This window comes from Prosopis cineraria, unplaced genomic scaffold (assembly GCF_029017545.1).
Source record: "Prosopis cineraria cultivar Desert tree isolate PC_DT_omini unplaced genomic scaffold, ASM2901754v1 PC8, whole genome shotgun sequence".
Classification (NCBI taxonomy): domain Eukaryota; kingdom Viridiplantae; phylum Streptophyta; class Magnoliopsida; order Fabales; family Fabaceae; genus Prosopis; species Prosopis cineraria.
Genome location: NW_026555339.1, coordinates 26,840,318 through 26,984,496, shown reverse-complemented (window position 1 = coordinate 26,984,496; position 144,179 = coordinate 26,840,318). Strand labels below are relative to the sequence as shown.

The window sequence follows — 144,179 nt, the reverse complement described above, 5'->3', positions numbered from 1 at the left end:
ATGTGATATATATTATATTATATTATATTGTGTTAGTTTTAAATTTAATTTCATATGATAAATTAAATTTGATAACTAATATGATATGAGAGAATATCATATCAGTTTTATAATTTGAACTTATAAGATAAATTTAAATTAGATATGATATCATGAATTAAATTTATGAGATAAATTTAATCAAATTTTTATGGGTTTTTTAAGTGGAAGATGAAAGCCTGATCTATATACTATATATATATATATATAGATAATGATGTGCTTTATGAAGACATAGAGAGTTAGAAAAGTTCTGACGGCAAAATATTTTGAGAGTCACAAAACACCCTATAGAAAGAAAAACTAATGTTTAAAGAAGAACGGATACTAGAAGTGCTAGCACGTTGTTTGAGTTAGAGAACTGTTCGTGTAGATACCAGTAGAGGGAGCAGATCTATGTTGTCAGCTCCTAAGATCTAAACTCTTGAAGAGAACATGCGCCGAGTTCGAAGAATTAAAAAGTAACTCTTTTATCTACCTTGACTTAAACGAGTTCGTTTAGTCCATATCAGGATAGGGACTTTAAAATTTTAATTTTCTGCTGTGCCTCTCTATCCAACACCTCTGTGGTTGAAAAACTTTGTTTTAGTTATTATTTCTAAGTGATGAATTTTTATGCTTATGTCTTCATATATGATTTATTTTAAACTATAATTTTAGTTCAAATGACTTTTGAAAAGGGTTTTTCTCGAGATCCCATTTTTTAAATATTCTTTTAATCCTTATGTTATGATAACTATTTAGGGATTAGTCTAATCTCGGTTATCATGACTCTATGTGTTTGGTGTCTTGTGTGTTTGGTAATGTCAAGATAATGTTACATTTTCTAGTAGTACTTGCATTCTTACATGTCAGCCTGCACAATATAGTGCATCGACAACTATTCATAGTATATTAACAACACAAGAAAACACTATTAACAACATGTTAAGTTATTCATATCAGATATATTTCAATGTATCAATGTTACACTAGATTATTCCATATCTATTAGTTATGCAAACTGAATGATTGCAGTTATACCCAAAAAGCATTATCCTATCCTTAAATAATAATGAAATAATTAACGCACAAGAAATCGTTTACCCATCCAACAATCACTGTATTATTTTCTGTTAATAAAATGCTGCTATCACGGATGAAACACTCCCAACTCGCTTAGATGAAGACAAAGGCGATAATCATGGAAATGAGGAAGTGAAAATTATCCTATCGTGATCAACAATTATAAATATGCAGCAATATTTAGTATCGTTGATCACGGGTTTTGTGAGACGTGCGTGCACAAGAAAAATCTCCTTTTTAATGCTAGAGGGAAAATTAGTAATTTCATTTTCACCTTTAAATCTCTAAGGATCTAGCAGCTATTTGATGAATTCATGAGACTTAAGCATATTTTAAATGCTTCTATGGGATGTTAAAGTAATTTTTCCTTTTATTTTTCAATTTACAATGAATAGATGAAGGTGAAAAATTATTAATTATTTTGTTTTTTTTGGAGAAAAAAATTCATTGACTTGGGTTAATAATAATAAGGCCTTTGCATCGGAGGCAGAGTTTCATCTTGTCACTTTGCAGGTTATGGACTAACTCTTTATCAACTATACCAACATTTATTACCAAAAAAATTATTAATTATTAATTGAGAAAATATAATTTTAGGTCCCTGTACTTTACTCAAGTTTTGCTATAGATTCCTATACGTTTTTTTTGATATTGTAGGTCCCTACACTTTTATTTTTTTTAATGTTTTAGATCCCTATATCATCGCTCATGGAGAACTTAGAATACCAAAAATAAAAGTGTAAGGATCTATAACACTTAAAAAAATACAGGGACCTATAACAAAACTCGAGCAAAGTGTAGGGATTTAAAGTTATATTTTTTCTTATTAATTACCCCCTTCATTTAAAAATGTAAAACCTTTTTTCAAGGTGAGATATTCAAAAAGATAAGGAATATTGGCTCTTTCATTGGGTTATTAATGAATTTTTTGAAAAAATCCTTAATTGAAAATATAATCAATAAGTTTTTTTTTTAATTGAGACATCCTCAAATACGATTTGGTTGGAAGTTCTTAGAGGAGATAAGAGCAAAGTTGGTATCTAATAAAGGGAGAAGAGAGGAATTGATGGATTGCTTTAATTATTTCAGCACTCAATTAAACTAAGATTGACTTAATATATCATAAGCTAGTCCTAGGTCATTCTTTTAAAGGAGCAATTTAGGGGTTATCTTTAGTTTTTTAGGTATTTAAATACTCATGCAAAAAGATCTAAAACTAAATATTAGACTTCTACACTAAAATGCAAATGAGAAAAATACAATTTACACCACTAAAACTACTTAAATGGATGCTATTGTTAATGTCTAATAACTAAATTCTATTATGTAGTGCATGAGTTCTAAATTATGATTGGGGTTTTGGTCGAGAAAAATAAAATGTAAAATAAAGAAATTAATTAAGTGACAAAAAGGATAGATTAACCAAAAATTAAGAAAAGTTTGATTCAAATGTGTTGAAGAAGACAACTTATGACTTCACATGAAGTTAATTTGTCTAACCCAATTTAATTAGTTAAACCAAAGGGAAATGATAGGAGAGTGAAATTAATAAATTTAATTACCTAATTATAGTAAAGAGAACTTACAAGTACAAAGTCTAACACTTAATCCACTAGAGAACTCATAGTAAACCAAATACTGCAACTTGAAATTAGGCAAATTAAATCCATTAAAACCAATAACAATTAATTCAAAATAGATCTACAAAAATATATTTAAATTATCTAATTGAACAATTAAACATATTACCAACTCAATTAAACAATTAAGAGGTAAAAGGAACAACCCAAATTTGCAATAAACATCACAATAATAATTAAATCAATAATGAGAACTCAATCATTAATTTAATTGGCAAAGTAAGGGCATATAAACATAAATTTCAGAAATTTATTTAACACAAACTCAATCCAAATATCAATCCAATTCAAGATTTAAAATATTTAAAACCTAAAACTATATTGTATTTAAGTATTACAACTTAAAATTATTTAAAACAAAATAATCCTAAGTTCCTAAAGTAAAATGATAAATGAGAAATCACTCCCTAATAATCTTCAAGCATAAATCCGAGGCTTTAACTTCCTTCACGTTTATTCCATGTTATCTTTCAAGCTAGCTCAAGCTTCCATGATTTTTGTTCTTCCTCCTGAGTCCATGGCCATGATAGAAAAAAATTGGAATGAATAAATGATGGTGTGCGCGTCATAAGTGATGGAAGGGAATTTAAAATGGACGAATGATGGATTCGGTGGGTGAATATGAGGCCATGGATTAAAATTGGATAATGGAAGGGAAAGTGAAGAAATGGGAACTGGATGGGAAAATGGTTCATGATGATGCATGTGGTTGGATGGTAAAACCATTGGAGAATAGTGATGTTGGAGATGGTGATGCTCGACGCCGAAAAAATAAAAGCTGAGAGAGAACTGTGTCCAATTCCGGCGGCTGTACGAGAAGGATGTCTTGGAAAAAATTATTCAATGATTAAAAGAGTGAGTACAAAATTTTGAAAAAAATCTCAATCATTAAATTAAAAAAATAAATAAAAAAATAAAAAAAATAAAAGTTATCTAATTTTTTAGTTAAAAATGCCCATTATATCTTTAATAAATTTTAATAATTTTTTTTTATCTTTTAAAATTTTGATCATTGAATATTTTTTGGAACCCAAGAATTAGCTTTTATTATTGAATTTTATTAATTATGCTTCCATAACAGTCAACATAAATCTATTAGTATAGATTATATTTAAAATAAATCTCATGTCTCATAAAACATTTTCAAATTAATTTCTTTCAACAATCGTAATTTTTTACAAAATGGCCAAAATATCAAATAATCTATAATAATTCAAATTAAACTCAATTAAATATTGACAGAATTAACCCATGTTAAAAATAGAAAAAATAAAAATATTAACAATTAAGCTCAAAATTTTCTTAATAAATCCAAAAATAAATTATTTTTTAAAATTAGATAATAATTCAAATAATATTTAATAAAATTAAATTAGTCTAAAATTATTATTAAAATGCAAGAAAAATGTGAGATTAAATAAATAAAAATTATGATTTATCAGGAATCCCTTGTTCAGTTAAAAAATTGAAGGAGAGGGAATCCCTCCCCTCTCCCCCACCCTTGCTTTAATTTGAGATCTTTTTGAATGGGAAAGGAGAGATAAAATAATTAGGAATAATTTAAATAGTTATTATTTTAAAAATCCTAAACTACAAAAAATTATATATCATCTTTCTCTTTCTTATAATAAAATAAATTTTATCACCTTACAAAAATTAATATATAATTTTTAATATCTAAAATTTTATTTTTCTCATTAGATACATTGATAAAATATAATATTAATGTTGTTTTTCAAAAAAAATTAATATAAGTCCATATCCTTAAAATAAAAAATAAATAAATTAAAATAAAACTATTTTAATTAAATTTTGTTTGAAAAACAAAATCCTGAGTCATGGTGTGTCCTAATTAAATTTCATAATTCAATCATAAAAGATCTTTCAACATAAATAAGCCAAAATGATCACATAAATTGTAAATGAAAATTTATTTCCTTTAAAAGTAATACTTGACTGCTAATGTAGATTGAAGTTTGTGAGATGCCAGCTTCTTTGTCGTATTTGGAACTCCTATAGTGGAGATGGTAATCAATCTTTGCCCAATTTGCATGTCCTAAAACAGATGTGCAGCCAACACAAACTATAACCATTTTTGATGAAATGATTTCCTGAAATTTGGCAAGGGGTGGTATATGCATATAAATATAATCTCCCTATTATGAGATAACATAATTTGCAAAAATAACAACATTCATTTGAAAATTAAGTCAAGTCTAAGAACGACATTTCAATAACAGCATTCACTAAAGTTCAACAAATACAGGAAACTTCCAAGCTCTAAGTGCAATAACAAGTCAACAATAAACAAGCCAAGCCCCAAGCACAACTTCAAGTCATTGTCCTTCCTCTTCAACTATGATGTTTGAAGCTAGTGATTCTTCTGAAAAGAAAACAATAAACATAATAAAAAAAGTTATTAAGTATAGATAACTATAAAAATCAATTATATTAATATAATAAATATATTATAAAAAATGATATTACTTTGTTCTATTTGCTTTGTATCATTAAAATTATCAACGTCAAGACCCTTCAATTTTGCTGTTGATAGAGATAGCCAATTTTGGGCACAAATTAGTGCCTCGACCATCTTTGGAGATAAGGAGCTCCTAAAATCATCAATTATACGACCTCCTATGCTAAATGTAGACTCTGAGGATATAGTGGAAATAGGCATGGCCAACACATCATGTGCAATCAATGAAAGAACTTTGTATTTAGTAGAATTTAATTTCCACCATGTTAAAATTTCAAAATTTGGATCAAGTGATTTAGCTAACTCATCTTGTAGATACTTCTCCACCTCTACATACTTATCTACTTGAATCTCAGTCTCTTTGTGGACAAGAAACCTTTATAATGAAGCCCTAAACCTAGAACTTAAGACAGTTAAGGGCCTACGATTTCATCTAACTAATTGAGTTAAACTACTTTCACTTACTGCTTATGTCTAACTTTGACTTTGACTTTGAGTCTGAGATGTGTCAACCCTAATTGAATAATGATCATATAAATGACACAAGACCTCTGAGACCTTTTTTGTCATGGCTTCACGTTGTGTAGCATCAGGAAACATATCCTCAAAAGCAAACTTCAAATATTTCATTTTATACCCTGAGTCAAGTACCATTGCTATCACAAGCAAAAGATTAAATTTCTCTAAGTTCCCCCAATACTTATTATCCTTGGTCAACATACTCTTAGCCATGTCACAAAGCAAGAAATCATGATTATTTGCACCTTCATATAAAATAGCAAAGACATCAAATATCTATTGAAAGAATGCATTTCAGGTCACACAAAGTGATATTGAAAATTGTAAAGTGATGTCATAAGACACCTTCAAAAAGATCACAATCTTTTACATCCTTCCAATCATTTTTAGTAGAGGGACCAATCAATTGTTTATCCAAGTTTTTGTAATCATTATCTTGTTGCTCCATCCTCTCAAAAATATTGTAGCACTTAATTGCACTCTCCAACATTATGTAAGTTGAATTCTACCTAGTTAGACAATCCATGCTTAGTAGACTTTTTGAATCAATTTTCATTTTTTCCATAAGCTCGATAAATTTATGAAACCTTCCTGGAGAAGATTTGACATATTTAATGGCATTCCAAATGCCTTCAATACACTTGTGCATATCCTTCACACCATCAGAAATAATCAAATTTAAAATATGCGTACAACATCACAATTGCAAGAACTCCTCATCACAAACTAAACCATTCTAATGTTTTAAGATCCCTTTTAAAGATGCTAACACAATGTCATTAGAAGAAGCATATCAACTATGATAGTAAACACCTTATCAATGCTCCAAAATAGTAAGCATTTCTCAATTTCCTAGGTAATTATTTCTCCCTTATAGTTTTTAACTACACAAAAATTCAAGATTCGCTCATGTCCAATGCTTATCAACCCAATAAGTAGTTAGGCACATATAATTGGCATTTTGATTGAAAGTCCAAGTATCAGTAGTGAGAAAAATATGAATTTGAGATTTTTAAAAATACCTTTTTAATTTTCTAGCTTTTTTAAGGTACAACTTTTAGCAATCTCTAGTAACTGTTACTCTTGAAGGGACTTGAAATCAAGGTTCTAACCTTCTCATCATCTCTTTAAAACCATTAGCTTCCATAACATTAAAAGGCATTTCATCCAATATCACAAATAACATAATAGCTTGTCTGCAATTAAGTTGATTAAATAAATGATGACTTAAAGTTTTAGATGACCCTTATTGAGAGCCTAATAACAGAGATTATGCCAACTTGTTTTCTTTGTTCGGATTTTTAGGACATATTTTTATATGTTTTCTCATTCCATTTGTCCCATGTCTTATAGAGTTATAGCCAATTATTGTTGGGCAATACTTGCACTTGGCACAAGGTTCTCCTTTAGTTTTGTCCAGTGGCAACCTTTCAAAATGCTCTTAGGCAGTTGATTTACATCTCTTTCTTCCACTTTCTCCTTCATTTTTTTAACTCATTTGCCTCATTTTCATCTTCAATATCAGGTGATGAAGCATTTTTAGGATCTCCTTATGTTTCAATATTTTCTTGAGGTGTAGGTGTGGTGGCCATATTTCTTCACAATGTGTATTTAGCCAATAACCTTTAATTGATTAAAACCTCAGATTAAAAATTCAAATAGGCATACATAAAAATCAAGGGCATTCAGTTTCCATAATCAATTTATGACATGAAAATAATCATTCCATTGCACCTAAACGAACCAAGGGATGGCCACACATTTTTGAAGTAACATGATATAGAAGACCAAAAGGACCTGTTGTAAATTTTCTAGTCCTATTTTAAACTCCAATTGTATGTGTTCTAAATAAATTGATTTCATGTAATATATAATTGACAGTAATCTATGATACTTTGGCATTATATATGTGCCTCAGCACAACACAAGAATTAGAATGTATCATCCATGATCTCCTCTAACTAGATGTTATTTAATTTAATTATACATTTACAATTTTAAGAAAAAAAGCATTCTTGCATATAGGGCATATGAATCATTGTTGAATATCTATATATACTATTTTCGTATACCTTCATTATTGATTTGCAACTTTTCAAGAAATTTATCAACTCAAAATGCTTAGCTCAATCATCCCTATAGTAACTTAATAGCACTAGATTAGCAAAAAGAACAACAGATGGGTGAAAGCAAAAATTATGTATAAATATTAACACTTAAGCATAATAATAATATATAATGCGAATGAAGGAATAAATGGGATGGCATGGATGCATTCAAACTAAAATAAAAATAATATGTTTATTTCTCAGACCTTATATTTAGAAACTAAAAATTCAATAAATGCACCAAATCTGGGTCGAGGAGAATGACAGTGGATACACAAGGAGAAAGATGGATTTGAGGTAGCATTGAATTTGGTTTGAGGAGAACGATAGTGGTGGAGATCTAAGACAAAGCTGGGATAGAGATTTGGGTTGAGGTAGCAAGTATGTTGTAGTCATGTCACGTGGTCGTGGAGTCGTGAAGGTGGAGGCGTGGAGCTGTGGTTTATGAAAGATTGGAAGGGAAAGTAAGAAATTGAGTGAAAAATGAAATTCAAAATCACAAATATCCAATCCTAGAAAGACTAAATAATGGTCAAATTTTAAAAAAAAATATAATAACATATTCATTATAAGCGAGATGGGACAAGATGTCCTGAAGGTGAGTCCGAGTCTCGTCATGTCCCATCTTGTCCCTATTTTGGTCCTGTCTCATAAAAGTCTCATCCTAGTTCATTTTAGGTCAAGATAGACTCATCTTGACATGACCAAAATGAGTACGAGTCAGTATGAGCCGGTCAAGATGGGTATAGCTTGAACACCCTTATCTCCAACTACTTGTTCACCCTCCACATTTGCACCATAAATAGCTCACATACCTCATGAGAAAGGAAAGCAATGAGAGAAAGGGAGAGTTGGAGAGGTGCTAAACAAAAAAAAAGGAGAGACTATAGTAAGATCTTTCTTTAATTATTCTCTATATCTTTTGATCTTACCTAAATATCATACTTATTTGTGAAATATTGTCAAGAGTGTAGTCTTTACTAAAACCTCTTAGATGTGTGTTATTAATTATTATAATGCTCTTATATGTATTATATTCATACAATCATATGCACCTTCAGGCTAGAAAAATATAGTTTCTTTTAGTCCTTTCACATGTATGTATGAAAAGGGGTGAAGAAGCATGAGAAAAAGGAAAAAAATTACACATACCCCACTCATATGTTAGGAGTTCTAGTAATAATTTGTGTTTTCTATATGTGTTTATGCATAGCTTGTTTTTTTATAATGGTTAAGAATAATTATTTATTTACTTTATAGTTATTCAATTAAATTAATCATTCATATTAATCTTTTTCTATAAGTGTTTGATATGTATGTATGTATGTATACATTATTATTTAACATCTTAGTAATAATTTCTAATTTACTCATTAGTTAGTGCTATATGTATGGACATTGTTATTTCATGTTTCAATAGTTATATGGGAAAATGACAATAAAATCCCTTTGAATTATGTAAATAACAATTTGGTCCCTCAAAATGTTATAATTTCACTAAAGTTTCTAAGGAATTATGTGTCAATAAATTTTAAATTGAAAAAACCATTCTACCCTTATTGACAAATTGTGATTTCTTGTATAATTCTTGCCATTCTTTAAATAAAAGTATTTATTCCTTAAATATAAGCTATAATTGAAGTTTGTTATTTTAAGAACTTGTTTTCAATAATAGAAATTACGCTTGATAAGTTGTGATTTATAACATCCTATAAAGTTAAACTAGATTAATTAAAATTAATGAGGATAATTAAGAGAATTAATATGGTGTGTGTGGTCAGAGAGGTTTAATTTGTGTAACTAATTGTGATTTCAACCCTAAATGTGGGTCTAAAATGAAGTCGGGTCATTCAAGCATCAGAAGGCAAGAAAGAATAAAAGAAAGGTTCTCTGTGCCACATGTTACAGCATGAGGAACATCTATTATGGCACACATAGGCATCCAACGAAGGTTGGGCCTTTCTGTGCCATATGCCATGGTGTGGGTTGTGTGTGTTAGGTGCCAGCCAAAATCCTACTTAAATTAGTTCGTGTCTATTCAAAAAATTAGAAGAGAGGAGAAAGGAAAAATAAGAGCACACCTATTGCTCTGCTAGGGCATGTACTTGGGGACCATTAGGGATATTGTAAAGCTTTCTAACTCACAAGGTAAGTACATTATGTCTTCTTCTTTCCTTTCCTTCCATTTTTATAAAGGTTAAAGTTAGGGTTTAAGTTAGAGAATGATTTTCAGTTCATATGACTATTACTCCAAACCCATTAACTAAAATAGATATAATGGGAGTTGTTTAGAGTATTTAAACCTTACATTTATGGTTTTGTGAGTTGTTAGCGGTTGGGACATTAATACTCGAAAATGACAATAAATAAGGTTGTTGGGATATTTTAAGGCCATCAATGGTGGGTTAATGGTTTATTAATGACAATGAGAGTTGTTGAGACTTAGTAAGCCCATTGGGTAAAATGGGTAGTGAGTTTATGACTTTAATGAAAAAGAGTATGTGGAGTTAGAATGTTGGAATTGCCTAAGTATGTGGTAATAATGAATATCCTTGTGATTTTATTATAGATTATTGATTTTAGCACCCTTCAAGCTTGAGAAGAAGGTTTGGAAGTTAGTATTTTGAGGGACAAACCTTTGACCTCTCAAAGGTTTGAGATAACGGGGGAAAAACCTTGTTTGTATAGTTGTATGTTAATTACTTGTTAGATAAATGAAATTATTTGGGTACTTGAGAACTATTTAATGCAAATTTGGCAATATGTGAAATTGTGTTGAATTGTAGAGAATAATGTGCATATTCTTTCATATGTAATTAATGATGAATATGTGACATTTAATATGTGGCGAATGATGAATGTGAGATTTGGTATGTACTGTATGGTGGAGAAAGTATGATTTTGGATGAGTTATGATATGATTGTTGGTTAAATTACATAATATGTATAATATGTGGATATCGTGATCATTGTAGGAGTTTCCCTAGGGAGAGGAATAGATTGGTAAATCCATATGGTACTGATGGCTTATCATTGGAATCAGAAACTTTCTTTGGCACCGACTATTGGAATCAAGAGGTAGCCATTGTCCCATGATTAATTCAAGACTGTCTCATTTGTTCTTCAAGCTTTTTCTTTGAGGTACTCAAACTTAACTAGTCTCTACTAGTTCATAAGGAGGCTAGATTAGGGGTATGACATTCCATGGTTATTAGTATTGTGGGAAACCATGGCACACAAGTAAGTAAGTTAACCCTAGCCTGATAGCTCCTTACAAGTAGAAGGTTGGGTTAGTCCAAGTTACAGATGTAGCTACTGATAGCCACTAGTTTCATGTTAGAAGTAATATGAGGGTATAAGGCTAATATTGATCATGCATTTAGTTTTGGTCATATGGTTGTTATTATTGTGGTTTGGATTGCTTTAGGGGCACATGGTTGTTATTTTTATGACCCCAAGATGCATTGATTTATGATAAATCAAATGATATGTGTTGTATGACCGGTCATATGGTTGTTACTGTTATGGCTAATGCTATATTTATTATATATGTATGATATTGGAATTTATTTCCATTTGCATCCATTTTTAATTGATATGCAACTGTATAGGCTAGGTTGATCTTGGTTATTGAGTGGTTATTCTCAACCCTCATTCTGCAATATTTTTAAGGCTTAGCTTATTAGATCAGGAATGAGAAAAATGTTCTGAGGCTTGGGATTTTGGTGTAAATCCTACTTGTAGGCCAGTTTATTTTGATCATGTGCATTTGAACATTGTTAATTTGCCAACTAGGATTTCATTCTATTATTTTGACTATTTACATTAAAATTGAAAATATTATGTGTATTTAATGCCTTGAGCTATTGATATGTAATTGTAAAGTTTAAATTTGGTCAAAATACTAGTGCGAGTAAAGTATATTTTGGTTGCCCATGGTTAAATATGAATGAATTTATACAAGTTACTCCCCCTTATGTTTTTGTGAATTTGACAGGTTGAGTGATAAATTTATGATATATGCGTGTTGATTAGGCTATGGTCTGTTACACGAGTCCTAAATGGTCCAATGAGTGTGGTCTAAGGATTGGTGTAAGCTTTTGGCAGATGGATTAGAGTTTGGGCACCCTAGATGTGAGTTAATGTGAAAAAGGAGTAAAATTTGTATGAGGTGTCCAACTTTTGTAGAAAAATAATTTGATTGTGAAACTTATGCCATTAGCTAGAGGTAGGAGAAAACTCTCTATAGACACCTAGATTAACACAATCGGATGTTAAATAAAGATATGAGATGCGTTGGAAGTTCATCTTAGGTGTTATTAAATGATAGCAAAATTTGCTGTTAAATTTGTGCAATCATTGTGGTGCATGGCAAAGAGACATGCATGTCATAAACCATCTATAGCAAGCTACATCTCATGTGCTATTTTCTGCACAATTTACTATTTTGAATTATATGTAAATGTTTTGATTCTTTCTTTGATTATCAAGCTTCTGTACATATTTTAAACTCTGATTTGGAATATAAAAAGTGTATAGGAGTATTGTAAATATTAAAAACTTGGGATCCTATTTGTATACTTTGCATACTTTGATAATTACATTGATGTTTTGGAGATTGGGGAGGATTAGTAAGGGTAACTTTATTAGTCTCTCCTCGGATTTTACATGATTTCCTATTTAACTCTTATAATTTACAAAACAAAAGTTATTATTCCTTAAGAAAAAGTTGTGATTGGAGCTTGTTTTTCAACAAGAGAAAATTATACTTAACAAATTGTGATTTATTGTTCAACTCTTGCTATTCACAAAACAAAAGTTATTCTTTGAGTGGGGTTTGTTATGTTCAATAAGGGTAAAATAATCTTTTTACTTTAAAATTTATTGACAGAGAAATCCCTAGGGACTTCAGTGAAATTATAGCATTTCAAGATACTAGATTGTCATTTATATAATTTGGGAGAATTTTATTGTCATTTTTCCTAGTTATTTTCTCCTTTAGTTTATTTATAGTAGTTATACATTAACGATTTATATTTATTCTCTCTTATAATTATTAGTTATATATATATATATATATCATTGTTAGATAATGTTTAATAAATGTTTAAATACTGTGTCAATATTTATTTATAATATTATTACTAGTATGAATAAAATTATTATTGTGATATAATCATCATGATTTTGCCAAAGGAATTCCTTTTATGGAAGAAAATCTGCAATAAACTCCAATGAAATTTCAATCTGGGAAGAAGATCTAGGGAAGGAAACAATTGTGTGGATTCATACTAGGGGATGTGTAATGCTCATCTCTAAGACATTACCAAACTCACGAACACATACCCAACTTAGGTAATTAGAGCTTCTCAAGTTTTTGAACTACCAATTAATCATCAATACTGAAAATATAGAAGTTAACTCTTAAGAAAGTAGGGAATTCTAAAATCTTTTAAAAACTATTCAAACCTTTCAAAAATATGTATTTATGCATAGTGGAAGCATTTAGAAATGCATAAATACTACACACTCTTAAATAGGGGTCAAATAGTAATTTTCACTAAAAGACCATCACCGTGGCTTATACCACATGCGTTGTGGTATATGGTGCTGAGCCATAAATTCTCCTGCTGTATGCATGATAGTTTTTTCTAATATCATGACAGTTCCCTAGTATGAACTTCCAACGTGCATCATTTCTTCATACGATATTTGATTGGAGTAATTTCAGCACCTACACATAACTTATTTCATAATCTAACTAATAACACAGGTTTTACTTCAATTCAATATTTCTTTTGAAAATTAAATACTCGAATGCAAAATGACCATATTATATTATTTCCACTCACCCAAGTATCCCAAACCTAAACCTTGTGTTGTTAGTAGCTTTCAAGTGCTTGACCACATCCAATAGGACATTTTTCACTTAATTGACCATAAACATCATCAATAATGTCATTATAAAAAATTTTGGCTAGCTAACCACCCTTCTCATAATAGGGCCTTTTGCATATTTGTGCATGAATACACATTTACTTGACTAATATACACAAACATTCTAAAACACACAATCATGTACTTGTATTAGTATATTAGCCCTCTTGGCCTCAGTTCACATGAATTCACAAGTATATTTGAATTTGGTCACAAATATGTCCTTTACATACATAGGGCTACTTTTTCACACTTCTTCACACATTTCACACATATGGCCAAATTCCCCATCACATTACACATTTTCATACTCTAAAGCTAAGATACACACAAACACAAGTGCATTCATTACAATACATGTATGCATTCTTATAGCAATATATAAACACACACACACACACACACACTTACAGCAATACCAATTCATTACACAAAACTCAAGGATTTCCAATAGTCCTACTACTCCTGGCTCGACCCTCTTCCCTTGCTATTACTAATGTCTAGACTTGTAAAATATTAACCACAGGGTGAAATAAATATATCAATAACCAAGATAATTCAAAACTATCTATTAAAGAGAGTAACCATAAATAAGTAACTAATCTATTGTTATTTTCAATATATATATATAATATGTATATCCATTTTCATCAAATCATTTTCACATGCATGATCATCCTAATTCATCTATTAGCCGTGCATCCCTAATTGAATTCATATGTGACTCTGACTATCCTAGAAGAAATTAGTCCTCACCTAACCTTTTGTAGGTGAATTACCAAGCAAAGATGTTCTATCTTATTTCAGGACTACAAATTCCCCCTTTCACATGCCAGGGGGTATCGTTGACTCCTATCTGCACCCTTTCGGACACTAGGGAGTTGCCAGATTATCTGGATTTTTTATGGTATAGTGCCTTAATAATTGCTACACCGTGGGTCCCCTGGTATCAGCCAATCTATATAGATTTTTTATACTTATCTCTTCAACATGGGTGAACTCCCATCCCTCTAATGTAGGTGATGAAAATATATGCATATACAAATTTCCATATATATATGTATATCGATAGTCTACTTTTAAATCCACTTTCACAAATGATTCATTTAGTAAATAAACTCCTTTTCAATTCAAAAACTACGCATGTTTACAAATCATGCCAATGTTCACAAATCATGTACATCATACTACACACATTTACCTATGTATACAAACCCTTTTGTTACTAGAAAGGGTTGTCCATAGTACTCTTTACACTGTTAGCTTCCTTTCACACAATTCACATGCAATCTACCTCAATCTACACGATTTATCAGTATAAGCCAATAATTAAATTGACATAAAAGTACTAATTTCTATAATTAATAACAATTAGTCACTTAATCACTTCTACTTACTCTTCTTAGGTCCTAATCATTCTCTTTACACCTCTTAACACTTATACTAACTTCTCCATAACCACACTCCCATTATTGCTCTTTTAAACCTCATAATTTAGGTTAAATTGAGTTTATTGCTTTAAAGTTTAACTGTAAATCCCCAAATCAGTTGCAAAACCATACTTTAATTCCCAAGAACCTTTTTAATAGTAAAAGGTTAGAAAATAACCCATTAGAACTCCCTGATTTAATTTCTCTATCTCTTAAACTAAGAGAAGTTAGTGTAGAATAGGAGCATAGGGTGGTACCAATACTCTAAGAGCTCATGCCTTAGAAGAGTTGAAGCTCTCCTCCTCTCCTTCATACTTTTTCCTCATTTTCTCCTTTGCCTTCACACATTGATGCATGTATTATTAATTAGAATTCTATGCCACAAGCCGTGGCACACATAGTATATACTGTGACTCGTGGCATAGCAAGGAAAATCTCATTGTAGCATACTTGCTGCACTCTAAACCACAATTCTTTCACTTGATCCTAGTCCTTTCACATCCCAACATGTCAAAATATCAATTCACCATCCAAAATCTTGATGATACAATTAATCTAATAATTTATCCCTAATTAGCAATTAGCTTTTGGATTAAGAATTTAAGATGTTATAGGACGCCCTAGTACGGTTTCTTATGAAGAGATATAATTACATATATATATATATAGAGTTAATATGGACAAGTATATTCCCATTATGCAACAATTATTAGTTTTTTTTAACACTTCTTGCTAAATGTCATTATTTATTTATGTTTATTATGCCTTCAATTGTTTAATGGTTGCATTAAAAAAATATGAGTTTTTTGCACTTGAGGTAGCTAGACCATTATTAGTTCAAAATATATAATCTTCTTAAGAATTTTCTCATTTCTTTACTTTTGTAATGTGTCTAGGTGCCAATATAGAGGATAGTCATTGAAATTGACTGGATAGAGATCATAGTGCCTAATAATGGATCGATGAGAGTAATAGTGGACGCTTGCACCTACTCTGAAACTGTATGGGATCTTTCAATGATAACTACTCCAGACCAAATAGTACCACCCTCGCCCTCACATTCATCACACCCCTCATTATCCCTACTACCACTAGTACCCTTACTAACACTAACCTCAACCACTACCCTTTATGTCGCTGTCACCACCTTTTATGTCACGATCACCGCCATCTTACTATATGCAGCTAACCCCAATCAGGTTGATGCCTCCACATCCTCACATATAGGCATGTTTATATATTTTAGCAAATTGAGAATGTATATGAACATGTGGGACCCCCCTTTTGATGTATTATACCAGGAGTTATTTTGTCATATTTTGGTGTAGTACAAAATTCCTTGCTCCTACACTTATTAGGAAGTTGTAAGAAATTTCCAAATACTAACCACCTATGTATGTAAAAAAGGGAAAAAAATATCCTAGTATATGCAAACATACATACATACATGATCTTACCTAATTATGTGCGAAGGTAATCCTCCATTATTTATTTTGTAATTTAGTTTTTGTTTCTTCAAAAATTGTAAAATTTATAGACAAGAAAAATGCATGATTCCCTTAAACCCTTAGGTAAATCTAAATAATAATAATGAATTTTTCTTTTATAAAACTAAATCATCTTAGTGGGGGAGGTTACATATTTATAGTATTAGAGCACGATTCCAATCTTGAAGACACTATGATTTCCATCTAATAAGGTATTATAGGAAAGTACCAATAGGAATGCTTATATCATATATATATATATATATATATGATATTTCAATTGTCATTCTTTCTTGCATTAATAGAATAGTTTGCATTGAGACTAATTACCTTAATACTTACTACTCTACCTTATAAAAAGAAATGTCTTTTAAGTAGGAGAAGTAATTCTAGTAATAATAGCAACCACATAGAAAATTATTTAGTTCATGCTATCGAAAGAATGACTGTTAAGATGAAAGCACAAGCAAAAACAATAGCTGTTGCTATTAAGGACAAGTTACTACCATTGCTTAACTAATACAAATGTTTCAAGGAAGTTAGCGTGAAAACATAAACTCTACTAATAGGAATCACTCACTGCTACAGAATTCTAAAATTTTGTCAACCCTAAGATTATTGTAAAGTCCCAACTTAATTCGGACATTACCATTCCTAATCACACAATCAATAATACAATCATAAATCAATATCAAAGTAATAGCCTTTTATTTGTTCTCAAATCATGACATCTTAATGTCTTAAAACATATATTCAAATAAGAGGGCTAACAGAAGCACAATACAATCATGCGACTAAAATAGGCATAACATCTTTACCCTGAAAAAGGGCCATACGCAGTGGCTTGTACCATATGCACTGTGGCATACGGTATAGAGCAATGTGCTCTATTTTTATCTGTGTCATGCTCTGCGGCGTGATACACCATGCGTTGCAGTGCATATGACAACAATTTCTGTTGTCATATGATAGCTTGGAAGATGAACTTCCGCTGCCCACCATTTCTACACCTAATGTCTAATTGGAATGGTTCAAGACATGAAGCTTACAACATATACTAGCTAATGGAATAAGCTTGGACTCGATTTGATAGTCCGATATAAATTAGACACCCAGGTGTGAAAAGTCACTTTTCTTGCAAAAATTTGCACTCTAAGTGCTCAATTCTCATTCCTTGTCCCATTAGACCCCTTCAAGCCTTGAACTAAGTCTAACAGGACCACATACACTTGATTGACACTATTAAGCTCTTGTATCACATCATTTACTCAAATTGACCTCTCAACGCCATATTACACACTTATGTACTTATATAAAGCATAATACATATAACACATATTTACATAGATTTGTTCCACTTCAATCATCTGACTCTTACATATAGAGCTCTACCTCACCATATGGTTGGGAATCATAAATATACTCGACTCTTTCAAATAGGGCTCTACCTTATCATTTGTATCAAGTTTTCACATATGTACACAATTCACACACACACACACACACACACACACACACACATGAGTGGAACAAGTTACATAATGACATACACTTGCTTGAATGGCATCTAGGCCTACCCACGTACCCATCACTAGGACACCTTTGGTGAGATGCAATATCATGTACACATACAAGCAAAGTTTCACAACATAATTCATATACACAATCACTTATGCATCTTAGCTAGCAATTCAAACTTTAACAACATATTATACATTCATTTCACTTTGATGGTAGTCATACCATTATCAATTGAGACTACTCTTTCCTTACTTCCTTTCCCAGCCTTCTCGTGCTCTCTTTACGTGTGTTCAAAAGTAATAGAGTAAGACATATGTCCCAGTAACTTAGAAGTAACCCCAATTACTAGTTAGTATGCAAAATCATAAACAAGCAATAAAGTAGCATGTGATTCAATAAAAGCAATATCATATGCATATACGGGAATTCATTCTCATTAATCTTATTATGCTTATGGTTATGCATACCTAGTTTCACCTAGCGGAGTAATCTCTCCACTCAGACCCAGACTTCCAGTCACATGGAACAGGGCCCACTATACTATTGCTCAGACCAAGTAATCCTCTTTGCATATGGGTAGTCTCTTAAGTTCATCATAGTGGAGTTAAACTCTGCTTTGGATTATCAAAATTTCCTAGCCTTATACAGAGTAAGACCATGATCCCTTACCTTAGTCTAGGGTAACCTTATGGATCATTCCATATCCTAGGTTGGTCGTGGCGGAGTCAAGCTCTATACTCTGGATCATCAGGATTCTTCTCTTAGGTCTATCCTAGCAGAGTCAATCTCTACGCTCTGGATCATCAAGACTTCCTAGACCTTCTCACTGTAGCACTGTGTCCCCTTACTATAGTTTAAGGCATTCTTAAGGATGTGATGCATGTTAATGCACATGCTACCTCAAATTCATTTCAAGCAATATTCACACACCCGCAAGCATATTCTTTCATAATGTCACTACTTTATCTGTTTACAACACAATGAACATAGTTATATAAAAATACTTGTAAACCATTTCACAAACAAACAAGTAAAAGAGTTAACCTTTAACCCTTGCTACTAAGGGTTACCAATCACACTAAGCTCTTAAAGGCATAGATTCTCACGAGCAATACCACAAGTGTTCAATCTACACAACACAGTACCCCTCAGTCAATACTCAACACATAGCATAGGTATTGATTTAGCTAAACTGAATCCCTTAACACACAAAATAGTTCAATTGAACCCTTTTTGAATTCACTTATCGACTATCTATAGTCATTGGCCCTATAGGTATTCAAATGACCATAATAACCCTCTAACATATTCATCCACCTAATTTAGCCATTTAACCTAACTTTTTTTAGGTTAAATGAGCCTAAATCCTCAAAAGCTTAACCATTCAACTCCATACTAGTCACAAAATCTTAGTTTTGTACTCCACAGCCCATTTTAAATCTTTCTATTAGATTACAATACCTTAGAACTTCATGATTCAATTTCTTAACTAATGAAATTCAACAAAAATATGGTAGAATTGAAGCTTAGAATTGCACGATACTTACCCAGCAAGTTACTAATTGAAGTAGACTTTAAACCTCCAGATATTGCTTCCCTAATAGATGAGAATCTCTTCTCCTCTCTAGCTATGTTTTCCAGCACTTTCTCTTCTGATTTCACGAGCTAATCACGTTAGCTTTAAGTGATTTCTGCATATTGCATTGTAGTGCATGTAGCTTCTACCGCGGGCATGGCATAGTGAGGTCAATCTCACTTGTGCTAGCATGTTAAACCTCAAATTGTCATTCTACCCTTTAATCCTATTAATATAATACCCAAACAACACAAAAAATCAACTCAATATCCTAACCATAATCAATCCACTAATTACTAATCTACCCTTGATTAACAACTAGTTCCTATTGAAATTTAGCATGTTACAATTATTCCATATTTTTTAGGCCCTTTTAAATTTAAAAAGGCCAAATCTCCATCCTTTCAAAGAGAATACAATCTAGCAATTGTAGATGAATGGCTAGAACATCTAGAAATTTTTTTAAAGTTATAAAATGTTTAGACAATAATAAAGTTTCTTTTGCCATATATATATTGGTAGGAGATGCTTATAACTAGTGAAAAGAAATGAAGGGAGCCATGGAAGCTCATCAAACTTTGATAACCTATGAAGTAGAGTTAGGAAATGGGTAGGCTCAAGCCCAGCTTTCAATTTTTTACCCCTTTTCTAAGGCCCGGCCCTTATATAAAGGGCTCAGGGCTGGGCCTATAAGCCCTGTTCAAAAAATAAAATAAAGTTAAACATTATAAATTAATTTAAATATTTTAAAGTTCAAAATAAAACTCCTAACTTACTAGCGGCTTTAAAAGTTATCCCATGTCTATCTCTACAAGATATTCCTAAAGAACCTATTTAGATCCCTACTGAGGTTAGCAATACTATTCCTTTTGAATTAGAAGTTTCTTTTAACTAGTGCAGAGATTGATAGGCACATGTATGGTTGATGTAGGTTAGTAATATCAATGGTGTTGAAATGCTACAACAGGATCTCTTCACCAATGATATTTTGTACACAAAAATAGTATTCAATATGAGTTCATTAAAGCAAAAGCTTCTTCCTTTGATCCCTCTATTCTAGTAATTATGTAACCTCTAGAAGCTGTTTCCCATTTTATTTTTCTACATCTATAGTACTTAGTATTTTCTTCTATTATGAGCATTTTGACATGCATCTTAAATTGTAGGTATCATCATGATTTTAAACTGTAGGATGAGGACTTAGAGCTATGGACTGGGGTGTATGGTTTATCATGTGTCCAACCTCTAGTATGGGTGAATCTAAGTGTTTGACTTAGGTTAGGTTTTATTTCAGGCAAAACATTAACTTTTATTTCATACTTTAAATTTGGTCTCTCTTAATATCTTATAAACCATCCTTTTGTAATCATAATAAGCAATATAAGATAAAACTTAAAAAGAGTAGAAGAGGGAAGGACTAAGAGCAATAACCTGAGATTATGAGATGAGAAGAAGGTAGGCTGGTGTGATGGTGGAGCTGTGGAGGTGGAGGGAGGTAAGAAAGAGTTGTTGAACTATATGCAAGTGTGCTAGTGTGTGTGTCTGTTACAACCGAGGTCGATGACGGAGGTGATAGAATCTAAAGTTGAAGTTGAAGTTGAAAAAGGTGGTGGGTGAACAGGGGAATAGGGATAGAATCTGGTCTTTTAGGCTTACAGTCTCACTCGACTCAGTAGAAATTAAACACTGAGCATGAGCAGTGTAAAGGCTGAAGGTGGTAGGGATGATTGGAGAGAGGCGAAGATGAAAAGATGAGAAGCTAAATGGAGGAGTTTCAAGACTCAAGTAGTGTTGGATAGGGATGCACAGCAGAAGATTAAAATTTTAAAGTCTCTATCTTGATATGGACTAAACGAACTAGTTTAAGTTAAGGTGGATAGAAGAGTTACCTTTTAATTTTTTGAACTTGGTGCACGTTCTCTTTAAGAGTTTTGATCTCAAGAGTTGACAACAGATATGCTCCCTCTATTGGTATCCACATGAACAGCGTGCTAGTGCTCCTAGTGTTCGTTCTTCTTTAAATGTTAGTTTTCCTTTCCATAGGATTTTTCATGACTCTCAAAGTGTTTTTGCCATCAGAACTTTTCTAACTCTCTCTTCCTTCATAAAGGATGACCCTATCTATATATAGTATATGGATCAAGTTTTTTGTTTTCTACTTAAAAGCCCACAAAAATTTAATTAAATTTATCTTATAAATTTAATCTATGATATCATATCTAATTTAAATTTATCTTATAAATTTAAATTATAAAACTGACATGATATTCTCTTATATCATGTTAGTTATTAAATTTAATCTATCATATAAAATTAAATTTAAAACTAACGTAATATAATATAATATGTATAATTATATATATACACGAATATATATATACATATATATTTCGAAAACATATATATATATATATATATTTAATTTTATATATCACATACATATATATATATATATCTGATATATACACACACATATGAATATATATATATATTTATATATTTAAAATTATATTTTGAATTTCATATTTCATATAAATATATATATATATAAATATTTATTAAATAAATATTCATATATATATATATATAATTCATTCACCCTATATTACATTCATTGAATTTAGACATATTCCAGATTCAATGAACTTAAACATTATAGCTCGAGTTGGGCTATTCTTGTGTGCGACCTTATAGGCCAATATGAAATTGACAATAGGCTAATTACGCTATTAGCCCATAAGTCACAAGTGATCTCTAGCAAGACATTGCAACTACCTAATTCACATGAGAATTAATGATCCGATGTAACCTATCATGCAACTATATCACATCCTTTTTGTCACGCGATATTTCGATCAAGTATGAGATATGAAATTATCATTCTCCTTTACTTGACCATTACTTTCTTGATCTCAAAGTGGACTGACAATAGTAATGAAAAAACCCTTTCTATTGTAGTATGGCCATATATTTTCCCAGTCTTACTCATTGAGGGGCCCAGCAATATCTCTCATTTAATATGAGGGATAAATTGTATCTTGACTACTCATATTCCTCTGCATGAATATCACTAAACTTAATTATAGCCTTTATGATCACCCAGTCAAAGGTGACTTTTGACTAAGTCAAAGTTCAGTGGTCATCATGTAGGAATCTATGATGATCTCAAGTCAAAAGGCTTAGTGATATAGTTACATATGAGATAAGCTTATGACTTGTACTATGCAACTTTCTCATAACGGGTCGGTCCAGCACCTTGTACTCTTTCAAGTGCTTGTGACTTTAATTTGTATCTCTATAATTAATTAAAGTCATACTAGTCTTGTTTCATCTATGTTCCCTCATAGATGACCAACCAGGAACATTTAAGACAATCACTATAGTTTGTCCAAGGATACAGTTATCATATTGAACATGCAATTGATATGATAACAAAAGAGAAATTTATTAAATAAAAATGTGCATGGTACAATGATTGGCCTTAGGGCACAATTTCCAACATCCTCCTACTTGTACTAGGTATAATCATTAATTTGTCTAATTTCCATTATCCTGACATGATGTTCATGCTTTGCCTGTGTAAGAGGCTTTATAAGAGGATTAGTAACATTGTCTTCTCCTGCTACTTTGCATATTTTTATATCATCTCTATCATTGATCTCTCTGATAAGGTATAAACGCTTGAGTATATGCTTGGTCTTTTTGTGTGACCTTGGCTCCTTGCTTTGTGCAATTGCATCGCTATTGTCATAGAACAAGTTTATTGGATTTGAGATGCTAGGCACCACTCCTAGTTCAACAATGAACTTCCTGATCCAAACAGCTTCCTTAGCTACATCTGATGCTGCTACATACTTATCTCCTATCATAAAATCAATTGTTATGCTTTGTTTTGAGCTCTTCTAGCTCACTACCCTACCATTTAAGGTGAACACATATCCTGATTGTGATTTAAGGTCATCTTGGTTAGTTTGGAAGCTTGCATCTGTGTAACTTAAAACTAGCTCGTCATCTAATCCACCATATACCAAGAATAAATCTTTAGTCCTTCTTAAGTACTTTAGGATATTCTTGATAACAGTCCAATGATCCTCTTCTGGATCTACTTGGTAACTGCTGGTCATACTTAAGACAAATAAAACATTCAGTCGAGTACATAGCATGGCATACATGATAGATCCCATAACCTCCTCTTATAACCACTCAATATAAGAGAAGATTACGGTGTTACCACTACCTCACATCAATTACAATAATCAAATTTTATTTTAAAAGCATCGGCTGAAGACGTATTTTATAAAAACCATTAATTCATAATACAATCAGAGAAATACACAGCGAAAGTAGACCATACACTCTTCTAATATGTAATGGACATAACCTACTAGCATTCCTATCCTAATAGCATGCATTACATCACAAAATAAAACTGAGATTTAGTCCGTATGCCATCATGTGTAGTCCGTGCGTTGCGGCTTGTGGCATAAAGCCACACGCTCATCCTTTCTATACTATGTGCCATGGCATGTGTCACTATGCGCTCGAATTTCTACTGTCATTTTGATAGCAAAAATGAAAAACTTTTAGTGTGTGTCGTTTTCACATACGACATCCGATCGGAGTGATTTAAGCGCCCACACAATGCATAGCTTGTATACTAACTAATGAGATAGGTTTGGACACGATCTAATGGTCTAATCAAAATTTGGATACTCGGGTGCAAAAAGTCACTTTTTTTTGAAAATTTTACGCACCCAAGTGCTCAAATCGATCCCTTACTCTTATTAGACCACACTAGGCCTTGAACCAAATCTAAAAGGATCCAATACACCTAATTGACCACAATTAATCACAATCATACTCATATATTGAAATTTGACCCCTCTATTGCCAATTTCCACAATTCATTAACTTTACACACTTTGCTATTTTTTAGCGTAACTTAGCCCACTTGACTATTTCTCAACCCATACATATACAATCGTATTCACAATACAATCTTAGCCCCCGAATTACTCATTTCTTTATAATTTGTCCCTTGGCTTAAGATTCACTAACACAAAATCATTTCAACACTATACACTCAAATCATAGCCCCTTTATTTCAAACAACACATATACACATACTCGGGCTTGACTTCACAAGATCTCAATTCAATACATGCATGCAACCCTATGGCAACTTATAAACAATTATATATACACAATCTTGGTTTAGTTCATTACACAAACTCAGAGCACACGGCTTCACACTCAAGCTGGTCTAGGCTCTCTTCCCTTGCCTTGATCACTTTTCGGTCTTGTAGACAAGTAACCATACGGGTGAGATAAAAATCTCAGTAACAAAATAACTCACTCCTATTGACTATCAGATGCAACAATATGGAAGTAAACATAGTATATCATTAAAACAACATAAAGTAGCATTTATATCACATATCTCATTTCCTTTCTCAACTTTTCCTCAATGACAAAGGATTCCATGCTATCTCAACAGATTTCATCATATTACATAACATACTAGCATGATCTCTACCAACCGAACCTCTAAATCATCCCGACATGAAACCATAGGATTATTTTAGACCAATGTACACTCTCATTAGTCTTGAGCTCACCTGCAGTGGTAGAATCACCTGGCCAAAGATGTTTTAATGCACAATACGGACTATGATTTCCCCCAATACACATGATAGGGTGTCATTGACTCTAACACCTCATCGTAAAGATACTAAGGAGTCTTTCATCTCCAACACCGTGCCTCAATAGGCACTAAGGAGATCTTCTCCAACACCACACCTTTTAAGACACTAAGGAAACTTGTTTCCAACACTACACCCTAATGGGTACTAAGGAAACTTTGCCATATGGTCTTTATCATCTACTACACTTGGGTGAACTCCTACCCCTATGATCATGCTTTCCTGAACCATTTAAGGTTCTCGTTTACCATTTTACATTTTCTTACACATAACATATACATATAATACTTTTCATTATAGAACACACATTTCCATGCTTATTTCAACCAAAAGCCATTTCACACAACAATAACTCAATGCTATAAAATATGCTCAGTTTAATATCATTTCATGTACTACTTAGTATACTAACATACAATTACAATAAACAGTCAAACAAAGGTTATTTAGTTACCTCAACTCCTCTATCACTAGAAAGGTTACCCGTGGATTTCAACTTTCACACAAGCTTATCTCAAGCTTCCTTCCTCTACTCACGCATCCAATAAGCCAATCTGAACACATTTGGCACATTTTAGTCATTTAGTCTATTTTTACTAAAAACTCATTTTTACTATTTAGGGCTATATTCATCTGTAAACTCTTGTCTATTTATCCATTTTGAGTCAATGACTACCCAATTACTACTTTACATTACCTTAACCGGTCTTATTTCACTCAAATCAGATTTTTGCCTTAATTTTTTCTCTCTGAAGGCTAAAATTGAGCCTACGGGTTCAAAGCTCTATGTTTAGCTTTAAACCAGTCATAAATTTCTAATTTAACTTTCGAGAACCTTTTTATTACTATTAGGCAAGAATCAAACCCTTAAATTCTACCGATTCAATTTCCCTCTAACTCATTTTCAATGAAATTTATGTAGAATGGAAGGTAAGAGTTTTAAGTAGCTTACTTGGTAAGTTATCGATCTGAATCACCTTCCACCGCTCCAAAATAACTTAACTTATCTCTTTGGCCCTTTAACTCACTTCTCTCGTGTGTTTCTTAGATTTTTACTTTTGAAAATCACCCAATTTCATGACTTACGAAGTGATTTTCTGGTCCATGCACCACGGTGCATGTAGCACAAGCCGTGATATGTGGCACAGTGAGATTTATTCTCACCATCCGCACTTGCTTCAACCTAAAATGCACTCCTCTTGCCTGTATCTGCTTACACAACATATGAACAAGTTAAAATACTAATTAATCATTTGAATCTCTAATCCCACACTAACTTCCACTTCACCCTCAATTAACCTCTAAACTTAGGATAAAGAAATTCAAGATGTTATAGTTCTCCCCTCCTTTTAAGAAATTTTCCCTTAAAATTCATAAAAGATATAATATATACCTATGGAAATAGGTAAGGGTATTATTACCTCATTTTATCCTCTGTCTCCCAGGTAACATTAGCAGGAGCCATGCCTCGCCAAAAAATTTTAACTAATCATATGGTCTTGTTCCTCAATTGCTTCTCTTTCACATCTATGATTCGCTCTAGCTCAGCCTTATAGGTTAAATTCTCCTAGAGTTAAATCTCCCATGGTTCTATCATAATAAAGGATTAGGTTGATATTTCTTAAGCTGCGACACATGAAACATCTCATGCACGCTTGATAACTACAGTGGCAAAGCTATCTTGTAGGCAACTGGTCTAATTTTCTCCAAAATCTTGAAAGGACCAATGAATCTAGGAGTCAATTTCTTGGCTCTTATTGTCCTCTCAATTCCCATCACTGGTGTAACCCTTAAAAACACATGGTCTCCCACCAGGAACTCTAATGGCCTTCTACACCTATCCGCATAACTCTTTTGCTTATTTTGAGCTGTTAATAGCTTTTACCTAACCGGCTCAATCTTTTGAGTTGTTTAATCAACAATATTCGATCCTAGCATACTCCTTTCACTCAAATCCGTCCAACAAAGAGGTGATCTGCATTTTCTCCTATACAATGCCTTATATGGTACCATTTGTATACTGGAGTGGTAACTGTTATTATAAGCAAACTCAGCCAAATGAAAATGGCTATCCCAATTACCTTTTAGATCCAATACATAGGCTCTTAACATATCCTTTAAGGTTTATATAGTCCATTCTGTTTGCCCACTTGTTTATAGATGATACGCCATATTGAATCTCAACTTAGTACCCATGACATGCTATAAAGCTCCCCAAAATTTAGAAGTAAATCTTGGATCTCTATCATAAATTATATTCTTTGGCACAGCATGTAACCTTGCTACTTCTTGAACATAAATCTTTGCCAACTTTTCTAGAGAATCACTAATTTGAATCGCTAAGAAATGAGCCAATTTAGTAAGTTTATCGACTATGACCCAAATAGCATCATGTCTAAATTGATTTCTTGGCAATCCAGTCATAAAATCCATAGAAATGCTCTCCCATTTCTACTTAGGAATATCCAACAGTTATAACATTCCTGCTGGTCTTTGGTGCTCTATCTTAACCTTTTAATAGGTTAAACACCGAGTCATAAACTCCGTTACATCTTTCTTCATACTAGGCCACCACAAATACTGCTTCACATCTTGTTACATCTTTGTACCTGTCGGATGAATCGCTTACTTGGTACAATGAGCCTCATTCAAGATAACTTTTCTCAAATCAACATCATTAGGCACATAAATCTTGTCCCAATAAACCACAAAACTATCATCACTAAATCCAAAATTAATAACTTGATCTGCTTCAATCTCTTCTCTAACCGTCAAGAGACTCTCATCTTCTAATTGTGTCATCCTCAATTCCTTCTAGAAATTATTGCTAATCTCAATAGAATAGGCACTAACTAATGCCTTCAATAGTGCATTTTGCTATGACTCCACAAACAACTCCATCAATTTGTATTGCTTAACCATAAGACTTGCCATATGCAAACTCTTCTGGCTTAAAGCGTCAGCAACCACATCAGCTTTATTTGGATGGTATTTCAATTCAAAGTTATAATCCTTAAGAAGCTCCATCCACCTTCTCTGCCTCATATTTAGCTCCTTTGAGTCCACCAGGTATTTCAAACTTTTATGGTCACTAAACATAGTGAACACTGCTCTGTACAGGTAATGGTGCCAAATTTTTAGAGTAAATACCATTGTTGCAAGCTCTAAATCATGTGCAAGATAGTTCTCCTTATGTGATCTCAATTGTCGTGAAGTATAGGCTATAACTCAACTATCTTGCATCAAAACACAACCAAGACCTTTCAAAGACACATTCGTGTATACCTCATAAGGTAACCTTGGATTAGGGATAATCAACACTAGTGCCATGGTTAATTTCTCTTTTAGCTTATGAAATGCCACTTCACACTAGTCATTCCATATATAAGGTTGATCTTTTTGAGTTAGTTTAGTCATAGAAGAAGCTATCTGGGAAAATCCTTGGATAAATCATCGATAATATCCAGCTAATCCCAAAAAACTACATATGTTTGTGACTGAACTACGACGTTCCCATTTTAACACTACATCAACCTTATGCAGATCTACTGAAATTCTATTTGCAGATACTATGTGTCCCAAAAATCTCACTTTTCTCAGCCAAAACTCACACTTACTGAGCTTGGCATACAACTTTCTGTCTTTCAAAATCTACAGCATCATTCTCAAATGCCTCGCATGTTGCTCCTTATTCTTAGAATAGATCAGGATGTTATCCATAATGACAACTACAAACTGATCCAAGTACGGCCTAAAGATTTGGTTTATATAGTCCATGAACACTGTTGGTGTATTGGTCAAACTAAATGGCATAACCAAGAATTCATAATGGCCATACCGAGTCTTGAACACTGTCTTGGGTACATCTATTACACTAACTCTCAACTGATGATATCCCGATCTTAAATCAGTCTTAGAAAAGACTAAGGCTCCAGCCAATTGATCTAAAAGAGCATCTATCCTTGGTAGATGATAGTTTTTCTTTACAGTCATCTTATTCAATTTTTGGCAATCAATGTACAGTTATAAACTACCATCTTTCTTTCTCATAAACAATACCAGTGATCCCTAGGATGATACACTTGGTCTAATGAATCCTTTCTTTAGCAAATCTTCAATCTACTTCTTTAGCTCAGCCAATTCTCATGGTGACATTCTATAAGGGGCCTTTGATATTGGTTCAATTTTAGGAAGCAAATTAATTAAGAACTTAACTTCCCTTTCAGGAGGTAATATAATCATCTCTTCTGAAAGTACCTCTGGAAACTCACTTACTACCCCAATCTTCTTAATCCCACCATCATACATCGTGTTGGCTACCAAGAATACCATATATGCATTACAACCTTATAGAATCAACTTCTCAGCACTTACTACCAATAAAAACTTAGGTTGCTTCAAGGATTCCATAGTTGCACACAACACTGGTAGTGAAACCACCCTTTTGGCATAATCAAGTGTAGCATTATTCACTGCTAGCCAATCAATGCCAATTATCACATCTATTCCTCTCATAGGAATACAAATTAGATCAATCTTAGAAACTCTATCCTCAAATTGAATCTCCACATTCTGACAAGCTTGACTTGTAATACTAGACAATCCAGAAGGTGTCGTCACTTTATGAGCATAGGCAATTCTTGTAAAAACAATTTTAATCTATCCACACATTCCTTAGACACAAAAGAATGGGTGCCATCTGAATCAAACAATGTTTCTACTTTGTGGCCATTAACAAAAATCATACCTTTGATTAGGTTCGGAGATGCTCTAGCCTCTTCTTGTGTAACCGCAAATACTTAGCTAGGAACCATCGATCTCTACTTAGACCCTCAACTCTGCCTTCTAGGCATTGCCTCGCTATATAACTTGACTTACCATACTTATAGTAAGCCCAACATCTTCTCGAATGAGATCTTCTGCGTATGTTGTACTGAGGCATCCTTCTTGTACTTAGAGTCAGAAATGGAACATTCGATACTTGCCTCAAAGATTGTGGAGGCCCAATTCTCACACCTCAACCCCTCTGTATTGACCCTCTATGCATAGGTCGAGACTGTGATCCTCGACTGGAACCTCTTCTTCCAGAAGAACTAGAACTGCTTGCACTAAACCCAAGCCTCTTTGAGATTCTACCAGTCGGACCTAAATAAGATAAAAAGCCCCCATACTATCTCACCTCCTTTCAGTATCTAATACCCATGTAGAAGAAGTAGAAAGGTGAATTTCTATAACATAAATACCTGAAGGAGTAGCCCCACTATCCTTTTTCTTTTTCAGATCTTCCAAGTAGAGCTTGTAGTTCCTCTTTTAATGACCCAGTTCATTGTGAAAAAAGAAAACTCCTTCCTTTGGAGGCTTTGCCTTCTTGGCTAGAGGCTTAGTTTCGGGCTTATTTGACTTTTTGATCTCACCATCTGAGCCTTTACCCTTTCCCTTGCCTTTGCTCTTGCCTTTCTTTTTCATATCCTTTCCTTTCTAAACCATCAAAATATTGCTAGGCTTTTTCTTAATATTTTGCTCAGCAGTTTTAAGCATCCCATGCAGTTTAGAAATGGATTTCTCCATGTCATTCATATTATAGTTCATAATAAATTAGTCATAAATTTTCAAGAGTGAGTTCAAGATCAAATCTACAGCTAACTCCTTGCTTAGGGAAAATTTAAACCTCTCAAGGTGATCAATATAGCTCTTTATCTTTAATACATGAGCACTAATTGATGCATCCTCAGCCATCTTGCATAAGGGTAGGGCTTTTGTGGTCTCATACCTCTCTTGCCTTGCCTGTTGCTGGAATATTTCCTTGAGATGTACAATCATCTCATAAGCCTCCATGTGTTCTAAATCTCTTTGAAGTTCTAGAACCATGGTAGCTAGCATTAGGCATCCTACATCCACCAAGTCATTAGTGTGCTTTGTGTAAGTATCCCTTTGAGCTTTTAGAGCGTTGGCCTCAGGCTCCTCAAGAATGGGTTCATCCAGGACATAAGCCTTTATTTCCTGCTTGAGAACAATTCTTAAGTTCCTAAACCAGTGAAGAAAGTTTGTCCCATTGAGTTTGTTCTTTTCAAGGACTAATCATAATGATAGTGTAGCAGTGTTACTAGTTGACATGATTCTACAATAAAATACATAAAGTTAATTTTATATCTCTCACTAAAACTAACAACCCTCAAATTTGATTAGTGGGCTAAGACCCATATTTAACTTAAATTTAAGTCCGCTTTGGCAGGATGCTTAAAATTAAGTTATTTAGGTAGGTAACTCATTTACCAATTACATCACATGTAACTCTTAAATCTTTATGGGATTCAATCATCATATGATTCGATATGTTCAATCCCATCTAATGTCTTAAGATCCAAAACTATTTTGATAATTTCAATTAAGTCAAACAATAATGAATCTTTATGAGTAGCACTATTACTCACGCTTGTCTCACCAAGATAACACAAATGTATCCACTTTAGTGGATCTTACATTTGAGTGATCTAGATTTTGACAAGTATTCATTAATTGACGACATTATGACTTAAGATTTTGATTAGAGGTTTTGATTTATTAATTTAATAATTGTGTAAAGTGAAAGCAATTGTATCTCATATAAAATCATGCATATTATGATCTAATTAAAAGCATAATCAATTGTAACACAATATGGCTCACCTAACCTATGTCCATCTTAAGATAATGAGAGGACCTCTCTAAGAAGATAACTTACATCAAGAAACCTTATTTATACATATGAGGGGATTGAGATGAGGAGAGAATGTACATTCAAAGTTTATAGAGAGAAGCACGATGTGCAAGCCATATTTAGAATTTACAACCCTTGTAAAACTAGAGCCATATGTGATAACATACCTAAACAACTTCAAGGCATAAACAATTCATATATAATGAAAGGCTATAAATTGTGAATTAGGTTGCACTACGCAGAGTTAGCCATGTCGGTCTTGCTGTTTATATATAAAATGAGTTTATATATATATATGTTTTGAAAGCATCACATGAAAAGCATATATTGATTTTGAAAATATCACATATAAATTTTGAAAATCTTAAAGCAACATTCATCTAAAGAAATTCATCACATGAAGATTTAAGAATGTAATCAACCAAAACCCAACTTAAATTAAAATTCAACCTGGCTACCATTGTTAGATAGGGATGCATAGTAGAAGATTAAAAATTTAAAGTTCTTATCTTGATATGGACCAAATGAACTAGTTTAAGTCAAGGCGGATAGAAGAATTACCTTTTAATTCTTTGAACCTGGCGCACGTTCTCTTCAAAAGTTTGGATCTCAGGAGCTGACAACGTAGATCTACTCCCTCTACCGGTATCCACATGAACAGCTCTCTAACTCGAACAGTGTGCTGGCGCTCCCAACGTTCGTTCTTCTTTGAATATTAGTTTTCCTTTCTATAGGATGTTTTGTGGCTCCCAAAGTGTTTTTGTCGTCAAAACTTTTCTAACTTTTTCTTCCTTCATAAAAGACGTCGTTATCTATATATAGCACATGGATCAGGGTTTTTATCTTCTACTTAAAAGCTCACAAAATTTAATTAAATTTATCTCATAAATTTAATCCATGATATCATATCTAATTCAAATTTATCTTATAAATTCAAATTATAAAACTGACATGATATTCTCTCATATCATGTTAGTTATTAAATTTAATTTATCATATAAAATTAAATTCAAAACTAATATAATATAATATAATATAATATAATATATCACATACACATATTATATTATATATATACGAAACATATATATATATACATATATGTTTCATAGACATATATATATATATATATATTTAATTTTATATATCATATACATATATCATGATATATATATACACATACACACACATATGAATATATATTTCAAAAATATATTTATATAATTATATTTTGAATTTTATATTTCATATAAATATATATAAATATTTATTAAATAAATATTCAAATATATATATATATATGTAATTCATTCACCCTATATTATAGTCATTGAATCTAGACATATTCCATATTCAATGAACTTAGACATTATAGCTCGAGTTGGGTTGTTCTTGTTTGTGACCCTATAGGCCCATTTGAAATTGGTAGTAGGCTAATTACATTATTAGCCCACAAGTCACAAGTGGCCTTTAGCAATACATTGCAACTACCTAATTCACATGGGGATCAATGATCCAATGTAACCTATCATGCAACCATATCACATCCCTTTTATCACGCGATATTTCGATCAAGTATGAGACATGGAATTGTCATTCTCCTTTACCTGATTATTACTTTCTTGATCTCTGAGTGGACTAACAGTAGCAATTGAAAAACCCTTTCTATTATAGTATGGTCATACATTTTCTCAGTCTTACTCATCGAGGGGCCTAGAAATATCTCTTATTTAATATTAGGGATAAATTCTATCTTAACCACTCATATTCCTTGCATAAATATCACTAAACTCAATCATAGCTTTTATGATCACCCGATCAAAGGTGACTTTTGACTAGGTCAAAGTTTAGTAGTCATCATGTAGGAATCCATGATGATCTCAGGTCAAAGGGCTTAATGATATAGTTATATATGAGATAAGCTTATGACTTGTACCATGCAGCTTTCTCATTACGGGTCGGTCCAGCACCTTGTGCTCTTTCAAGTGCTTATGAATTTGATTTGTATCTCTATAATTAATCAAAGTCATACTAGTGTTGTTTATCTATGATCTCCTCATAGATGATCGACCAGGGACATTTAGGACAATCATTATAGTTTTTCTAAGGATACAGTTATCATATTGAACATGCAATTGATATGATAACAAAAGAGAAATTCATTAAATAACAATATGCATAGTATAATGATTAGCACTAGGGCACAATTTCCAATAGGTAGCTTACTTGCTTACTCCTTAAGGTTAAGGATAGTCGACAAGTTAGAGCACAGCATGTAGGGACATTGTCACACAGTTTCACAATTTTAGTTTAGGTGTTTAATTTTTTTTTGAACATCCCCTACTTTACAATGCCCAATGACAACCCAATACCCATAGCCACTTTAAAAACTTGAGAAGGCTATTTTGTTTAATAATACATATAAACGGGCAGGTGCGGGCTACTTGAGGCCTTACCCGTTACTTGCCCGTTTATTCATATGCGAGTATATACTCGCCCATACTAGTTTTTTCCCTTTGATAATGGGTATGGGTTGACCAATTTTAGAATGGGTCGGGTAGGTATGGGAGGGTTAGTGGGTCTATGGGTGAAATGCACACCCCTAATTAAAGGTTCAAAACACTAAAATTATGCAAAAAATATGACATGCGCCATGGCTCATTCGTCTCTATGCCATGCATCGCGATGTATTGCATGCAATTTGACAGCAAAGAGCTATTATCATAAGTCAGCATCGGGAGTGAACTTTCGACGCGTCCTAAGTCTCTGTTTGATGTTCGATTAAGGTGGTTTTAGTATCTACACAGAGCTTTCTCTTAGCTCTAGCTAATGGCACAAGTTTCACACTCAAATTCATTTTCTATAAAGAGTTGGACATCCAAATCCATTTTCACCACTTTTTTACTAAAATTCACAATTATGGTATGCCAACTCACACACAAGTGCCAAAAGCCCATACCGAACATCCAACCATACTTAATAGACCTTAAAGGACTCGTACAATAACCATAACCACATAAATACCCATTTCACAAAAATTCACCACTCAACCCTAAATTTTATCAAACACAAGAGGGAGGAACTCTTTACATAAATCAACCATTTTCATTTCAAATCAACCTAAAATACACATATCACTACTTGTACAAGTATTTTAGCCCTATGCAAGGTTTACAACCAAAACTTACTAGCCCAGGGCACAAAATACAAAAAATGTGCACAAATATAGTGTAAGTAGTTCAAAATCAATGGTATATGACCTAGTTGGCAAATTAACAATGTTTATACACAAAAACAACAGATATGCATACAAAAGGATTATTCTAGAACCTTATACCTTGACATATTTTCCCCGGTCTGGATCCGATGAGTTAAGCCTTAAAAATATTAAGAATTGAAGGATGAGTACAATCACTCAATAACCAAGTTTTACTGAATTTATATAGTTATATATCAATTGAGAACAAATGCAAATAGGCAAAAACACACAAATTAGCATATAAATATAGCAATGATTCACAATACTAACAACCATTTGACCAGGCCTAAAACATATATATTCATATTAAATGATAATGCATATCATGATGTCACAATAATACTAACCATATGCTCCTAATAAATACTGGACCATAATAATAACAATTATATATCCAGATCTAAATACATGATCAAATGCCAATCTTATACCCTCCTATTACCTTCAACATGAAACTGATAGCTATCATTTGGCTACGTCCTTTATGGACTAACCCAGCCTTCTACTTGTGAGGAGCTACTAAGCCAGGGTTAACTTACTTACTTGTGTAATATGGTTTCCCCCAATACTAATAGCCATGAGGTGTTGTACCCTTAATCTAGCCTCCTCATGAACCAGTGGAGACTAGTTAAGTTTGAGTCCCTTATAGAATAAGTGAGACAATCTCGAATCAATTGTGGGATAAAGGCTACCTCTTGATTCCAACGATCGGTGCTAAGACAAGTTTTCAATTCCAACGATCATTGTCAATACCATGTGAATTTAACTATCTGCTCCTCTCCCTAGGTGAACTCCCATAAATGATCATGCTATGCACATATTATACATACTATGCACTTGTGACAACTATTGTTGTTTGATATATTTATCTCATACATCATGTATATAAAACTCCCTTTTTCTTTATACTTCACATGCCAAGCAATACATACTCATTTTCACAATCATTATCATTAATCATATGTAAATGAGAATACACATCATTTTCAATCATATCTCATCATTAAACATGCCAAATTTGTATCAAGAGTTTAAAAAATATCAATCATATTTTAAATGAACCATTTTCAACCAATAATTAATTAATATTCAACTTTATAAACTAGGTTTTCCCTGGATACCTCAAACTTTTAAGAGGTCAAAGATTTATCCCTTACAATACTAACTTCTAGAGCTTCTCCTAAGCTTGAATGGTGCTAAAATGAATCACACTAAAATCATATTACAAAGATATCATCATAATCTCCTTTTTAGGAATTTATCAACATTAATTCCACATTCTCTATTCTATCAATCCCATAAATTCACTACCCATTCATACCTATTGGGTTTTTTAGGTTTTATTGACTCACATTATCATTAATAAGTTATCACACCACCACTAATGAGCCATAAACACCTCTAACAACCTTATTTAAGGTGAATTTTGAATATTAATGGCTCCCATGAACCAACCACTTCAAAAATCATTAATATTGGGTTTAAATACTTTAAACAACTTCTATTATATCTATTCTAACATATGGGTTTGGACCTATAGCTTTTATGGCCTGAAAATCAATTTCCCAACTCAATCCCTAACTTTACTCCACATAAATATGGAAGAGAAAGGAAGAGAAGGGTATAATTTACTTACCTTAGATGTTTGGAAACCTTTAAATATCACTAACAATTCCCAATGTCATGACCTAGTAAAGCTCAGGTTATGCCTATTATTTTTCTTCCTCTCCTTTTCTAATTTTGAAATAGATGAGTTCTAATTTAACTAGATTTTTGGCCATGCACCGTGGTGCATGTAGCCTCCTGCCATGACGAATGGCATCAAGAGGCCTAATGCATACTGGTGTTACCTTTGTGCATTGTGACGGATTGTCCACACGCCACGTGTAACATCCAAAAACTTTAAATCTAGAATAAATTGCTAATTAAGGGATAAATTAGTTCAAAAAATAATTAATTAATTTAATTAAGTTTTTAGGTTGCTAATTGGCTTCTTGGGTCATATTTGGCTCTAAATTGAGTTAGGATGGAAGGTGGAACAAATTGGGTGACATCGAGGGGAGCAAAATGACATTTTGCTCACTACATCATGAGCCGCGGCTTGTGTGGCATACGATACAATGCACGAAACAGCACATACAGCTTAAAATATGAAAATCATTAAAAAAGGTAGTTTTATCAGGGGAAAGACTTAAGACATGAAGGAGAAGGCTTTGATCACTGTTAGGGCTTCATTTTGGGAGGATTTTAAAGCTAAATTGGGCCTTCAAACTCTTGAGTAAGTTTTCTACTCTTCTCCTCTACCTTTTCATCTCATTTTCCATAGAATTTGGAAGTGGGAGAATTTTCTCTGAATGGATTAAGCTATGGGTCTATGTTTTAAAGATTTCAATTGACTCTAAAGGTTTGATTTAAGTTTCTTAACCTTAGATAAGTGGTAATATAAACCTTTTTTGTTGTTTGGTAAAAGTTGGATCAAGCCCCAGTTTGATTATGGGGTTTTGAAGTAAGACAAGTTGAGATATTAAGTGTTATGTTATAATAGAGTTAGAGGGAGGTTTAAGGGGAATGTGTGGATAAAATGTAATCTTGACAAGCCTATTTGTTGAGAATATGATTGAGAAGTGGGAGAATTAGGATGTTATTGGTAGCTAGTAGTACTTATGTTAATTGAAAATTAAAATATAGTATTGTTGTTGTAGATTGTAGTGTGAGAAAACTTGCTTTGACACAAGAGGAGATTTAGTACCACGGGTATTCCTTTTTAGTAACAAAAGGGTTGAGGTAACTAGATAATTTTCATTATTTATTACCTTATATAAGTTATTCTTAAGTTATTCTCGTATGATTTTTTATGTATATATGTATAAATTTTATAAAAGTTAACTATTTTAGAAGATGAGTGGAGTATTGATTTATAAAATGTCATGCTTTTGAAGTAAATGGTAAAATTTATTATGTTAGTTTAGAAAGTGGTGTATGCATGGTCAAGGGGAGATATGTAGTGAAATGTGGCATATTAGAGGGTGGGAGGTCACCCTAGAGGAGTTAATGGAGATTAAGTCCATATGGCACTGCTGGCACCTTGGGAAGCTAGGTATAGCTCATATTTCTCCTTAGTTCCTAAAAAAGGGTGCTATGTTGGAGACTTACTCTCCTTAGTATCTAGAAAGGTGTAGAGTTGGAGACTATGCTCCTTAGCATTTGTAGGATATGGTGTTAGAGTAATAACACCCCAATTACTTGCAATAGGAGGAACTAGCAGTCCAGAAGTGGTTTAGGACACCTTGGTAGGGTAGTCCTACCATAGATGGTGAGCTTGGGGACCATACATGTGGTTTTGTTTCATAAAATAGCCTACCAGTTCAGTCAAGAGTATTAAAGGACCAGATAATTAGTGATCATGCATGTAACTTGTGATGATTTTATATGGTGTGTTTATTATGCTTATTTTAAAGCTTGTTTATAACTTGGTATGTTAATCGATAATGTAGATTATCTTAGTTATTGAGATTTTTATCTTACCTCGTAGTTATTATTTTACAGGTTTTATCACTGAGTTTAAGCAGGGGAAGGAATCAAGTAAGGATTAGTAGATTTGCTACATTTTAGATAGTAATGCATGATATTATTTGAGTAGTGTGCATAAACTTAAAATATGATATTATATGTTTCTAACTAAGAATACATGTCATTTTAATTGGTTGCACTTGTATTATACTATGTTATTTTGTATTTTAGCCTACTATGTGGTGATTTTTGTGGTGATAGGCTAAAATACTAATACAAGTACAAGGAATGTTGTATACATATGGTGATAATGTATATGTGATGTATTGTGTGGCAATAGAGGCCAAATGGTGTATGTGGTATTGATTTTTTTTTGTTTTGGCCATATTGGGTGAAATTGGCATTAAGTGGCCAAATTTTGTGTTTAGTATGTTTTTGTGTATTTAAATGTTCAATTAGGTGTATTTTGATCTATTAGACTTGGTTCAAGCTTCATATTGGGTTAATGGTATAAATTTTGAGTTTTTGGTACTTCGATACTTGAAAATCATTTTAAAAACTAATTTTTACATCCAAGTGTTTAAAATTCTCATATGGTTTTAGATCGTAATGAAACTTATATCATTAGTTAGCTTATGAATAAGCTTTACATGGATGCTTGAATGACTCAAATCGGATATCAGATGTGAAAATGATGTGCATTCGAAGTTCATCTTGAAAAGCTATCATGACAGTATTTTTACTGTCATGACAGGGACATGTGCGTCGTAGCACATTGCGTGCAAGCTGCACGACAAGGTACAGTAGCTAAATTGGCCTCTTTGTGCTATATGCCATGGCGTATGGACCACAAGCTATGGCACATGTACTAAAACACTCAAAAATGACATTTTTGGCCTTGTTTGCTTCCCAAAACTTTTCCATGCTTCCCATATCTTTATATATCATTAAGTTTGAACTCAAACTACTTATTTGAAGGTTTTTTATGGGATTCAAATATTCTAAAATTATTTCTAAAAGATTATTAGTTTTAATCCTTCTATATTTAATGTGAGCTTATGAGAAAGCTCTTAATTATGATTAATTGCTATGATTGTGTGATAAATTTTGGTAATGTCAAGGTGAACATTACATTGTGGCATGTGGCACAGAGAGCATTTCATCACTTGTCCTCTTTTTTCCTTGCCCAAATGGCTTGACTTCACTTCGGACCCACATCTAGGGCTGAAATCATAATTAAATACACAATTTAGACCCCTTTGATGACACACCTCATCAATTGACTAATCATACTCATTAAGCTAATTAATCATGATTAAATTTCCTAGATATTACATATTTCCTTCAGAAATTACCACCCTTCCATGAGACAGAAAAATTGAATTCACCATTGATTTAATTCCAGGAAATAGAACTATTTCTATAACACCTTATAGGATGTCTCCTCTAGAATTTAAGGAATTGAAGGTTCAAATAGAAGACTTATTAGACAAAAAGTTGATTCGTCCTTGTATTTCTCTATAGGGAGTGCCTATCTTGTTTGACAAAAAGAAGGATGGTAGCATTAGGCTATGTATTGATTATTGGTAATAAAAAGTGTCTATTAAGAATAAGTATCTACTCTCTAAAATAGATGAACTCTTAGACCAATTGAGGGGAGCATCTATCTTCTCAAAAATTAATCTTTGATTAGGATATTACAAATTAAGGTTAGAAAATAGGATATATCCAAGACATCTTCTAGAACTCGATATGAATATTATGAATTCTTAGTAATATCTTTTGGACTAACCAATGCCCTAGCAGTATTTATGAATTATATGAATCAAATTTTCAAACCCTATTTGGATTAATTTATGGTAGTATTTATAGATTATATCTTGATTTTTTCAAGGTTCATAGCAAAACATGAACAATACCTTGGCATATAAATCTTAAAAGATGAGCAATTATTTGAAAAATTTGAAAAGTGTGAGTTCTAGATGAGAGAAGTTAAATTCTTAGGTTATGTAATTTCTAAAAAAAGGGTAGCAGTAAACCTAGAAAACGTATCTATTGTAGTAGAAAGGAAAAGACCAAAAACAATAGTAGAAATAAGAGATTTCTTATGATTGGCTGGTTATTATAGGAGGTTTATAAAAGAATTTTCTTAAAAAGCTTTTCCCCTAAATAGATTAACCAGGAAAGGAAAACCATTCATATGGACCTTAGAATGTCATGATAGCTTCCAGATTTTGAAAGAAAGATTGACTACCATGATGGTCTTACCTCATAGTTTATGACTAAGTGCTTTAAGAATAGGTTGTGACCTTAAGGATCAAATTAAACAACTTCAACAGAAAAATCCATTCCTAAAAGGTCAAGTGAATCACAAAGGATTTTCTTAAGGTTTGGATAGAACAATTCTATTCTAAGGAAGAATTTGTGTACTTTAAATAGAGGGACTTAGAAAGAAAATTTTAGGAGAAGCACATACAACTAATTATACTATTCACCCTGGATACACAAAACTGTATCAGGATCTAATAATAATTACATTGATGGCTAGTAATGAAGAAGAAAGTTGTTAATTCGTGAGTAGATGTCTGGCTTGTTGGAAAGTCAAAATAGAACATAAAAAACCCTCTAGTTTTTCTTCAACATTTAGAGATCCTTGAATGGAAATGGATCTCTAAATTTTATATTACTTTACAAAGATACTAATTAGGTCATAGTTAATAGGCTAACCAAATTAGCTCACTTTTTGCCTAATAATAGATCTCTAAATTTTCTATCACTTTGCAAAGATACTAATTAGGACATAGTTAATAGGCTAACTAAATTAGCTCAATTTTTGCCCAATAAGATCAATGATTCTTTGGAAAAACTTACATGGTTATACATTCAGAAAATAGTAAGGTTACACAGAGCACTAATGAGTATCATTTCAAATCATGATCTTAGATTTACATTAAGATTTTAGGGAGCATTACAAGAAGCTTTTGGTACTAAGTTATAGTTTAGTATAGCTTATCATCTCAAAATAGATGGTCAATCTGAAAGGTCAATTCAAACATTAGAAGATATGCTTAGGTCTTGTACATTATATCAAGGTGAAAACTGGGAGAGATACTTACCATTAGTAGAATTTGCATATAACAATAGTTATCATTAAAGCATAGGCATGGCACCCTATAAAGCTCTTTATGATAGAAAGTATATGTAACCTCTTTGTTGGTTTGAGGTGGGAGAAAAAGGGTTATTAAGACCTGAATTAGTGCAAGAAACTACTAAGCAGCTTCAGTTAATATAGAAAAGGATGTTATTTGTTCAAAGTAGACAAAAAGTTTTGCAAATCAAAGAAAACAAATCCCTAGAATTCAAGGAAGGAGTGCATGTATTTTTGAAAATTACCCTTACAATAAGAATATATAGATCTCTCAACTCTCGGAAGCTAAGCCCAAGATATATTAGACATTTTTAAATTTTATAGAGAATTGGGCTAGTAGCCTACCAAATTGCCTTACTAGCAAGATTAACAAATCTTCACACTATATTTCATGTATCTCAACTTCAAAAAAATGTGCATGATTCTTTATACATTCTGGCAGATGAGACGGTGCAAGTAAAAAAGAATTTAACATACCACCTTAAATTAGCCAAGATAGTGGATTTTGATTGAAAAAATTTGGGGAATGAAACTATTCCACTTGTCAAATTAGTATGGGAATGATTAATGCTAGAAGAAGCAATGTGGGAAATAGAAAAATACATGCAACAAAAATTTCAAAAGTATTCAGTTAAGGCATATCTTAAATTTTGTGGATAAAATTCATTTTGAAGAGGAAAAAATTGTAATACCTTTCAAAAATAATGATCACAATAAAATATCAATCTACTTCAAAAAAAAAAAGAATAATATATGTTTATATAATAATTACGTTTTGATTTTGTAGAAATAATATGTAAATATAAAAATAGGATTACATAAATAAATATGTATAGTGTAATGCATGATAAAGTGTAGTAATGATAATATCAAATAATTTAATACCTAAATAAATGCATGAGGCCTCTAGGAATTTTGAGATTCATGTATTTCTTTGAAATTTTGCATAATGTTGATGTAGATGTAAAGCAATTAGTTTTTATTCGGAGACGTTGCATTTTTTTACAATTTACCCATTTTTCTAGTATAGGTCCTACATGCTAGGGAGAGAGAGAGCTAAAAAAATGAGTAGACATGGGGAGGAAGGAAAAAGGAAATGATGGTGATGTGATGTAAGATAAAAATACAACAACAAATAAGCATGGATAAATGGTAATTGGGAGGATAAATGGTAATTGGGAGGGTTATATAAACATAATCCCTAATGGACCCCATGACATGGATGATATGGCATTAATGACAATGAAGCTTGAGGGTGGTAATCATGAGCATGGTGGTATGAAAGGAGCCTAAGGCAAGGAGCCCAATCTTTCCAATCCACCGTGCCTAAATACCCTTTATAACATATTAGAGGTCTAATGATAAGAGCACAAACTAAAGCCATAAAGCAAGCCTTGTTTAGTCTTATGCAAGAAGTCTAAGAGCTTAGAGAGCATTGGAGCTCTCCTCTCAAGCCCAACAGAGAGCATCTATACGTGTATAATGTGCTTAAAATCCAAATACATGAAGAGTCAAGCCCAAGAGATGCAAACCTTAGCTCAATGCAAGGAAGACTACAAGTTGATCCTCTTACAAGCAAGGAGGTATGAAACCCTAGTGAAGAAGTCAAGGGTGGCGTGATTTTAAATCCTTTATAATCCTTTGATTGTCTCCTAAATTGTTTCCTATTTTAATGGTCCTTTGATTTGACTCCCTTTCTTAATGAGCAAGATTAATCTTAGTTTCTTATTTTGAGTCTAGTTAAAGATTAAGATTAATTATATTATTAATTTTTAAGTTTTGTAATCCCATAATTTTAGGATCACATCTCTTAAATTATGTGGCTAAACATTTCCTCATTATTTTATATTATTTCTCTTTTTAGTATTAGGAAATTAGGATTTTAATTTTAGGATCTCTATAAGCCTATATAAATTAGGCATGCTCCCTCTTATAAATAGAAGAGAAGTTGAATGAATTATTCATTTTAGATTTTATAACTTTTATGAGTTTTAGTACTTTGTGGTGGCATCCCGTGTGAGAAATAAACGTGATCAAGAGCGTGATCAATTCTTGTGGTGTCTTCGAAGGTTGAGGTTCCTAGGGGCAGGTGCTCTAGAGGATCTTATCCTTGATCATCATCCCATTTTTTATTTCCTTTCTTTCTTTATTTTCATCATAAATTTCATTCCTTTCCTTTTGTTCTTGTGTTTTTATTGTGTTTCAGGGTTCTATTCCTAAACTAACATGATTCTGCTTTTGCGTCCCTTATCAATCCCCATATAATAAATTGGGTGAGTTGGTAATCCTCTAGCCACTCATTCACTCTTTACATTTGCACTATAAATAGCTCACACACTTCATAAGAAAGGAAAGCAAAGAGAGAGAGTGAGAGAGGTGGAGAGGTGCTATATAAAAAAATAGGAAAAATTATGGTAAGATCTTTCTTTAACTATTATTCACATTTTTAATCATAATTGAATACTATACTTATTTTTGAAATATTATCATAAGTGTAGTTTTAATTGAAACCTCTTAGATATCTATTATTAACTATTCTATTGATCTCACATGTATTATATTCCCAAAATTACACGCACCTTTATGTTAGAATAAAATGTAGTTTCTCTTAGTCCTTTCATGTGAATAGTATGAAAAGGGGTGAAGAAGCATGAGAAAAAGGAAAAAAAAATTACACACACTCTCTCTACTCACATGTTAGGGGTTCTAGTAGTAATTCGTGTTTTCTATATGTGTATATGCATAGCTAGTTTTTTTTCCTATAATGGTTACGAATGATTATTTATTTACTTCTTAGTTATTCATTTAGATTTATAATTCATATTTATCTCTATCTATAAGTGTATGATATATTTGTGTATGTACATTGTTATTTAATCTCTCAGTATTAATTTCTTATTTATTCATTTAATTAGTTATATGTGTGTGTGTGGGGACATTGTTATTTCATGTTTCAATAGTTATTTATATTATGCATTGTCTCCTTCAGTTTATTTATATGATTTATTCATTAGTGATTAATATTTATTCTCTCTTATAATTATTAGTTATATACATATGTATTCATTGTTATATAATGTTTAAATACTGTGTCAATATTTATTTATGATGTTATTATTAGTATGAATAAAATTATTATTGTGATATAATCACACATGATTTTCCCAAAGGAATTCCTTTCATGGAAAAAGATCTAGGATAAACCCCAATGGAAATCTTATTTGGGAAGAAGATCTAGGGAAGGAAACCATTTTGTGGATTCACCCTAACGGACACCCTAGTCTAGTTTCTTATGAAGAGATGTAATTATATATTTAGTTAATAGGGAAATAAATATTGCCATTATGCAACAATTATTAGTTTTTAGTACTTCTCGCTAAATGTCATTATTTATTCATGTTTATTATGCCCTCAACTATTCAATAGTTGTATTAAAAAACTGAGTTTTTTTACACTTGAGGTAGCTGGACCATTATTAGTTCAAAATATAGGATCTTAATGAGAATTTTAAGAAAAATTCTCATTTTTTTATTTTGGTAATGTGACCTCATGCCAATCAAGGGAATAGTCATGGAAATCGATTGGATAGCAATAATAGTGTTCAGTTATGGACTTGCTAGATCAATAATGAACACTCACACCCACTCTGAAACTATTTGGGTGTTAGAAATTGTGCCTTAGGGCCGATCATTACACTATAAACATTGCTATTTAATGAGTTTCTCTTTTGTTATCATATTAATTGCATGTTCACTATGATAACTACATCCTTAGATAAACTATAATGATTGTCTTAAATATCCCTGGTCGGCCATCTATGAAGGATCATAGATGAAACAAGGCTAGTATGACTTTAATTAATTATAGAGAGATAAATCAAAATCTTAAACATTTGAAAGGGTACATGGTGTTAGATCGACCAGCTATGAGAAAGCTACATGGTACAAATCATAAACTTATCTCATATGTAACCATATCACTGAGTCTTTTGACCTGAGATCATCATGGATTCTTACATGGTGACCACTGAACTTTGACCTAGTTAAAGTCATCTTTAACCCAGTGATCATAAAGGCTATGATTAAGTTTAGTGATATTCATGAAGAGAAATATGAGTGATCAAGATGGAATTTGTTCCTCACATTAATTAAGAGATATTGCTAGGCCCCTCAGTGAGTAAGACTGAGAAAATATATGGCCATATTACAATGAAAAGAGTTTTTCCATTGCTATAGTTAGTCCACTTAGAGATTAAGAAGAAAATGATTAGGTAAAGGAGAATGACAATTTCATGTCTCACACTTAACCGAAATATCGTGTGACAAAAGGGATGTGATATGGTTATATTATAGGTTACATCAAATCATCGATCTTTATATGAATTAGGTAGTCGCAATGTCTTGCTAGAAGCCACTTGTGACTTATAAACTAGTAGTATTATTAGCCTACTACTAACTTCATATGAGTCTACAGGGTTACACATAAGAACATCCAAACTCGAGCTATAATGTCCAAATTCATTGGTTTTGAAATGTGTCTAGATTCAATAAATGTAATGCTTTATTTTGGGTGAATGAATTTCATATGTGTGTGTATTTGAATATTTATCTGATAAATATTTATATATATATATATGAAATGTAAAATTCAAAATATAGTATTATGTAAATATATATTTCAAAATATATATATACATATTCATGTGTATATATACCTTATATATATATATGTATGTATGTTATATTATATTATATTACATTATATTGTATTAGTTTTAGATTTAGTTTTATATGATAAACTAAATTAGAATAACTAACATGATATGAGAGGATATTATATCAGTTCTATAATTTAAATTTATGAGATAAATTCAAATAGATATGATATTATAGATTTAATTTATGAGATAAATTAAATTTTATTTTTGTTGGCTCATAAGAGAAGGCTAAAACCCTAATCTATATAACATACACTAGCATGCTATTTGTGTTGAAAGCTATTCATGTGAATACATGTAGAGGTAGCCGATTTGTATTATTAGCTCTTGAGATCCAAATGCTTAAGGGAAGCTTGAAAAATTTAACATATAAAAGCTACTTCTTCTATCTACCTTGACTAAAACAAATTTGATCGGTCTACAATTGCGATTGGGGTTTCTAGATTTGAATTTTAATTTTCTGCTATGCTCCTCCAATCCAACATTGGGATCCTCTACTACTAACTACTTTAGACTAGATAGTACCACCCTTATCCTTTATCACACCCCTTGTTATCCCTATTACCACTAGTACCCTTGTTGACACTAGCCTTAGTTGTAACCTCTCCTAATACCAAACTAAAACCATTTGAAATCAATTTGAAGCAACATAATCATTACATCACATCATTCAATTTGAAGCAAAGATACATTTTAACATTTTCTTGGGAACCCAAGAATTTTTTCTAAAACCATTTGAAATCAATCACATATTAAGTAATGCAAAGTGAAATACAATTTTTTTGCATTCATAACTCAATGAATGATTCGAAACAAAGAAATAGTTTTAAAAGTGGGGTAGTGCACCGTGGTATGCATATGCGCCATAGCTCATTTTCTGTGCCATACACTATAGTGTAGGCACCATATGCTGCAGTGCCCATGACAGGTTTATGCTATAAAATAATAGTTCATAGATGTGAACTTCCAACATGAGTCATTTCCACATACACATTTTGATCGAAGTGATTTAAGTGCCTACACGGAGCTTATTTCATAAGCTAACTAACGAGGTATGTTTGCACACAATTTAACAATCCAATCTAAATTTAGATACTCAAGTGCAAAAAGTTACTTAAAATTTTCAAGCACCAAAGTGTTCAAGTTTTACACATTGTCTCATTAGGCTATTTTGGGCCTATAATCAAGTCTAAAAGGACCATTTACACTTGATTGGATAATAAGATCAACATATAAACACATATATCGAGATTTGGCCATTAACTCACCTATTTACACATCAAAGGGCTTAGTTTTTACAATTTCACACATAATTTTTCATGCCAATATCTTATGAATTCACCACAAAATTCCTACTATCAACATATTTACACTCATACATAAAGCAGTCTTAGTCCAAAGTCATATTTCACCATTTTTTCACACAATTGGGTTAAGATTCACAAAGTTAACATATTTCACAATCAAACATGTATATGCATCCTACAACAACTTCATCATTAACAAGTTTACAACAAAAGTATAATTCATTACACAATCTCTTGAGTTTTATGGTAGTAGCACTACTATGCCGGTCTAGAATCTTTCCTTTTGCTTGGCTCACTACTTGCACTTATAAAAATGTAATCACATGGTGAGATAACAATCTTAATAACAAAAGAACTCGCCACTATCAACTTTCACAGGTAACTGTAAATAAGTATAGCTTAATTGAAAAAAGTCATATAACATAAGTTTCACTTCATAAAACTATTTTCACCTCAAAATATCACCATTAGCATGATCATATACTATCCAAGTATTCATGTCACCCCAAGTGAAATCATAGGCTCTTATTAGGCCAATACAAACTCATTAACCTAAGCGTACTATCAATCACTTGGTCAAAAGTGTTCTATCCCACTTTCGAACTATGATTTCTCTCTATCATACAATGATCAAGGTGTCATTTCTTCAACATTGTATCACACAGATGCTAAGGAGCGTAAATCTATAACAATGTACTTCACATGGGCATGAAGGAGATAATCTCCAATACTACACCTCAATAGGCATTAAGGAGATGAGATTCTCCAATACTATATCCTGTTGGGCATTAAGGAGAATATATATGTGCCATATGGACTTTACTACTTCTCCTTATGGGTGAACTCTTACCCTTTATGATCATGCTCACATACAAACCACTTATTTGCATTCAAATTCATAGATATAGTTTTACAATTATATATTTCTATATTTGAAATCCTCTTCATGCACAAACATTTGTTTTCTCAAAAACATGTACCATCTAGAAATAATTTCATGCAATAGCTATAATACCCACAAACAGTTACAATAGACAATCAAATAGAGTAAGTTATTTAGTTACCTCAACCTTTCTATTACAAAAAAGGGTTACCCATGGATTTTCTCAATAATCAAACATCCCCACACTATCTCTCCTCCTCAAGATACATGCACCACAACAATCTACACACAATTAATACTATTAGTCCATTAATCAAATTGATCAGAAGTATTAATTATCACTTAAAATCATTTTTAATTATCTAGTTCCTTCCACTGGATCAATTTAGATTCATTACACTACAATTACCTCTTTCTACCACTTTTGTCAATCCTAACACATATCTTTCATAATTTCATTGCCATTTTCTTACCATTTAATGTCAATTTAAGCTTACAGTCTCAAAGCTTTATCATATAATTCCAAACTAGTCGTAAAACCTTAATTTGATTCCTAAGAACCTTTTCATTACAAAAAGGTAAGAAATAAACCCCTTAAAACTTTCTAATTCAATTTCTCTATAACTTGTACTTAGAGAAATTAGTGTTGAATCAAAGTTGAGGGTGGTATGAAACTTGTTCAGTAAGCTATTGGTCAAAAATGTCTCTTAAGGCTCCAGAATCCCTAGTCCTAGCAGAGATTGCCTCTTCTTCCTCTCCTCTTTGATGCTTTCCTCTTCTTCCTCTCTGCTTTCATGAGTTTGACATGTCCTTAATAATCAATTTTCTGTGCGGTGTTTGGTACAGTAAGGAAAATCCTTATTGCGCTCACATGCTTCATTCTGAAATGTAATCCTTCTGCTCAAGTCTGTTTATCTAACATCCTAATGAGTTAAAGCACCAAATTGTCACCCAAAATCCTAATCATTCACTAATTTACTAATTTACCTCTAATTAGAAATTAGTTTTAGAATTAGGAAATGAGGATGTTACATTAGCCACCAGCCTTAATGCCACTATCAACTCCTTTTATGTTGTCGCCGCCACCAACTTGCTATATGCTGCCAGCCTCAATCAAGATGATGCCTCCATGTCCTTACATGGTTTATAGCCATGTTTAGATATTTTAGAAAATTGAGAATGTATATATGAACATGTGAGACCACCTTTTTTTGATGTATTATATTAAGGGGTATTTTGTCATATTTTGGTGTAGTATAAAATCCCTTGCTCCCACAGTTATTAGGAAGTTGTACGAAATTCCCAAATACTAACTTTAAAATCCCAAAAATTTAAACTAAGATATTAAAATAAATTAGGAATTAATTGGGATTAATATGGAGTTGAATTTTGAGGATTTTATTCTAAATCATATTTTAGAAAAGGGCAAAAATAAATAATGTTAGGTGGAATTAAATTAAGTTAGTTAAAATATCTTTTCAACTTAACATATTATAGATATATCAATTTTATGAAAATTTTTTTTAAACAAAATTATATACTTAGCTAAATCATTTGCATCTTAAGAGAGTTTAAAAAAGTATTAAAACATAATAAACAATAAAATTAAATAAAAAACAAATGGGAGGCCATTTGAATTAATGGGCCACGGCCTATTAGAAGATTTCCACCATCTATAGGTTGCAAGACACAATTCTCTTCTCTAATACATTCATTTTCAGCACTGCGAGAAGAGAAATAGAGCGAGCAAGTGTGTGAACCTCTCTGTAGGGGGAATTGTCAAAGGTAAGTTTCATAATAAGATATTTCAAGTATGATTTAAGATTTTATAAGGCTAGATAAATCTTTTAAATATTTTTTGAGGATATTTCTCCACTTTTTTTTTCAAATGCTTGACAATAGAAGCTTTGATATTTCTTATAACTTTGAATTTTTGGTTGTTTTTGACAATAGGAAAGTTTTGGATGATATATATGGATGAAATAAAATTGTTGGGAGTATATTTTTGTTGTTAAGACAATGTGTATGAATTATTTGGGTATTTTATCTGAACCTTTTTTTATTTAAGCAAACCATAGCTTGAGAATAGGTGATGTGAGGATTATGTTAGTGCTTAATAGGTTTAGTTAGACTCATTGGAGTCCAATAAAACTAATAAATTGAATTTTTAGATTTTTTAGTAAAAATAAGTAGTGAGGAAAATGATGATTTTGGTTATGGGTTGATGATTTTAAGTTATCTAATTGTAGACTAAATTCTCTTGGGCTCTTAAAGCATTTGGGAGTTTGGAATTAGATTGAATCCTTAGGTACCTCTTTTGAGTGACTCAAGGGATAGAGCTAATCGGGAACCTTAATTCCATCATATGCAAGTTTTAATTTATTTTTGGTATTATAAAAATTATGAAATGTATGTTATATGGTGGATGCAAAAATTTGATGTTTTAAAAAATGTGTACAGTAGGTATAAGTTAATTTGTTGAAAAATTTAGGTGAATCAAGTAAGCTATACTTTATTGCCAATTATGAGAATGGTTAATAATTTTTTTAATATAAATTGTGAATTATGTATATGTGCATGAAATTAAGCATGTGATTAGAAATTGTGATTACTTGGCATGTGGAATTGCATTATAGTGCATGATTGAAATTGTGATATCTTATTGTATGTTTAAGAAATGAAATGGGTATTTGAGATAGTTGTATGTTTGCTACTTGCTATTAGGTGATGAATTTTCTCCATGAAGATTCAATTAGAGCATCTAATATAATCATGAAGATGATTAGTTGATCACCATCATTATTTTGATATTCTGCTCCTTGCAATCATAAAATTAATTTGCAAAAAATAAATAAATGTAAGATCTGCTCTTACTTTTACACAGTTAATCATCAATTTTGAGGTAATCAAGGGTTTAAATCCAATAAGGATTACTAACTTTTCACAATATCACAAGTGGAAGAGAAACAATTTTAAACAATTACAATAGGATCCCAAGAATTTTAAAATTTAAAATATTTCCACCCACTCTCAATAATCTCAAATCAGAGTTTTAAATAGATGCGGAAGCCAAGGATTCAATTAAGAATCAAAATCATTGATTTAAACTCAAAGCTATGAATTATGCAGAAATTGGCACGTGTGCTGTGGCTAATTGCCAATGTAGGGCAGCTCGTAAGCCTCTGTGCCATGCACTGCAGTGTAAGGTGCCATGCCTCATGGCACATTGCATGATTTATGGCAACAAATCCCTGTTGTTAATGACAACATAGGTAGTGAACTTTTGATGTGTTCCAAATCTCCATCTGACTTCCGATTGAAGTGATTTTGGTGTCTACATAAACCTTTCTCCTAGCTGTAGCTAATGGCATAAGTTTCACACCTAAATTCATCTTCTACAAAGAGTTGGACATCCAAACCAATAAAAACTCACAATAATGGTGTCGAAACTCACATAAAAGTGCCAAAAGCCTACACTACCCATCTGACCACCCTCAATGGACCTTATATAACTCATGCAACATACTGCAACTATACATATGTACATATAACATGAATTCATCACTCAACCCTAAATTTCGTAAAACATAAGGGGGAGGAAAATCTTGGAAAAATCATTCATCTTTATTCCAAACCATTCAAAATACAATTTTCCTACTTGCATAAGTATTTTGGCCCTATACAAGGTTTACAACCAAAACTCATTAATCGAGGGCATAAAATACACTAGTTGTACACAATAATAATGCAAATAGCTGAAAATAATCATATGAATCCTTGTTAGAATGTTAACAACATTAATACATAAAAATTAACATGAAGATGTATGCAGTAGGATTTACACTACAATCCTAAGCCTCAATATGTTTTCGCTAATCTTGGTCTAAAGAGCTAGGCCCTAAAAATATTGAAGATTGAAGGATGAGCACAACTACTCAATAACCAAAGTCCACATAATCTATATAGTTGGATATCAATTAGAAACAAATGTGATTGGCAAATAACACATATATAATGCATAAGTGACAAATATAGTCATAGCCACAATAACAACAATCATGTGACCAGGCATAAAACACATATCACATGTCATATCAATTATGCATAACATGGGGTTGCAAAACTAATAAGCACGAGGCCCTAACACATGCCATACCATAATAATAACAATCATATGGTCAGATCTAAATGCATGATCAAATGTTAGACTAATACCCCCTTGTTACCTCCAATATGAAACTGGTGGCTATTAAGTGGCTACATCCATAACATGGACTAACCCAACCTTCTACTTGTGAAGAGCTGTAGAGTTGGGATTAACTCACTCGTGTATCCCAGTTTTATAACATCCCAAATTTCTAAATTAGGAATTTTGAGTATTTCTAAGGGTAATTTTGTCAATTTAGATAAATTATTGATTAATGAGGTTTATGGTAGAATAATATGGTTTTTAGATCATTGGATAACCTTATAAGAGGGCTAAGGTGATGTTTAAGTAGGTCATGGCACAAAAGGGAGTTTAAATTTTTGTTGGACTTTCTGTGCCATACGTCGCAACGGGCGTGTCAATGTTCCATGATGCACACATAAAATCAACACTTATTAGATGTGAAAATAGACCAAAAACAAAAGAAAGAAAAAGAGATAATGAGAGAATGACGGAGAAGAGAGTGTTTTCTGCTAAGGCATGATCCCTAGGCCACATTGAGAGCATTAGGAGTATGAATTACTATTGGATAAGTTTCACATTTCCTCTTCTCCCTCTTTATGCAAAGATTTTTGATTTTTAAGGCAATAGGTGCTTTGATTTCAATTCCCTTAGGATTAGATCGAACCCATTAGATTATTTAAGATCTTGGGGAGTTAAATCAATCCTCTAACCCTAAGTTTATGAGTTTTATGGTGATTAAGAATTTTGTTTAGAGTTTGGACAAACCCTAAGTATATTTTAAAGATTTTGAGATAATATGGGGAATTGGATGATGAATTTAGTGTGTTAGGATATTTAATAGGATAGTTAGAATATTTTAAAATAGCTAATATGGTTAGATAAAGAAATTGAGTGTTATGGGCACTTAAAACTTAGTGAATTCGAAGTTATCCAAAGTAATAATTGATGATTGCCACTTGATTGTGTAGATTGAGTGTTGCTCAAGCTACCTTGTGTGTATAGAACGTGTGGAGATAACGTTGAGCCATGATAACCCTTTTGTGTGATAAAAGGTTGAGGTAATAGAATAATTTACACTAATTAATTATATTGCTTAACTGTTTGTGAGTAGATAAATATAATTGTTTACATGTGTTTCGAAAGCTTGGCATGTCGTGAAAGATGATTTTCCTTATGCATTAAAAACTACTTTTGAAATGATAAATATTTTGAATCCACATGTGAAAAGTAATGATTTTCATAATTGTCTAAGATGTGTAGTAAATTGAGCATGATCATGTTAGGGGGTGGGAGTTCACCCGTAGGAAGGAGCAGTAGAAGTCCATATGATATGTATCTCCTTAATGTCTAGTGAGGCATGGTGTTTGAGATTTTTTCCTTAGAATCCATGTGGGATACGGCATTGGAGAGCAATGCTCGTTAGCATCAGTGATGCAGTGTTAGAGTAACGACACCCTAATTCGTGTGTGAGAAGGGGAGACCTTAGTTTAAAAGTGGGATAGGACACCTTTAACTGGGTGATCCTACCACCAAAGGTGAGCTCGAGCCATTGTGAATGTGCACTTGGTCCAAGAGCTTATGGTTTTAGTCGGGGCAATATGAAGGCTCAGATAGTAGAATGATTATGCTAATGGTAAACAACTTGTATTCATGAAAGGGAATATGTTGTAATATGCTAAAAGTATATTTTGTAGTTTTAGTTTTACTCTCTTATGATTGTGCATGTTAATTAATAGTAGTGAATTATTCCATAATTGAGATGTTTATCTCATCGTGTGGTTATATTTTATAAGTGAGGGCTTTGATAGGGGCAACGGGAAGGAAGGAGTAACTGAAAAGTAAAGAGCATTGTTGTATAGCTCTTCCCTTTCTTTTTATGGGTTGTAACGAATATACCATGTTATTGTGCCAACTTAAGAACATAACATTATTTTGGTTGTCACTTATATGAAATTGTGATAAGTGTGTGTATCTTAGTTTAAGGTTGATGTTGCGAATTAAATATGTGTGCTTGGCCAAGTTACAATTACAGGTGATATATTTGAAGCGATTTACACGCCAAAATGATCAAATTGATATGTGTGCTAAATTTTATCCACCATTGATGTTATTGTCAAAAGTGGGTTTAATGGTCATTTTGAGTGTGATTGCTTATGAATGATCTATCATGTTATGTGTGGTCTATTTATGGTGGTCAGAGTATATCCAGGGCTAATGGCATTTGGCATTATGAATTGGACGCCTCTGGGTGTGTTTTAAGGTAAAAACAAACCATTTCAGGTTCAGGTGTCTATATTTTTAATGGATGATCATTTGAGTGTAAGACTGGTGCCATTAGCTAGAGGGCTCGAAAAATTTCAAGTGGACACTTGAACCATCCAAATTAGATGTCAAATGGAGAAATGGAGTGCTTTAGAGATTTGGAAAGTTGTCATGATAGCAATTCACTGTCATGACAGTAGGTGAACATTGTGGCGTATGGTAGTTGCACCGTGGCGTAAGTGGCCTTTGAGGGACTCGCCCCTTTGTGCCATCCGCCATGGCAGACGAGCTAGAATCTGGAGAATTTACAGATTTACTTCAGTTTGTTTTAATTGCTATCTTTATTTTCATGCTTCTGTTACCATATTTAATTAATTTTGAACTATGAGCTCAAACAATATTTTAAAAAAAGGGTTTTCTTAACTAGGGAAAATTAATCTTTTAGTCCTCTAACTTTTAAGTCACTTGTAACTCAGTCCCTCAACTATGACTTGTTGTGACTCAATCCCTCGACTATGACTCGCTTACGACTCAATCCTTCAACTTTTGAATCACTTATAAATTAGTCCCTTAACTTTTGTTTATTTTTTTATGTTATCTTATATCTCACATCAATGAGCAAGATGAGGGTATTTTAAAATAAAATATAAGCATATTTTTATTCCTCTTGTTTGATAAGAAATTTTTTAAAAAAAAATAAAAATAAGGACTGAGTTGTAGGTAAATCAAAAGTTGAGGGACTAAGTCACAATGAGTTATAGTTAAGGAATTAAGTCACAGCGAGTTATAGTTGAGGGACTGAGTTACAAGTAAGTTAAAAGTTGAAGGATTAAAAGATTACTTTTCCTTTTTAACTAATTATCTTTTAAACTCTCGAGTTATGATAACTTCTTAGGATTTTATCTAATCCTGGTTATCACAACAGCATGTAAGAGTGTTGTCCTGGTGATGTCAAGGTAGACATTACAATCTGGTATCAGTTTCAAGCGTTCCAAGACTGGTATGTGTGATTGTTGTGTTGAATTGTTTTGTTGCATTCATGTCTAGAAGTTGGCATATATATTCATTACACTTACCTTCCCTTTACATAGTTATCTCACTTAACCCTTATTTTTGTGTGGTTACTTCCATCCTTAGGAGGGGAAAGAGGATGGCAAGAAGAAAAATCACTAGAACTACTACAAGTGGTAACCCATTTAATACGGATGTAATACTAGAGATTAATGAGTTGCCACTAGAGAATCACATTCTGGTTAGTCAAATCTTGGAAAAACCAAGGAATAAGCCATAGGGTAATGAGACCTTGCTATTGGAGATGAGGAACTTAATGCAAGAAATATGCAATTCGGTGCAGGGTTAAGGTGTACCAAGGAATGAAAGGGCAAGAGGTGATAGCAAAACTATTGAGAATGAAGAAGGAATGTGTGAGGAAGAAGATAAAGCTTATAAAGAAAGCACACCCAAGCAATCTGGAGTTGTGGGTGGCAGTGGTTCACAGAATTCCTTAGATTGAGCATGGAAGAGTTTCTCATGGCTTCATCCACCTACTTTTGATGGGACAATGGAAGAAGGCAAAGCCGAAGAGTGGATCGAGAGAATTGAAATAATCTTTAAGGTTGTGCCATACTCAGAGGAGTAACACAAATTAAAAAAGGCTAAACATTGGTGGAAGTCAGTAAGATTGACGGGCAGAGTTAAGTGGACATGGGATGAGTTTAAAGTAAGGTTTTTCAACTTTTACTTCCTATTAACCTTTAGAGCAGAGAAAGAGGCTGAGTTCCATGAGTTCAAGTAAGGGAAACTTGATGAAGAAGAATTCATTGCTAAATTCAATTAGTTGTCAAAGTACTCTACCTATCTTATAGGAAACGATGAATCAAAATGGAAGTTTAAAAAACTACTTCAGAAGATGAGGCCTGAGTACTAACAATAGTTAGCCTTATTTGAGATCACATCTTATGATGAGATGTGCAACAAGATGAGAATAGCTGCAACTGAGAAGGGATACTTAGGGAAAAATCGTACAGTCACTTAGCCCTATTAGTGGAGTTAGTAAGAGAGCCAGTTTTAGCTCCGGTAGTTTTGGGCGCTTTGGGAGGGAGAAGACCTTTCAGAGGGAATTACAATCTTGAGGTTCTTTCTAGAGGAACAGTGGACCTAAGAAAGTGCCAGTGGTACACAGCCATCTCAGTAGGCTTTCACAATGCCTGTACCAACTCTTAGTACAGTTAGAACCCCTTAGTGCTAAAAGTGTGGGAGATACCATGTAGGAAAATGTTGGGCTTACTTTATGTATGGCAAGATGGGACACATTGCCAGATATTGTGAAAAGGGCAGAGTGGATACCACATAGTAGAGATTAATTATTCCTGGGAGGGTATTCGTGTTGCCTAGGAGGAGGCAGGTGTGTCTCCAAATTTGATTAAAGATAAAATCTCTTTGCACAACTGTGATATAGATGCTTTGTTTGATTTGGTGCTACCCATTCTTGCATTTCTGATGACTGTGTGTTGAGGTTGCAATTGTTTGTGCATACCTTGCCACATGTGATTAATGTGTTTATGCCAGCAGGAATTTCTATAAGAATTGATCGCACTTGTTTGGGTGTTGATTTGAGATTTGAGAATAGATCAACCATCATTGATTTGATCTATCTACCCATGATTGAGATTGATGTAGTGGTTAGTATGGACTAGTTGTCAGCAAACAATACGATGCTAGATTATGCAAGAAAGATAATATCCTTGCCAATGTACATTGCACTTATAGTGAAACCTAATTAGACAAGACTCTTGTCTATAATGTAAGAAGAAAAGTGCATTCAACAAGATTGTCAGGCATATATGGTTTCTTTTCCATTCATGCTGCTTATGATAAAGGAATTGAGAGAATTGGAGTAGTGAATGAACCCCAAAGTCTTTTCAGAGGAAGTATCTGGATTGCCGCCTGAGCGAGAGGTGAAATTCTCTATTGACCTTGTGCTTAGAACAGAACCCATATCGAGAGCTCTGTATCATTTGTCTCCATCTGAATTGGTAAAGCTAAAGAAACAACTTAAGGAACTATTAGAAAATAGTTTCATAAGACTGAGCATGTCTCCATAGAGATCACCGGTGTTCTTTGTGAAGAAGAAGGATAGCAGCATGAGACTGTGCATTGACTATAGATAGTTGAATAAGGTGACATTTAAGAACAAGTATCCATTGCCCAAAATTGATGACTTACTAGATCAGCTGGTTGGAGCTGCGGTGTTCTCCAAGATTGACCTACGATCTGGTTATCATTAGTTGTGAGTCAGGATTGAAGATGTACCAAAGACTGCCTTTCATACCAGATATGGCCATTATGAGTTTCTAGTGATGCCATTTAGATTGACGAATGCTCTAGCAGTATTTATAGACTACATGAATAGAATATTCCATCCCTATCTTGATAAGTTTGTGGTGGTATGGATCGATGATATTCTAATTTACTCAAGACACTAGGAAGAGCATGTGAAGCATCTTCATACTATCTTACAGTTGCTAAAGGACAATAAGTTGTATGTGAAACTTAGCAAATGTGAGTTTTGGTTGAGGGAAGTGAGATTTCTTAATTACATGGTATCGGTAGAAGGGATTGCCATGGATCCACACAAGGTGGATGTTGTTTTGAAACGGGAACTGCCTACCTTAGTGACAGAGATTAGAAGTTTCTTAGGATTAATAGGCATTATCGGTGATGCATTCAGGGATTTTCACAGATTGTGTCTCCATTGATTGAGTTGACTTAAAAGGATCAGCCATATGTGTGGACCAAAAAATATGAATCGACATTTCAAGAGTTAAAGAGGTAACTGACGCTTGTTTCAATACTAGTTATTCCCCATCCTCGATTACCATATGTCGTTTATACGGATGCATTATTGAAGGGTTTAGGATGTGTCCTAATGTAAGATGAAAGGGTTGTTACTTGTGCCTCAAGACAATTATGATGGCATAAGGAGAATTACCCTACTCATGATTTGGAGCTAGCAGCAGTAGTTTTTGCCTTGAAAATTTGGCGACACTATCTCTATAGGTTTGTGTTTGAAGTATTTAATGACCATAGGAGTTTGAAGTACTTAGTGGATCAAAAAGAACTGAATATGAGGCAATATAGATAGATGGAATTCCTCAAGAACTATAACTTTAAGATCAAGTATCATCCGGGTAAAGCCAATATGGTGGCTGATGTGCTAAGCAGGAAAATGGTACATGTCACTCATATGATGATCCGAGAGCATCAATTACTTGAGACTTTTCTAGATACCCAGAGGAAAGCACCTTAGATGACATTGTATAATGTGCATTCTATGGTCATAACCAACAAATTCTGGAAAGATTTACGAACTGCTCAGTTAGAGGATGAATACTGGTTGGGAATCCATGAGGATATTAAAGAGAGGAGACCCATGGAATTTAGATTCATTGATAATGGATATGTGACTTATCGAGATTGAATTTGTGTATTGAGTGATGATAAGATAAGGAAGACGATCCTAAAGGAAGCATACTGTAGTGAGTATGCTATTCACCCTAGTGTCACCAAGATGTATCAAGATATGAAGCAAATATGGTGGTGGCCAGGAATAAAGAAAGATGTGATAGAGTTTGTTGCCAAATGTCTAATGGACCAAAAGGTTAAGATTGAGCACCAGAGGCCTGGTGGTGTGTGGCAACCACTAGAGATCTTAGAGTGGAAATGGGATAGCACATCAATGGATTTTATCACTAGATTGCCCAGAACTCAAGTGGGCTATGATGCAATATGGGTGATTGTGGATTGGTTGATGAAGTCAGCATACTTCTTGGCAGTAAAGATGACAAATTTACTTGAGAAGTATGCCTAGGTATATGTGAATGAGATTGTGAGACTTCATGGGGTGCTGAAAGACATTGTCTTTGATCGTGATTTGATGTTCACATCAAACTTTAGGAGAGTATTGTAAAGAGCAATGGGCACTAGGTTGAAATTTAACACGACCTATCATCTACAGACGGATGGCCAGATTGAGAGGACTACCTAAATGCTCGAGGATATGTTGCGAGCTTATGCCTTAGAGTTAAGAGGCAGTTGGGATACACATCTAACATTAATAGAGTTTGCTTATAACAACAGTTTTCATTCTAGCATTGGAATGGCTCCATATGAGGCATTATATGGAAGAAGATGTCAATCGCCTCTGTGTTCGATTGAATTGAGCAAGAAAAGTTTGTTGGGTATGAATTTGGTAGACCAGACCACCCAGAAGATCCAATTGATTAAGCAAAAGTTGTTGACAGTCCACAGTCGATAAAAGAGCTATACGGATTGGCATAAAAGACCGTTGGAATTCTTGATAGGTGATCATGTGTTTTGAAAGGTCACGCTAATAATTGGCATTGAGATATCAATAAAGGCTAAGAAATTAGCTTCCAAATTTATTAGTCCCTTTGAGATTTTAGAAAAGTTGGGACCTGCGGCCTATCAGATTGCCTTATCGCTGAGTTTGTCAAGTGTTATGATGTGTTTCATGTGAGTCAGCTTTGGAAGTATTAACCAGATTCTTCTCATGTTATTAACCTAGAAGAGGTAGAACTTCAAGAAAACTTGACCTATCGAGTTGAATTAAGGCAGATTGTGGATGTGAAAGATCGATAATTGAGAAATAAGACTATTCATTTAGTTAAGGTCTTTTGGAAAGGTATGACTCCAACGATGTGACTTAGGAGACCAATGACAAAATGAGGCAGTTATATCCCTAATTATTTTCATAGGTATGTGTTTGCATGAGATTCTAAATTTAGGGGAAAAATTCCTAAAAAGAGGGAAGAATTATAACATCCTAAATTTTTGAATTAGGAATTTTTAGTGTTTCTAAGGGTAATTTGGTTAATTTAGATAAATTATTGATTAATGAGGTTTATGGGAGACTAATATAGTTTTTGAATCCTTAGATAGCCTTAGAAGAGGGCTAGGGAAATATTTGAGTGAGCCATGGCATGGAAGGAAATTTAAATTTTTATGGGACTTTCTGTACCATGCGCTGTGGCGGGTGTGTCAATGTACCATGACGCATGCGTAAAATCAGCACTTATCAGACTCAAAAATAGACTAGAAATAGAAGAAAAAAGAGATAATGAGAGAGCGATAGAGAAGAGAGTGTTTTTGATAGGCCACAATCCCTAAGCCACATTAAGAGCATTGGGAGCTTGAATCACCATTGGGTAAGTTTCACATTCCTTCTTCTCCTTCTTTATGTAAAGATTTCTAATTTCTAGGGTAATAAGGGCTTTGATTGCAGTTCCCTTGGGTTTAAAACAAATCCAATGGACTATTTAAGGTCTTGGGGAGTTAAATCAATCCTCTAACCCTAAGTTTATTAGTTTTGTTGTGATTGGGAATTTTATTTAGGGTTTGGACAAACCCTAGGTATAATTTAAAGATTTTGAGACAATATGGGGATTTGGATGATGAATTTGGTGTGTTGGGATCTTTGATAGGATGGCTAGAGTGTTTTGAAATGGTTGATATGGTTAGATAAAGAAATTGAGTGTTATGAGCATTTAGAACTTAATAAATTTAGAGTTATCCGAAGTGATAATTGACGATTGTCACTTGATTGTGTAGATTGAGTGTTGCTCGAGCTACCTCGTGCATATAGAATGTGTGGAACTAACATTAAGCCATGATAACCCTTTTGTGTGACAAAGGATTGAGGTAACGGAATAATTTACACGGATTGATTATATTACTTAACTGTTTGTGAGTAGATAAATATAATTGTTTACATGTGTTTCAAAAACTTGGCATGTTGTGAAAGATGATTTTCCTTATGCATTAGAAATACTTTTGAAATGATAAAGATTTTGAATCCGTATGAGAAAAGTAATGATTTTTCATAAGTACATGAAATGTGTGGCAAATTGAGCATGATCATGTTAGGGGGTAGGAGTTTAGTTGTAGAAAGGAATAGTAGAAGTCCATATGGCATGTATCTTTTTAGTATCTAGTGAGACATGGTGTTAGAGATTTTCTCCTTAGTATCCATGTGGGATACGACGTTGGAGAGTGACACTCCTTAGCATCAATGATACAGTGTTGGAGTAACAACACCTCAATTCGTATGCAAAAGGGGGAGACCAAAGTCCAGAAGTGGGATTTTGGCTAAGTGATCCTACCACCAAAGGTGAGCTCAGGCCATTATGAATATATACTTGGTCCAAGAGCCTATGATTTCAATCGAGGTGATATGGAGGCTTGGATGGTAGGATGATCATGCTAATGGTAAACGACTTGTATTCATGAAAAGGAATATGTTGTAATATGCTAAAAGTATATTTTAGAGTTTTATAACTTTACTCTCTTATAGTTGTGCATATTAATTAATAGTAATGAATTATTTTATTATTGAGATGTTTATCTCACCCTATAGTTATATTTTATAGGTGAGGGCTATGGTAGGGGCAAGGAAAAGGAAGGAGTAACTGATGAGTGAAGAGCATTGTTGTATAGCTCTTCCCTTTCTTTTTATGGGTTGTAACGAATATGCTATGTTATTATTCCAACTTAGGAACATAACATTATTTTAGTTATCACCTGTATGAAATTGTGATAAGTATGTGTATCTTGGTCCAAGGTTGATGTTGTGGATTAAGTGTGTGTGCTTGGCAAGTTACAATTACAAGTGATATATTTAAAGCAATTTTCACGCCAAAATGACCAAATTGATATGTGTGCTAAATTTTATCCACCCCTTGATGTTATTATCAAATAGAGGTTTGGTGGTCATTTTAAGTGTGATTGCTTATTTGTGTGATATGAATGATTTGTCATGTTGTGTGTGGTCTATTTGTGGTGGTCAAAGTGTATTTAGAGCTAATAGTATTTGGCATTGTGAGTTGTACACCTTTGGCTATGTTTTAAGGTGAAAACGAACCATTTTAGGTTTAATTGTCTATCTTTTTAACAGATGATCATTTGAGTGTGAAACTAGTGCCATTAGTTAGAGGGCTTGAAGAACTTTATGTGGACACCTGAACTGCCTTAATCGAACGTCGGATGGCAAAACGGCATGCTTTAGAAGTTTGAAGAACTATCATGATAACAATCTACTGTCATGATAGCAGGTGTACACCGTGGCACAAGTGGCCTTCGAGGGACTCGTCCCTCTATGCCATCCGCTATAGCAGATAGGCTAGAATCTAGAAAATTTCTAGATTTACTTCAGCTTGTTTCAATTACTATTTTCTTTTTGATGCTTTTGTTACCATATTTAATTAATTTTGAACTATGGTTTGAGCTAAAACAACTTTTTTTTAAAAAAAAAAGGGTCTTCTTAGGATCCCATTATTTTATCTAATTCTCTTTTAAACCCTTGGGTTGTGTTATCTTCTTCTTGGGATTTTATCTAATCCTTATTATCATAATGACATGTAAGAGTGTTGTCCTGATAATGTCAAGGCGGACATCATAGATTTCCCCCAATACCAACACTACTCCTCTCCTAGGAGAACTCTTGCTAATGATCACACTATGCATTTATTACACATATTATGCAATTTAGTTAACTATTCATCTCATCCATAAGCATGCTCTATCTCCACTTTGCAATCCATATCAAAAATCATTCTATCATTTATATGTAAGCATGTTCTTGGTATCAACATCAATCATAAATATCCAAGCATGCATATTATTTGTCAATGCCCACATACAAGATTCATTTTACACTATAACCACATTGCCATAATTGAATCAATATTTTTTACATATCAAACAAGTTTCAAGTCATTGATTTCAAATATTATCCAATTAATATACAACTATACAAAATAAGTTTCCCCCAATTACTTCAAACCTTTGAGAAGTCAAAGGTTTACCCTTTATAATATCAACTTTCAAAGCTTCTAATTTAGCTTGAATGGTGCCAAATGGGTTACTCTATAATCATATCACAAAGATATTGTTATTCTCCCATTTTTGGTAATTTCAATACTATAACTCCACATTCCCCATTTTCAACAAACCATAAATTCATTCCCAATGATAGCCAATGGTTTTACTAGGTTCTATTTGACCCATATTATAACTACTGAGTCATGAAACCACAATTAACAAGAATTAAATGCTCTTAACAACCCTACTAACTACCAATTTCTGTCCATTAATGGCTCCCCCCAACTAACCACTCATAAAATTATTAATGTAGGGTTTAAATACTCTAAACAGTTCCCATTATATCTATTTTAACTAATAGGTTTGGACCCATAGCTCATATAGACCAAAAGTCACCATTAACACTCAAACCTTAAAATAACTCCTTATAAAATAGAAGTAGAGGGAAAAGGAAAGCACATTACACTTACCTTGGGTGTTAGAAAGCTTCTAAATATCTTCAATAGGCTCTAATGTCATGCCTTAGTAGAGCCAAATTCGTGTTCTTCATTTTCTAACTTTCTTCTCTTTTGTTTTCATATACAGACATGAACTAAATATTTTCACATGCAAGAAGCCTCCCGCTATGATGCATGGCATAGTGAGATCCTTTCTTATGAATATGCCTCTGTACACTATGGTAGACTACACACACACACACCGTGATATATGGCACAGAGGACTTTTCTTTAAATTTTCCTCTTATTCCCTTGCCCGGATGGCCTGGCTTTACTTTAGACTTGTATTTAGGGCTATAATCAAAACAAAATACCATTATTAGACCCCTCTTGCTACACACCTCATGAATTAACTAATTATCCTCATTAAGCTTAATTAATAGGGTTTATATTTCCAGAATGTTACAATAAAGGTATAAGATGAAAATTAAATACATGTATGTATAAGACATGTGATTAATCAAGGCTTAAAGACCTTCCATAAATATGTTATGATTGAAATAAAACATGAGATAAACATAGACCTTCCATACAATAAAAGAGAAAGCAGTGCATAAATTAATTTAAATTAAAAGAAATCCAACTCTTAGCATGATAGGAAAAAAAGAAAAAAAAGTCAAATAAATTCATTGAAACTTGATCCAGACCTTAATCAAATCGAACCAGATTGATTTCCATAGAAATGGATCAAGTTTTACTCATAAGCAAACCAATTGATTGGTTTGGTCTGGGTTTTGCCCAAAACTAAACCAAATCGATCTCATGAACACCCCTAATTAGAAGGAATAAGAAGGAGATAAGGGGGAAATTAATGATCATGCATACTTGAATATGTTATTATGATTTAGTGTTATAATTTACCTACCTTCCGTGCCATAAATGCTTATGCTTGTATATGTTAGAAGTTAGGGTTCTTGGTTACTCAGATGCTTATCTCACCCTATGATTAAAATGAGAGCTAAAGTGTAAGAAGATGACCAAGCATCCATCACTTGCATCCTTGATGGATTAAAACCTAAAATTTGATGAAAGATTGAAATTGTATCTTTTGTTAGTAAAGAAGAGATGATCTATAAAGCAACAATGATAGAATGAAATCTGAGGGAAAAGAAGTCTAAATCTACTGTAGCATTAAGTGACTCTAAATTTAGACCCCAATGGAAGAATTAAAGGTGAAGGTGAAGGTGGAGGAAGAATTGAAGGGTAAAGTCTCTAGTTCTAAACCTTCATATTCTAATAAGACCTCTATTATTAAATGTTTTAAATGTAAAGGAAGAGGTCATAACTAGTTAATGTCCCTACAAGTGTACCATTATTGTACTTGAAAATGGAGGTTATGACAATGAACATTCTGATTGTATTTATGATGATTCTAATGTAAATTCAAATGACCTCCTTGATAGAGAGGAAGGATCTCCTACTAGAGAGGTCTTACTTACTTTGAGTGCCCTTAATGAACAACCATATATTGATGAAGAAACTTAACAAACGAAACATATATTCATACTCATTACTACATTCAAGATAAGATTTGTTATGTTATCTTTGACAATAGTAATCAAGTGAATTTGGCTAACACTATTCTTGTCAAGAAGTTGAAGTTAAAGACCATCAATCACCTTAGGCCTTACAAGCTCTAATGTTTGAATGAACGTACTCAAAATGTTACTAAAAAAGTTTTGATTTCATTTACTCTTGGTAAATATGTTGATGATATCCTTTATGATGTAATGCCTATGATGGCTTACTACTTATTGCTTGAATGAACATGGAAGTTTGACAAAAGTTATAGGTGTAACATCCTAAATTTTTTAATCTAAAACCTAATTGCTAATTAAGGGTAATTAGTAAATTAATTAAGTTGTTAATTCAGTCATGTTTTTGGGTTGGTAATTGATGTTGTGGGTCATGAATAGCTTTAAGATTAAGGTAGGATGAAAATTGGATCAAATTGGGTTCAAATAGCATGAGCCAAAGTGAGAAGTTGCTCATTGTGCTACATGCTTGACTTGTGCAAACATGTCATGGAATATAGCATAGATTCAGCATAAAGTCACGAAAATCATTAGAAAAATAAAGTGGAATGTTAGGAAAACTTAGAGCATGAAGAAGGAAGCTAGAGGCTATGCTAGGGCTTTAATTTAGGCAAAGTTAGATATTTGTTTAGACTTTCAATGATCTAGGTGAGCTTCCTAACACTCTTTTTTACCTATCCACCATGGTTTTCTTAGATTTTGAAGAATGGGTAGTTAGGTTTTGAGTTGGAGGGGTATTATACTCAAGCCCTACGTCTTGCATGTGGTTATGGGAGTTTGACTTAAGTTTTTTTGTGTTAAATAAGTGGTTCTATATGTATATATTGTTGGATAGAAGATGATAGATAAACCCTAGGTTGGTTTTAGAGTTTTAAAATTATATAAGGGTTGTTTGGAATTATTTTTATTTTTATTATTTTGAGAATTAGTGTTTTGTAAAACATGCTCTGACAACAAATAAAAAATGAAAATTAGTGTTTTTCTCATTCTCCCTTATTTTTCAGAACAATAATCTTAGAATACCTAAAAGTTGTTTTCATTTTTTTGTTCTCCAAAAGAATATTTTCTTTTTTCTCTAAAATACTTTTTGAAAACACATTACCAAATAAATTTTTTTATTCTTTTACTCTAGAGAATAGAAAAATGTTCTTAAAACAAGTTGCCAAACATGCTCATAAGCTAAAATTAAGCATGATTCAACCTTGTATATGCTAAATTAAGATATGATGAGTTTGAAAAAGCTTTGACTAGCTTAATGATAGAGATTTAGATTGTTGGGTAGTTAAATTTAGTTAATTTAGCTTATAGGTACTTGTGTTAAATTAATGGATTGACATATATTACTTGTTAATATAGATTTTGATATCTTGGAATAATTTTAAGGCTATGGTAACATGGGAGCTTATGTTTGTTACATTGGTAATTTTTTTGGTAAAAAAAGGGTTGAGATAACTAGGGTTTTCACATTATTTATTATCTTGTACAGTTATTTTCAAGTTAATTGTGAAATGTTTATATGTAAATTGTGTGTGTTTGTATAAGGGTACAGATTTTAAAACTAGTAGAGTGTCAAAAGTTCTAAATAAGGAAATATTTGCAAGTGAGTTATATGTTAAAAGTTAGGTAAAACTATGCATTTGAAATTGTTTGTTAAAATGGGAGATAAAGGAAATTATGATTGAGTGTAAAGTGATACTTGTGCATACATGCATAGTTTTCATAATTATATGTTTTATAGGGATTTTGGTATGCATAAGGTTGCATTTCTTGTATGGTCATATAAAGGGTGGGAGTTTACCCTTAGTTGAATAGGCATAGGAAATCTATATGGTCAAGCTACTACTATAAGGTAATTCAATATAGCAATTACATTCGAGGATTGTTACCATAAGGCAATCTGGGCAATCATACTAAGAGCTTCTTAGGACCTAAAAGGGTGTGGTTTGAAGTCATGTAATAGGGGAAATTCATGGTTCGGACGTAGGACAAAACACCTTGGCCTGGCAGTTCTCCCACAGAAGGTGAGCAAGGACTAATCTCTTAAGGGTTAGTCCAACATGATTGCTTACTAATTCAGTCAGGAAGTAACAGAAGTTGGGTGGAAATATGATCATGCATTGTTTATACATTTATTTATAGATATATTATGGGCATAGCATGTTGTAGTATTATTACATGTTCTAAATAGCCACTTTACTACTTGTTAATAAGTTTGTTTGGTAATAGATAATGTGGTTCCTAATTAATGAGACATTGTCTCACCTTGTAGGTTTAAATTTTTCTAGTTTTGAGACAGAGGAGAGGTAAGGGAAAGAACAAGACAAGGAGTAGCTAGACTACTGGTGTAATATCCTTATTATTAGAGTTTATGTATTTGAATGTATATAAAGTTAAGGTTGTCAACTAGGAATTCATGTATTTGAGTTATGCATGTGTGAAACATTTTGATATTCTTGTTGAGTTGTATGTTATGAAATTAGGTCTTGCATTTATGGTTTTATGAGAATATATGGTAAAATTAGTCTAGAGTGTGTGTTTATTACATCACTTACTATAAAAAATGTGCATTTTTATGCCACATTTTAGGGCATGTTGATATCTTGTTGTTGCATGTTGCATAAGGGGTCCAAAATGACCCATTTTACCCTATTTTTGCTACGTGAATTTGTGATTTTCTTCTCCATGCTTTCTAATTTATAAAATTCTCCTTTGCTTGTAATTTAACGCAAACTTTTAAAGGAAATTTGGGATCCTAAACATTTGCAAAATATTTTCAAGATTTCATTTAAAATAACCATTTTTTTAAGGCAAGTTAAGAGTTCAAGTCTCTTGATTGCCTTTGTGTGGTAGAATGTATGATATGATTGTGGTTTTTTTATGAGTGAAGTTAGGTGGACTATGTACTACTCAGGATAGTCATAAGCATACCTTATCTTTTGAACAAAAGGGGCATAAAATTACTTTATTGTCATGAAGCCAATGTTGTCTTATAGAAGTTTAAAAAAAAGATTATAAAAGATTATAGAAGACTAGAAAAAGAGGGGGGAAAGAAAGAAACGTTGAAAATCTTTTTGTAGAAAAAAGAGATGTATGAGTGCAATTGAAAGTAAGGAACAACTCTTTGTACTCTTTTGCAGAGATGTTTATTCTAATATTAATGTTTCTTTGCCTAGTTATGTAACATATTAGGTTTTCAAATCTTGAAATTTCAAGTGTTTAGAAGGGTAGATTGGTAAATTTAAGTGAATTTTTAATTAATGATATTTTTAAAAGACTAATGTAGTTATTAGATTATTAGATAGCCTTAGAAGAGGGCTAGGTTGGAGTTTGAGTGGACCATAGCATAAAGAGAGGCCCAAACGTATCTAAGCCTCTTTGTACCATCCACTATGGCAGACACACCATGCATCACGGTGAATGTGCAAAACTTGCACTTATCTACAAACTGGGCCAAAGAATAGAAGAGGGACAGAGAAAACATAAGAAGACTGACATTGGGAACTTGTGGTTTGCTAAGGCTGGATGTTGGGGGTTATTTGAAAGCATTTGAGGCAAGATTCATCCTTGGGTAAACTTCTTACATCTATCTCTCTCTCTTTATACCAATTTATGAAGGTTATAACTGAACCATTGCTTTGGTTAAGGTCTTGGGGAGTTAAATCAAGCTTCTTGACCTAGGTTTATAGATTTTATAGCAATTTGGAGTTTTTAGGTATGGTTTGAACGAACCTTAAATGAAAATTAGGAGACTAAGAGTAATGTGGGTAATGAAGTGGTGTTATTAGAGTGTTTGGGTGCTAAATGGAATTAATGGAATGTGTTGAGAGAATTCATTAGGTTAAATGAAGGTTTTGGGTATAATGAGTACCCAAAATTTTGTTAAAAAGGGGTTAAGTAATGTGTGGATTGATGATTAAATGTTCAATCTTGTAGATTATATATTGATCAAGCATTTTTTTAATAGTAGACATATGTAGAGCCATTGTTAGCCACAGTAAAAAGGGTTGAGGTAATTGAATTGTCTAAACTTTTTATTTGCATGTTTAGATAGTTGTGTGATAGTTATTGAAGTTAATACCTTTGTTTTGTAGTGGTATAGTATTAATACAAAATGATTATGAAATAGAAGCCTTATATGAAGTGGAATGTATAATTGTGCTTTAAACATTATGGTTTTGAAAGGTTAAATTCTATATTCTAGTATAAGTATTGTGGAATTCTATGGTTTATGTGAAAATGATCGTTTCATGGAAAGGTTATATGATATGATTATGTATTGAATCATTGAGTATATATTGGCATGATCATTGTGAGAGGGTGGGAGTTTACCCTAGTATAGTATTGGGAAAATTATTTGGAAATCCATATGATACACTGGCATCATGGAGGCCCTGGTGCATAGTTATATATTGTTTTGAAGTCCAAGTACTATATGAGATAGATTGGGCATTGACACCCTTAGTATTTATGGACGGGGAGAATTTTCAGTCTATAATGGGTAAAGGCATTCTTGGCTAGGGCTGCCTCTTATGAGTAGTGAGCTTGGGCTAGTCCAATCACATAGATTTGATCCTATTGTGTTGTCAGCCCACATATTAAGTCGGAAGATATAAAGAGTATATAAGGTGGTATATTGATCATGCATATCATTCTATAACCATATGTATGTTTGTGTAACTTGTTATGTGTTTTAAATGCCACTTCACATACTCATTTTGTTTTTACACATGAGTAGTTTGATTAGACTTCTAGGTCACTAAGTCCTTGACTCACCTTATGGTTACATATTTCATGTGAAGTCTCTACTAGTGGCAAAGGGAAGGAAGGTGCAACAATGCATTAAGAGGACTAATGTCTATATAATCTTTTCTCTTTCTTTTGGTCTTGTAATGAAATATATATGTCTATGCCAACTTAGGAGCAGTAAGCTATTTTGTTGTCACTTGCATGAAGTCTGTTGTAAACTATAGGTATCTAGACCTAGAATGTTGTAATTGTTGTGAGAGGTCGAGATACTAGTGCAAGTGTGATTTTGTGTTGATTTATGTGGTTATTTGACCATTTGAATGATTATTGAATTGTTGTTACCCATTTTGGAATTATGCTAAATTGGGGTTTGGATGGCCAAATCTTATATGGATTGATACTATTTTTATTTAATTAGGCAAATAAGTTATTTGTGATCTATTTGAGTTGGTCTAAGTGGTTCCATAGTTATTGGCATTTGGTATGTGAGCTGGGACACCTTGGTTGTTGTTTTGAAAAGAAAAGTCATGATTTTGTGTTCGAGTGTCCAACTTTCACTTGGATTAGAATTTGGTTGTAAGGCTGGTACCAATAACTAGGTGGTTCAAAGAGCTATTTGTGGATACTTGGATTGGACATCAGATGGTAAATCGATGTGCTCTAAAAGTTTAGCTCAAATTGCTGTTATGACAGTAGAGTCACACTATGGTCCAGAGTGAGTTTGTCACGATGCATTGCTCAGTGAGAGCCTTGGCTCTCTATGTGGTGGATGGATCAATATTAGAGGAGATAAGAATTACCTTCTTTTGTTCTTGTTTTGATATGTTATTTATTTCTTGCTCCCACTATCTCTTATACTTTATTTTAAACTATAGCTTGAGCTCAAACGACTTTTTAAAAGTGTTTTTCTTAGGATCCCAAATTTTTTGAACTTATTTCAAACCCTTATGTTATGTTAACCATTTCTCAGGGATTTGATTTAATCTTAGTTATCATAATTGTGTTTAGTGTTTGGTGTTATATATATTTAGTAATGTTAGGGATGACACTATAGGTTATGTAATGTCTAAACTACTAGAACAAACCACATATAGCACTCTATCATGGTAATTTAGAAGCTAACTAATCCTACTTAGTTCACCATAATAGAAAGGATTTAAAAAAGGATTAAAATTAAATCATTAAAAAGTTAGGATCCTAGTAAATTCTTATAAAAAATTATGTTTGAGCTTAAACCATAATTGAGAAATTATAGTATTTAAGATAAGAGGAAGCATGGCAATAAATTGTATAAGGCAAAATAATAAAAGAGGGGTAAAATTGACATTCCCCCATTTTAGAACCAATTCGCCATGGCTAACTCTCTTGCATCGTGATGAAAATCATTCTATGTCATGGGTGCTTTATGCTGCAACACAAGAAGAAATCCATGATAATATGCTTTATTGTCATGATGACATCTAGAGATGAACTTCCAGTATGCATCATTTCTCTATCTGATGTTCGATTAAGGTGATTCAAGTGTTCACTCAAAGCTTAATCAATTATCTAGCTAATACTACTGGTCTTATTTCAAAATGATGTCTCATTTAAAAATTGGACATCTAGATACAAAATATTCATTATTGTATCTTTTTATGCATCCAAGTACCCTGAAATCCAACCAAATGCCATTAACCTTTATTGAAACTAGAGGTGGGAAATAGGCAAGCTCGGGTTCAAACATTTAAGCTCGATTTTCCCAGAAATGACTGATTTCTAAAGCCCAACCTTTAGTCAACAAGCTCAGGGCTGGACTCATAAACCCATTTTTATTATTTTTATTTTTTAAAAATTAAAAATTTCAATTATAGTATTTCATATTTTTTAAAATATAAATTATAATGTTCAAAAATTAAAAATAAATAATAGAAATTTTAAATTTAAAATATAAATATATATTTTAAAGTTTCAATTCAATTTAAAAATAGAAAATATTTTTGAGAGGTAAAAAGAAATAAGGCCACCCAAGCCTGAGCTTGTTTTTTCAGGGTCTACAAGGGTTGGGCTTTAAAACCTAATTTTTCTAAAAATTGACAATTTTCAAGCTCGAGCCCTTATTAAAATAGGCTTAAATGGGTGGCTTGAAAAGCCTGACCCTTATTTCTGGCTTTAATTAAGACTTGAACCACACCCAATGGACTAACATGCACCTGATTGAACAATTATACAGGCATTCATTCATGCAAACATCAATTTGGCCATTCAAACCCATGTTCAAACATTAAAGGGGTTATGCCCCAATCCAACCTAGCACAAATGACCACTAAATCAAACATTAACAAATACTTTCATTATAAGAGGCTTCTTAGTGTTTTAGACAATTCACACAACATTTAATCTTCATCTCCATTAGCCACTTGGTTATTTCAATCAAAACACTACTTAACATGCTTTTGTACTAATAATTCCACATCATTGCTTCATCACATAATACATATTCTAGGCCAAATTACAACATCACATCCACGTATATTTCATGCAAGTAGATTCAAAATAGATGATAATTCTAATTAGTAATATCAACATATATATTCATAGTTACACATTAATAAAGAATAAAAGGGCACTTACATAAGTAGAAGAATAAGTCAACTCCTTGCCCTCATTTTACCCTTTACTCCTACAAGTTCTTGCACCTATAAAATTGCAAGCATGGGGTGAGATAGAGTTATGATAATCAAATAGTCCAAACTATCTACTAACAGATCAAATTGTAAACAAGCATGCAAAGTGGAATAACAATTAAAGATGTGATCATGACACACATAAACTATATTTATCAAACTAAATCATGCATGATCATTTATTTCCATCATAACCTCCATAACTATTTCTGATTGAATTTGTAGGCTAATAATATGCTAGACCAAGTCTATATGACTAGACTAGCTTGAGATCACCTAATATCCAAGGCAGCTTGGCCAAAGGCATCGTCACCACATTCGAACAAAAAATTCCCCCTTTATGAATACTCAAGGTGTAGTATTGCTCCAACCCACACCCTTTCAAGTGATAATGGAGTAGCCAAAATAAAATAAATACCGGGGCCACCTATGGTATTTATGGTACCATATGGATTTTTATCTACTCCCCTAGGGTGAACTCCCATTTCCTCTCACTGATCATGTCAAATAATGTAATAGTGCAACATTACTTACACATATAATCCATACATGTATTTGGTTATGATCACATAACACAATTAACAAACTTTTCAAAATATATATTGAACTATATATTGTTATTCTTTCAAAACTTCTTTCCCACTACACATAGATTTCCAAAAACAAACACGCACCCACACCATATAGATACCTTTACATACATATGAAAATAACAATTATTTCTCAAGTACTCTTAAAAAATTTAACATACCAATAAATAGAGTAGATTATCCAGTTACCTTAACTCTTTTTGTAACTGAAATGAGTTACCTATAGATTTTAATGCTCCAATAGCCTTCCCTAGCTCAAAGAGATTTTGAGCAATGGTACTCTACACATTTAATCATTAATCTATGAAATCCAACTTGAACCTAAGACTTTCTTAGCTCAATTTAGCCAACACAAAGACATAATCACTATTTTTGGCATAACTAAAATCTTAACATCCTTCCATTAGTTCTATTTAACTTCTATTAAGTTAAATTACACTAACAATAGTTTCCTATAACTCCAAAACTCCTCATCCAACTTAAAAGCCCTAACCTCAAAACTCTATAAAACCATAAATCTTAGGTGTATAAACTTAAATCAACTCCCAATAATTCCATCTCAGTTATTAGGTTCGCACCCAAACCCTAGAGTCTAGAAATCAACATCTCCAATACCCCAAAATCCTAAGGAGGATAAGGAGGGAGGTACAGGAAAGGAGTAGAAAGCTTATTTGGATCATTAGAGGTCCAAACTAGCTTCCAATTACCCGGTAGCCAAAAATTGAAGCCTTAGTAGATCCACTCCTGTTCTCCCTTGCATTCTTGTTCTTTCTTTCTGATTTTCATGACTAATCACATCTTATTATCTAGATTCTAGCTATGGCAAATAGTAAAATTCTCACTTATTGATTCTGGGTTTTCCATGTGGGCTTGATTGGCCCAAATACCATCCAAAGTTGTTCAAACAATATAATAGGCCTATTATCAAAAACATAATTAACTTAATTATATCACCAATTTTACTAATTTATTCTTAATTACTTCTAAATTTTGGATAACAATTTGAGAAGTTACAAGTTGTGTTCCATCTTCGTTGCAAGATTTTGCACACGTCTTTCTCAAAGAATTGCTTGAGGAATTACCTCCTTTAAGAGGTATTTGTTGGATAATGTATTTTGATGATTACAAAATGAAGAGAAAAGATATTTATTATGTGTGAAGATAAATAAAGAATCATAGATAAAGACAAAACCTCAAGGGCATGAAGAATCAAGAGAAGATGAAGAACTACAGGATAAGTCATTTAATTCTCTTAAATTCAATATGAAAACTTTGAAAGCTTAATCATATTTCATTATCATGCATAATCTTTAGATTATAAGTCTTATTTATGCACATTATGACTCATCTTATACTTTCAAGCATGTAAGTTATGTCATTTTAGCTTGTAATGGTTCATAAAAGTTTAACTCTTCACTGTCTGCAATATCACATATGATTCTGTATAATCACTCACATGATTTAGCAAGTTAGGCACACTAATTGACGTTTTATGCAAGAATCAGGTGATGGAACACATTTGTTACACACTTATCTATGTCAATTAGGACTATTTTATTAATTTTAAAAAAAATGTTTAGTGTACTAGGGGTATTTTAATCTAAAAATGAACTTTTGAGAAAATGAATAAGAAAAATTGACAAAGTAAATTTTATGTCTAGTTGATGAGTGGTCAAATTATATTTTTAAAATTAATTTTATTTTGGAAATAATTAAATAAAAAGTTAACACTTTTTTAAGTGTCTTAGTTTAACCTAGTTTTCGATTTGTCTTTGTGTGAAAATTTTTATCTATTTTTGTACAACTTGGAATTTGGTTATTTTAATAAATTATCCCTTATAATTATGAATTTAATTATAGATAGTAATTATATTTTATTATGTCACATGTTATTTAATTGAATTATGTGATTTATGTGATATAGGTGGTATGTGACTTGTGCATCAATTAGGCAATTGGAGTCAACACTCCTAGAGGTTAAAGATGATCATTTGGGATGTTTTTTTCTGCACTATTTAAGGGATTAAATCAGCTTAATAGGAAGATGACACATGAGAAATTAGACACATATTGGAATCATCTACAAGCTAATAGGAGGATGCTATCTTGCAAGTCTGACAAGGCTCCGATTTTTCTTTTTATTTTATTTCTTATTTTTTTAATTGTGATCAGCTGAAGGGGAACACCCTAGTTCACCATCTCTTCCATTCTCTCCCTCTAGTTCATTTTGTTCATCATTTTCTCTACCTTCTCTCTACTTTCTTCATCTTCTAGCACCCATACCTCCACTTCTATACACCAAAACTCCATAAAACATATGCCATTCTTCATATCTCTCCTTGCTCATTCCATCCTTTCCATTATCACAAGGATATAAGCTTAATTTTTTCATCCAAGCTTCCATAGATTTTGGCCAAGAGTTGCTTCTCCTAGGGTTCTTAAAGATGAAGATGGTTGGCTAAATTTCTTAATGAATTCCTAGAGAGATGAAGATGGAGGATGAATCTAGAGCTTTAATTGGCTAAGTTTATTTTGTTTCCTATTATCTTCTCTTTTTCCTAGATAATTAGATGTCTTAGTTTAGAGTTTGATCATCTTGGCTTGTAAATTCTAATTTGGGTTTTATCTTAATGTAAATAGAAGAGGATTGTGTTGGTTAATTTCTTCCTTTTGTTGCCTTAGTGATTTTGGCCACTTCATGTTTAGCACATTGTTTTGTGTTTTTCATTTAGTGAATTAAATGTGTTGATGTTGCATAATCTTGTGATGTTAATACTTGTGTTATTAAGTAGCTTGACATAATCTTGTGGTTGCTTACTTTATTGCTTTAGCTATGGCATTTGAGAGGAGAATTTAAGTGATTCACTTGGCTAATTTTTGCACCAATTGATTAATTGAACAAGAGAATTTAATCTAAAACTTAGAAAAATTAGCTTATTAGGTTAATTGGCTTAGGATAGTCTTCTTAGGTCAAGATAGCTTTAGTCAAGAGGAAAGAAAAGCTTAATTTAGCCTAATCCATAAAGATAATGATTCCAAAATCAACTAATCTCTAGGGTTCCATTATTGTGAAAAGAGAAGTTTATTTCACTCACTTTAATTAGCATTTTAATTACTTGCACATTAGATAATTAGTTTAGATAATTAGGTAACTAAATTGCAACTCTTTGGGTAACTTATTGCATTAGTTAACCTTTTGTTAAACTTGAAACCATTCCTTGAGAGATGACCTAAGGTTGGCCTTATATTTCATTAAGGTTAGCTTTAGTTTAATTTTGAGAGTAAGTGACTAATCCTTATCATCAGAAAGTAATCCATGCGTGATTTGTCACTTATGCATTGACATTGCTTTTATGTTCCAAATCACACAAGTAAGCCTTTGGTCTACCCGCAAGATTTTTCAAGTTGTGTTTCATTGCATTCTAGCAAGTGCCATTTCATGTGTGAGAGTAGATAGTAACCACATGTGATTTTGCATTAGTTCTCTTGAATACACTTTGCTAAAATTGAGTCTTAAGTCTTTTCAAGCCTTGTTCGAATTATATACTTGCAAGATCTATGATTCATAATTCCATATCTCATGATCGTGCAAAATCTTGCTTGGGTACATGTTAGTTCCACGTGTGATTTGTATCCCATAATGGTGTAGTTTTTTGTAACTTGCCATTTCATGCGTAAGTGTTGTTGTGTTCCACATGTGATATGACTTCCTGAATGGTTTGGGTTTGAAACAAGCCATTTCACATGTGATGGTCTGTTGCTTCCACACGAGATTTGTTTCTTAGAATTGGCTTTAGCTTTCTGTTAGCCAAACCATACATGAGATCATGTTAGTTCCATGCAAGTTCTGTAACATAGATTTAGGCTAAGCTTTCTACCAACCAAATCATACATGAGGAATGGTTGGTCACATGCAAGATTTATCACACAGAACTGGTTTTAGCTTTCTATTAGCCAAACCACACATAAGAGCAAAAGGGTTGCACATGAGTTTTTGCACACAAAGGATTGCATTTTCATAAACTCTAAACCACGCGTGAGATATCCTAAGGTTCATGCTTGAATTGCCACATTTGCATATATGGAACTTTCATACATGCCATTTCACGTGTGATATGTTAGGATACCTGCAAGAAATAACAACAATGGCTAGTAACACTGTTCCAACGGTTTGTTAACTATCAAAACTATATATGTGATACAATTCAAGTCTGAATCAAAACTTTTGATCTTTGAGCAAGCTTTTCTTTATCTAAATATTTAAGTAGCTTTCAAATTGTGTTTAATCACTTAGCATTCATTCATCATTCTTGAAAAGAATTTTGAAAAAGTTCTCACAAGTTTATAAGTTTTCAATTGTAATTTATCCACTCTTTAGGAGAGTTTCTTTGTGAAAGTTTATCTTATTCTTCTGAAATCTTGAAAAGGTGTTTTTCAAGTATTTGTAAGAACTTGCTAGATTGTAGCAGGGTTTTTTGGTTGATTCAAGATTGTGAGTTGTAATATGATGGCAAACACCTATTGAAAGCTTGTGATTTCAGTTGGAAATCTCAAGTGTGATCTTAAGGACTGGACATAGGTTAAGTTTAGTTCGAATCAGGATAAATCTTGTGTGTTTCATCTCTCTTTCCTTCATACTTAAGTTCTTCACTCTTTAAGTTTTGAAAATATTTAAGTATCACCCAATTCACCCCTCCACTTCGGTCCCAACCAATCTAACAGTATTAAGCATTGGGTTAACTTTGTGCCTGGAGCAACTATCCCAAATAGAGTGGCCTACAGAACTAGCCCATAAGAAGCTAATGAAATTTAGAGGCTAGTTGAAGAATTTTTGCAAAAGAGATTGCTAAGAGAAAGTCTTTGTCCATGTGATGTTCTTGGTTTTTTAGTTTTTAAGAGAGATAGATCATGATGCATGTGTATAGACTATAAAGCTATTAACAGTTTAACTATTAAATATATATATATATATATATATATCATATCCCTAAATTTGATGGCATGCTTGATGAGTTACATGATTCTTGCTTGTTTTTGAAAATTAATTTACAAAGTGGTTATTATCAAATTAGAATGAAAGAAGATGATAAATGGAAAATGCTTTTAAGACTAAATTTGATAGTATAAGTGGTTAATAATGTCATTTTGTTTGACTAATGCACTTAGAACTTTTGAAGTCTTATAAGTCATGTTCTTCGTTCTTTCATTAGAAAGTTTGTTGTTATTTATTTTGATGATATTTTTATTGCAAATCATTGTAAGAGCATGTTGAACATCTCAAAGCTATCTTTGAAGCATTAAGATCACAAAAATCACATGAAAATCTTAAAAAGTGTTATTTTTGCATGTATTCTGTTGTATTTATAGGATTTGTTGTTGGTGCTAATATAATGACTTTTAGAAACTGTGCCCTAAAGCCAATCATTGTATGAATATTGTTATTTAATAAATTTCTCTTTTGTTATCATATAATTGCATGATCACAATGATAACTATATCCTTAGACAAACTATAGTGATTATCCTAGATGTCCTTAGTTAGTCATATATGAGGGATCATAGATGAAATATGACTAGTATGACTTTGATTAATTATAGAGATATAAATAAAAGTCATAGGCACTTGAAAGGATACAAGGTGTTAGACCAACCCATTATGAGAAAGTTGCATGGTACAAGTCATAAACTTATCTTATATGTAACTATGTCACTTAGTCCTTTGACCTGAGATCATCATAGATTCTTACATAATGACCATTAAATTTTGACCTAGTCAAAAGTCACCTTTAATCAAGTTTATAAAGGCTACAATTAAGTTCAATGATATTTATGCAGAGAAATATGAGTAATCAAAATGGAATTTATCCTTCACATTAATTGAGAGATATTATTGGGCCCCTCAATGAGTAAGACTAAGCAAATGAATAGCCATACTACAATGAAAATGGTTTTTCTATTGCTATAGTCAGTCTACTTAGAGATCAAGAAAGTAATGATCAGGTAAAGAAGAATAACAATTTTATATCTCACATTTGATCGAAATATTGCGTGATAAAAGGGATGTGATACAGTTGTATGACAGGTTATATTGGATTATGGAGTCCTATATGAATTGGGTAGTCATAATGTCTTGCTAAAGGCCACTTGTGACTTTTGGGCTAGTAGCGTCATTGGCCTTTTGGCAATTTCATATCAGCCTACAAGGTTACATATAAGAACAGCCCAACTTGAGCTATAATGTCTAAGTTCATTGAACCAAAAATGTGTCTAGATTCAATGAATGTAATGCTTTATTTAGGGTGAACAAATTATATATATATTTGAATATTTATTTGATAAATATTTATATATGTATATATTTATGTGTATGAAATATAAAATTTAAAGAATAATATATATATATATATATATATTTGTGTATGTGTATATATATACTCCCTCCGTTCAAGAATGTAAGGCATTTTTAACCAAATCTCGCCCCCAATAAAGTAGTTACTTACTTTCAAACTAACCCTATATTTTCATATTTACCCCTATTAAACACCCTATAATAAATACAAAGTTATAGGGGCAATTTTGAAAAAAAGTTAATGATTACACCTCGAAAGACTAAAAGTGCTTTACATTATTGAACATCCGACTCCTCAAAAAAATGCCTTACATTTTTAACGGAGGGAGTAGGTATCTTTGATATATATATATATATATATTATATTGCGTTAGTTTTAAATTTAGCTTTATATGATAGATTAAATTTAATAACTAACATAATATAAGAGGATATTATATCAATTCTATAATTTAAATTTATAAGATAAATTCAAATAACATATGATATCATAAATTTAATTTATGAGATAAATTAAATTTTATTTTTGCTGGCTTAAGATATGATTTTGAAAATAATTATGATTTTTTTTTAAAGTTAAAAGGAAGACAAACAACTCTAATCTATATACTATAGAGAGGAGATGTGCTTCAAGCAAGTGACAGTGAATTTCTTGATGGCAAAACTTTGAGAGTTATGAAAATACCCTAGAAAACAAAGGGAGAGTATAATTAATAGATGGACAGATATTAGATATAGAGAGTGCTAGCATGCTATTCATGTTGGAAATGTAACCCTTCCATATATCCACCATATATAGAAAAGGATTAACTTAATTGCCACCACAATAAAAGCAACTTGAAACATGTAATTGCTCTCTTTTGGGGCTTGGACTACTCCATGTGGTTCACAATATCCTTTTAGAATAGGCAATCATAATAGAAGTGAGAAGTAGCCTTATAGTGCACATAATAAAATTTACCCTTTTGTAAACATAATTTTTCTAGATGCTCTATGTCAATGGGTGGTATATGCCCAACATGAGTGCTTAGATTGGATTCAAAACTCATGAGATTGAAAAATTATTGAAAAATTCATAATTGTGACTTGGATGGAAATGATCATAATATGGAATCAAAGTTATATTATTGAAATTGATTATGGAAATGGGATATATGATCAATATTAAGTGCTGGAAATGGATGGGAATGCATGTCAAATGAAGGTTGGAATGAATCATGATCAAGAAACTAAGCCATAAAATGAAATGAAACTTATATCCACAAGTAATGTAAATTCAAGCTCAAAATGATGGAATGACCAAGGAAGCTCAAATGATATGTCCTATGCAAGTGTATGAGTAGCAATGCAAGCAAAAAAAAATTAAGAGAATTTTTTTTATTTTTCTATTAGACTCAACAAATATCAAAATGAAAAGAAAAAAATTAAAAACAACACCAAACAAATAGAAAGAGAGTTAGAAATGCTCAATCAAGAAGCTTTGGCAATTCTAGAATTTGCACAGTAGGCTCTCTAGAGACAGTGAACTTTTTTGGATTTTCTAATAGCCAATCCACACGAGCAATTCCCCTGAAAATGTTATGAGTGACACAGGAGATATACAGGAAAATTATATAAACATTTTAGATCAAAAATCCTTCCCAATCATTCCCAGAATTTTTTACAAGTTGGTCTATATTTCTGGAGAAACAAGATTTCATCCAGAAGACCTTTATAGCTTCCAACAAACTTTCAAATAGGAAAATGGCAAAATTAAAGAAAATCCTAAACACAAGAAACACATCTAATATAGTGATAAGAAAAATGAAATTGGAATCAATTAATTTGGACTCAGAGAGGAGGATATGCCAACTTGAAGTTGAAACAAGATTTTGGGAGTCCTCTGTAAAGGCTCCCTAGACCTTGTTAGCTTTTAAAATTTTGACAGGACACTTCCCACATCTAAAATTGACCAAACCAGTTTTAAAATGAAGCTAAGATATAGAAATTTTAGTGAAATAAATTTCAAGTTCAAATTCCCTCAAACTCATTCCCAGTTAATTTTTCAATTTTAGATAGAGACACTAGAAATAAAGTATTTTCAGCTCTACACCAAACCAATGAAAATTGCACAAATTTTTTTTCTTTTTTTTTTCCAAAAAAGAACAAAAACACTCAAAACACACAAAAACAGTAAACAAACACTGAAAACAAATTTTTATGATTTTTCAAAAATTTTCAGAAATACTAAAAATGTAAATTAAGTATTAAACAATTTTAGAATTAAACCTAAACCATTCCCCGACAACGGCACCAAAATTTTGATAGGGTTTAATCGCTTGCCCTCAAAATTAAACTAAAGATAACCTTAATGCAATATAGGACCAACCCTAGGTCATCTTCTAAGAAATGATTTTAAGTCTAATTTAAAGTTATCTAGTGAAATAAATCAACCAAAGTTTGTAGGAATTTAGTTACTTAGCTAATTATCTAAACTAATCACCTAATATGCAAGTAATTAAAATGCTAGTGAAAGTGAATCTAATGAACTTCGCTTTTCACAAAAGTGGAACCCTAGAAATTAGTTGATTTTGAACTCATTATCTTCTCATGATTAGGCTAAGTTTAGCTTCTCTTTCCTCTTGACTAAAGCTATCATGACTTAAAAAAATTATCCTAAGCCAATTAACCTAAGTAGCTAACCTCCTTCGGTCTTAAATTAAAGTCCTTAGTTCAATTAACCAATTGGTGAAGAAATTAGCCAAGTGATTCACTCAAAATCTTCCCTCAACAATTACGGTCAAACACATAAATTGAGCAACCACAAGATTATATCAAGCTACTCAATAACACAAGCATTAACACCACAAGATTATGCAATATTAACACAAGTAATTCACCAATTGAAAAATACAAGATTATGTGCCAAACAAAGAGTGGCAAAATTCAGTCATGGTTGTCTAAGGAAGAAATTAAATGAAACAATCCTCTCTCTTTACATCAATATCAAATTCAAATTAGAATTTACAAGCTAAAATGATTAAACCTTAGATTAAGGAATCTAACTATCTAGTAAAAAGAGAAGAGGATAGGAAACAAAAGAATTTAGCTAATTTAAAGTTCAAGACTCATCCTCCATCTTCATCTCTCTAGGATTCCACCAAAGAAATTAGCCAATCTTTATCATATTCAAGAACCATAGTGATTGCTTGTGAAGACCAAACTCCATAGCTCTTGAATGATGGAAATGAGCTTCAATCCTCATAAAAATGAAAGTGGTAGGATGAAATTGAGGAGAGGAGAAGAATGGTGTGATTTTTTTTGAGGTTTGGTGGCTAAAAATGTAGGTTAGGGTGCTAGAAAATTAAGAACAAAAGAGAGAAAATGAAGAACACTATGAACAAGAGAGAGAAAATGTGGAAAATGAACGAGATGAGTGTTGGACCTCAAATTAAGGCTGAATGGACATGAATCTAGTGTCTCCCATCAGCTCAATACTCAATAAAAAAATGGGAAAAGAAAATAAAAAGCAAATGAGAGCCTTGTCATACTTGCAAGGTGGCAACCTCTTATTGGTTGGTAAATGATTCCAATATGTGTGTAATTTTTCATGTGTCATCCACATTTTCAAGCTGATTTAATCTCCAAATAAAGTCTAATTCATGTGCAAACTATCAACTTTGACCTCAAGGAGTGTTGACCTCAATTGCCCAATTGATGCATAAGTCACATGCCACTTATGTCACATAAATCACATAATTCAATTGAATAGCATGTGATATAATAAAATATAATTAATGTCCAGAATTAAATTCATAATTAGAAGGAAGAATTTATTAAATTAACCAAGTTTTAGGCTGCACAAAATTATATAAAAATTTTCACATAAAGGCATACTGAAAATTAGGTCAAATTAAGACACTTTAGAAAGTGTTGAATTTTTATTTAATTACTCCCAAACTAAAATGAATTTTAAAAATATAATTTTACCACTCATCAACTGGACATAAAATTCACTTTTTCAAATTTTTTTGTACATTTTCTTAAAAGTTCATTTTTTGGACCAAAATGCCCTTAGTACACTAAATCTAGAAACTTAGGCAAAATTCCAAATCTAATACAATATGTGCACTTTGAGGTGATGAATCATTAATAAAAGGGTCTTAATTGACAAATAAAAATAGGTTACAAATGTATTCTATCACTCGCCTTAGACTAATGTATACTCTCATTAGCCTTAAGCTCACCTTTAGTAGTAGAATCACTCAGCTAAAGGTATTCTATCTCACTTCTAGACTATGATTTTCCTCAATACACACAATGGGGTGTCGTTGACTCTAACATTGTATCACACAGACACTAAGGAGTCCCAAATCTCCAACATCGCACCTCGAAAGGCATTAAGAAAGTATAATTTTCCAACACCGCACCCCATCAAACATTGAGAAAAATATGCCATATGGTCTTATCATCATTTCTCCACTGGGTTAAACTCCTACCCCTACGATCATGCTTTCTGAACTATATAGGTTCCAAATCACCGCTTCATATACTTTCTCATGCATAACATATATATACACACCATATGAAATCAATTTTTCCTTATTCATTTGTTTGCTCAAAATATTTTTTCATGCAACATTCATACAATGCTATAAAACATGCTTAGCTCAAAACACTTTTATGCACTACATAGCATACTCACATATAGTTACAATAAAGAGTCAAACAAAGGAAGTTATTCGGTTACCTCAACTCTTATATCACTAGAAAGGTTATCTATGGATTTCAACTACCACAATAGTTATCACAATCTCCCTCTCTAAACTCACACGTTCAATATGCCAATCTGAACACATTTGGCACAATTTAGTCATTTAGTTCATTTTGACTAAAAACACATATTTACTACTTATGGCTATATTCAGCTATAAACTCTTTTCTATTTATCCATTCTAAGTTTATCATTACTCGATTACTACTTTACATTACCTCAACTAGTCTCATTTTGCTCAAATCAAATTTTGTACCCCTTTCTCTCTCCAACTTAGGGCCAAATTAAGCCTATGGGTTTAAAGCTCTACTGTCTAGCTTTAAACTAGTTGTGAAGCTCTAATTTAACTTTTTATAACTTTTTTATTATTATTGGGCAAGAATCAAACCCTTTAAACTTCACCAATTTAATTTCTCTATAACTCATATTCAGAGAAATTTGTGTAGAATGGTAGGTAAGGGTTACACATAGGTTACCTACTAAGTTATCGATCATAAGCACCTTTCACCATATCGAAATAGCTTGCCTTAGCAAACCTGCCCTTCTTCTCTTCTCCTTTTATGTGTTTCTAAATGTTTCCTTCTAAAAATCACCTAAAATCCATGACTTAGGGGGCCATTTTCTGGTCTATGCGTCATGGTGCATGCAACACAAGTTACGGCGTGTGGCACAATAAGATTAATTCTCACCACGCACACTTGCTTTGACTCGAAACGCGATCCTCTCACCCATATCTGTTCATACAACATCCGAATGAGTCAAACCATCATATAACTATCCAAATCTCTAATCCCACACTAATTACAACTTTACCCTTAATTAACAACTAATCACAAGATTAAGAAATTCAGGATGTTATAGCATCTCCCTCTCTCATACTACCATTAAAGGTTGGCAGATTCAACAATAAAAAATTCCTCCAAACTCGGTCTATAAGAATCTCCTAATCATCCCTACTAGTCACTGGCCTACTCCCTAAAGCATGGGAGGTCACTGGCCTACTCAATTATATCTCAAGTTGTTGTTTAGATTCTACTCTCTCTTCAGCCTTAAGTTTTGCCTCTTGCTCTAGCCTGGGCTCCTCATGATCCCTATCACAATTTAGGGCATCATAGCCCACTAGACTTTACTAAATATCTAGCATGACTTCTAGCATACATGCCATTATAAGGTCATTACCCTGAGGTTGTTCTGGTGGTATCTCCGGATCTTGCACATATTGGGCATTCTGAGCCCATATACATCATCGATATCTACTACGTCCTCTCATAGCTACTGTAGAGCACATTTTGCTTTATGTAGTTTTACATACCTTTCTCCCCTCCTTTAGAACAAGGGTAGAAAAGTTAGCAAACATGTGGTTAGAGGTCGGAAAAGAGTAATGAATGTATAAAAGTTGCCAAGTAATGTAATGCAATGCACAAAGAAACCAAAACCAAAGAAGATAGATACCAAATTGTAAAATCCCTACTCAATACAGACTATACCATTCCCAATCACGCAATCAACAAACACAAGAATAATAATATCAGAGTAATAGCCCTCAATTTATTTTCAAAATGTGGGATCCCAACTTTGTAAAACATATGTTCAAATATGAGGGCTAATGGAAGTACAAATACACAATTCAAGAGTCAAAATGGCACAAATCCTATTCTATGAAACGTGCCATGTGATGCAGCTTGTACCACCATGCCACGGCATATGGAACAGAGCAGCGAGCCTTATTTCTATCTATACCATGTGCCATGGTGACCTCAATTGCCCAATTGATGCACAAGTCACATGCCACCTATGTCACATAAATCACATAATTCAATTAAATAGCATATGATATAATAAAATCTAATTCATGTCCAGAATTAAATTCATAATTAGAAGGGAGAATTTATTAAATTAACCAAGTTTCAGGCTGCACAAAATTATATAAAAATTTTCACACAAAGGCAAACCAAAAACTAGGACAAACTAAGACACTTAAGAAAGTGTTGACTTTTTTATTTAATTACTCCCAAACTAAAATGAATTTTAAAAATATAATTTCACCATTCATCAACTGGACATAAAATGCACTTTGTCAATTTTTCTTGTACATTTTCTCAAAATTTCATTTTTTGGACCAAAATGCCCCTAGTGCACTGAACCTAGAAACTTAGGCAAAGTTCCAAATCTAATGCAATGTGTGCACTTGAAGGTGATAACTCATTAATAAAATGGTCCTAATTGATAAATAAAAGTAGGTAACAAATGTGTTCTATCACATGGCGTGGCACATCATGTACTGTATGATAGTTTAGAAGGGAAAATTTCATTGTATGCCTTTTTCAAATTCGACATTTGATTAGAGTGATTCAAGCACCCACATGAAGCTTACGACATATACTAGCTAATAAAACAAGTTTAGATTTGATCTGATAGTTCGATCTAAAATTGGAGACTTAAGTTTAAAAAGTCACTTTTTCTTTCAAAACTTGCATCCTAAGTGCTAAATTCTCATTTCTTATCCCATTAAACTACTTTGGGGCTTGAACCAAGCCCAAAAGGACCACATATACTTGATTGACATCTCATACCATATATAACACATCAAATACTCATTTTGACCTCTCAATGCCACATTACACACTTGTGGACTTATATGAGGCATAACACATATATACAAATAGACTTGTTCTACTTTTAACCCTCTGACTCTTACATATAGGGCTCTGCCTCACCATATGTTTAGGAATCACAATATACTTCACTCTTCCAAACAAGGCTATGCCTCACCATTTGTGTTGAGTTCTCACATATTTACACAATTCACAATCAAGTTACATTAAATACACATTCACATAATGGAACAAGTTACATAATATCATATGCTTGCTTGAATGGCATCTAGGCCTAGCCATGTACCTACTACTAAGGCACCCTTGGTGAGATTTAACATCATATGTGTGTGTGTGTGTGTGTATACAAGTTTTCATAACAAAATTCATATATACATTCATATTATCCATTCACATACACTTATGCATCCTAAATGGCAACTTTACTGTCACAACCCATTATACATTCATTTACACAACCGGTAGTCATACCACTACCAAGTAAAGCTGCTCTTTCCTCGATTCCTTTCCTAGCTTTCTCGTGCTATCGTTACCTATGTTCAAAAGTAATGGAATCAAACATATGTTCTAGTAACTTGGAGGTAACCCTAATTATGGGTTAGTAAGAAAAATCATAAACAAGAGATAAAGTAGCATGTGTTTCAGTAAAAGTAATATCATATGCATATACAAGAATTCATTCTCATCAATCTCATCATGCTCATGCTAATGCATTTCGGGTGCCACCTAGTGAAGTAATCTTTACGCTCAGACCAACACTTCTAGTCACATAAAATAGGGCCCACCATACCATTGCTCAGACTAGGTAATCCTCTTTGTGTATGGGTAGTTTCTTAGGTCCGTCATGGTGAAGTTAAACTCTACACTCTGGATCATCAAGACTTCTTAGCCTTAGATAGAGTAGGAACATAACCCCTTACCTAGTCTGGGGTAATCTTGTGGATCATTCCATATCCTAGGTCCATCATAATGGAGTGAAGCTCTACGCCTTAGATAATCAAGATTCTCCTAGGTCCATCGTAGCGAAATCAAGCTTTATGCTTTGGATCATTAAGACTTTCTAGACCTCCTCAGGGTAGGGCCACGTCCTCCTACCATAATCCAGGGTATACTCATGAATGCGATGCATGTTAATGCACATTCCACCTTAAATTCATTTCAATCAATACTCACAAACTCATGCATATTCTTTCACAATACTGCTACTCTACCAATTCATAACACAATGCATATAGTTATATAAAATACTTGTAAATAATTTCATAAATAAACAAGTAAAAAGGTTACTCTAGTTACCTTTAACCCTTATTACTAAGGGTTACCAATCACATTAAGCTCCTAGAGGTGTAGATTCCCACGATCAATGTCACAGGTGTTCAATTTACATAGCACAGTGCCCCTCAATCAATTCTTAACACTAAATCTCTTAACACACAAAATGGTCTAATTAACACCTTTTGAAATCACAAGTCTACTATCTATAGTCATTAGTGCCAAAGGCTATTCAAATGACTATAACAACCTCCTAACATATTTGTTCACAAATTTCATCCTTTTAACCTAACTTTTAGGCTATTTTAAGCTTAAACTCACAAAGTTCAACCATTCAACTCCATACTAGTCACAAAACCTTAGTTCCATATTGATAGCCTACTTTAAACCTTTTAAATTATAATACCTTAAAACTTCCTAGTTCAATTTCTCAACTGATGAAATTCAATAAAAATAGGGTAGAAATGAAGCTTAGGATTGCCCAATACTTACCTAGCAAGTCACTAACCAAAGCAGACTCCCGAGCTCTCACACATCAATTCCTTATTAGAGCCAAGCTTTTCCATCTATTCAGATGCATTTTTCACACTTCTACTTTTTGATTTCATAAGCTAATCACGTTAGCTTTAAGTGATTCCTGCACCATGCACCACGACGGGTACAGTGAGTTCAATCTCACTTGTGCTCAGCCGTTATGCCTCAGACTGTCGTTCTGCCCTTCAATCCTATTAACATAACACCTAATCAATACAAAATACCAACTCAACATCCCAACAATGATCAATCCACTAATTACTAATTTACTCCTGATTAGCAACTAATTTTCTCATATTGAAATTCAGGATGTTACACTAAGATTCACAAAATCACTATAAATTTTCCACAAAGTATAACATAAACATGTATGCAATCCCTATGGTTACTTATGTACACAATATTCACATCAAATCTTAGTTCATTACACAAACTCAGAGATTTTACAACCATGGCACCTCTATGCTAGTTTTGACTCTTTCCCCTTACCTTGATCACTACTCTATCCTATAAAAAAATAACCATGAGGTGAGATAATAGTCTCAATAACAGAGCAACTCTCTACTATTGACTATTACATGCAACCATAAGTAAGTATAACATAATATACAAGTAAACATAGCATATAGTATGATCACTACTAACCAAACCTTCAAATCAACCCCGACTTGAAACCACAGGCCCACCTTAGACTAATATACACTCTCATTGGCCATGAGCTTACCTTCAGTGATAGAATCACCTAGCTAAAGGTGTTTTATCTCACTTTCGAACTATGGTTTCCCTCAATACACACAATAGGGTGTTGTTGACTCCAACACCACATCATATTGATACTAAAGAGTTCAAATCTTCAACACTACACCATAAATTATACCACGGAGATAATCTCTAACATTGCACCTTGAAAGGCACTAAGGAGATACAATTCTCCAATATTGCACCCTGTCGGGCACTAAAGAGAATATACCATATGGTCTTTCTCTATACTCTGCATGGGTGAACTTCTACCCTTATGATCATGCTTTTTAAACCATTCATAGGTTCCCAATCACCACCATACACAAATATACATATATATATATATATATATATAAAATCACACAATACCATGGGTTTATTTAATCAAAGTTCATTTTCATTTAATAACCATGCAATGCCATAAAACATGTTCAGTTTAAAACCATTTCATGCAATAGATAGCATACTCCCATATAGTTACAATAAATAATTAAATGGAGGAAGATATTTGCTTACCTTAACCCTTTTGTCACAAAAAGGTTACCCATAGGTTTCAACAATTACCAACACATCTCTACATGCCTCTTTTCTCACTTTATTCATGAGATATGCCAATCTATACACAATTGCCTCAATTAGTCAATTGGTTCAATTGATCAAAAACACTAAATTGCTGCTTATAGCTACACTTAGCTATTCAATCCTTTCCATTTAGCTAATCTAAATTCATTACCACTTTTAATCACTTTTAACAATCCTATTTTGCTTACACACGATTTCACCCCTAATTTCTATAGAATTAGGGCCAAATTTGTGGTTATATGTTTAAAGCTTTATCGTTCAACTCTAAACTAGTTAGAAAGTTCTAGTTTAACTTTTGAGAACCTTTTCATTACTATAGAGTAAAAAACTAGCCCTTTAAATCTCCCTGATTCAATTTCTCTATAACTAATATCTGAAGAAATTATAGTAGAATTTGAGGTAAGGGTTATACAAAGCTTACCCGATAAGTTACTAGTTGGAAATACCTTTGAATGCTCCAAGAATTCTTGCCCTAGCAGATATTTCTCTCTTTTCCACCCCCTTTCACGTTTTCTCTATTTTCCCCTTCTAAAATTTAAACTAATTCATGACTTAAGAAGTCATTTTCTGGTCAATGCACTATAGCACAGGCAACATTAGCTATGACGCATCGTACAGTGAGGTGAATCCTTATCATGCACATATGCTTTGCTCTGAAACATGATTCTTCCACCCGTATCTATTCATTTAACATCCCAACTAGTCAATTCACTAAGTAATCATCTAAATCTCTAATCCTTTACTAATTACCAATCTATCCCTGATTAGCAGCTAATCATAGAATTAGAAAATCAAGATGTTATAGTTCTCCCCTCCTTTTAAGAATTTTGTCCCCAAAATTCATGACACACTTGAATACATACCTATGGAAATAGATAGGGATATTGTTGCCTCATTTTATCCTTTATCACCTAGCATCACTAGGAGCCATGCTTATCTAAAAAACTTTCACTAACCGTACGGTCATGTTTCTCAATTGTTTGTATTTCACATCCACAATACTTTCTGGCTCAGCTTTATAAGTCAAATTCTCCTGAAGCTTAACCTCTTCTGCTTCTATCATATGAGAAGGATTTAGGTGATATTTCTTGAGTTGAGATATATGGAACACCTCATTAATAGAACACATTTGTTGTCCAATTTTATTTGTCAATTAGGACCCTTTTATTAATGATTTATCACCTTCAAGTGCACACATTGCATTAGATTTGGAATTTTGCCTAAGTTTCTAGGTTCAGTACACTAGGGGTATTTTGGTCCAAAAATTAAAATTTTGAGAAAATGTACAAGAAAAATTAACAAAGTGCATTTTATGTCCAGTTGATGAGTGGTGAAATTATATTTTAAAATTTATTTTAGTTTGGGAGTAATTAAATAAAAAAGTCAATACTTTCTTAAGTGTCTTAGTTTGACCTAGTTTTCAGTTTGCCTTTGTGTGAAAATTTTTATATAATTTTATGTAGCCTAGAACTTAGTTAAATTAATAAATTCTTCCTTCCAATTATGAATTTAATTCTGGACATTAATTGGATTTTATTACATCACATGCCATTTAATTGAATTATGTGATTTATGTGACATAGGTGGTATGTGACTTGTGCATCAATTAGGCAATTGAAGTCAACACTCCTTGAGGTTAATGGCTGAGCATTTGCATGTGATTTATGCTATTTTTGGGATATTAAATCAGCTTAAATGATGTGGATGGCACATGAGAAATTACACACACATTGGAATCATCTACAAACCAATAGGAGGTTGCCACCTTGCAAGTGTGACAAGGCTCTCATTTCCATTTGAATTTATTTTCCTTTTTTTAATTAAGTTTCAGCTATGCCAAAATAGAATAAGCATGCCATTCAGCTCTAAAATTCAAATCTAACACTCATCTCATTCATCTTCCACATTTTCTCTGTCTTGTTCTTGGTGTTCTTCATTTTCTCCTCCTTCTCTTTACAATATAGCACATCCAGCCACCATTTCTCCCTCTTTTCACCATCAAATCTTCTCAATTCTTTCACCATTCTTCTCCTCTCTCAAGGCCGAACCAACCCCAAGTAATTGGAAGGAGATTTGAAGCTCAATCTATCAAGAAGCATGAAGCATGTGCCATGGCCTAGTTGTGTTCATGGAGGAAGCAAAGTGCTCTTAATGTTTTCTAGCTAGAGTCTCTATGGAATCCTAGGAGAGAGTTGATGGAAGAGGAGTTTTGAAGTCTTCACTTGGCTAAGCTCAACTATTTGTTCATCTTGTTTCAATTCCATTAGAATACTATGACTATTGTTGATTATGGTTCAATTTGACTTTAGTTACATGGTTGTTTGTAACTTGTAATGTTGAAACAAGATTGTTGAGTTGAATTTCATGACCTATGTGCTGCTAGAATTTTGTCCACTCTATGAATTTGCATGATAATATGTGATTTCAATTGGTGAATGTCTTGTATTAGCCTAGCATATAATTGTGTAGTGAATACTTGGAGTTGCTTGAGTTTCCATAGTTTTAAACTTAGGTACAGCTTTGGGCAGTGGTATTTGGGAATAAATTTTAGCTAAACACTTAGTTAATTTTAGAGCCAAGCTAGTAAGGTTACTTAGAGGGCTTGTAATAGCACTTAGGAAATTGAATTAGTGAAGCTAGGATATTTGAGATAGTTGTCTTAAGTAAATGCATTTTTTAGCCAAGGAAAAAAAGTTGAGTGAGCTGTCATAATTAATTAAAGGCTAGAAATCTTCTATTAACAATACCCTAGGGTTCCTACTTAAATTCAGAAGCCACTTCTTTTAAAATTAGGATTAGATTTCTAGCTTAATTCACTAGATAATTAGGTTAGTAATTAATTAATCAACTTCAAACTTTAGGTGATTTATTTTACTAGATAACTTTTAGATTAGACTTAAAATCATTCCTTAGGAGATGACCTAGGGTTGGCCCTATATTGCATTAAGGTTAGCTTTAGTTCAATTTTGAAGGCAAACGACAATCCCTATCACTCATGCACACCCAACAACAATGATGGTAAGGCAATTCTATAGGCAACTAGTCCAATTCTTTCTAAAATCTCAAAAGAACTAATAGATTAAGGAGTTGATTTATTAGCTCTAATTGACCTCCCAATTCCTATTACTGGTATAACCCTAAAAAACACAGGGTCTCCTACTAGAAACTCTAACGATCTTCTATGCCTATCCATGTTAATAGCTTTTATCTGATCAACTCAATCTTTTGAGTCATCGAATCTACAATATCTAGTCCCAGTACACTCCTCTCTCTTAATTTTGTCTAACATAGAGGTGATCTACACTTTCTCTCATATAATGCCTCATATGGTGCTATTTGAATATTGGAGGGGTAATTGTTGTTGTAAGAAAGCTCTATTAAAGGAAGATGACTATCCCAGTTACCCTTTAGCTCTAGAATACAGGCTCTCAATATATTTCCAAAGTCTGTATAATTCTCTATCTGCCCATCCGTCTATGGATTATATGTTGTGTTGAATCTCAACTCAGTATCCATAGCTCATTACAAAGCTCCCCAGAACTTAGAGGTAAACCTTAGATCTTTATCAGACACTATAATCTTTAGCACTCCATACAACCTCACAATTTTTCTGATATAGATCTCTGCCAACTTTTTTCAGAGAATTACTAATCAGAATTGCTAGAAAATGAGCTAATTTCATGAGTCTATCGACTATCAGCCAAATGGCATCGTGCCCTAACGAGTTCTTGACAACTCAGATATAAAATCTATTAAGGTACTATCCCATTTTCACTTAGGGATATCTAATGGTTGTAACATTCTTGTTGGTCTCTGGTACTCTATCTTAACCTCTTGACATGTCAAATATTGAGTCAAAAAGTTAGTGACATTTTTCTTCATTCTAGGCCACCACCAACATCGCCTTATATCCTAGTACATCTTTGTAGCTCTTAGATAGATTGTATATTTACTACAATGAGCTTTACTCAGAATGACTTTCTCCAGGTTTGCATTACCGAGTACACAGATCATGTCTTGGTAGACTACTAATCCATCATCATTAAAGTTGAAGATATAGCCTAATTCATTTCAATCTTTTCTCTAATCCCCAGAAGACACTCATCTTCTAGTTATGCCATTCTCAATTTCTTCCAGAAATCATTGTTAATCTCGATAGAGTAAGCACCAACTAACGCTTTTAATGGTGCATCATGCTATAACTTAATGAAATACTCAATCAATCTATGCTCCTAAACCATTAAACTTTCCACATGTAGATGGTATTTCAGTTCAAAATTGTAGTCCTTAAATGGCTCCATCCATCTTCCCTGCCTTATATTTAGCTCCTTCTAATCCCCTAGGTATTTCAAACTTTTATGATCACTAAATACCTAAATTGTTGTACCATAAAGGTAATGGCACCAAATCTTTAGAGCAAACACTACTGTTGTGATCTTTAAATCATGAGCATGATAGTTTTCTTCATGCGATCTCAATTATCAAGAAGCATATGCCGCTACTCTTTTGTCCTATATCAAGACACATCGCAAGTCTCTTAATGATGCATATGTGTTTACCTTATAAGGTAATCTTGAATTAGGGATAATCAATATTGGTGTTGTGGTTAACTTCTCTCTCACTTTCTGAAACACTGCTTCGCACTGGTCATCCCAAATATAAGGCTGATCCTTCCGTGTTAATTTAGTTAAAGGAAAAGTTATCTGAAAAAATCCCTAGATAAATCGTACATAATACCCAGCTAATCTTAGAAAATTACATATCCCTATGACTGAACTAAGATGTTCCCACTTTAATAATGTATCAACCTTATGCAAATCCACAAAAATCCCATTTGTTGAGACCGTGTGTCCTAAAAATTAGACCTCTCTCAGCCAAAACTCTCACTTACTAAATACAACTTCTTCTCCCTTAAAATATGAAGCATTGTCCTCAAATGCTTCACGTGTTATTCCTCATCCTTAAAATAGATCAAGACGTCGTCTATAAGGACTACCACAAACTAATCTAAGTACAACCTAAAAATATAGTTCATATAATCCATAAACACTGTAGGCATATTGTGTTGGAAATTATGCTCTAGGGCCAATCATTGTACTATGTACATTGTTATTTAATGAATCTCTCTTTTAGTATCATATCAATTGCATGTTCAATATGATAACTATATCCTTAAACAAACTATAGTGATTGTCCTAAATGTCCATAGTTAGTCATCTAAGAGGGATAATAGATGAAACAAGACTAGTATGACTTTGATTAATTATAGAGATACAAATTAAAGTCATAAGCACTTAAAAGAGTATAAGATGCTGGACCGACCCATTATGAGAAAGCTGCATAGTACAAGTTATAAGCTTATATCATATGTAACTATATCACTAAGCCCTTTAACCTGAGATCATCATGGATTCCTACATAATGGCCACTAAACTTTGACCTAGTCAAAAATAAAATTTGACCGAGTGATCATAAAGGCTATGATTAAGTTTAGTGATATTCATGCAGAGGAATATGAGTGATCAAGATGGAATTTGTTTCTCACATTAAGTAAGAGATATTACTGGGTCCCTCGATGAGTAAGACTGAGAAAATATATGGCCATACTATAATGGATAATGTTTTTCCATTGCTACTATTAGTCCACTCAGAGATTGAGAAAGTAACGGTCAGGTAAAGGAGAATGACAATTCCATATCTCATACTTGACTGAAATATCACGTGACAAAAGGGATGTGATATGGTTGCATGATAGGTTACATCGGATCATTGATCCCCATGTGAATTGGGTAGTTGCAATGTCTTGCTAGAGGCCACTTGTGACTTGTGGACTAATAGCGTAATTAGCCTACTGTCAATTTCATATGGGCCTATAGGGTCACACACAAGAATAGCTTAAGTCGAGCTATAATGTCCAAGTTTATTGAATCTAAAATATGTCTAGATTCAATGAATGTAGTATAAGGTGAATGAATTATATATATATATATATTTGAATATTTATTTGATTAATATTTATATATATTTATATGAAATATAAAATATAAAATATAATTATATATATATATATATTCATATGTGTGTGTGTGTGTGTATTATATATATATACATATGATATATGTATATGATATATAAAATTAAATATAATATATATATATATTTGAAATATATGTGTATTATATATGATATATATTATATTATATTATATTATATTATGTTAGTTTTAAATTTAATTTTATATGATAAATTAAATTTAATAACTAACATGATATGAGAGAATATCATGCTAGTTTTATAATTTAAATTTATAAGATAAATTCGGATTAGATATGATATCATAGATTATATTTATGAGATAAATTTAATTATATTTTTGTGGGCTTTTTCAGTGGAAGATGGAAACCCTTATCTATATACTATATATAGGTAGGGATATCCTTTATGAAGGAACAGAGAGTTAGAAAAGTTCTCACGGCAAAAATACTTTGAGAGCCATAAAACACCCTATAGAAAGGAAAAATAACGTTCGAAGAAGAATAGACGTTGGGAGCGCTAGCACGCTGTTCAAGTTAGAGAGCCATTCGTGTGGATACCGATAGAGGGAGCAGATTTATGTTGTCACCTTCTAAGATCCAAACTCTTGAAGAGAACGTGTGCCAAGTTTAAAGAATAAAAATGTAACTCTTCTATACACCTTGACTTAAACGACTTTGTTCGGTCCATATCAAGATAGGAACTTTAAAATTTTAATCTTTTGTTATGCATCCCTATCCAACACATTCGTTAGACCAAAAGGCATAATCAAAAACTCAAAATGGCAATACCAAGTTTTGAAAGTTGTCTTGGGCACATCTACTACACTAACTCTTAACTGATGATACCTTGACCTCAAATCTATCTTAAGAAAGATTGAGGTACTAGCTAGCTGATCTAAAAGATCATCTATCCCTTAGCAAAGGATACTTGTTCTTCACAGTCACCTTGTTCAACTATCAGTAATTAATTACAAAGATGCAAACCACCATCCTTCTTTCTCACAGACAATATTGGTGATCCCCAAGGTGATACACTCGGTCTGATGAATCCCTTGTCTAGTAAGTCTTTAATTTGCTTTTTCAGCTTTGCCAATTCTAATGGTGACATTCTATATAGGGCCTTGGATATTGGTTCTGCTTTAGGAACTAAATCAATCGAGAATTCAACTTCTCTCTCAAGAGGTAATCCAGTAATTTCCTCTAAGAATACATCTAGGAATTCACTTACTACTCCAATCTTTTCAATTCCACCATCATACACCATATTGGAAGTGAAGAATACCATATACATATCATAGCCTTGCCAAATCAACATCTCGGCACTAACTACATATAAGAAATTGTACTGCTCAAAAGAATTCACTGCTGTAGACCACACTGGTAGTAAAACTACCTTCCTAGCATAATCAAGTGTAGCATTATTCACTGCTAGCTAATCTATGCTAATAATAACATCTATTCTCTTCATAGGGATATAGATTAGATCAATTTTGGAAATTTTGCCTTCAAACAAAATCTCTACACCCTGACATGCTCTACTCGTGGTACTAGTAGATCCCAAAGGCTTTACTTTGATGAACATTGGTAATTCTTGTAAAGACAGACTCAATCTACCAACACATTCCTCAAACACGAACGAATGTTTGGCACTAGAATCAAACAATGCCTCTACTTGGTAGCCACAAATAGAAATCATACCTCAAATTAAATTTAAAGATGCTTCAGCCTCTTCCTGCATAACTACAAACAGCCTTACTCCCCTAAACTGATGCTTGGTAGCCACAAATAGAAATCAAACAATGCCTCTACCTGGAACATTAGATGCTTGCCTCAAGGACTATGGAAGCCTAATTCTCATAGCCTTACTCCCCTGAACTGATCCCCTCTGCACTAATTAGAACTATGATCTTTTACTAAAACCTTTCCTTCCAGAAGAACTAGAACTGCCAAAACTATATCCAGGCTTGTTTGAAGTTTTACTTGTTGGACCTAAAAGAGATGAAAATCTCCCCATACTGTATTGTCTCCGCTCTGCATCTAACTCTTTACCCCTCCTAGCATCTACTCTTAGCTTGTGACACATTTTTTTGTATGTTATCACATTAAACAGAGCTATTTGTTTTTGGTACTCATGTCTTATTTTCTCTAACAATCTCTCAACATTCCACTTGGTGTCACTATTATGCTAGAGGTAAGTAGAATATACCAATAAATCATTAAACCTCTAGATAAACTCTTCCTCATCCAAGTCTCTCTACCAGAATGTATGAAATTCTTCTTCTTTTTAGTTCTGAATGAGACTAGGAAGTATTGGTTGAAGAACATATTCTTAAACTCATCCTAACTCAAAAGTATACCACCAGTAGGTCTCACAGATTCTCATCACCTCTTTACAACACTAACTAACTGCACTGTGGCTAGCATAACTTTCTACTCAAATGTACAAACCATAACCTCGAAGATTGTCTCCAGTTGTTCTATCCATAAATCAACTTTCCCTTCTCTTATACTTCCATCAAAAGTAAGTAGGTTGAATTAAACAAACGTATTCCAAGCAAGATCAATTGATGGATCAGTGCTAGAAATTTCTTGTCATCTACCTGAACCCTGAGATGGTGTAGGTATACTATGCCCTTCTTGTACTGAAATATCTTGAGCTTCCACTCTCTCTTCTTAATCTCTTCCCCTCAAGATCGTGTCATGATCTTAAATTGTTTGCCTTATATCCACCATCATGTTCCTGAGCTCCTCAAGTAGCTCATCACATCTATCTCTTTATGGCCAAACCAGTTGAACTTCCAGCTTTTGCTCTTCATCAACTACCCATCTAGAAATAGTACTTCTAGCACAAGTACCTCTCTTCATAGCGTATACTATTTTGCTCCCCTCCTAAGGACAAAAAGGAGAAAAAAGAAAGAGCATCAGGGAAATAGTTATGTAATGAACAAGAATAAGTTGCCATATCAAAGAATGAATGCACTAATCAATTAAAACTATCAGGACTTGAAAATCAGGGAACTGATACCAAAATGTAATCGTCCCCTATATCTACCTAATATAGGAAAGGATTAACTTAATCCCCATCACAACAAAACCATATATGAATTAAATACTTTGTTTAAAAAGCTTGGGCTTAAGACTTCTTTTGCAAACTCATCAAAATTTAAAACCATAGCAATACATAGCGAAAAGAAAATAGTTGCATTCATATCAATCATTGCATTTCTTTTTAAGAAAGAAATAAGCTCAGATTACGGGCCTTAGATTATAGCATATAACACATGTGCCATGGTATGTGACACAGAGCCACACACCCTGACCTTATATGTACCACGTGTTGTGGCGTAATACGTCATGTACTGCAGTGCACAAACTTAATTATGCTGCTATCATTTGATAGCACAATTAATGAGTTTTCAACATGTGCTAATTATACGTATGACGTTCTATCGGAGTGATTCAAGCACCTACACGAAGCTTATTTCATAAGTTAAGTAATGAGATAAATGTATAACCTTAGTTTCAAGTGATTTGGTACCTTTTTTCTTCTTGTTGGAGATACTATGAGAATGGAATCTACTATAGAATCTAATGAGTTAAAATTTAAGTAAAAAAGTAAAGTAAAAGACATTAGAAGGTCACTAATTTATTTTATATGTTTTTCTCATCAATCTTTCTTTATCTTTTAAAATTTAAAATAAAAAATGAGAAATTAAAATGAAATAGAATATAGAATACTTCAATAATATATATTATATATATAATGAATTTCAATATTTAATTAACTTCAATATTGAATTTCAAATGAAATAGAATATAGAATATTTCAATAACACGATCCAACGGTCCGATCCAAATTTGGACACTCGGGGTGTAAAAAGTCACTTTTTTCTAAAAATTTAGCACATCCAAGCACTCAAATCGATCTCATTATCTGATTAGACCATTCCAGGCCTTAAATCAAGTCTAAAGGGACCTAATACACCTGATTGACCACAATATATAGCATATACATGCATATATCACAATTTGACCGTTCAAGGGCCCATTTTCACATTTTACAAACTTTTCATCGTTAAACAAAAACTGGCTCGCTCAGCCATTTTCACCTCCGAATTGCCACAAGTCACTACTTTACAAGTTTATAACATATTTATAACTCAATCTTAGCCCCTGTTAATCATTTCACCACATTTCTAAATAGAGGCTAAGATTCACAAAATCACTACAGATTTCCCACAAATCACAACATAAACATGCATGCAATCCCTATGACAACTTATATACACAATATTCACATCAAATCTTGGTTCATTACACAAACTCAAAGATTTCATAACCACGTCACCTCTATGCCAGTCCTAACTTTTTCCCCTTACCTTGATCATTACGCTGCCCTATAAAAATGTAACCATGCACGGGGGTGAGATGATAATCTCAATAATAGAATAACTTTTTACTATTGAATATCACATATAACTATAAGTAAGTATAGCATAATATATAAGTAAACATAGCATATATCATATGTTTCACTTCAAATCTCATCAATATAAATTATTTCTCCACTTTTAAAACTATTCACCATAGTTCACCACTTTTCTAACATATAACATGATCACTATCAACCTAACCTTCAAATCACCCTAACTTGAAACCACAGGCCTATCTTAGACTAATATACAGTCTCATTGGCTCTGAGCTCACCTTCAATGGTAGAATCACTTGGCTAAAGGTGTTCTATCTCACTTCTGAAATGTGGTTTCCCTAATACACACAATGAGGTGTCATTGACTCTAACACTGCATCACATTAATACTATGGAGTTTGAATCTCCAACACTACACTGTAATAGGTACTAAAGAGATAATCTCTAATACCGCACCTTAAAAGGCACTAAGAAGATATAATTCTCCAATATCGCATCCCATCAGGAACTAAGGAGAATATACCATATGGTCTTTCTCTATACTCTGTATGGGTGAACTCCTACCCTTATGATCATGCTTTCTGAACCATTCATAAGTTCCCAATCACCATCATGCACATACATACATATATAATCACACAATACCATGGGTTTGTTTAATCAAAGTTCATTTTCATTCAATAACCATGCAATACCACAAAACATGTTTAATTTAAAATCATTTCATGCAATAGATAGCATACTCCCACACAGTTATAATAAATAGTCAAATGGAGGAAGTTATTCACTTACTTCAAGCCTTCTATCACTAAAAAAGTTACTTGTAGGTTTCCATAATTACCAACACGTCTCTACATGCCTCTTTTCTCACTTTATTCATGAGATATGCCCATCTATATACAATTGGCTCAATCAGTCAATTAGTTCAATTGACTAAAAACACTAAATTGATACTTATAGCTATACTTAGCTATTCAATCCTTCCCATTTAGCTAACCTAAATTCATTACCGCTCAATTACTACTTTTAATCACTTCTAACAATCCCATTTTTGTCTTACACATGATTTCACCCCCTAATTTCTATAGAATTAGGGCCAAATTTGAGCTTATAAGTTCAAAACTTTTTTGTTCAACTTTAAACCAGTTACAAAGTTCTACTTTAACTTCTAAGAACCTTTGCATTATTGTAGGGTAAAAAACTAACCCCTTCAATTTTACCAATTAAATTTCTCTATAACTCATATTCGGAGAAATTATAGTAGAATTAGAGTAAGGGTTATACAAAGCTTACCCGATAAGTTACTAGTTAGAAGTACCTTCCAATGCTTCGAGAATGCTTGCCATAGCAGACCTTTCTCTCTTCTCCACTCCCTCTTATGTTTTCCTTATTTTCCCCTTCTGAAATTCAACCTAATTCGCAATTTAAGAAGCCATTTTTTGTCCACACACCACTGCGTAGGCATTAGTCGCGGCGCATGGCACAGTGAGGGGAATCCTCATCTTGAGCACATGCTTTGCTCTGAAACGCAATTCTTCCACCCGTATCTATTCATTCAACATCTCAAGTAGTCAATTCACTAAGTAATCATCCAAATCTCTAATCCTTTACTAATTACCAATCTACCCCTTGATTAACAGCTAATCATAAGATTAGAAAATTAAGATGTTATAGGAAAGCTATTCGTGTGGATACCAGTAGAGGTAGCAAATCTATGTTATCAGCTTCTAAAATCTAAATACTTGAAGAAAACAAGTGAGCAGTTCAAAATCAAAAGGTAACTCTTCTATCCATCTTGACTTAAATGAGTTTTATCAGTTTGCGATTGTGATCGGAGTTTTAAATTTTAATTTCCTACTGCACCTCCTAATCCAATAATGACCTTCGTCATTAACTAACAACCAATTACAAAAATTAAAACTGATCATTTAGATTAAGAAAGGTTCCCAAAGAGGATAGGATCAACTTTGGCTATTTTGAAGTTTAACTAAATCAAAGTTCTTAAAATTCTTTTTATAGAGTGGAATCCTAAGATTAACTAAAAAATAATAAAATAGTAACACTTGAAATTAGAGTAGAAAAGATTGTGAAAACATGGAAATACAAATTAAGTATTTGAAAGTAGGGTAAAGAAGGGAAAGAAAGTCATTTCATAATTTTAGTGCACCTCTTATTGCCTAAAATGCAATTATATGGGTAATTTCTAAAATGAAGCAATCCACTGCAACTAAAAAGACCTTTTTCCATGGCTAGCCAAAAACAAAAATTTGTCATAGCTAAATGTGCATTCATTGTTGTCTATGGTATAGAGGCCATTTTATAACCTTTCTTAATACAAATTGATACTAGGAGGGGTTATAAAATCACCACATCACAATAGAAATTAACAAGTAATACATTTGTTTAAAAGGCTTGGGAATCTAAGACTTCCTTTTTATAAGCATTTGAGATCAATCACATATCAACATTACATAGCAGAAGATTGTTTCTTGCATTCATCACTTACAACATATGATTTAAAAGCAAAGAAATAATGTGAGAAGAGGGACCATGTGCCGTGACATGCAACCCATGTGCGATAGCATACAGCTCTATGCTAAAAGCTATTCCTTTATGCCATGTACTATGGCATGGGCAACATGCGCTGTAACATACATGATAAATTTTATTGTCATTTGATAATTCACTAAGGTGAACTTCCAGCTTGCATTGTTTCCATATACGATATCTGATCGGATTGATTCAAGCACCTATATGAAGCTTATTTCACAAGCTAACTAATGAGATAAATTTGGACACGATCCAATAGTCCAATCTAAATTTGGACAATAGGGTGAAAAAGGTACTTTTCTCAAAAATTTATGCACCAAAGTGTTCAAATCTTACACTTTGTATCATTAGTCTATTTTGGGCTTAGAACTAAGTCCAAAAGAACCATTCACACTTAGTTGACAAATAATATTAACATATAAACATATATATCAAGATTTGGTTGTCAACTTGCCTATTTACCTAGAACAGGGCCTATTTTCACAACCATGTACATTTGGCTAATCTATACACAATTTTACCATAACATCATTACTAACAAAATATTCACAATTGTACATAGTTTTATATAACACAATCCTAACCCCAAATCACTTTTTACCATGATTGGGCTAAGATTCACAAATTTACCACACAATCACTACTTATACATTTACAATCAAATCTTAGCCTATTCTTACATATTTCACCACATGTAACCACATTCATAAATACAAGTTAAGATTCAAAAAATCACCACTTGTCATAATGTAAAACATGCATATGCATCATATGGCAATTTATTCATTTATAAACATACAACAAAATCAAATTCATTATACTATTACACCGACCCTGAGTCTTTCCCTTTGCCTAGCTTACTACTTGCACATGCAAAAATATAACCACGAGATGAGATAATAATCTCAGTAATATAATAACTTGCTACTACTAATTGTCACAAGTAATTGTAAACTAGTACTGCTTATATATAAACAAGTAAAATTATATAATATACTTTCACTTTATGAACACATTTTTATATAAAACAATCACCACTAGCATGATCAATTACCATTCAAGCCTCCATGTTAACTAAGGTTGTTGCTACCATAGCAAAATAGTATTAAGTTACACTAATGTGGTGATAGTGTGAACTTAGGTCATTCTTTTATGAGGAGGCTTAGTAAAAATCTAGGTTTGAAGTATGTTACAAGTTAAGGGTGATTTAGGACAAAATTAATCTCAAAACTAAGTGAGTTAATTAACCTAATTTAAGGTGAAAGAAGTGGGTATGTGTAAGCCCATTAAATATAGGAACTCCTATATGGATTTGGTTACCTATTCTTATTTGATTATGCCCTAGCTAGTGTAGTCTTCTCTCTCTTCTCTTTAGTTCAAGACACTTAGTTGAATTCACTAAGACTTAGCTAATCTCTTGACTAACCCCAATCTCTAATTATGGTCTTAGAATGTGCTAAAACCTAGTTAGCATTATGTTCAACTAAAGTGTTACAACTTGAGTCAATTAGGTCAAGCACATCTTATGGAATCAACATGCTTAATATTATGATTCATGAAGAAATTCACATGCATTCAAGTTGGTAAAATTATGTCAAGCAAGAAAACATGTTAATCTTATTAAGCTATGTCAAGATTATGACACAACTCAAGGAGGCTAAAATTCATGCACTAGACATAACCAAATTCAAGTGGCAACAAGCATCTATCAATCATATGAATCATTACTTGAGATTACAAGTTTAAAGAGTCATACAAATTAGTAATTCTAAAGAGAGAAAGTAGAGAGAGAAATTTAAAACTAACTAGAAAATAATACAAACTCAAGATTTCCTAACCAAATTCAAGTTGCAACAAGGATCTCTCAATCATATGAATCATCACTTAATATTACAAGTTTAAAGAGTGATACAAATTGGTAATTCTAGAGAGAGATAGTTGATAGAGAAATTTAAAAATTGCTAGAAAATAATACAAACTCAAGGTTTACTCCTCCTCATACTAGCTCCTTCAAGAATCATACCTTACATCTTCAAGTAATCTCCAAGTTTAAGCTCCAAAATCATAGCTCTTCTTCCTTACAAAATCGTCCTTAGCTAGCTTGGTTTAATCCTTGATTATGCTCTTAGGTTATGTAGAGGAAGAAGAAAGGAAGAGAGTGAGATAAATTTTGTGAAATTTGGATGGTTAGATTGAGAGATATGGAGGAAAAAGCATAGAAGTGTAGAGAGAAAAGTGAGAGAACTTGAAGAACATGAAATCAAAATAAGAAAATGTGCTTCAACGATGTGAAAATTCAATCTCTCCCTATTTAAAATGTGTTTGGCCAAAATTTAGAGGGTGTACTTGCTAAACAAGTTACTAAAAAACTAAACACAATTCATTAGGTCAAGTGAGGTTAAGGGTAGTCTAGGTTGCAAGTCAACTTGGGTGATAATTCCAATATTGCTCTTCTAATTCTATATGTGTATAGACATGGTAAGCTCTTATGCTCCCTTAATTGCCTTGGAATTCATCCCTAATACACCCCAAATTTATATATGAAATTTTCATCCAAGCTTCTCAAACATATTGAAATTATCTTAAGCTTTGACAAATCAACTTGATCCCTTATGTGCATGTGCATTATAAACCCCTTGTGTGCCTTATTTAGCCTTGTTAATCATACCACTTGGGTCTAAATTGAATTCATGTGCCTCATTGCTCTTCATGTGCTTAGCCAAGTCTTGAACGAAGTCTCTCCAACACAAAGTGTCACCTAAGACAATAACATGAAATTTGATTAAGTTATTTTGCACATGTGATAATTATAAAAATATTCAAACCCTGATATTTTTTTGCATGTATTTTCAAAATCTACTCAAATCTTCACAAACACATATGAGAAATATAAAGTGGCCATGCATGCATGCAAATTAGGTCAAATTTGTCAAATTGATAAGTCAACCCAAAATGTTAACTTTATAACCTAGGTCTAAATGTGACTTTTAAGACCAAATATTTCAACCTAAATGGACCTAAAACTAATGTTCACATCAAATTTCAAATTTTCCTTTGAATTCTCAACAAAGTGCAAAATGACCAAAATACCCTTAATATGCATACTTTCTCACTAGGGCCTAAAACCCTAATTTAATACCAAAAATGCATATTTTAGGGCTTCTTATCATGAAATATGGTCTAAATGCTTATGAAAATTCTATAAGAAATGTGACCTATCACATGTTATCCCAACTAAAACTACAGGCTCTATTAGGTTAATTCACACTCATTAACCGAAGTGCACCTTCAGTGACCGAAGGCATTATGTTCCACTTTCAAACTATAATTAAACCTATCATACACAATGATTAGGGCTATCATTACTCCAACACCACATCACACAAATGCTAAAGAGCATAAATCTCCAACACCACACCCCACATGGGTATTAAGGAGGAGATAATATCCAACACCATACCTTAATAGGCACTAAGAAGATGAAATTCTCTAACATTGCTAATAGAACAAATCTATTACACCCTTATCTATGTCAATTAAGACCATTTATTAAGGTTTTATTAGCCAAAGTGCATACATATTGCAGTAGATTTGGAAAATTGCCTAAATGTTTAAGTTCAGTGCACTAGAAGTATTTTGGTCTGAAAAATAAAATTTTGAGATAACATACAAGAAAAATTGACAAAGTTCTTTGAAATTCATTTTGGTCTGGGAGTAATCAAATAAAAAGTCAACACTTTATCAAGTGTCCTAGTTTGACCTAATTTTCTATAATTTTCTATTTGCCTTTATATGAAAATTTTTATATAATTTTGTGCAGCTTGAAATTTGGTTATTTTAATAAATTCTCCCTTCTAATTATGAATTTAAATATGGACTTTAATTATATTTTATTATATCACATGTTATTTAATTGAATTATGTGATTTATGTGACATCGATAGCATGTGACTTGTGCATCACTCCTTGAGGTGAAAGTTGATAGTTTGGACATTTTTTATGCTTCATTTAAGGGATTAAATCAGCTTGAAAATTATGGATGACACATGAAAAATTAGACACACATTGGAATCATTTACAAGCCAATAAGATGGTGCCACCTTGCAAGTATGACAAGGCCCCAAAATTTCTTTTTATTTTATGTTCTTTCATTTTAATTAGGATCAGCCAATAGAAAACACAAGGAGCACATCCATTCACTCCTCATTTGAGATTCACAAGCCATTCTTTTCATCTCTCACATTTTCTCTCTTTTGTTTTTAATGTTCTTCATTTTTTCCATCTTTTCTCTGTACGAGCAAACAACCAGCACCATTTCTCCACCATTTCTCCATCAAATCTACTCAAAACTTTTACTATTCTCTTCTCCTCTCATGGCCGAACCTACCCAAACAACTTGGAAGAAGATTTGAGCTTAATTTATCAAGATTAATAGAGCAACCTACATAATATCTATGTGTTCATAGAGGAAGCAAGATTTTCTTGATGTTTTCTAGCTAGAGTCTTCATGGAATCCTAGGGGAGAGTTGATGGAAGAGGAGTTTTGAGGTCTTTACTTGGCTAAGCTCAACTAATTCATCATCTTGTTTCAATTCCATTCCAATACTATGACTATTGTTAATTATAGTTCAATTTAACTTTAGTTTCATGGTTGTTTGCAATTTTTGATGTTGAAACAAGACTGTTGAGTTTAAATTCTTGCTCTTGTTATTGTTAGAATTTCGTTCACCTCATGAATTTGCATTATAACATATGATTTCATTTAGTCAATGTCTTGTATAAGCCTAGCATGTAATTGTGTGGTGAATACTTGATGAGTTACTTGAGCTTTTTTAGTCTTAAGCTTAGGTACAAATTTGAGCAGTGGCAATTAAGGATGAATTTTAACTAAACACTTAGTTAATTCTTGAGCGAAGCTAGTGAGGTTACCTAAAGGGCTTGTAATAACACTTAGGGAATTGAATTAGTGAAGCTAGTTTGCTTGAGAAAGTTGTCTTAGGTAAATACATTTTTCAACCAAGGAAGAGAGTTGAGTGAGCTGCCATGTTTGATTAGAAACTAGGATTCCTCCATTAGTAACAACCTAGGGTTCCTACTTAAATAGGGAAGCCACTTTATTCATAATTAGGCTTAGCTTGCTAGTTTAATTCACTAGATAACTAGGTTAATAATTGGGTAATCAATTTCAACTTTGGATGATTTATTTCACTAGATAACTTTAATTAGACTAAAAACATTTCCTTAAGAGTTGACCTAAGGTTGACCCTATATTGAATTAGTGTTAGCTTTAGTTTAATTTTGAGGGTGAATAATAATTCCTCATTAAAATTTTGGCACCATTACTGGGGAATGTGTTTTGATTTAATTTTAAGGTTGTTTAGTGCTTAATTTGCATTTTTGTGTTTCTAGAAAATTTTGAAAATATTATAAAAAATTGTTTTCTTTGTTTTTCTTAGTGTGTTTGAGTGTTTTGGGTTTAGTTTTGAAAAAAATATTAGTGTAATTTTTGTGTGTCTAATATAGAGCTAACAATACTCTGTTTTTAGTGTCTCTATCTAAAATTGAAAAATCAACTAAGAATGAGTCTAGGGGATTTTTGACTTGAAATTTATTTATTTTTGGAAATATATATGTCTTAGCTTCATTTTGAACTTATTTTGGTCAATTTTGGACATGGCGATTGTCCTGTGGAATTTTTACAAGCCAATAAGATCTAAGGAGCCTTTACAGAGGATTCTTAAAACCCTGTTGCAAATTTGAGTTAGCATATCTCTCACTGTATGTGTCTAAATTGCCTGATTCTAGTCTCATTTTTCTTATTATTGTCTTATCTTTGTTTTTTATGTTTCTTATTTTCTTCAATGTTTTCATTTTCCTATTTGAAAGTTTGTTGGAATTTTTGAAGGTTTTCTGGACAAAAACTTGTTTATCTAGAACTATAGACCAACTTGTGAAAAATGTTGGGAACGATTGGAAAGGAATTTTGATCTAAAATTTTTATATCATTTCCTTGTATATCTCATGTGTCTATCATAAAATGTTCAGTGAAATTTCTCATTTGGATAGGCTACTATAAAACCCATAAGTTCACTATCTCTAGAGAGCCTGTTGCATGAATTCCAAAATTAGCAAAGCTTCTTGACCTGAGAATTTCTAATTCTCTCTCTACCTTTTTGGTATTGTTTTTTGTTTGTGTTTGATTATTTAATTGTTGTAGAGTTTAATAGAAAAAGAAAAAAAAATTCTCTTGATTTTTGCTTGCTTGTTTGATTTTATTTACATTTTTGTTATGCATTTCCACTCATATACTTATAGAGGACATATCATTTGAGCTTCCTTGCTCACTCCATCATTTTGAGTTTGAATTTACACAATTACTTATGGATATAAGTTTCATTGCATTTTATGGCTTGGTTTCACATTATGATTCATTCCATCCTTCATTTAACATGCATTCTCATCCATTTTCAACACCTAAGATTGATCATACATCCCATTTCCATAATCAATTTCAACCATATAACTTTAATTGTCTACCCTCATATTATGATCATTTCCATCCAAGTCACAATTTTAAATTTTCCAATCCTATGAGTTTTAAATCCTAGCCAAGCACTCATGTTGAGCATACACCACCTATTGACATTGAAAATCTAAAAAAATTATGTGCACAAATGGGTAAATTTTATGGTGTGCATTGTGAAGCTACCTCCTACTTCTATTATAATTGTCCTATTCTAAAAGGATATTATGAACCATATAGAGTAGCCCAAGCCCCATAAGAAAGAAATTACATGTTTCAAGTTGAAAATACATAAAAAGTTGCTCATGAAGCTATTAAGAACATAAATACACCTCAAGCCTCTCAATCTCCAAAAAGAGAAGGAGTCAATCCAACCTTTGCTTCAAGAGGTAATTTCACCTATTCCAATTGAGGTTGATTCTTCTTCACATTTGACTTTATCTAATAATGAGCATAATGATTTGAATGATGATGACTTAGATGAAGAAATTATAGTTGAATCACCTTGGATGTTTGATCATGAACTATGTTGTGAAAAAATATATCCTTAGGAGAAAACTACTTTGAGTTCACATGATAACTCTCTTGATGTAAATTTAAGTATCATTGAAAGTGTTGACCCTTCACTTAGCTTGAATATAGAAAATGAGATGGATGTTAATGATGTAACATCGTAGGTTTCCAATTAGGAATTTTCAGTATTTCCAAGGCTATTTTGGTCAATTTAGATAATTAGTGATTAATGAAATTTATAGGAGACTAATATAGTTTTTGAATCCTTGGACAGCCTTAAAAGAAGGCTAGGTCAATGTTTGAGCGAGTTATGGCATAAAGGAAGGTTTAAATTGATAAGGGACTCTTTGTGCCATGGTTTAGGAGCCTATAGTTTTAGTCGAGATGATATGGAGGCTCAGATGATAGAATGATCATTCTATTGAAAAATGACTTGTGTTTATGGAAAGGAATTGCTAAATGTTCTCAAGTAGCAACATACATTTGCTATAGAAAATGTTACGTCGTAATATATTAAAAGTATATTTTAGTACTTAATAGCTTCACTCCTTTATGGTTGTGCATGTTAATTAATAATTATTCTGTTACTAAGATGTTTATCTCACCCTATAGCTATATTTTACAGGTAAGGGCTCTGATAGGGTAAGGGGAAGGAAGGGGCGACTGAAGAATAAAGAGCATTGTTGTATAGCTCTTTCTTTTCCTCTTGTTGGTTTTATAATGAATATTGTTATAATATAATGCTAAGTTTAAAACATGACATTGTTTTGCTATCACTTGTATAAGAATATATGAAATGTGCATTTTTTAGGCCAAGATTTGTGTTATTGTGATCAAATGAGTGCGTTTGGCCAAGATATAATTACAAGTGATATATATTTGGAATGATTTGTGGGTCAAAATGACCAAATCAATATGTGTGTTAAGTTTTATCCACCCCTTTGTGTTGTTATAAATTGAGGGTTTGGTAGTCATTTTGATTATGAATGCTTGATTATGTGATATGATTGACTTTTCATGTTGTGTGTAGTCCATTTGAGGTGGTCAAAGTGATTTTAGAGCTAATGGTATTTGGTAGTGTGTTTTGGACACCTTTGAAAGTGTTTTGAGGTAAAAACAAACCATTTTAGGTTTGGGTGTCCCTTTTTTTAATGGATAATTATTTGAGTATGAGACTAGTGCCATTAGCTAGAGGGCTCGAAAAGGTTCATGTGGACACTTAAACTACTCAAATTGGACGTTGGATGGCGAAACGGCGTGCTCTAGAAGTTTAGAGTACTGTCACGACAATAGGTGCACACCATGGCATAAGTGCCTTCCAAGAGACTCATCCCTCTGTGCCATCTGCCGTAGCAGGTGTGGCCTATGCCATAGCAAACAGGTCAAAACCTAGAAAATTTTTAGATTGTTTCAGCTTGTTTTGAAGTGCTGTTTGATTTCTATAATACTTCCGTACTTATAATTGATTGATTTTTAAACTATGGTTTGAGTTCAAACAACATTTTTAAAAGAGTTTTTTTAAGACCCCATTATTTAACTAATTATCTTTTAAACCCTTGGGTTGTAATAATTTTTACTTTGGATTTTATCTAATCTTAGTTATTACAATGGCATGTAGGAGTGTTATCTTGAAAATGTCAAGGTGGATATTACAGATGATGGGGATGACATATCTTGTGTGCTTGAAATTTCAATTCTTTCTTGTGATGTTGTTGATAGTACACATGCACTTGTTTCTTTTAACCATGATGTTCTTGAGAAAAGTGTTTTACCTTTTTTTATAGGTGAACAAGATATAGTGGCTGAACAACCTCTTGATTTCAATGAGAAACTTGCTCAACTTAAAGAGGCCATGGACTTGAGTCAAAATTCTACACTTATCCCTCTTGAAATTATGCTAATTATGGAAGAAGAGCACTAGAAATCTAAGGCCAATCATGAAGTAAAAGTGGCTAATGTGCAAGGCTTACATGGAATTGAGGACAAGTCACAAGAAGAAGAGAGTTTGGAGGACTTAAAGCATGAGAAAATTAAAGTTCAAGGAAATGATTTTCCAAAGCCTAATGGTAAATTGAGTGGTGTTGATCTCATAATTGAAAAATTTAGTGATGATCTTGCCTTGTTGTCTAGTAATTATTCATAATCTCATACTTCCATATCTCCTTGTACTTGTTTGAATGATTATAGATGCCACAATTATTTGGAAATTGATGAGTACTTGGATGATAGTGATACATCTTCTCGTGAATTACTTGATGATAATAAAATGTCTACTATACTTAAGCTTTATGGGCATGAGAAGGGTATTTTATCTCATGATGTAGGTACAAACACCAAAGGAGCAATTTTAAAGAATTTTCTCCACTCAAGCTTGATGTTTATAAGGTTCCCAAGCTATTAGAGAAAAATTCTACACTTGTAGTACCTTTGTCCATTGAGATAATGAAAGAAACCGAGAGCTTAGATGATGAGAAGGTTGAATCAAAGACTAACCATGTCAAACCTTTTGTAACATCCTGAATTTTAATCCTAGGAAATAGTTGCTAATCAGGAGTAAATTAGTAATTAGGGAGTTGATTGTGATTTAGATGTTGAGTTGATAATTTGTGTTGAATAGATGTTGTAATGGTAGGATTAAAGGGTAGAAAGATAAACTAAGGCAAGATACATGAGCATGAGTGAGAATTTTCTCACTGTGCCACGTGTCACAACGGGAGCTACGTGCACCGTGGTGCACCAGCCAGGAATCACTTAAAGCTGAGGTGATCAACTTGTGAAATCAGAAAGGAAAAGGCTGATGACACATTTAGAGGTGGAGAAGAGTCCATCTCTGCTTGGGTAAGCTATAATTAGAGCTTGGGAGCCTGCTTCAATTAATAACTTATTAGGTAAGTATCACGCAATCCTAAAGTTCAATTCTACCCATTTTTCACTAAATTTCATTGGTTGAGAAATCAAATCATGAGATTCTATAGTGTTGTTATCTAAAAGAAAGATTTAAAATGAGATATCGAATATAGAACTAAGGTTTTATGACTAATATGGAGTTGAATAGTTGAACTTTAGATATTTAAGCTCACTTGGCCTAAGAAAGTTAGGTTAAAGGAAGAAATTGGTTGAATAAATGTGTTACAAGATTGTTATGATCATTTGGGTAGTCCATAGGCTAGCAACTATAAATAATGGATAAGTGAATTGAGAATGGTTTAATTAAACTATTTTATGCATTAAGGGGTTTGGTTTAGCCAAATTAATGCCTATAAAAAGTGTTGAGAATTGACTAAGGGGCATTATGCTATGTAGATTGAGTACCTGTGAAGTTGTTCATGAGAATCTGTGCCCCTAGGAGCTTAGTATGATTGGCAACCCTTAGTAACATGGGTTGAAGGTAACTAGAATAACCCTTTTACTTTTTTGTTTGTGAAATTATTTGCAAATATTTTGATATAACTACATGCATTGTATTATAAACTGACAGAGTAGCAGTATTATGAAAGTATATACATGTGGGTGTGTGAGTATTGATAAAATGAACTTAAAATGGCACTTGCATTGACATGCATCGCATTTATGAAAATACCATGAATTATAGTAGGAGGATGTGGCCCTACCATAACGAGTCCAATAAGTCCTAATAATCTAAGGCGTAGAGCTTAACTCCGCCAAGATGGACCTAGGATATTGAATGATCCATGAGGTTACCCTAGACTAAAGTAAGGGGTTGTGATCCTACTATATATAAGGCTAGGAAGTCTTGATGATTTAGAGTGTAGAGCTTGACTCCATCATGACGGACCTAAGAGACTACCCATACACAAAGAGGATTATTTAATCTAAGCAGTGGTGTGGTGGATCGTATTCCTTGTGACTAGAAGTCTTGGTCCGAGTGTAGAGGTTACTCTACTAAGGAGAACTAAAAATGCATTGCATGAGTATAACAAGATTGATGAGAGTGAATTCTTGTATATACATATGATATTATTTTTACTGATATACATGCTATTATATCGCTTTTTTATGATTTTGCTTACTAATTAGTAATTAGGATTACCTCTGAGTTACTGGAATGTATGTCTCACTTCGTTACTTTTGAACACAAGTGAAAAGAGCATGAGAAGTTTGGGAAAGGAAGCAAGGAAAGAGTAGCTTCAGTTGGTAGTAGTATGACTACCATTGAATGAAACGAATGTATAAATTTGCTTATAGATTTTGAGTTGCCAACTAAGATGCGTAAGTGTATGTGAATATGAGAAAGTTAATTGTGTTGTGAAACTTGCTTGTATATATGTATATGGTATTGCATTATGCTAAGGGTAACCCAATGGAGGGTACGTGGGTAGGCCTAAATGCGAAACAAGCAAGCATATGTTGTGTTGTAACTTATTCCACTTGTATGTGTGTATATATATATATGTTTATTGTGAATTGAATGTGAATTGTGTTTCTATATGAGAACTTAACATATATGATAAGAACTTGATGCAAATGGTGAGGCAAAGCCCCATTTGGAAGATTTAAGTACATTTGTGATTCCCAACCATATGGTGAGGTGAGCCCTTTATGTAAGAGTTGAAGGGTTGAAAGTGGAACAAGTGTAGTTATATTTGTGAATATGTGTTGTATATGTGTTTTCCTCATATAAGACCACAATTGTGCAATTTGGCTTTGAGAAGCCAAGATGGGCTATTGATGTTATATATGTGTATTGTGTTGTTAATCAAGTACATATGGTCCCTTTAGACTTGGTTTAAGGCCTGAAGTAGTCTAATAGGAGAAGAAATGAGAATTGAGCACTTAGGGTGTAAGTTTTTGACAAAAAAAGTGACTTTTTGTACTCAAGTGTCCAATTTTAGATTGGACTGTCAGATCGAGTCCAACCTTGTTCTAGTAGCTAGTATACATTATAAGCTTCATGAGGGTACTAGAATTACTTCAATTGAATATCGGGTGTGAAAATAGCACACATCAAAAATTTTTCATTTTTGCTATCAAATGATAGAAAAAAAATCGGACAGGCATGCCATGATGCATGGTGTCTCACACCATAGCATGACACAAAAAATTAGGCATACGGCTTTATGCCACATGCCACAGTGCACGTATTGCACGTCGCAGCAAATTGCCCTTTTTCAAGGTTGAGAAGTTCTGGCTTTTTTAGTCTTTTGAATGCGTTAGCACTTCCACTAGCCTTTTTATTTAAATATATGTTTTTAAGAAGTTAGGATCCCATGATTTGAAAATAAATAAAGGGCTATTGCTGTGATTTTGATTTACTAATTGTGTGATGTGAAATGGTAAAACTTAGATTGAGCTGGGACTTTACAACTTTCGTAGAGGACGATCTTATCTATGGAACTTTTATGGAAATCATATCATATGATCTTGTACTGGATAAGGGAGGAGAACAATCCATACCATATATCTTGGAGCCATTACAAATTGATCTTGAGCTTCCACCTAAGATGCTTGGAAAGAAAAGTACAATGGGTAGCTTTATGCTACTTCTCAAAGATGAAAACTTCAACTTTAAGAGCTTGTGGAGATTTAAACTGAGGTTATATCTCTCTAACCTTAAGCTTTTATGTTTCTTTGCTTGATATATTTGATGATTGTGTATAGTTCGAGTGTGGAGAAGATGAACCTAATAGGATAGTAGAATTTATTTGCTTTATTTGGTTTTTTTGTTTTGTGTTCTAGTTGAAAAAAAAATTCTACACTTACACTTTTATCATGCATGTATTCATATTGATCTTTCCTTGTTTCATCATTAGTCTATACATACATTGGGGACAATGCATGATTTAAGTGTGGGGAAGAGACATAAATATTTTGTTTTCTTTAGTTTTTGAATTTTTTTTAAAAATCAAACAAAATTCTTTATTTTGTTTTGTTTAAGATTACGTAAAGATTTATCTTTTTGAATGGATATTTTGATACTTGAGATGTGTTAATTTTTGGAATTGAATAGGTGTAAAGTGAATTTTTTTTTACCTTAAATTAATAACTTTGAATGGCACATTACCTTTAATGGAAGAAGCCAAACACTCATGTGTGACTAGTTCCTTAGTGATGTTGCCCTCTATAATTTATTTCACTTAATTGAGATCACATGTCATGTACTTGTTTGATAGGAAATGAAAGATGACATTCACAAAAATAGCCAAATAGCTAACCCTATTATTATTGTTTATCCTTTGTTAGCCATTTTGAGCTTTTGGATTGCTTCTTTTAAAAATAAATATTCACCTTATTTTTCCCAAGGGATATATGTTACACTTTTATATCTTTTTAATATGCATTGCATGCCCTAGATCAAGAGAGTGGATGTCTATTGTCTTTTTTCTATCCATTACTTTTTATCCTCCATTGTCACACCATTATATCCATTATTTTCATAAATTTCTCAAAGAGTTGGGAGGAACTAAAAGAAAAAGAAAAGCAAAGAAATATTTGAAAAAAAATGTATTTGAAAATGAAAGAAACAAAGTTGCTCGAAAAGGAAAAAAGAAAAAAAAAGCAAGAGAGAAAAGAAGGTGAAAAACAAAAGAAAGAAAGAATAAAAAGTTGCATAACTTATCCAATTCTATTTGTTTCATTAGTTCTTATCATTTCTCTCCATCCTTATTATGTTGAGGTGTCTACTCAATTGAACTTAGTTATGCTTTGCATATTAGGAGATGTATCTTGGTCATAGCATTATTTTGATGCAAACCTTATTTTTCTTACATGCATTTTTTAGATTTTAGACATCTTTTCATTACCCAAATTAAAACCTAATAAAGTCTACCTGATTCTTGATTGCAAGTGATATTTTAGTGGTGGACTTGTAGAAGGGTTACAAGCTTATGGTAGGGTTTGTCTTAAGGAATTTTGAGTGAAATTTAATACCTTATACACTTTGACTGATGAAAGCAAATACTTAACCTAGTAAGGCTTATTCTTTGACATTGATTTTTGGTAGAAGTTTGTTTGTGATGTGCATAATTCTTTCCCAATTGCTGCAACATTGATTCATAATCTGTAGAACTTCATGAGCTAGTATTTTAGGGATTGTGAACATTGTTTTGTCTTGTTTCCTTATCTTAGTGTTTCTCTTAAGACCTTTTTCACTTGATTTTTCCCGGAATGCAAAAGATAAGTGTGAGAAAATTGATAGAACACATTTATTACATACTTATCTATGTCAATTAGGACCATTCATTAAGGTTTTATTAGCCAAAGTACATACACATTGCATTAGATTTGAAAAATTACCTAAGTGTCTAGGTTCAGTGCACTAGAGGTATTTTAGTTCAAAAAATAAAATTTTAAGAAAATTTACAAGAAAAATTAAACAAATGATTTTATGTCTAGAAGATGAGTGGTTAAATTATATTTTTAAAATTCATTCTGGTTTGGAAGTAATTAAATAAAATGTCAACACTTTATTAAGTGTCCTAGTTTAACCTATTTTTTGATTTATCTTTGCATGAAAATTTTTATATAATATTGTATAGCCTAGAACTTGGTTATTTTAATAAACTCTCCCTTATAATTATGAATTTAATTCAAGACTTTAATTAGATTTTATTATATCAGATGTTATTTAATTAAATTATGTAATTTATATGACATAGGTAGCATGTGACTTGTGCATCAATTAGGCAATTAAAGTCAACACTCCTTGTGGTCAAAGCTGATGGTTTGGACATTTTTTATGGTTAATTTATAGTATTAAATTAGCTTCAAAAATGTGGATGACACATGAAAAATTAGACATACATTAAAATTATCTACAAGCCAATAGGATGGTGCCACCTTGCAAGTGTGACAAGGCCCCAAAATTCTTTTTTATTTTTTTTTCCTTTATTTTAATTAGGATCAGCTAATGGGAAACAAAAGGAGCACGTCCATTCACTCCTCATTTAAGATTCACAAGCCATTCATTTCATCTCCTACATTCTCTTTCTCTTGTTCTTGGTGTTCTTCATTTTCTCCATCTTCTCTCTGCATTTCTAGCAACCAACCAGTACTATTTCTTCATCAAATCCACTCAAAACTTTGGCCATTCTCTTCTTTCCTGGCCAAACCTACCCAAACCACTTGGAAGAAGATTTGAGCTCAATTCATCAAGATAAATAGAGCAACCTACATGGCATCTCTGTGTTAATGGAGGAAGCAAGATTTTCTTGATGTTTGCTAGCTAGAGTCTTTATGGAATCCTAGGGAAGAGTTGATGGAAGGGGAGTTTTGAAGTCTTTACTTAGCTAAGCTCGACTATTTCTTTTTATTTTAATTCCATTAGAATACTATGACTATTGTTATTCAATTTAACTTTAGTTTCATGGTTGTTTGCAATTGTTGATGTTAAAACAAGGCTGTTGAGTTAAATTTCTTGCTCTTGTTGCCGCTAGAATTTCATCTACCTCATGAATTTACATTGTAACATGTGATTTCAATTAGTGAATATCTCGTATTAGCCTAGCATGTAATTTTGTGGTGAATACTTGATGAGTTTCTTGAATTTTCATAGTCTTTGAGCATTGGTACAGCTTTGAGCAATGGCAATTAAGCATGAATTTTTAACTAAACACTTGGTTAATTCTTGGGCTGAGCTAGTAAAGTTGTCTAAAGGGCTTGTAATAGCACTTAGGGAATTGAATTAGTGAAGCTAGTTTGCTTGAGATAATTGTCTTAAGTAAATACATTTTTTAGCCAAGGAAGAGAGTTGAGTGAGCTGCCATGTTTGATTAGAAACTAGGATTCCTCCATTAGCAACACCCTAGGGTTGCTACTTGAATAGGGAAGCCACTTTATTATAATTAGGCTTAGTTTGCTAGTTTAATTCACTAGATAATTAGGTTAGCAATTAGGTAATCATATTCAATTTTAGGTGATTTATTCCACTAGATAACTTTAATTAGACTTAAAACTATTCCTTAGGAGATGACTTAGAGTTAACCCTATATTGAATTAGGGTTAGCTTTAGTTTAATTTTCAGGATAAGTAATAATTCCTTATCAACTGCACCCCATTAGGTATTAAGGAGAATGATGCCATATGAAATTTTCACTACTTCTCCTTATAGGTGAACTCCTACCTCCTATCTCGATCATGTTCACATACAAGCAAGTGGTTTGTATTCCAATTCATATATATATATATTTATTTATTTATTTATGTAATCATATATTTCCACAAACTCTTTTCTTTGAAAACATTTACATGCAACAAACATTTATTTTTTCAAGACATATATAATTTTAAGCCTTTTTATGCAATAGCTATTCTACTCATAAACAGTTACAATAGACAATCAAAAGGTACTTAAAACATGCTTTTAGAAGGTCTCCAATCATGCACAACAGCCACCAAAGATTAGCCTACAGTTAATATGATAGAGTTTATCATTACCGAGCACAGATATATACCCAACACTACCTATGACCTAATGTAACACTTTAAACTCATTCTATTAATTAGTTTAGAGTTTCCATTAACTTTATTAAATTTATTAAACCCCTAAGAGTCTTGCTAAACCCACTCTAGGTCTCCATAGTATACTACTTCACCGTAAGGATTCTTTATTAGATTTAAGGTTTTAGGTTAAATTTTGTATGAAGGATGAAGTTAATAAATTTCACATAAGAAAATAAATCAAAGATCTAATCATTGAAAATACTAATTTAGATGTCAGAAACAATAGTGAATACATTCATAAATGAAAATTTATCTAGACTACTCTATGAAATATGACAATGGTTGTTCTAATGACAGAGTTAATAACTCTCTAATTAGAAAACCAATCAATGATCCAATCATTGAAAAGGATGAATTGGATGTTCTGAACATGATGACTAAATTTAACCTGATCTAATAGTGAACAAATTCAAAAATGTCAATTTATCAAGACCGCTCTGTGAAGATGCAAGAAATAATTTTTATGAATGATAAAGTTAATAACTTCTTAATTAGGAAACTTATTAATGATCCAACCATTACAAAGGATGAGTTGGATGTTGTGAACCTTATGACCTAATTTAAGCCTAATTCTAGGGTGAACAAATTTCTAAATATTGATCAAGATTGCTTTGTATAGATCCAAAAATAGTTTTCTATTTACTTCTCTCTCGAATGGCTGTATCTTAATCCTAGATATAATCTTTCTCTCATGACCTTATCTAACCATCTCTTGTCTATTTAGTGAAACTTACAATGGGCTTTAGTATTGTTCCTTTCTCCACATAAGAATGGGACCCAAACTCATTAAGCTCAGTTTTCCTTAAAGAAAATGATTTAAAAGCCATGCTGAACTGGACAAACCATTGATTGGAGTCGTTAATGGCTTGATTGGACAAAAAAGTTGTTTTCATGATTGAGTTAGATTGGACTAAAGTTGAGTTACTATTAAGCTAGAAGTTAAAGTTGAACTAGGAATCAAAGCAACTTTTAAAAAAAACTAGACGATTTTAAACACAATATTAAAAAATAGCCTAAAAATTTAAAAAAATAGAAAAAAATTAAAAATATTAGGTCCTACTAAAAATTAACTTTATTTTTGCACAATTCACATGTATAAAATATGATTTACAACCATTTCTTTTAAAGATGTTAACTATTATAGGTTCATGTATAGACTTTTGAGTCTTCTCATCTACTTTATTTAAGATCCACCTATATTTGACAAGTTATAAAATTATACTTTATAATATTATTAATTTATTGTCATGTTATGTCATTTTATTAGCATACTATATATATATATTCTTATATTTTATTATATATACATTTCATATTATTTTTATTTAATTACTACATCACCGATCCAACTGTTGGTCTAACTGGTTAGATTATAAAAACTAAAAACCACTTATTCTTTTAGTTCAATGTTTGATGTACCTTTTAAAACATTGCTCAAAACACAAGTCCATTGACTGCACCTTTTGGCCTGATCTTAGGCCCTAACTCACCTGTTATGCATGAACCTTATGTAAGAACCCTTAGGTTTTTGGGGCATTGGATTCTCACTAATGTTTGCATCAACACAATTCATTCTTTATTAAAACCTTATAATTTCTTTAAATTAAATTCCTAAATAAAAATAGAATGTTATTGAATTCATTTTTCTAAAAACAAAAATTGCCTATCAAACTACATGGGAGACAGTAATTTTTTTTTGTAAAACTATATTACTTTTTGTGTGTGAAAATAATTCAATTTGGTGTAGCCTTTATTTGATGGCTTAAGCTTGTGTGGAATCTTGGGTTATGCAAGTCAATGGACAAAATTAGCATTGGTAAAGAATTACTTAGAACCTACTCTACTTTGGAATATCTGAGTTTTAAGAATAATGATATGCATCTTAGAATCTCTTCTTGTATGTAACAAGAAAGGAACATCCCATTTCTTTTTTTCTCTTGCTATGATTCCTTCTTTGTTTTAATCCATTTATATTTCCTCTTGCTCTAACTTTCAATGCATTTTTTGCCATATTTACTGCTAGCCTTGACGTGTTGGTTTAAATCCTTTTCACTCTAGCTTGTGTGAATCAATTTCCAGGTTTATGATGATTAAGTATGAAACTTTTTTTTTTGTATTCTATAAGTCAATTGAGGGGTTTGTGGTTTTTATTATATGCAGGTATTAATTATAAGTTGATGATCTAATGAAGAGTCAGGAGTTAAAGGATATAACAAATAAGAAAATAACATGGACTATCAGCAACTTTAGTTCATTGAAGACTAATACTGGATACTATTCTGAGGTTTTCACAATCGCCAATTGTTCTTGGTATGAATAAAATCTATCATACACATATTTTTCATCTCCTGCTTCCATCAAAATTTCTTCTCTCTTATTCTATAAATATAATTTCTCACTTCTTTCTTCATCATATTTCAGTCATCATGTATGTGTGTTTTGTAGGAAAATTATATTATATAGAGGAAGAAAAGATGGGAGGTACTTGGCTATGTTTTTGGGAGTAGCTTATGTTTCAAGTTTGCCTCGAGGTTGGAGTATATATGCAGTCTACACTTTCACTGTGGTCAATCAAGTTTACAAGGAAAGATTTATGAAAAGAGGTATTATTTTGTGCTACTTTACATTGTTTATTCTTCTTTGGTTTCATAGACTATATAGGGCTCATTATTAACTATAACTTTAAATTGGAATGGGATGAATTATAATTGCAACCTATCATTGATGTTCCTTTGGTACAGGTTTAGAACATGAGTTTTTTGCAAATAATGATGATTGGGGTTATGGATCTTTTATGGAATTGACCCAACTTCAAGACCCATCTAATGGGTATATTTTGAATGATGATAAATGTATTATTGAAGTTGAATTTTCTAAAGTAAGCCCTGTAGACACTCAATTTGTGGGACAAATAGAGATAGCATTAGTCCCAAAGGATAATGATGGTGTTAAGTTCAAGGATTTAGGACTAATAGAGAAAGCATTGGTTCCATTGCTAGAGGAGGCTTGTTCATGGCATCCTTCATTGATGGACTATAAGCAAAAGAGAAGTCCTAAGTTTACTGAGTGGGCATTTACTGCATTGGGTCGTGTTCTACAATTCTTGAAGAATAAGAAGTGGAAGGATATGAATGAGAAGGCTTGTGAAGAGCTTCAGCATTTATGGGAGGAACTTGAGATGAGTAGATTAGACTTGAGGTGGTTGGAGCCTCTTGTTAAATCTTCTTTAAATATGAAAGGATATGCTGAGAAGGTAGAGACAATCAAAAGGTTAAAGCAAAACCTGGTAGTTTTGGAGATAGAGATGAATGAGACAAAGGAAAAACTAGCTAACATAGAACAAAGTGTTGAGATAATAAGAAAAAATTTAGTAAACGCAGAAGATGACTTTGAAGAGAAGGATCTGGATGCAAAAATTGATTATAGGAAATCCTAGTTGTTGTACATGCATTGATAATGTAACATATCGGTATCTTAGTTATACATAAGAAGTTTAATTCACTTTGATTATAATGTCATTTGATATTTTATAATATAATGTACCACATGCTTTATGCTTACATAGGTCTATCTATAACTTCCCTAATTAAATATCAAAATGCTAAAGAATACTTTTTTTAAGAAAAATAAATTTATATAAGCAATACTGATATTGGGCTCTTCTATTATATATATATAACGTTTAATTTTTCAAAAGTCTATTTTGTCTATGAATTTACCATTCCCAATGAATTTTAGGCTAGCCCTTTCCAATTAATTCTATGTTCATTACTGTACATAGCTAAACAAAAATAATTAATATATATATATATATATATATTTATGCTATGACAGAATTTTAAATTCAATGGATAGAAGTATCATAGTGGTGGTGATGACATCATCATCTTCATCATTGGAAAATGCAAAGATTATAAACCTAGGTAATACGAAGAAGACAATGAACCTAAGTAATCCAATACATTCACACACATGATAAATGTAAAAAATGAATATGCATGATCCAATAATAAGGCTTTTATAAATTCTACACCTCTTAATACATCTTTTTAGATATTTTTGTAAAAGAAACTATCAAAGAATAAATGAGATAATTTCCTATAACCAATCTCTTCTTCATTAATGACAAATTGAAACCATGCATCTGGGAATATTCTAACTTACCTGTATGAGTTTCTATTAGAAAGCCTTTAAATGAAGAATATTCCTTAAACATACTAAGCATTATGAATCAAGCACTCAACTATTTTAAAAGGCTTCTGATAGATTTTGTCTTCTTCCTCATTAAGATTAATGCTGAAATTGGAGAATAGGAATGCATCCTTGATGGGTTAACAAGCTAAAGTCCATAAATCCATATAATTAAATTAGTGATTGGTGTCTACTATTACTCTGGACAAAGAAAATTCATGAACAGAAAAGGACTATAGATAAATTATGCATTTGAGCTATGCATTTCTACTTTCTACATTACAAAACTCACAAGTTTGGGGAGAAATTAGGGAAGGTGAAGCAAAAGCAAGCCATTTTATATTGACAAATTAAAAATAATATTAATTTTCATAGGTTGAGCTAAAAACTCTAGGATTACTTAATTCCCCTAAGTACATGAATTACCATGACGTGTCCATTTTATTTTCTACTAGGTATTCAATATGCTCCTTCTCATAATTAATTGATATATAGCTAAATCTTAGGTTATGAAAGTCAATAAAGAACTTTAACATTAGTAAAGAATTACCTTGTACCTACCTAGCATTTGGAATTTTCTAATCCTCAAGATCAAGAATAGTATGATTTGTGTAATATCCTAAGTTTTTAATTTTGAAATTTTAAGTGTATAAAAAGGGTAAATTTCTTAAAATAATTTATTTATGAATTTATGGTGTTTTTGGAAGACTATAAGGTTTATAGGTCATTAGACAGCCTCAAAAGAGGGCTAGGTCAAAGTTAGAGCGAACCAGGCCATGAAATGAGGCTAAAATCATTCTAAGCCTTTCTATGCCATCCACCGTAGTAGATGCACCATGCATTGTGATATATATACTATGCACTATAGAGGACATGTAAAAATATGATTTAATTAGAGCGTCGTGCAAGTTTGAGGAAGAGGAAAAGGAAGGAGAAAACATAAGGAGCAATAATATAAACATTTAGCTCTACTAAGGCATCATATTGGTAGCAATTTAGGAGCATTTTAAGCAAGATTTATCATTAGGTAAGCTTCCTATATTTCTCCTTCTCTTTTATGCAAAATTTATAAGAGTTTGGGTGTTGTTAGGGTTTGATTTTGGTTTTTCTTGGGTTATAACCAAACCTATTTACTTAGATAAGGTCTTGGGAAGAAAAATCAAGCTTCTAAACCTAGGTTTATGAATTGTGTAGTGATTTGTAATTTTTGGTTAGGGTTTAGATGAGCCCTAAGTGAAATTTAAGATTTTTAGAACAATATGGGTAAAGGATTAGCGTTATTAGTGTGTTCGGGTGCTAAATGAAATTGATAGAGTGTGTTGAGAGTATTGATGGTGTTAAAGTGGGATTTTGGGTATAATGGGTACCCAAAATTAGACAAAAAATGGGTCAATAAGTGAGAATTGAAGATTCAATGTTTAATCTTGTAAATTAAGAATAGATTGTGCCCCGTTGCGTGAGTAGACATTGGTGGAGCTAGTGTTTGATCACGGTAACCCTTTTTATGACAAAAGGTTTGAGGTAACCAAATTATCTGAGCTAATTATTTGTATGGTTGGATGTTTGTATGGAATTGCAAAAATTACTCCATTATTATTTTGATCTGGTATACTATTAGTAGAAAATGATTAGAATTTAGAAACCTTATGTGAAGTGGAATGTATGTATATGTGTTTGCAAATATGGGTTTTGAAGATTTTTATGCAAAATCCTATGTATATGTATATATTTGTGTGAAAATGTATGATTCAATATGGAAAGGATTGTTTAAGAATAAATTACATGTGTATGGCTCTGTGTAAAAATATTTGAGAATAATGTTGAACATGATCATTGTGAGAGAGTGGGAGTTTACTCTAATGTTGGTAGGGGATATTGTTTATAAATCCATATGTTATATTAACACAATAGAGGCCTTGGTGTTCAGTCTTATTATTGTTTGAAGTCCCGTTACTATTTGAGATAGATTTGACATACAACACTTCAGATAATTAAGAAAAGGGGAAATCTATAGTCCATAATAGGTGAAGGCACTTCTAGCTGAGGCTACCTCCCATGATTAGTAAGCTTGAGCTAATCAATCATATAGATTTAGTTCTATTAAATTATCAACTTACAGATTTAATCAAAAGAAATAAGGAGGGTATAAGGCAGTATATTGATCCTGCATATCATCTTTGTATAGCTATGTGTATATATAAACTTGTTATCTAAATTACATGTTTTAATGCCACTTCACATATTTACTAACTTTTTTCACATATGAGTAGTTTGTTTAAATAGTTTGGTTACTAAGTCCTCGACTCATCTTGTGGTTATATTTTACGGGTGAAGGCTTTGATAGGTGCAAAGGGAAGGGAGGTGCCACTAGGATTAGAGAGGCTTGAGTTTGTATAGTCCTCTCTTTCTCTTTTTATAATTGTAATGAATGATTCATGTATTTATGCCAATTTAGGATTATGTTTTGTTTGAAGTTACTTGCACGAGAATTATTGTGTAAATGTGAGTATTTCAGCTTAGGACAATGTAACCATGATGAAATCATTGTGAGAGGTTAAGATACTAGTGCAAATGATGTTTTTGTGTTGATTATTTATTGGAATGGGCAAGAGGATATTTAATGTGACTTATTGTTACCCTTTGATTTATGATGAATTTAGGGCTTTAATGGCTAATTTATAACATCTTAGATTTTAAATCTTGAAATTTTAAGTGTTTTAGAAGGGTAGATTGGTAAATTTAAGTAAATTTTTAATTAATGATGTTTTTGAAAGACTAATGTAGTTATTAGATCATTGGATAGCCTTAGAAGAAAGCTAGGTTAGGATTTAAGTAGGCCATGCATAGAGAGAGGCCCTATAACATCCTAAATTTTCTAATATAGTAATTAGCCACTCATTAAGGGTGAATTAGTAAATAGAAAATGATTATAAATTTGGATGAAATTTTAGTATTCTAACCCATTAGAGTGTTGAATGAATAAATATAAGTAGAAGAATTAAGTTTTGAGATGAAGCGTGTGAGCACAATAAGGATTTTTCCCACTATGCCACCCACCACAACACAAGCTGCTTGTGTCATGACGCCTGGCACAAAAAAGGACTTGATAAGTGTGTATGAAGCTCATGATTTCAGAAGGGAAATGAGGTAAAACACAAAAAGGAAAAGAGAAAAGGGTTTTTGCAGCGTTGGAAGGCATTTCTAGTTGGCAACTTATCAAGTAAGCTTCTTACGATCCTTAGCTTTGATTCTACTATAATTTCTCTTAGCATGAGTTATAGAAAAATTGAATTGGAGAGATTTAAGGGGTTAATTTCTTATCCTAGAGTAATAAAAAGGTTCTCAAGAATTAAATTAAATCTTTGTGATTGGTTTGGAGTTGAACGATAGGGCTTTGAAGCTATAAGCTTCAATTAGTGAAAATCAAGTAAAAGTGAGATGGGATTACTAGAAGTGGTAGAAAGTGGTAATTGAGGGATAATGAGCTTAGATTGACTAAGTGGAAAGAAAGGGATGGCTAGTTATAAACTTAATTAATAATTAAGTGTTTTTGGTCAATTAGATCAATTGAATAATAGTGTCAATTGTGTGTAGATTAGCATATTCCACATGTAAGTTGAGGAAGGAGACTTGTAGAAAGCTTTAGTAGTTGTTGAAATCCATAGGTAACTTTTCTTATGACAGAAGGGTTGAGGTAATCGAATAACTTTCTCTATTTGATTATCTATTATTACTATTTGAAAGTATTATAGATATTGCATAAACTGTTTCAAACTAAGCACGTTTTATAGCATTGCATGACTGTTACTTGGAAATGGATTTTGACTAAAAAAACTAGTGAAAATATGCGGTTATATATTTTATATATATATGTAAGGTTTATGAATATAAACCTATCACTGGTACTAAAGCATAACCATAGTGGTAAGAGTTCACTTGTAAGGAGAAATAGTGAAAGACCATATGGCATTATTCTCCTTAGTGCTCGACGGGGTACGGTGTTAGAGAATTATATCTCCTTAGTACCTATTATGTTGTGGTATTAGGGATTATCTCTTTGGTACCTATTGAGGTATTGTATTGGAGATCTGGGCACCTTAGCATCTGTGATGTGATGTTAGAGCCAACGACAACCCACTATGTGTAATGGAGGAAACCATAGTCCAAAACTGTCATAGAACACTTTTGGCTAGGTGATTCTACCACTGATGGTAAGCTTAAGGCCAAGAAGTATGTGTGTTAGTCTAAGAAAAGCCTATAGTTTTAAGTCAGGATGTTTTAAAGGTTTGAATGGTAGTGATTATGTTACATAATATATTAGTGGTGAAATGTTATGAAAATGGTTTATGAAAGTGATTAGTGGTGAAACATTACATTAATATAGTGATTTGAAATGAAATTCGTGTTGTATATTATGTTCAAATGTATATTATGTAATACTTGCTTATGGTTACATGTGATTGTTGGTGGTAGAGAGTTATTTTGTTATTGAGATTATTGTCTCTCCCCATGGTTACATTTTTTTAGGTCAAAGTAGTGATTTAGGCAAAGGAAAATATTCTAGGCTAACTGTTGAAAAAGTTGTGCATTTCAGAGTTTTGTGTAATGAACTGTAACTAGCATGAATGTTGTAAATTTAAGTTGCCATAAAACTTACATGTATACTTCAAGATGTGATTTGTTGAAAGTTATAGTGATTTTGTAAATCTTAGCCCATATATGTAAAAATGTGGTGAAATGATTGATAGAGGCTAAGATTTAGTTAAGAACATGTTGCAAATGTTGAAATGTAACTTCCTAAATTTCAATCTAAGAAACTAGTTACTAATTAGGGATAAATTAGTAATTAGTGGATTGATTATAGTTCGAATGTTGACTTGATATTTTGTGTGGATTAACTATTGTGTTGATAGGATTAAAGGATAGAATGGTAATTTGAGGCATAACGTGTGAGCACAAGTGAGATTGGTCTCACTATGCCACATGTCTTAGCGGAAGTTGCACGCGCTGCAACACATTATGCAGGAATCATTTAAAGCTGACATGATCAGCTCATGAAATCAAAAGAAGAAGTATAGAAAACATATTTAGAGAGGAAGAGGAGGTTAGCTTTATTAGGGCAAGCAATATCTGGAGTTTAGGCATTTGCTTTGATTAGTGAGTTGATGGGTAAGTATTGCACAATTCTAAGCTTTAATTCTACCACATTTTCATTGAATTTCATTAGTTGAGAAATCGAACTAGGGAGTTTTTAGGTATTGGAGTCTAAAAGAAAGGTTTAAAATAGGCTATCAAATACAAAACTAAGGTTTTATCACTAGTATGGAGTTGAAGGGTTGAGCTTTGAAAGTTTAAGCTCAAAATAGCTAAAAAGTTAGGTTAACAGGATAAAAATTGGTTAAGTAAATGAATTAGGAGGTTGTTATATCCATTTGAATAGCTTATAGGACCAATGATTATAGATAATAGATTAATAAATTCAAAAGACGTTAATTAGATTGTTGTGTGTGTTAAGGGATTCGGTTTAGCCTAATCAATGCTTATATGGAATGTTAAGAATTGACTAAGGGACATTATGTTGTGTAGATTGAGCACCAATGACATTACTTATGAGAATCTATGCCTTTAGGAGCTTAGTGTAATTGGTAACCCTTAGTAGCAAGGGTTAAAGGTAATTGGAGTAACCCTTTTACTTGTTTGTTTGTAAAATTATTTAAAAGTATTTTTATATAACTACATGCATTATATTATGAACTGATTGAGTAGCAACTATAACATCCTGAATTTCTAATCCTGTGTTAATAACTGATTAGGGATGAATTATTGATTTAATGTGGGATTAGGGTTCTGAGTGGTGAGGTGTTGTTTTGACTTATTAGGATGTTATATGAACAGATATGAGTAGAAGAGTGGAGTCTCAAAGCAGAGCGTGTGAGCATAGTGAGGATTTTCCTTACTATGCCATGCGTCGTGGCGGGGGATAGATGCGCCGCGGCATATGGAGTAGAAATCAAATTAATAGGGATGTGTCCAGCTCAAAATATAGAAGGGAGAAACATAGGAGGAGAGGTCTGGTGCGAAGAAGAGCAAAGACTGAGCTAGGGCAAGCTAAATTAAGAGCAAGAACAGTGTTTTTGACCCGTTACTTATCGGGTAAGTCATGCACTGCCTTAACCTCCAAATCTACCCTATTTTCTCTTAGTTTTAACCAATGAGAAAGTGAATTCAAGAGTTTTAAGGAGTTGATTTCTTACTCAATAGTAATAAAAAAAATTTTTTGGAACTAAACTAGTGCTTTGTGACTGGTTTAAGTCGAAATGATAAAGTTTTGAAGCTTTAGGTGAGAATTGCCCTAATCTAGAGAGAAATTAGTGAGAGAAAATTGTTAGAAAATGTTAAAGCTTGAAATGAGGGGTGATCAGTGATAATGTATATAATCAAGTGTGAAATGTGGATTTGATAATGATTGAATGCTTAAATGTGATAATTGGCTCTTTTGGTCAATAGAGTAATTGACTCTAAATGCCAATTCTGTGTAGATTATAGTATGTGATGCACGAATTATGAGAGAGGAGCTTGAATAGGGTTAAAGTTACACGGGTAACCCTTTCTATTGAATAGAAGGGTTGAGGTAACTATATAGTTTATTATGTTTATTAACTATTATAACTGTGTAGAAGTGAATATCAAATGATAAATTGTGAATTTATGAGTTTTATGCATGACAGTCATTGAAATGGTTTTTAGCATGAATTTTGCATTGTGAAATGAATTCAAAAAATTGTTAATGTCAATGGATATATACATATAAGATATAGAAGTATATATGTTATGAAAAGGTGTATAAGTAGTGGAAATTGTGAAAGAGCATGATCATAAGGGGTAGGAGTTTACCTTGGATATGTGGGGTTGTGTATGAGATATGTGAGTGACCATATGGTTAGGCTAGCACCATGGGATATCCGGTGCAGCATTATACAAGCTATTACTATGGGTAATTCGGTACAGCATATTATGGGACCGTTACCATGGGACATCCGAGCAGTCTGGTAACTCCCTAGTGCCTATTAGGTTGCGGTTAGGAGTTAATGACACTTCTATCATAAGTAGGTGAAGAGGGAAACCATAGTCTGTAGCTGGATTATATTACCTTTAGCTGGGTATTTTTACCACTGAAAGTGAGCTCGGGCCAATAAGTGGTTGATCCAGAAGAGCCTATAGCTTCACGTCGGGGAGCTTTAGAGGATTGGTGGATAGTTGATCATGCTAAGGTGTAAAAGTATTTGAAACGTGATTTATATGCGAAAGTGATAATTTAGTTAAAATATACTATGTATATATGTGCTATGTGATGATTTTAGTTATTTTGGTATAGTTATTTGTGGTAATAAACATTTAATGAGCTATATTTAGTTACTAAGATTTTTATTTCATCCGTGATTACTTACTTTTTTAGGTTCTGGTACTAGTCGGTCAAAGGGAAAGGATATAGGTTGAGTTGACATCTTTCGTTTAAATCTTTGCAAGATATGGTGTAATGAATTTAGTTGATATTAGTCTTGTATATGTATAAGTTGCCATAGGATTTATACATGTGCATAAGATATGATTGTGGTCTATTTTGCGATTTTGAACTCCTTAGCCCTTGTATATGTGTGAATGATGAAATGACTTGAAGGGCTAATGGATGGATGTAATTATGTGTGAATATGAAGTGGGTGGAGACTATTTGTAGTATTTTTGCCATATATGAGATTAAAGAAATGAAATGTGAATTTAGCCCAAAGGGAGAAATGGGCGATTTACAGGCTAAATTTGTGTATGTATGTTATATTATGCATATATATGGTCATTTAGGTGTGTTATGTCCATGTGGATATGGTAAAAAGAGGCTAATGACAATTGGGTTCGAATTGAAACACTTAAGTGATAAAAATTTGATAGAGAATGGTCAAAGTACACTTTAGTGTTCAATTTTTGATAGAAATATCGGATTGGGATGAAACTAATGTCATTAGTTAGACTTTGGAACAAGCTTCGTGCGGGCATTTAAATCATCCCTATCGGACTTAGTATGTGGAAATGGCGTCCATCTAAATTTCATATCAGAAACTGCCATTTCATAGCAAATTTAGGTGTGTGTGTCACGGTGCATGTACTCACATGCTGTGTGATAAGAAATAGTCGCTTATCCTCAAAATTAAACTAAAACTAACCTTAATGCAATATAGGGTCAACCCTATGTCATCTCCCAAGGAATGGTTTTAAGTCTAATTGAAAGTTATCTAGTGAAATAAATCAATCAAAGTTTGTAGGAATTTAATTGCCTAGCTAATTATCTAAACTAATTACCTAATGTGCAAGTAATTAAAATGCTAGTGAAAGTAAGTGAAATGAACTTCCCTTTTCATAATAATGGAACCCTAGAAATTAGTTGATTTTAGATTCATTGTCTTCTCATGATTAGGTTAAGTTTAGCTTCCCTTTCCTTTTGACTAAGGCTGTCATGACTTAAAAAAATTATCCTAAGCCAATTAACCTAATTAGTTAACTTCCCTAGGTCTTAGATTAGTCCCTATTTCAATTAACCAATTGGTGAATAAATTAGCCAAGTGATTCACTCAAAATCTCGTCTTAACAGCCACGGTCAAAACAATAATGTGAGTAACCACAAGATTATGTCAAGCTACTCAACAACACAAGCATTAACACCACAAGATTATGCAATATGAACACAAGTAATTCACTAATTGAAAAACACAAGATTATGTGCCAAACAAAGAGTAGCAAAATTTAGTCATAGCTGTCCAAGGAAGAAATTAAATGAAACAATCCTCTCTCTTTACATCAACATTAAGTTCAAATTAGAATTTAAAAGCTAAGATGATTAAACCCTAGATTAAGGAATCTAACCATCTAGTAAAAAGAGAAAAGGATGGGAAATAAAAGAACTTAGCCAATTTGAAGCTCAAGACTCATCCTCCATCTTCATCTCTCTAAGATTCTACTAAAGAAATTAGCCAATCTTCATCATATTTAAGAACCTTAGTGATTGCTTGTGAAGGCCAAACTCCATAGCTCTTGAATGATGGAAATGAGCTTCAATTCTCGTGAAAATAGAAGGGATGGAATAAAAATGAAGAGAGGAGAAGAATGGTATGAGTTTTATTGAGGTTTGGTAGCTAAAAATGGAGGTTAGGATGTTGGAAAATGGAGAACAAAAGAGAGAAAATGAAGAACACTATGAACAAGAAAGAGAGAATGAAAGAGATGAATGAAATGAGTGTTGGATCTGAAAATGAGGTGTATGGATGTGCTCCTAAGTGTTTCCATCAGCTGAAGCTTAATTGAAAAAAAGGAAAAGAAATTAAAATGGATATGGGAGCCTTGTCACACTTGCAAGGTGGCAACCTCTTATTGGTTGGTAGATGATTCCAATGTGTGTGTAATTTCTCATGTTTCATCCACATTTTGAAGCTGATTTAATCCCCAAATAAAGCCTAATTCACGTGCAAACCATCATCTTTGACCTCAATTGCCTAATTGATGCGCAAGTTACATGCCACTTATGTCACATAAATCACATAATTCAATTAAATAGCATGTAATATAATAAAATCTAATTAATGTCCAGAATTAAATTCATAATTAGAAGGAAGAATTAATTCAAATAACCAAGTTTCATGCTACACAAAATTATATAAAAATTTTCACACAAAAGCGAACCGAAAAGTAGGCCAAACTAAGATACTTAAGAACCTAAAATGAATTTTAAAAATCTAATTTCACCACTCATCAACTAGACATAAAATGGACTTTTTAAATTTTTCTTGTACATTTTCTCAAAAGTTTATTTTTTGGACCAAAATACCCCCAATGTACTAAACCTAGAAACTTAGGCAAAATTCCAAATCTAACGCAATGTATGCATTTGATGTAATAAATAATTAATAAAAGGGTCCTAATTGACAAATAAAAGTGGGTAACAAATGTGTTCTATCAATTCTCCCACACTTATCTTTTGCACTCCGAGTAAAACCAAGTGAAAAAGGTCCCAGAAGCAATTATAAGACAAAGAAATAAGAGAAAAACAATGTTCAAAGTCACTAAAATGCTAGCTCATGAAATTCTATAAATTATCAATCAATGTGGCAATAATTAGGAAAGAATTATGCACATCACAAACAAACCCTTACCAAGAATTAATGTCAAAGAGCAAGTATTTCTAGGTTAAGTGTTTGCTCTCATTACTCAAAGTGTATAAAGTATTAAATTTCACTCAAAATTCCTTAGGATAAACCCGATCATAAATTTATAACCCTTCTACATCTCCATTATTAAATAACACTTGCAATCAAGAATCAAGTGGACTTTATTAGGTTGTAATATGGGTAATGAAAGGATTTCTGAGAAATGCATGTATGAAAAATAAGGTTAGCATCAAGATAATGATAAAGTCAAGATATATCCCCTTAATATATAAAGCATAACCTAATTCAATTGAGTGGCCACCTTAACATAATGAGAATGGGAAGCAATGACAAGAAATAATTAAACAAATGGAATGGATGATCTAAGCAACTTTTTATTCTTTTCTTTCTTTTCTTTTTCTCCTTCTTTTCTTCTTCTTTTTTTTTCCTTTTCTAGCAACTTTATTTCTTTTCTTTTTTACTATATGTATATTTTTTAAAATATTTCTTTGTTTTTTTCTTTTTCTTTTAGTTGCCCTTAACTCTTTGAAAACAATAGAAATAATGGATGTAATGGTGTGACGATGGAGGATAAAAGGTAATGGATAGAAAAATGATAATAGATATCTACTCCCTTGATCTAGAACATGCAATGAATATTAAAAAGATATATAAAAGTGTAACATGCATTCCTTGGGGCAAATAGGGTGAATATTTATTTTTAAGAATTAAACCAAAAGCTTAAAGTGGCTAACAAAGGATAATTATTAATAATGGGTTGGCTATTTAGCCCTTGGCTATTTTTTATGAATTTCATCTTTCATCTCCTATCAAACAAGTGCAAGACATGTGGTCTCAATTAAGAAGTGAAACAAATTCTAGAGGGTAACTTCACTAAGGAATTAATCACACATGAGTGTTTAGCCTCTTCCATGAAAGGGTAATATGCCACTCTAATCCATTAATTGAAGGCAAAAGAATGTTCACTTCACACCTATTCAATTCTAAAAATTGCCACATCTCAAGCATCAAAATATCCATTCAAGAGCTAGGTCATTAAGTAACCTCAAACAAAACAAAATAAAGCAATTTTTTAAAATTTTTTTCCAAAAACCAAACCAAAACAAAAAATATATATTTATTTCTCTCCCCCACACTTAAATCATGCATTGTCCTCAATGCATGTATAGACTAGTGATAAAACAAGGTGAGATCAATAATGAATGCATAACAAAAGTGTGGTGCTGATTTTTTTCTTTCCAACACATAAACAAACCCAAAAAAATGAAATTGTACTGTTTCCTACTAGATTCATCTCTCCCACACTTGCAATTTACTCAATCAACAAATCAAAGTATAAAGAAAAATAAAGTAAAAAGCAAGGATGAAAAAGATAAAACTTAGTTTAAATCTCTATAAGCTCTTGAAGTTGAAATTTTCATCTTTGAGGAATAGCATGAAACTACTCATTGTGGTCTTCTTTCCAAGTGCCTTGTGTGGAGGTTTAGGATCAATTGATAATGACTCCAAGATGTATGATGTAAAATCTTCCTTAACTTCATGTGGTTGATCATCTTCATCATTAGCCAAGTTCTCTTTCATTGCAATGATAAATCCTCTAAGTACATATGGGTTCTTGGCCATATCATCATTTAGACCATTTGGCTTTGTAAAATTAATTCCTTGAATTCTAACCTCCTTGTCATCTTAAGTTATTTTCAATTCCTTGTTCAAATCCTCATTAGGAGCCATATCCTCTTCAAGTATTTCAATAGGGTGCTCAGCCAAGGGTACCACAAGTGTAGAATTTTCCTCCAATAGCTTGGAAACCTTATGGACATCAAGCTCGAGTGGAGAAAATTCTTTAAAATTGGCTCCTTTGGTGTTTGTACCTACATCACAAGACAAAATACCCTTCTCATGCCCATGAAGCTCAAGTATAGTAGACATTTTATTATCATCAAGTAATTCATGAGAAGATGTGTCATCATCATTCAAGTACTCATCAATTTCACAATAATTTTGGTATCTATAATCATTCAAACAAGTATAAGGAGATATGGAAGTATAAGAGTATGAATCAATACTAGACTACAAGGAAAGATCATCACTAAATTCTTCAATCATGAGATCATCATTACTCAATTTACCTTTAGGCTTTACAAAATCATCTCCTTGAAATTCAATTTCTTCATGCTTTAAGTCCTTTAAATTCTCCCCTTCTTGTGACTTGTCCTCAATTTCTTATAAGCCTTGCACATTAGCCTCTTCAAGTTGAGCAAGTTCCTCCTTGAAATCAAGAGATAGTTTGGCCATATTGCCTTGTTCACCTACAAAAGATGGTAAACAACCATTCTTGAGCACATCATGGTTAGAAGAAATAAGTGCATGCACACTATCAACAATATCACAAGAAGGAATTGAAATTTCAAGCACACAAGATACATCATCGCCACTATCAACATACATTTCATTTTCTTTATTCAAGCTAAGTGAAGAGTCAACACTTTCAATGATATTTGAATTTAAATCAAGACAATTATCATGTGAATACAAAGTATTTTTCTCCCAAGGATATACTTTTTCACAATATGATTCAAGCTTAAACATCAAGGTGTAATATCCTAAGTTTCCTCATTCATAATTATCAGTATTTTCAAGGGTAATTTAGTCAATTTAGATGAATTTTTATTTAGCAAGGTTTATGAAGACTAATATGGTTTTTAGATCCTTGGACAGCCTTAGAAGAGGGCTAGGTCAAGGTTCAAGCGGGCCATGGCACAGAAGGAGTTTAAAATTTTGTTGAGTTTTTTGTGCCATGCACCGCAACGGGCATGTTAATGCACCACAGCGTACGTGTAAAATTTGAACTTATCAAATGTAAAAATAGATTGAAAACAAAAGAGAGAGAGATAATAAGAGAGCGATGGAGAAGAGCTTATTGTCTGCTAGGGTACGATCCCTAGGCTACTTTGAGGGCATTTGGAGCTTGATTTACCATTGGGTAAGTTGTATATTCCCTCTTCTCCCCCTTTTATGTGAAAATCTGAATATTTTATTGAATCCTAGTTAGCACAATGATGTGTGAGTGTTGTCCTGGTAATATCAAGGTAGACATTACACAAGGTGATTCAACTATAATTTCTTCATCTATGTCATCATCATTTAAATCATTATGCTCATCATTAGACAAAGTCAAATGTGAAGAAGAATCAACCTCAATAGGAATAGGAGAAATTACCTCTTGAAGTAAAGGTTGGATTGACTCCTTTTCTTTTAGAGATTGAGTAGCTTGAGGTGTATTTATGTTCTCAATAGCTTCGTGAGCAACTTTTTGTGTATCTTTAACTGGAAACATGTAATTGCTCTCTTGTAGGGCTTGGCCTACTCCCATATGGTTCACAATATCTTTGTAGAATAGGACAATCATAATAGAAGTTGGAGGTAGCCTCACAATGCACACAATAAAATTTACCCCCTTATGCATATAATTTTTCTAGATGGTTAATGTCAATGGGCAGTGTATGCTTAGCATGAGTGCTTAGATTAGATTCAAAACTCATGGGATTGGAAAATTCATAATTGTGACTTAGATGGAAATGATCATAATATGGGGGTGGACAATCAAAGTTATATGGTTGAAATTGATTATGAAAATGGGATATATGATCAATGTTAGGTGCCGAAAATGGATGAGAATGCATGTCAAATGAAGGTTGGAATGAATCATGATGATGAAACTAAGCCATAAAATACAATAAAACTTATATCCACAAGTAATGATGCAAATTCAAACTCAAAATGATGGAATGACCAAGGAAGCTCAAATGATATGATATATCCTATGCAAGTGTATGAGTGAAAATGCAAGCAAAAAAAAATCAAGAGAATTTTTTTTATTTTTCTATTAGACTCAACAACAATCAAAATAAAAAAAATCAAAAACAAAATCAAACAAATAGAAAGAGAGTTAGAAATGCTCAATCAAGAAGCTTTGGCAATTCTGGAATTCGCACAGTAGGCTCTCTGAAGACAGTGAATTTGTGAATTTTCTAGCAGCAAATCCACCTAAGAAATTTCCCTGAAACTTTTATGAGAAACACAAGAGATATATAGGAAAATTATATAAAAATTTCAGACTACAAATTCTTCCCAGTCGTTCCTAGAATTTTTCACAAGTTGGTCCATGATTCTAGAGAAACAGGATTTCATCCAGAAGACCTTCAAAGCTTCTAACAAACTTTTAAATAGGAAAATGGAAAAAATGAAGAAAATAATAAAAAACAATCCTAATATAGTGATAAGAAAAATGAGACTAGAATCAATTAATTTGGACTCACAGAGAGAGAGATATGCCAACTCAAAAATTGAAATAGGGTTTTGGGAGTCCTCTGTAAAGGCTCCCTAGACCTTGCTATCTTGTAAAATTTCCATAGGATACTTCCCACATCCAAAATTGACCAAAATAATTTTAAAATGAATTTACGATATATAGATTTCAATGAAATAAATTTCAAGTTCAAATTCCCTCAGACTCGTTCCGGGTTAATTTTTCAATTTCAGATAGAGACACTAGAAATAAAGTATTTTCAACTCTACACCAAACCAACGAAAATTGCACTAATTTTTTTATTTTTCCAAAACAAAACAAAAACACTCAAAACACACAAAAAAACTAAACAAAACACAAAACACAAATTTTTATAATTTTTCAAAAAAAATTTAGGAACACTAAAAATGTAAATCAAGCACTAAACAACTTTAGAATTAAACCTAAACCACTCCTCGGCAACGACACTAAAATTTTAATAGGAATTAGTCACTTATCCTCAAAATTAAACTAAAGCTAACCCTAATGCAATATAGGGTTAACCCTAGGTCATCTCCCAAGGAATGATTTTAAGTCTAATTGAAAGTTATCTAGTAAAATAAATCAACCAAAGTTTGTATGAATTTAGTTACTTAGCTAATTATCTAAACTAATTACCTAATGTGCAAGTAATTTAAATGCTAGTGAAAGTGAGTAAAATGAACTTCCCATTTCATAATAATGGAACCCTAGAGATTAGTTGATTTTGGACTCATTATCTTCTCATGATTAGGCTAAGTTTAACTTCCCTTTCCTCTTGATTAAAGCTGTCATGACGTAAAAAAATTATCCTAAGCCAATTAACCTAATTAGCTAACTTCCCTAGGCCTTAGATTAAAGTCCCTATTTCAATTAATCAATTGGTGAAGAAATTAGCCAAGTGATTCACTCAAAATCTCCTCTCAACAGCCATGGTCAAAACAACAATGTGAGTAACCACAAGATTATGTCAAGCTACTCAACAACACAAGCATTAACACTATAAGATTATGCAATATGAACACAAGTAATTCACTAATTGAACAACACAAGTTCATGTGCCAAACAAAGAATAGCAAAATTCAGTCATGGTTGTCCAAGGAAGAAATTAAATGAAACAATCCTCTTTCTTTATATTAACATCAAATTCAAATTAGAATTTACAAGCTAAGATGATTAAACCCTAGGTTAAGGAATCTAACCATCTAGTAAAAAGAGAAGAGGATAGGAAACAAAAGAACATAGCCAATTTGAAGCTCAAGACTCATCCGCTATCTTCATCTCTCTAGAATTCCAACAAAGAAATTAGCCAATCTTCATCATATTCAAGAATCCTAGTGATTGCTTGTGAAGGCCAAACTCCATAGCTCTTAAATGATGGAAATGAGCTTCAATCCTTGTGAAAATGGAAGGGATGGAATGAAAATGAAGAGAGGAGAAGAATGGTATGATTTTTGTGGAGGTTTGGTGGCTGAAAATAGAGGTTAGGGTGCTGAAAAATGAAGAACAAAAGAGAGAAAATGAAGAACACTATGAACAAGAGAGAGAGAGAGAATGAAAGAGATGAATGAAATGAGCATTGGATCTGAAAAATGAGGCTTATGATCATGCTCCTAAGTGTTTTTCATAAGTTGAAGCTTAATTAAAAAAAAGAAAAGAAATTAAAATGGAAATGGGAGCCTTGTCACACTTGCAAGGTGGTAACCTCCTATTGGTTGGTAGATAATTCCAATGTGTGTGTAATTTCTCATGTGTCATCCACATTTTCAAGCTGATTTAATCCCCAAATAAAGCCTAATTCACGTGTAAACCATCAGTTTTGACCTCAAGGAGTGTTGACCTCAATTGCCCAATTGATGCAGAAGTCACATGCCACCTATGTCACATAAATCACATAATACAATTAATTAGAATGTGATATAATAAAATCTAATTAATATCTAGAATAAATTTCATAATTGGAAGGGAGAATTAATTAAAATAACTAAGGTCCATGCTATAAAAAATTATATAAAAATTTCTACATAAAAGCGAACCGAAAAGTAGGCCAAACTAAGACACTTAGAAAGTGTTGACTTTTTATTTAGTTACTTCCAAACTAAAATGAATTTTAAAAATATAATTTCATCACTTATCAACTGAACATAAAATGGACTTTGTTAATTTTTCTTGTACATTTTCTCAAAATTTTATTTTTTGGACCAAAATACTCCTAATGCACTAAACCTAGAAACTTAGGCAAAATTCCAAATCTAATGCAATGTGTGCACTTGAGGTAATAAATCATTAATAAAAGGGTCCTAATTGATAAATAAAAGTGGGTAACAAATGTGTTCTATTACCATCGTGCACGGCATAAAGCGAGCAACTTTGGCCTCTGTGCCACATGCCGCAGCGCATGTGGCACGAGCTGTGACACACAGTGCCAATTTTTACTTTATTTTTTAGTAATACACATGTTTTCTAGATCTTTGATGCACAATGCTTTATTGCTTCCGTTGTGTATAATAAGATTTATACTTGTGTAAATTATATAAAGATTTCTGAAAATATTTTATTGGGATCTCAATGTTTTCAACAATTTCAACACAAATATTCTAAGTAATTTAGGAAATTTTGTAGTAGAGCGTATGGTAATGTTAGTAAGGGCATTACAACAACATTATGAAAGAGTATGCATGCGGGTGTGTGAGTATTGATTGAAATGAATTTGAGGTGGCATATGTATTGACATGTATCGCATTCTTGGGTATACCTTAGATTATGGTAGAGGGATGCAACCCTACCGTGAGGAGGTTTAGGAAGTCCTAATAATCCAAAGTGTAGAGCTTGGCTTTTTCAGGAAAAACTTAGGAGAAGAATCTTGATAATCCAGAGTATAAAACTTGACTCTACCATAACAGACCTAGGATATGGAATGATCCATGAGATTAACCTAGACTAGGGTAGGGTGTCATTATCTTACTCTGTATAAGGCTAGGAAGTCTTAATAATCCAGAGCATAGAGTTTAAATCTGCCATGATGGGCCTAGGAGACTACCCATACGTGAAGAGGATTACCTAGCCTAAGTAGAGGTATGGTGAGCCCTGTTCCTTATAACCTTAAGTTCTGGTTTGAGCATAGAGATTACTCCACTAGTTAGAGCCAGGAATGTATGAGGATGAACATAATAAGATTGATGAGAATGAATTCTTGTATATGTATATGATATTACTATGATTGAAACACATACCACTTTATCTCTTGTTTATAATTTTTTTACTAACAGGTAATTAGGGTTACCTCTGAGTTACTGGGATGTATGTCCCACTCCGTTACTTTTGAATACAGGTGAAGAGAGTACGAGAAGGTTGGAAAAGGAATCAAGAAAAGAATAGCCTCATTTAGCAGTGGTATGACTACCATATGTATAAATAAATGTATAAAGTTATATAGATAGTTTGAGTTGTCAACTAGGAGGCATAAGTGAATGTGTATTTGAATTATGTTGTGAAAACTTACTTGTCTATATATACGATGTTGCATCTTACTGAGGGTACCCCAGTGAGTGGGTACGTGGGTAGGCCTAGATACTAATCAAGCAAGTAAATGATATTATGTAACTTGTTCCACTTGTGTATATGTGTTGAATGTGACATTAATTATGAATTGTGTATATATGTGAGAACTTGACAAAAATGGTGAGGCGAAGCCCCATTTAGAAGATTTGAGTATGTTGTGATTCTCGACCATATAGTGAGGCAAAGCTCTATATGTAAGAGTCAAAGGGTTGAAAGTAGAACAAGTCTATTTGTATATGTGTATTATTTATATTGTGCCTCATATAAGTCTACAAGTGTGTAAAGTGGCATTGAGAGGTCAATTTGATTAAATGATGTCATATATTTGGTATGAAGTGTCAATCAGGTGTATGTGGTCCTTTTAGACTTGGTTCAAGGTCTGAAGTGGTCTAATGTATAAACTTAGGGTCTACATTTTGAAAGAAAAAGTGATTTTTTAATGCCTAAGTGTCTAATTTTTTATCAGACCATCAGATCAAGTCTAAACTTATTCCATTAGCTAGTATATGTTGTAAGCTTCATGTGGGTTCTTGAATCACTCCGATTGGAAGTCGGATGTGAAAGTGGTGCATGGCAGAAGTTCATCTTTTAAGTTGTCAAAAATTGTTGTCATATGCACCGCGGCACATGTCACAGATAGAAATAAAGCAAGTTACTTTGTACCATATGCCGTGGTGCATAACCTTTTTTGAGGTAGAGATGTTATGCCTTCTGGAGTCTTGAATTGTGTATTTGTACTTTCACTCGCCCTTTTATTTGAATATAATGTTTTAAGAAGTTGGCATCCCGCTATTTGAAAACAAATAAAGGGCTACTACTCTTATATTATTATGTTAGTATTTGATAATTGTATGATTGGGAATGGTAAAGTCCGAATTGAGTTGAGACTTTACATGAAACATATACTTTAGTTGAAAATTTGTTGTGAACTTTGCTAAAGTATGGTTTTTGTACAAAAATGTGAAAAGTTTGTGTTTGTGAAAGTGGTCTTTTGAACTGCCAAATTTTGATCTATATGTATATATGTTGTAAAATGTGGTCAATTAAGTGAAAAAGGTCTTTTTAGACTTGGTTCCAGGCCTAGAAAGATCTAATGAGACAATGTAAGCTATATTAAGCGCTTGGGTGCATTAAATTTTTTTAAAA

At 32.6% G+C, this 144,179-nt stretch overlaps 1 protein-coding gene across 1 annotated transcript; it reads left to right on the top strand.

The window, feature by feature from the left end:
* The first annotated feature begins 123,234 nt into the window (after window positions 1-123,234).
* Window positions 123,235-124,179, top strand: LOC129317517 (MATH domain and coiled-coil domain-containing protein At3g58270-like). The gene is made up of 2 exons (XM_054961830.1): window positions 123,235-123,346; window positions 123,485-124,179. Exons 1-2 carry the CDS (start codon window positions 123,235-123,237, stop codon window positions 124,177-124,179), a joined length of 807 nt encoding a protein of 268 aa, XP_054817805.1.
* Window positions 124,180-144,179: the final 20,000 nt, after the last annotated feature.

Coding starts and splice junctions, on each gene's coding strand:
- LOC129317517 (XM_054961830.1), top strand. CDS start 123,235: ATGTTTTTGGGAGTAGCTTATGTTTCAAGTTTGCCTCGAGGTTGGAGT. Junction 123,347..123,484: donor GGAAAGATTTATGAAAAGAG/GTATTATTTTGT, acceptor CCTTTGGTACAG/GTTTAGAACATGAGTTTTTT.